At 40.6% G+C, this 144,179-nt stretch overlaps 4 protein-coding genes and 1 long non-coding RNA gene across 10 annotated transcripts; 3 read left to right on the forward strand and 2 right to left on the reverse strand.

The window, feature by feature from the left end:
- Positions 1 to 2,088: 2,088 nt before the first annotated feature.
- On the reverse strand, positions 2,089 to 8,698 carry vgll4l (vestigial like 4 like). Its single transcript, XM_085179476.1, has 5 exons — positions 5,749 to 8,698; positions 3,986 to 4,109; positions 3,618 to 3,855; positions 3,015 to 3,087; positions 2,089 to 2,863 (listed from the first exon to the last, which is right to left on the reverse strand). Exons 1-5 carry the CDS (start codon positions 5,813 to 5,815, stop codon positions 2,562 to 2,564), a joined length of 804 nt encoding a protein of 267 aa, XP_085035602.1. The 5' UTR covers positions 5,816 to 8,698; the 3' UTR covers positions 2,089 to 2,561.
- Positions 8,699 to 9,555: 857 nt separating this feature from the next.
- syn1 (synapsin I) lies at positions 9,556 to 20,459 on the forward strand. Of its 2 annotated transcripts, none has more exons than XM_085179460.1 (14): positions 9,556 to 9,770; positions 10,082 to 10,566; positions 11,229 to 11,286; positions 11,686 to 11,777; positions 11,934 to 12,090; positions 12,189 to 12,278; positions 12,752 to 12,814; positions 12,902 to 13,044; positions 13,136 to 13,210; positions 13,301 to 13,403; positions 13,484 to 13,627; positions 14,932 to 15,001; positions 15,085 to 15,574; positions 17,491 to 20,459. In XM_085179460.1, the coding sequence occupies exons 2-14, from the start codon at positions 10,220 to 10,222 to the stop codon at positions 17,624 to 17,626; spliced, it is 1,968 nt and encodes a 655-aa protein (XP_085035586.1). In that variant the 5' UTR covers positions 9,556 to 9,770; positions 10,082 to 10,219; the 3' UTR covers positions 17,627 to 20,459. The 2 variants fall into 2 exon arrangements, with proteins under 2 accessions (XP_085035586.1, XP_085035587.1); XM_085179461.1 differs by having other exon boundaries at positions 9,558 to 9,770; positions 17,529 to 20,459.
- A 16,648-nt stretch (positions 20,460 to 37,107) lies between these two features.
- Positions 37,108 to 51,555, forward strand: unm_hu7912 (un-named hu7912). The gene is made up of 2 exons (XM_085180786.1): positions 37,108 to 37,365; positions 45,399 to 51,555. The coding sequence occupies exon 2, from the start codon at positions 45,451 to 45,453 to the stop codon at positions 48,658 to 48,660; it is 3,210 nt and encodes a 1,069-aa protein (XP_085036912.1). The 5' UTR covers positions 37,108 to 37,365; positions 45,399 to 45,450; the 3' UTR covers positions 48,661 to 51,555.
- A 2,776-nt stretch (positions 51,556 to 54,331) lies between these two features.
- gapvd1 (GTPase activating protein and VPS9 domains 1) lies at positions 54,332 to 81,124 on the forward strand. 5 transcript variants are annotated; one of them, XM_085180513.1, is made up of 30 exons: positions 54,332 to 54,501; positions 60,984 to 61,202; positions 61,543 to 61,810; positions 61,921 to 62,493; positions 62,586 to 62,669; positions 62,781 to 62,915; positions 64,086 to 64,278; positions 64,827 to 64,907; positions 65,211 to 65,234; positions 67,904 to 68,061; positions 68,344 to 68,470; positions 68,750 to 68,875; positions 68,991 to 69,164; positions 71,593 to 71,730; positions 72,942 to 73,076; positions 73,706 to 73,825; positions 74,451 to 74,528; positions 75,315 to 75,661; positions 75,758 to 75,845; positions 76,607 to 76,639; positions 77,261 to 77,329; positions 77,432 to 77,560; positions 77,667 to 77,793; positions 77,898 to 78,010; positions 78,635 to 78,794; positions 78,920 to 79,107; positions 79,353 to 79,566; positions 80,056 to 80,128; positions 80,244 to 80,441; positions 80,726 to 81,124. In XM_085180513.1, the coding sequence occupies exons 2-30, from the start codon at positions 61,018 to 61,020 to the stop codon at positions 80,864 to 80,866; spliced, it is 4,479 nt and encodes a 1,492-aa protein (XP_085036639.1). In that variant the 5' UTR covers positions 54,332 to 54,501; positions 60,984 to 61,017; the 3' UTR covers positions 80,867 to 81,124. The 5 variants fall into 5 exon arrangements, with proteins under 5 accessions (XP_085036639.1, XP_085036640.1, XP_085036641.1 ...); XM_085180514.1 differs by lacking the exon at positions 65,211 to 65,234; XM_085180515.1 differs by lacking the exon at positions 76,607 to 76,639 and having other exon boundaries at positions 54,333 to 54,501.
- Positions 81,125 to 122,586: 41,462 nt separating this feature from the next.
- LOC146507119 (uncharacterized) lies at positions 122,587 to 140,222 on the reverse strand. Its single transcript, XR_014877332.1, has 2 exons — positions 138,236 to 140,222; positions 122,587 to 122,997 (listed from the first exon to the last, which is right to left on the reverse strand). It is a non-coding gene; the product is annotated as an uncharacterized LOC146507119 (long non-coding RNA).
- Positions 140,223 to 144,179: the final 3,957 nt, after the last annotated feature.

Here is a 144,179-nt window from a genome sequence, read left to right on the forward strand (position 1 = left end):
TATTCATTACATTTTGATGTTCACAGAGGTTTATTGCCTAACAGAATATTAAAGATTAGATCGCACATAATGCTCCGTATAAACAGCAATTCTAGAAACTGGGGATGAGCACAGAGCTGCGTTAAAGGGCTTCTTTCTTATCATATTCACTTGGAGCCGCGAACGATGCTGCCAGTCAGGGATTGTGAGCGTAAATCCAAATGATCTGTATTTAAACAATTATCCGAGATAACTATCTTTTTTGTCATTTAAATACATAGCTCGAAGACAAACTCTGAAAAATGAACCGAGCACAAAGCCACGGCGCAGAGACGCAATCTTTCCAGGCAATCATCTTCTCATGAGATTAGTACTTAGAATTGAAGCTGTTTAGAAAAAGTCTCTCAATTTGTTTACAGAGACCTAACTTTTGACAAACCAGAGAAATTAAGGAACTTTCCCAGAAAGGTTAGTCAATCTCCTGTATAGTGAGGCATACTTAATTACTATTGCTACGAGTTAAATGGTGTTTTCTGTCATGTTTGAGGTATTTAGGATTGTAATTACCAGCCCCTGTTGCCTCACACAACAATGTGCATTTTGTTTTGCAGCAGCATGAGAAGCCCTTCTCTTGACATTCTCATGGCAGGTTGATCTATATAATTTATATCTGTGAGCCACTTTCAGCTTAGCTGTGCTGAACTGCGGTGGTTGATATATGAGACATGTTAATATTTTACCCTGGTTAAACAGAGTGTATGTGTAATCCAGTGTATGACTTTATCTGGTGCAATAATATTAGCTAATGTGGTCGACTCACAGATTCATTTAGCACTGAATATCACACCCATTTTTCCTTTTAGATAGATTACTTCCTCCTACCGTGTAAAACATTCAATGAAAAGTAAACACACACACTCACTCACGCTGCATTTTCAGAGCATATGAGAGCACATGTGAAATGGATTATTAATGAAGAGGGATGTTCAGTCGCCTCCTAGTGGTAAACTGGGCAAAGCATTATCCTCTTCCTTAAGTTTCTTAAGGTCCCCCCATCAAAAGGTTTACTCACAGACCTTTTGCTTATTTGACTCGTCCATAATGCAACAAGAGACCATTTGTCATTGACAAAGTCGGCCGTATATGGGTAACCGAGGGCTTCTAGGTGGCATTCCTGTCCGTGTTCAGGTTACGCGGGCTGATGAGTGGAAATACCAGTTTGTGTCTTAAGGAGAAAAATGAATAATCAGCAGTTTGGTCACTGTTTGCTGCTGAATGCATGCACCCCCTCCACAGTCTGTTAGGTGCAAACTTCACATCATTGTTTGGTGGATTTTAGGTTTTTGCGCAGCTCTTTAAACTAAAGCCACATAAGCGAGTAAAGCCAATGTTTAATACTTAGCTTTAGTTGTTTAAAGTAGGAGGATTTTCACTTTGCTCTTTCAACTTACCCCTGATTTAAAGCTTTCTCCCCTATATGATCAGCTTTTCATGACAGTTGGGTTAATCCCCACTTCTTTTCAGCTAGCCCAACACTGTAATTTTTTGTTGTTGTTATGTTTCCTTTTACATTTAAAATTAGGCAAGATAGGACATGCAAATCAGTAACTGAAGAGTGTGGCTGGTTCTCATGCTCAGGCCTATGTTAGCCCAACCCTTTCTTCCACTCTTCCCTCCCTCCTATCCCTTGCCAAACAGGATCTGTAGGATCTTACACAGTCATTTTCTCAGGAGACAGGAATGTCAAAGCACAGGCTTTGTGCCTGCTGGAACTTGCTCCCTACATTCTGTAGAACTTCCAGGAAAAAGTACAGAATGAGTTGCCCGTACATCCATTTAATTTCCACTCCTGTGTGTGGCATCAACCCCTAGTTAAAACGCAGTGCCGGATGTGTTCTAGACACACGTTGACTCACTACTGAAATTAGGTTGTCTGGTATGCCACCCTGCCCTATCTTAACAAGGTGTCCTTGGATTCACGTCACTTTAGTTTGAAAGGAGATTTGTTTCATTTTAGTCATTTTCATTTCAACGTCCCATTTTCTGGAGACATTTGTTGTCCAGACCATTCACACTCAGGGAACAAAAACACAAAAATGGTTTATGAGATATGAATTTTAGGTCTTTTTAATTGTCTGGTTTATGTACAGTTTAAAAGCACATTTTACAGCAGATAGGCTAGTCACTTAGACTGTAAAGCACCCAGGGGTATCAGATTATAAATATAATACAGTGTAACTGGCATTCAGAGAAATGACACATTTACAAAAAGAAATGTATAGGATTTTTTCCCCAATCATCCCACATCACCATCTACATTATCTCAGCTTTTCAAATGCTATCAAGCAAGCGGAGGATAGAAATGTAACAAAATATGTCGATGTCCCAAATAATGCTACATTTGTTTGCGTTGCTGTATTAAGCTTGTAGACACGGAGATCCAAATTGACAAAGCTCGCTCTGTCAACTCCTGCACTGGCATTTGCAGCCAGACAGACAGCAGAGCCGTCTGCAGAGTGGCAGTGAAATGTTAAAAGTCTCAAAGAGTCCAGTTTCCACCAGGATCAGATGCCATTTCTACTTTAATTGACAGACCAGTGGCTGGGCGTTAGCACTGAGCTGCTTGTGGACTCTTTGCGGCACAGATTTGGGCTGTGGCTGTAGGTGGGGGAGTGAGTGACACTTGGACTGCTGGGTGGTGTGGAAGAACAGGAGGAAGACTTGGATTTAATCTGTAGCCACTTGTCTCCCAAAGCCTTGGCAAAGTGGTCGTCGACGGACACGCTGATGGAGAGCTGCTGGGACTGAGCTTTCTGGTAGTGAACACCCAAGCTCCTCTGGAAATGCTCCTCGAGGACGTTATCATAGTTGTCTTTGGGAACCACTGCAATATAGAAGACGAATGGCAAAATTTACATACACACCTAAGTGAGTCAGTAAAAGTGCGTGGTATGGCTGCGCTATGAGGCACGTGTGATGACTAGGGAGTGACCTTCTGGGTAAATGAGTTCATTCCAAATGAGTGCGAGACTGACCTGATGAGTGGCCCACGGATCTTGAAGAGGGGTTTCGTAACGAGGAGGCGCAGGTGATCACAGAGGGACGTATCTGGAAAAAAAAAAAAAAAAGGGTCAGTAATTAGACTTAAAGTAATTAGACTTGAAGCACAGGTTGTAACCCTGGTTTTAAGCTTTCGTTTCATTCCACAAACTTTGTGTTTTTGTTTTGACTTTGGCTAAACCTGACTGTGCACTCGCTCTTCAACTGCAACAGTTTAAATTAAAAACAACACGATCTGAAAACCGATTAAACTGGTTGGGTTTGCGCGTGAAAGTCAGCTCCCTCCCAGTGTGGTGGCATAAACAGGTCAGAGAGAAAGCAGTCTGTTTGGTCTTGTTGATGGCATTCCTCCCTCCATTACTTACATTTTCTTGCCGAATCCGGCTGGATTGCATAGCTCAGGCAAGCTTAGGCTTGCAGACACACTTAGACGCAGAATGCTTGTGCAGCTGGATTCACTGACTACAGATAATGGACCCCTGTGGTTGGTGGCCTGAAGCTATGCTGAGGCTATACAGTAGGGTAAACAGTATGACCTCCTAAATACCCTGTGTTCTAGACAGGCTTTGCTGAATTACCTGGATTTGACTGGAAGAGGTGCCTTTATTCTTTTCCTCTGCGCTTTCAGTTTCTTTTCTGGGTTTCTTGATGAGGGCAAGGGGTTCATCCATGACTGGTGTGTAGTACACATGGGTGGGCAGAGGGCTGGTGGGGCTGGGTGTTGGACTCAGGGTTTGTGTTGGACTCTGCTGGCTGCTGAACACTGCTGGGGCTGCTCTCTGGGCCAGCCTGCTTCGGCTCATCGCTCGCTCTCGTCTGAAACAATTATTTGAAAGAGTTTCAGACCCTTGTTGCTGTCTTTTTTTTTTTTTGACAGAATTTGCATTTAATAAGTTGAATCTATCAAAAGAAAATGTTCTTAGGAAAGTTAAACAGCTCAACCAACCTTTCCTCCAAAGTCAGACCTCTCTCGTGGCTGCGCTTGCGTTTGATTGGATACACCGTTTGGGTTCGAGCCCGGTCGTGTGTCATATGTCTGTATCTGTCTTCACTTCTGAGATGAGGCTGACCTGCAGAGCAAAATTAAAATGCGGGATTAGAAGAAGCACGCAGACTTTCAAAGAAACACGACCCCATCAGAGGTGCCCGCGGTCCCTTTGCCAACGCCGATCCTACGTCAGATCACTGACGGTATATTGTGACGTTTGTGATTGTATCTAACTGGCAATGGTGTGAAGCAGTGATGACTAACTGCTTGTTTTGATCCATGACATCAACTTGCACGACTGCTTTTCGTGGGAAAGCGTTTTTTTTTTTTTTGTGTCACCGTTAATCGTAAACTCCGTTAAGCTGTAGAACTCGATTTACCTGATCAGTGAGGGTTACAACACTTCACAGCTGATTCAATGCTAACGGTAAATGTTGTTTTTCTACATATTGGCATTCAGCCCAGTCACACGCAAACAACTTTTTTTTCCCCCTGTTTGGATGGAGTGCAAAAACATCAAACTGCTCTCCGTGTCTGAGGACCCCGATTTGGGCGTCAACCATTTGTGAAAAGGCCATCAAGGCGAAACACGTACACATCCTGGATCTTTGCAATTACACAAGTCGAAACACATCGACAGGCAGCTGCTGATGTCAGTGGCTTGTTCAATCAGAGGAGTTTAAAGCATGTCTACAGTGCAGGACAGACGCACTAAACGGGCTGGATGTCTCAGTCTTTTGAGGGTTTATCACCCATCAAATGTCAACCAAAGCCACACAGGGGGGCGTTTGCGAAAATCAGCCTGCAGTCACATCCCCAGGCTGATGTGTAATGCATGCAGCCAAAACACAAGCACTGTTTGAAAATGTAATGGCAGCACAATTGCACTGTATGTTCAGTTAACACTTGGAAATCCACACTGACGGGATGGCAGCAGTGCTAAACTGTATTCAAATCAGCCACTGGATGTATTTAAAGAAACAATAGTCTGTGGTGCCACACTGGATTGAGACAGTCTGTTTAAATCAGTTTTGCATTGCTAGAGAAAAACAAAACAGCCTTCACGCCCACACTGCTCACTCCAGTTCACATTTCCTAACATCTAAACTCTCCAATAGCACATGTGAGCTATTCCTTCACACAGTGTGGCTTTGTGGAGGGGGGTAGGTATAACCACACCTATGCTGATTTTCTAATGCCTCGGGCATGGTTATTTCTTCCTTATTAGAAGAGGGAAAATGCTTCCTGACCTTTTGGTTCACTGCATTTAAATCTGATTTTATTGTTACCCAACAGAAACGCATGGTTTAGAAAATCTCAGTTAAAGCCTCAGGTGAGTATTTACAGAGGAGTCTGTATGTAAGATTCAGTGTATTAAATATATTAACCGAAAAATATATTAACCGAAAAAGCCAAACGTGGTTCTAGCAGTACATATACTTGATTGTTTACTTATCGCTGTCATTTGATTGTCACCGTATCTGATTCTTTCTGCCTGACTTTACCTAAATATCACAGACAGACTAAATGCCACTTAATTAACACAGATGTTGTATATAGTTCATATCATATTGAGAAATACATATTAAATACACATATACAAATAAGTAAATGATATGGCACAACCACAGCAGAGATTTATTTCCACAGATCCAAGTATCCACTGTCATCAAGAAACATGAAGACCTTTTTTTTTTAAAAAAGGCGTAAATCGAGCTTACCTTCTAAAATGTAGACCTTGAAGCCACTGCTCATCCGAGTTATGTATTGGAAGTTAGCCACAGCCATTGCTCCTTATCTTTGTGTTGCTGAGCCCAAATACAGAGGAACACCTTGACTGCTGGACTTTACAGGACACAAAGAGCCTCAGTTATAGACTGTATTGGAAAGGTAATGAGACGCTGGGTCTGAGCGCCGTCAGGTAAAGTATCAGGTGAGTGCGGACAGACCTGTGACTCATTTCCTGCCTTTCCATTGGCTGCTGCCCGGGCCAATGAGAAGCCCCGGTTCACTCATTTTTATTACTGTACAGTTGGGAATGTGCCTGCAGTTAGGCTCATCACTAAAGTAAAAAAAAAAAAAAGGCGCTAAATGTCACAGTATACCAGACTTTACTCTGATTAGAGAAATGTTTGCTTTATTCGGCACTTTCTCTTATACGAAAAGTTCCATCCTGAAAAAACAAACAAACAACCCCCCGCGTCATCAATTATTTTCTTTCAGTTCCTTGTAGAGTGTGCCTGCGGGTTTCCCCATACATGGAATCAACACCTGTCCCCCTCCCACCTCCCTCCTAATCTGCAATCTCACCAAACTGCATTTTTCCGAGTGCTTAGCCCACCGGAGCTCCAGTCATTCTTCTGACCTGCCCATACACGCATGCAGCTGTACTCTGAGCCTGCCTCACCAGTAATCCGAGGGCTTTTGTTGATGGCCAGACAAAGACTCCCTAAGTACTGAAAATGTTGCTGCTGCCATGAGAAAAAAAATCTTCTGAGAGTGTAATGCGAGTCTGAAGACATGTAGAAGGCCTCGGAGGCAGCTCACTTAGATACGTGACATTAGTTCTAATGAAAGGGGGGGGGGGGGGGGAATCATTATTAATGTCACTGTTTTAAGGTGTATCTGTAAAACGTATTGAGAAATACTATTTTGTGATGTCTGGACTTTGTTGATATACAAGTCGGAGATTTCTACTTGTGAGTTTTACCCTAACGGGTTGGTGAATTTTGTTTCACGTGATAGAAAGCTACTCTTTTAGAAGTCCCACTGTTCATACGTGCATGAAAAATATTAGGTTTAATTTAAGCTCAACAGTGCCCCCTTATGTCGTACAAAGCAATAGCACGGTCAGGGGTAGGAAAATAACTTGCAGTTTAACGTTTTAAAAATGAAATGAATGTGGTTATAAATCTGCAAGTGGCCAGGGAAGATGTAGAAGTTCTAGTTTTGCAACGACTGTCCAGTGGCAATCAAGGCATTTTGGCTTGCTGTACTAACAAAAACTTATTCTACAATTTCAGCACAGCCACAAAGAACCTGGGTTTAGTTTTATACTAAACAGAAATTAAATACTGTTACTAGTTTTGATTCTATAAACATAATAAAGGGCTCCACACTCTTAATCAGCTGATAACATATAGTCACTGGGGTAATGTAATGCTTACACATCAGAAACAGTAATTGCTCAAGAGGATCTTCTAGGAAGTCTCGAGTCACCCCTCAGTTCTTTATATTTTGCTAGGGAAACAAGATTTATTGCTATATGGAAACAACAAAGAACAAAAACATAGTTTATACAATTTTAATAAGCTTAAAAGTCAATATTTGCTATGACCACTTTTATTCTTTAACACAGCCTGAACTCACTTCGGCACGTTTTCTCATCATTTCTTTAAGAAGTCTTCAGGAATAATTCTCCAGACTTCCTGAAATATATTCAAAGCTCTTCTTTGGATGTTTCTGTCTTTTGTTCTAATCTCTGTAGAGATGATCTCACACTCATTCACAATAATGTTGAATTCCAATTCATGACTGATGTGTTTTTCTATTCAGGTATGAATTTACTGTACTGGCAGTGTGCTGGAGATCAGTGTCATGCTGACAAATGAAGCTGCTGCCAATCAGATAATTTCCAGATGGTGGATCCAGATCTCACTTTTCCTTCTTGTTCATATTTTCCTAAATTTTGACAAGATCTTTAACACTTCTGCATTTCAGCAGCTTCAGACCACAACCGAGCCTCCACTGTGTTTTACAAATGGCTGTAGATACTTGCTTTACCTCTCTCCTGACCTCCTCTGAACATGTTGATGATGATTTGAACCAAAACCTAAATTTTCCAAGTAAGACCTGTTGATTTTCAGTCCAGTTGTAGTGTAGTTTGGTGTAGCGCAGCCTCCCCCTCCCCCCTCCTGTTTCCCTTCCTTAAGAACGGCTTCTTTACAGCCACCCTTAAGCAGAGGCCATTTCTGATGAGGCTTCAGCAAACAGAACGATCACTGAAGTTCCAGATGCATGCCTCAGGACCTCTGACAGTTCTTTGCTGGGTTTTAAAGGAAGACTACTTAAAGCCATGACCTTTAAATGCCCATCTGCTGCAGATAGTAGTTTAGGCCTGTGACTTCTTTTTATCCCCTGTTTGTTCAGTTTCCATCAGATTTTTTTTTAAGCGCACACAGCATACCACGATCTCTCTTTTGGCATAAAACACATTTGCAGAGAAAAACATAAATGTAGGGCATTCATTAAGTTAGAAAGTAGCCTCATCACTTTGGGTAAAAGTTGAAATAATTATTTTCTGTTAGCCTAGCCAAACTTGCAACACTAATCTATATTTTAATTCAGTGAGGAGACTCAGCTTGGTGACTGCAAGCAAGAAAACACCCGAGGAAAACACCAATAAATAAATGACGTCAATAACTATCATAAACCTCCTTGTATGATCCATGATAAAGTAGCTGTGTGCGACACACCACAGAGCACAAAGAGCATTCCCCTTTCTGAGCATTCCCCTTTCTGAATAATCGAAAGTGTGTAGGTCCTACTGATGGTTACCTGACAGATGCATTGCCTGGGCATGCCTTCATGGTGGGCAGGATAATGACAGAAAAAAGGGGCACAGAAAAAAGAAAGGCAAGCTAGAGAGCGATTGCTTCTCTGGTTTGTGAACTAAAGTAATCGAGCCACTTTCTATGAAATCACACAATAAAACTAAAAACCATCCACTGAAAAATAAATGTAAACTAATGATACATTAATAGGCAGTTCACTATTCACACTGTTTAACTCTTAAGATCGGAGCTAAATAGCGGTATTTTTGAATCCTTTTACTAGCAAGCAATAGGCTATTTGTTATCTCTAAAATGCATTAATGATTTAGATAAGAAATGCACCCGGCTCTAGGCCTCTATCCGTGTCTCTGTAGTTTCCGCCATACGGTACAGTTTCCATAGAGCAACCCATGGCTCCCAGGGGGTGGGCTCCGAGTATCACTAACAGACGGCGCATCCCTCACTGTCTGTATTGATTCAGTTGAAAATCAAAAGTAACACCCTGTTTCAGCAAGCCTGACAACCCAGCAGTGGGTGTGCCACTGCTGCTTTATTGGAGCCAGCAGGATGCACGAATGAAATCAACACCCAGAGGTATTGCAGCCAACAGCAGGATCATGTCCAACAGCGAGCGACGCCCCTGCTTCTCCGCTCTCATCAGCACCACCCTGATACCCCCATCATGGAGCTTGTCAAGTTACAAGAATACTGACGAGAACAATGCCGGAAGTTCAACAACGCTAATAAGACTCAACAAAACAACAGCTCGCCACTTATGCGGTTTTAGCAGTGGCTGTTATTTTTACTTCTTTAGTTTAACTATGTCCAAACTCTGACGTCAATAAAAATGAGCCCTAGATATGCATAGATTTTTCTTTCTTTCTTTCCCCCCAAAGAGCCACCGGAAGTGTGGATATCACCCTGCTGCAACTTGACGACCGCGCAGCTCCTCTCTCCCTCAGGATGACTGGGAGTGACGCAGGGCAGACGGAAAAAACTGGGGCTTGATGAGAAGGACGGCGGTGATGCAGGAAGGGCTGTAGCTTTATTTATTTCAGCCTGATGCCTGACTTGCCTGCACGGAGGATATGAGAGTCACCCGTATGCGAGCTTTTCTGTGACAGCCAGGAGGTAATAACGAGGAATCATCAAGTCATCCTTGGGGCAGACCAGTTTGGATACACTCCCAGGTAGGCTTCATCATGCCCGATTGTGGCTGTTACTACAGGCTGCTGAGGTGCTAGGTGGCTTTCTGGAAACAGGATACATGTTAAAAAATGTCAATAAATATTATAATATAATATATTATATTTTTATTTGTGTCAGTCTTTACACGGAGACTGATAATTGCTTGCACAATTTGCTAAGGTGAAGGAGGGCTGATTTCTTCTTGCATCTTAGCAAATTCTTTAAGCTACACCGTCACGACTCATCGCCACTGTTATGATAAGATAGTCGAGCTTCTCCTTCTATATTAACACGGGACCTGTTTTCTCTGTAGGTAACATCGGGTCCTGTTCCTGCACATGGGAAAGTAGCCTAGTCATTCATTTCCCTACTGAACACCGAGTTGTAAGTCGCATTCAGCGTATTTGGACCCCCACACCCTCCTCCTTCGTCATTTCAACAAATATCCACCATGAACTACCTGCGTCGACGACTCTCGGACAGCAATTTCATGTCCAACCTACCCAATGGCTACATGACCGACCTCCAACGCCCCGATCCGCCGCAGCAGAGCCCCGCAGTGTCGCCCGGGCCGGCAGAGAGGCGCCAGTCCACCAGTCAGCAGCAGCCGCAGCAGCCGCAGCAGCAGCAACAGCAGCAGTCTGGAGGTGGAGGTGGAGGCTTCTTCTCATCCATTTCCAACGCCGTCAAACAGACCACAGCTGCTGCGGCTGCGACCTTATCGGAGGCAGCGGACCGGGCAGGTGTCTCCAGCAGCGCCAAGATCCTCCTGGTCATCGACGACCAGCAGACCGACTGGTAAGAGCAGTGCGCATTGGCAGCGCGCTGCCTCGTCTAGACGGCAAAAGTGTGCCAAACCGTGGGTTGCGGTGGCCTAACTCCTAGAAGGTCATATGATTCATCCGCTGTTGAGAGGTATCCTTCCATCACGTGAAACAACCGGTAGGATGTTTTGTGCGCCGAAACTGTGCCATGGCAAAGGCGCAACAGACCGAAGGCAGAGAAGCCATTTTCATTTGACGATCAGCTTGTTTTTTCTTCTTGTGATCGATTCGTGTTGCATTCTGCTGATAATCTGAAATTACGCAAGTGCACTATGCGTTCATGGCCGCCATGAATATGGAGATTACCTATTTGTCAAATGAAGCGGCTGTAAGTGCAGAAGAAAAACGATTTCAGCAGACAGTCGAGCTTCTTCTCCGCGCGCATTATGCAATAGTGATAACAAACTAAGAAATTTGCTATTATCGAAACAGGATTGATATTCACAATAAACGGAAGCTGACCTGTCCTGATGCAACACCAGTAGTTTTATTTATACATCCATATATATATATTCTCTAAATTTCAAAATATGCCAAAATACTGGCAAATGTTAAATATAGAAAGTCAAAAATTTAAAATCACATCCATATATCAATTTTTTGATGTAATCATTTAACTTCTTGCTTTAAAATCAGGGTGAAGGTCTTCAGAGGACGAAAGGTCCATGGGGAATTTGACATCAAGGTCGAACAGGTAAGTTTTGCTTTGTGATGCAGACTTGTAGATTGTCTAGGCCAATAGCAGACCAATAATCTATTTGTGAGGAGAAATGTGCAGCCTTATATTTATTACTACAGTTTCACTCAGTGGTCTTTCATGATATAATCCACTAAGCAGCATTTTAACAGAAGAGAAGCCCATAAACATTTTAAAATCTTCTTTGCCTAAGGCATTTTCTCCTCCTCCTATTTTAGTCTCTCTACCTCATTCTGGACTGACATTTCTTTCTTATGTGGCCTCAAAACAGGAAGGATGAATTTCACACAGATATTCTTTAATTGTGTCTTGTTCTGCTTGACCACTGGCTCCAATCATCACCACTGGGATTTCTGAAGTGTTTATTAGGGTTTGACCTTGATACTGTCCTTTCAGGCAGAGTTCTCTGAGATCAACCTGGTGGCCAATGCCACAGGTACCTACAATGTGAACATTGATGCGATTAGGAGTGGCCATAAAGTTACAAAGTAAGTTCTCTGCAAAATGTTTCTTTTTAGAAAAGAAATTGTAGCGCTGGTAAAACTACGAGTTTCTGCTGAAACGTTCAAATGGAATAAATCATCAAACTGATTTGTTGTTTTTTTTACTGCTGTTAAATATTTTGCTCATGTCCCCCGAACCAGATCCTTTAAGCCAGACTTTGTGCTGATGAGACAGCATGCGTTCAGCATGGACAAGAATGGAGACCATCGTAACATAGTGATTGGATTGCAGTACGCTGGACTGCCAAGTGTAAACTCTTTGCACTCGGTCTACAATTTCTGCGACAAACCGTGGGTGGTGAGTAGGATTTAATTAAGGCATTCATTTAAAGCCAGCACACACTTAGTTGAGTGACATAGACATACTACGCATCAGCATCTTTCTGTACGTTTCAGTTTGCTCAAATGTCTAGGCTTCACAAGCAGCTGGGCTCAGAGGAGTTCCCACTGATTGAGCAGGTTTACTATCCAAACCACAAGGAAATGGTGAGTTTTTGCCCTATGTCCTTCTCCTCTTCCTTTTCATTTGTTTTCATGGCTACTCTCTTCAAATAACAAGGACCTAGACCCATACACACACACAACCTCTGCACGGGTCACATGTCAGGGGTGTAATTTACCTCCATGTCAATATTCAATCTTATGTAGCAGCTGAGAGCACTCACATTTTCTAAGCATCGACTTTTTTTTTTTTGTAATTGGTAGATGGTGAGTGTTTGATTTCTTGAGTTCCAAGTTAGTGTTGCTACAGTTAAACTGAGACGGGTTGGTGCAGAGCAGTTTAATCCATCCCTGCTGTCACAGCCTGACAGTACTGGGCTGGCTTTCAGGCCATCAGTACCAATCATAATATCTGCCCCGATCAGAACTGATATAATAATTGGTGTTTTAATCACTGGGGCACTACGAGGAAGTTCATTTATAAGAAATCTGAGCATGTTTTAATGTTCTTTTTGCAGATTACCTCCCCTCAATTTCCTGTAGTGGTAAAGATGGGCCATGCTCACTCAGGGATGGGAAAGGTAAATCTAGAGTTCTTAAGTATTTTCTCAGGTCCACGTGAACACGCTGATGTCACTATATTAATATTTTCACTCTTGCTGCTTTAGGTGAAAGTGGACAATCAGTATGATTTTCAAGATATTGCTAGTGTTGTGGCACTGACCAAGACCTACGCCACATCTGAGCCATTTATTGATGCAAAGTATGATGTGCGCATTCAGAAGATTGGCAACAATTACAAGGCTTACATGTGAGTGAAACTTCCTCTCAGGTTCATGCATGAAAATAAAATCAGTGAAAATGGTTAGAATGTGGAGTTAAGTCTTTATTTTAATTAACAGGCGAACATCAATTTCTGGCAACTGGAAAACCAATACTGGTTCATCTATGCTTGAGCAGGTGGCCATGTCAGACAAGTAAGAGCGCAGAGTTGAAAATGAAATAAAACTGTAAATCAAATTGTATCGCACTGCACTATAATAGGTCTGATTAATGTGTCACTGCAGGTACAGAATGTGGGTGGATTCTTGTTCCGATATCTTTGGAGGGTTGGACATCTGTGCTGTGGAGGCTCTACATGGTAAAGATGGCAAGGACTACATCATAGAGGTACTACATGACAATGATATCAATGTTTTCTATGATCTTAAGGGGAGTCCACTAATTATATCAAGTTGTGGTCTTTTAAGGTTGATGACTGTTCGATGCCACTGATTGGGGACCAGCAGGACGAGGATCGCGTTCATATTGCAGAACTAGTGGTTTCCAAAATGAACCAGGCTGTTCCACGTACTTCAAGCTCTTCCACAGTCCGTACAGGACAGCCAGCACAGGTGCTCAAACAACAGACATGCTTTCCTTGCTCCAGCACACCCTAACTTTTCCTTATCTTCCACACTTTTAGTAGTAACACATTGTAAGTACAGTTAGATCCATAAATATTAGGACAGAGACACTTTTTCTTGTCATTTTGGTTCGGTAGACGACCAAAATGAATTTTAAGTGAAACAACTCAGATGCAGTTGAAGTGCAGACTTTCAGCTTTAATTCGGCAGGTTGAACAAAAAGATTGCATTCAAAAAATTGCACACTTTAGGCAACAAACTGCCTCTGATGTGTTTTACGGATGGTGTGGTGTGCTTTAGATCTTGAGCTGCTCCACGGCTTCGCCGTACTTTTCCTTGTCATCATTCAGGTAGAGGTTGATCTTGGTTTCATTTGTCCAAAGAATGTTTTTACAAAACTGAAAACTGGATGGCTTTTTTCGATGTCTTTTTAGCAAAGTCCAGCCTAGCCTTTCCGTTCTTGAGGCTTATAAGTGTCTTGCATCTTGCAGAAAAACTTAATCCTCTTTTTCGCAGCCTAAGGATGGCTTGTTTCACCTGCATGGAAAGCCCCCTTGACCGCATGTTGTCTGTTCGCAGTAAAATCTTCCAAATGCAAGGGACATGCCTCAAATGAACTCCTAAACCCTTCATCCAATCTGAATGTGAATACCCTGAAATAAAAGCTGAGATTCTACACGTTATGTCCATTCTATAACTATAATTGGAATATATTTCAGTAAAAAGGTAAAAAAAAAACAAAAGTGAGAGTGTTCAAATATATATGGACCTAACTGTATATTAGTGGGCATAAAAATATGAAAGAAACAATTAAAACAAGACTCAGTGAGCTTCACGTCAACAGGATCTGCATTATATTTTCTTTAATCTTTTTAAAAACACATGTTATGTTTCTAAGAAAAGTAGTGGGCCAAGCATGGATCCCTGGGGTACTCTAAATCTGAGATGGTCACATCAGAGAGACAATCAAATAACAACTTTAAACAGACCACACTGTAATTTACTTTGCCTGCAATGACTTGAGTGGTGTGGAAGGATTCAGTGTAGGGTTAAGAGGAGTTTCTGGTTATGAGGTAAGTTAGAACGTAGATTTCCGTCAGAATTCTAAATGTGGCTTAAAATGTTATGAATGTTGTGATTAAGAGATTTGCTAGATCATGCTGTGGAAGAAATATTTTCTGAACAAATTAAGAGACATTTAAAATATTTATACATTATCATTTTCTATGATTAGCCATCTAATGAATGTCATTTTTGCTTTGGATTGATTTTTTCCCCTTGTTAACTTGTAGAAAGCAGTTTCTCCTCAGCCAGTCTCACAACAGAGAGTCCCACAGTCTCAACAGCGTCCTTCACCACAGGGTAAGAACTGGACTTTTAGGGTCTTGAAAAATATTTCAGAATTTGAATGTGATTTGTTTCCTTCTTTTGTTTATCTCCGATAGGTGGTCCTCAGCAAAGCCCTCCATCTCAGCAGCGTCCACAACCTCAAGGCCAACCTCCTGTACAGACCCAACAATCTGCTGCCAGCCCTGCCACTGGTGACCCCAGTAACCAGACTAAGGCAAGCCAAGGGCCTGCGACTCAAGGTCAGAGACCTACGTCTGGTCAGGGCTCTCCTCAGCGAAGCCAAGGAGGATCCCCTCAAGCTCAGAGGCAGCAGTCTGTATCGCAGCAGAAACCATCTGCAGGCCAAAAACCTCCACCACAGCAGAGGCCTGCCATGCCCCCTAGACAGCAGTCACAGGGAGGGACACAGCAACAGAGGGCTCCCGGCCAACAAGGACGCCCTGGAGCACCCACCACCCAGCAGCCACGTCCTGCCGCTCAGGGCCAGGGGGGCCCAGGAGGACGACCCCCTCTGCAACAGAAGCCTCAGCCTCCACAGAAGCCTAGTCAGGACAGCCCTGCTATGGGCGGCTCTCCACAACTAAAGTAAGTAGCTGTGAATGATAAATGGGATCGGTTTCACCTCATCCTTCAAGCAGAAGATCCCTTCTTATTGCCTGCACTGTGACATGCATGCCACATGGGATATCTATTTAATGACAAATGAGCCACCCGAATGTGCATGGTTTATTGATTTTTACACTTTTCAGTCCTTCAGCAGCACTTTCACGTAACATAATATTTCAAAGTCTGTGCAGAGCGCCTGATACGTTAAAACAACAAGCGGAAGCCGTAATGAATCTACATATTGTGATATTTAAAGATCGCTTTAATGTAAATAAACTTTTGAACCTTGTTTACATATCTAGATTGTTGTGAAACTTATGAAACTAATGCCGTCGACTGGCAGTGAGGCTACACATGGTCATCAGATATTTTAACATTATTAAACATAACTCATTGTGTGATAGCATACTTAGTTCAAAGCACAGCTTGTCTATTTCAACTCAGTGTGAGAGCCTGCTGGTGCTGAGCGTCTCTCCTCTGCTTTCTGATTCACCGTGAGTTCAAGTCTCCTCTGCTCCTTCTTTACTCCGTGTAAGACACACATGGAGTGGAGCAGACACATGCCGAGTGGAGGAAAGGAGAGATAAGTGGAGATATTATTACTAGACTTAATGACGTACCTCCAAGTGCAATAAAACCTCTAGGGTTTCCAAGACCATCAGGTCTAAGTTAATCCCACTGCAAGGCCTTAGTATCATGGAGTTTTTGAGTATCCATCTATCCATTTTCTGACACTTATCGCCGTTTGGGGGAAGCCTTCCTTCTTCCCAGCTACCTTCTCCAGATTATCTTGTGGAATACTGAGGTGTGCCCCCGGGGCCTCCTCCCTGTAGGGCATACCCAGAACTTGTCACCCAGGAGACACCCAGGAGGCATCAGTGTCAGATGCCCAACCCACCTCAGTTGGCTCCTTTCGGTGTGGAATAGTTGCATCTCCACTCTGACATGCTCTTGAATAGCTAAACTCCTTACTCTGTTTCTAAGGGGGAGGCCAGTTACCCTTTGGAAAAAGCTCATTTTGCCCTTGTATCAGCATCTCATTCTTTGATTACTACCCAAAACTAGTGACGATGGGTAAGCGAAGGGACATAGATCAACTGCTAAATTGACAGCTTCGCAGTGGAGCGCAGTGTCCGAATCACCGCAGATGCTGTAAGGGCCTCGGGGTGAAACTTTACATTTTTTAATTAAAAAAAAAAAAACTGGACACATGTAATTACGTATTGCCATTTTGCCGTCAGGTGTTCAGACAATTTATTTATTTATACAGTAAGCAAAATCATTCACGCCTTAATTTAACCAGGTTAGCCATGATTCGGTAGTCTCTGCCTGCTTTAGCTTCTTTACTTCTTGCTTCTGCTGAAAGTAGGAAGTGCGCTCTGCAGTGTGTCACTCTTTCCTCTTATGAGGAGCACAGTGAGCCTCCACAGCAGTACTGACAGCTGCGCCTATCCAGCTGCAATGTTCCATCTGTGCCACACAGGACACCTTATATCAGGTTGTCGTTGCTGCGTGAACAGAATGTAACCTAAATAATTCACAAAATTGGGAATACATAATCCTGATTTTGGATTTAATATTTGAGCTTCTTTATGCTCTCCTGACAATGAGACATAAACCCTCCTATTGTCAGTCGCATACAAAAACATGCATCACTTTGCTTTCCAGAAAAGTCATTCAATATCCATATCATATTCAAAGCTAACTTGAAATGATAAGGTAATACTGAATGACCCGAGGAAAGGAATGCGCTTTATCATTGTTTACTGAGCCTTTTCTCTCATTTCTCTCCCTCTCTCTGTCTTGCCTTGCGCCAGTCTTTTCATTCCATGGGTTTGCTGCATGACTTTAATAGCCTCTTCCTCTCCTCTATTGCCATTTTCCTCTCTTTATAGCAAGTCCCAGTCTCTTACCAATACCTTCAACATTCCAGAAACCCCAGCGCCACGAGCCAGCCTTAGCCAGGATGAAGTGAAGGCCGAAACCATACGCAATCTACGCAAATCTTTTGCCAGTCTCTTCTCAGACTGAGACAGCATAAGCCCCTCTTCCCTCTCCTCCTGAAAGAAAAAGAGACAGGCAAACTGAAGGACAGACCCCTTCTTCCCCCTCCGAACAAGGACCAACCGGATGCCGTCTTTAATTCATGTACACTGAGCCTGATGTGAAAATGTACACACTTGATAGCCACTGCCTACATGGTTTAACTCTTTTAAAACGAACAAAAAGTAGAATACAGTTAGGCACTGATGTCTTAAACATTCCCTGCCTTGCCTCGAGCTTAAGTAATCATACTCAAAACTGTTTGTACTCCACACTGAAGCCTGTATATGCATGAATACGAAACAAAACAATATTGCTCTCACTTGTTTGTTTGTGCTGTAAATTCATCGTGGCCGTTATGTTTAAGTAACTTGAGGCGCTGTATGAAAGTTATTGGGGAAGGGAAGATAGCCAAATATTATATTTTAAATAAAAAAGCAGCATCTAGTTTATTATCTCCTCTTGTCTAAAAACAGTATATTTGTGTCATGGTAAAAACAGTGAAAATGTAGCTAACCCCTAATTTTGAATAAGAGCTGTCAAACTGACTTAAAGCCACTAAATAATCTCCATGTATCCCCAATAAAAACAAAGCTACACCACTATTTCACACTTCTACTCCTTGCAAAATTAACAACAACATCCTCCCTGCTTTCCTGATTCCCTAATTATTTTTGTATGGCGCCCAAATGACTACAGCTGCACAAAAAGGATGTCCAGTGTTTGCAAATGCTAGATCTGTTCAAGCTGTAGATCGCTCATGGTGATGTCTTAGCTGCATGTCAACAGGAGGCAATGGTTGCATTTCCCAACCCCTGACTTTGGCGCTTGTAACTGTGTTGTCACATGTAGTTAAATTAGCTAGTATTAGAGTAGTTGGTGTCGTGAGTTTGTCGTGGCTCCCGATTCTCTTCGTTTTTTTTTTTTGGGGGGTTTTTTGTTGCAGAAGAACAAAAGCCCAGCAGCTCTCTAACTTGAAAGCATGCCTTACACAGACAAGAGCGTCAAATCAAATGGAGCTGTCTCAGGGATGTCCAGTTGATTGTGACACTTGTGTGTGGGTGAGGGTCTTCCATTGCAGTCTTATAGTGGTTGTTTACCAAAAAAAAAAGAAGGAAAAGCATGCATTTTAATGAGCTAGAATGTTTTATTATTTCAAACACATTTGCACACAGAGTATATCTTGCAAAATTATACTTGAATACAATGGTTTTCAGGTTTATTCATCTGCCACTTGACAAAGCAGGGTTCCTGCTTTGGGGTGCTGCCATGTCTGTAACAGGCATGGTACAGTGGGATCCAGTGTAGACAGGGTTGGCGACTGTTCAGGTACAGTTAGTGAAAAATATTGTTACTTACAGTTTATTTTCCTCAATTTTCAAAGCAATGTGACAAGAAAAAAAAACTGCTAACCAGCTACTGAGTTTAATAGATGTACAATAGGTTTTACGTAGGAGGTCTTAGCAATAGGTCAGCGTAAGATCCACTCCAAAGCACACTCTGCCAAGGAATGTTATGTTTGTGAAATTCATTTGTACCACGTAGAAAGGTAAAACGGTGACAAGTTTTAGGAATGCCAACTGCACGATGCTTCTCTGCAGTTGATTTCACAATTCTGCCACGCATCTTTTGCACCGACAAAACTTTCTTTGATCACGTCTCTGAAAATCCAAGCTGTCACTGAAGAATGTTTTATCTTCTCCAGGCACTATAAATGTCTTCCAGAAGGAGTTCTATAGATTCATATGGTGATATAGTATGGCAATATCACGCTTTTAGAGAAGACCCAATAGTGAAAAGTCTAAGTGAGTCCTGGTCCCCCTGCAGATTCTCCATGTTGCCTGTGTTTTTCTGTTTATGTAGCCACAGTGACCCCTTGTGTTCAATGGTGCATTAACGTGTGAATGTTGTTTTGTAACCTGGTCAAACCAAATAGATGTTGTGCAAAGCTCTGAGTGATCCAGATTGTCACTTTCCTCCCCTGCTGCTATTTGTGCTTGCTGATATTCTGTGTGTCTCTAAACTTTATAGTTTATCTGGGAAAATAGTTTACTTACTTTTTCCTTTTGTACATGCACAATTTTCTCATGAATGGCACTGCTATATGGTGCTTGTTATGTTATGCATAAGTAATGGAGGGCTTCATTTTTACATTTTACAGTTACTCAGTGTCAGTACGTAACTGTCAGATTCATAATGGCACAGCCGAGAATAAGTAAGAGAGGAGTAATTTTCACACTGAGTGTGTAATTTATGAAAATGAGCCATCACATTTAGCACTGATGGTTATCTTTGAAAAACCGTGCCGTACTTTCACTCAGAGGTGTCTTGGCCAAACTGAGAAACACCATTTGCCACGAGCCCTCTGGAGCCTGACAGGATGAGCCGTGACGGCAATGCAAAGAAGTCATGTTGATATTTTATTTTATTTTTTTATATTTTCTTTTTAAGGGTTTACATTATTTGTGGTTGATATATCTGACTGTGAATGTACATTGTCTTCTTTCTTGGAGCTCCTTTTATTGTTTTTTAATAATCATTGTGAGACGGTAAAATCCTTACAAGTTTGAGTGAAATTGATTGTCAGTTGATGCCTGCCAGAGTTCAAAATGTACATCATAGATGTAAGTGCAAAAATCAAAAAGCTGAGAGGTTTTTTTTGTTAATCAAAAATAAGATACTGCATAATATAAATCATGGTGGATTATTGAAATAAATGTAATAAAAATGATATTGATGTTATATGCAATGTAGCTATATTATGTGAAAATGAGTATGTTATTACAACATGCACATGTCCAATAAAACCTATGACAAATAATGACTGGTTTATTTGAGAAAAGTACAGTAAAGTAGGTTTTAAAAGATGCTGACACTGCTGCTGAATAACTGTAACAACACCAGTTAGTCTAAATGATTAATGCAGAACTGTTGAGTGACATTCATATTCAAATTTCTTTTCATTTTGCTGTCCTGAGTGTCCTTGATGGTGAGAGACGTCATTGCGTTTTCAGTTTGTTTTTCACACTTTTGTTAACATTTATTTTTATAGCTTACTTTATCCATCAGGTTGATAATTACAGGCTTGCATTTTATTTTATTTTCGTTTTCAAAAAATAATTAAAGGATATATATAATAGTAATTCATAGACTTTAGGTAGTTATATTAAATGGGTACAGTGCATAGTATTCGGTTGTAAATGACTTTAATATTAGGCAAAGTATTGTTTATTCTCTGCATTGCTGTAAGCTAAAAATACGGTGGCCCTGAGAGGTCAAATGCACTGCAACTAAAGATACCACCAGCAAATAGAAAGATGCTAACCCTTAGCCTCCCAAAAACACAGCCCACAAAAGGAAGTTGAACAAAATCACAGAAAAACAAAAAAACAAAACAAAAACAACCCAAACCCATAGCAAAACATAAAAACAACATAAGTGTTTTGGGGAAGATAATAATGCGACGGACCAGCAACGAAAGTGACCGAAGCCAAAATGTGCGAAGAACTGCACTGAGGGGACTCATCTGTGTTATGAGTTAGAAAAGATTCAGGTAATGTGTGTTTTAATCACATGATTCATACAATACTGTAGATACATGTTTGCTAGTAGCTGTTTACTGCTAGCTTGTCCCTGCCGCAACTGTTCCGTCACGTTCTTGTCTCCCCATGAACACTTGCCGCCTGTTTTTTAAAAAGCGTTTTCTACTTCCATTGTGTGTGTGTTATATATATTTTTCTATCTAGTTCAGTTTTGTTTCATTCCACTTATGTTGTGTTTTGTGTGCTTTTGAAGGATTTTTTAATTTGCTGGTGTTTTGTTAAATTGCCGTGTGTTTGACCTCTATGGGCCACCAATGAAAAAGTCTGTTATTGACCCTGTGCACGAGAAAATGCTAACTTCCTGGTTTGAGACCGGATGTGGGGTTGTACATTTCCGGTAGCTTTACTTTGCGGTCAATCGCTACTGCGAAGATATACTCCAAAATTGATGTCCAAAACTCGAAAACGGAACGATCGCGTTAAGTTACAAAGAGGAGAAGGTGGGAACACTCACCACTGTTGTGTCATAAAAATCTAATGATCAATTTTGACGTTTAAAGAGTTTAGATCGATCAGTTGTTTACATCATTAAACACAAGCAGAACTGCATCACCCCATGCAGAAGACACATCGTCCACATTCAGAAGCACATATCTGTATAGTGACTGGTCTTATGATTTAAACAGGCAAATGTTCAGCATTCAAACTACAGGTGAACAATAGTCAAACCAGATGTTTTCCCCGTTATGTCGATATCAGCTAGTCAAGTACACACCTACACAGCATGTTAACAAACCGTGAAAAAAAGCCACACAAAAAATTAATGATTGCTGGTAACGGTTTCTATACATTAGTATTTACGAAGGGTATGTTGTGACTTACCCTCAAAATTACTCGCTGTTTCGCAGATTTTTTAGTGCAAGTTTGCATGCTTTTTTACGTCCTGCGTCCTGATCGCTGCAGACGATCTCCTCCGTCTCTCCTGTACAGTACAGAATCGCTGCATCTATCGCTAGCAGTGTGACTCTGAAGTGCAGTGCTGTATGTACACGATGTACACGAAACGTTTTGCACCGTCAAAAAATAAAATTGGCTACTTGATTTCACCTATCGCTGGTTATTTTTAGAACATAACACCCGCATAAACGAGGGACAGCTGAGAAATATAACATTTGAATCCATTTTCTCTTTTCCCCTGAGGCGTGGGGGAAAAATATCGACAAGTCGATGAACATCATTTACAGATATATTGGGTAAATGCCCGAGACATCTATAGAAATGTAAATCGCCGCTTTATTTATTTATTTGCTTAACTTGTTTTGGACCGTAAACAGGGCGCGAATAGGACACCGGAAACAAAGCTCCCCACAGGAGTTTCCGCACCGGAAGTAGCATATGCTAACGTGCACATAGTCAATTATACCTCTTCCCATTTCTCTTATTATTAAATCTATTAAAGCCGTTTTAGGTGTTGGAAAATGTAAAGTGAGCACCCTTGACTCCACTGAACAGTTTCGCACCCTACTTTTTAAAAACACAATTTAATTAGATTTCTCTTAAATGCGCATACATATAGACTGCATAGACCATATAAGAGAATTATTAGGACACATTTTGTGCTTCAGAAACTCTAGCAGAGGTTTCCACGTATCTTCAAATGCTACTTCTTTCACTCTGATTGTATAAGTTGGGTTTTTTTTTTTCTATGTAACACAACCCCTTTTTTCAACACATGAACTGAAGGCACTTTTTCCATTTTTGTCCCTGATAAGACTTTGATCCTCCTGGCCTGCAGGAGTCCAAAGTCAATTAGAGTGATCGTTTTAAGTTCACAGTAGCATTATTTGGATATGTATATAGCCGAAAATGCATTTTTGCTTCACAGGGTATCTGCATGCCCCAAGATATCAGATGAAGTCTGAACAGTCTTCCAGTATTTTTTTAGTACCCTTTGAAAACCCATATCTTTTGACCTTTTCTATAATGTGTCTGGTATGCTGTGGGTCAAACAACTGAGCTTTTCTGGGTTGATGTCAGTATAGCGATTTCTATTGTGGCTAACAAGAAGAACAAGAAGTAAAGGAACTGATTCATTTGAGACTTTCTGACATTTGACCTTTTTTATATTTTCAAGATGTGATCCTGGTGGTGGAAATGCTAGAGGCTTATATTTGAACTATATTTGAAATAAATTGTATTGACTGTAGCTTGTAAAGAAATGTCTTTTAGGAATGTCCTATAGTTTGACAGTATTTTTCAATATAAAACATACTAATGTGGCCACAAGGTGGTGTGGGCCTACAGTCTCACTTTTGTAAGCACACAAACACCACAGAACTATTTATTCTACTATATTACAATGTAACATGTTTATTTGGCCATTGCAAATGACTTATAATACAGTATATGCATTCCTTTTCCATTGAAAGTGTTCATTTATATTAAAAAACATCATTTTTAAGTAAGTAAAGGCATCCTGAGTGCTACAGAACAGAGCCTTGGGATTTTGTATGTATTACTACTCAGTCATTATGATTCATCATTGTATTAGCAATTATGTTAGCATTGCTGAAAAACAAAGTTTTTCTTGATGCTCAAATTTTAATCGTACGACTTTAAGTCACATAGAAAAACTGAAATCAAGGCCCGCACACTACCAAACAAAACTAAACTGGCATCCCTTCTTTGTAGAACAGAGACCCATTCATGGTGTTTGAGTAAAAACACAACTATTATGTTCCCAAATTTTGGGGCTTTCACTCGGGCTTAAAATCTGAATGCACCAGCTGCAGCTGAGAGAGGCTCGATACTATTAAGCACCCCCTCTAATGTGGAGAGGGATGTGTTTCATTGCCTTGTCTTGTACAACTCAGTGAGTGCATCTACAGCTGAAAGAACTACATTAAAATTAGATTTTACTTTCCCTCATCTGTCTGTGCAAATGTTTTGGCAGGTAGGCTTTATGCAATGAGAGAGAGGGAGAGCGTTCAATTTTAATCACCAGATTGATTCTTTTTTTTTTTCTTCCTTGAAAGTTTTCATTGCAGACAAAAGTGTCTGGAGTGCAAAATCCAATTTGCAGGCAGGATGTTTTATAGCTGCTCGCTCAAGAAAGGTCACCGTGGTTTTTAAAGCTCTATCTGCTTCGCTTGCAGTTCTTATCTGGCTGCCCGGTGGCTGTTCCTTCCTGACAAATCTAGGTCTGGTTTGCAGGTAAAATGCTCATCTGATCAGGAAAGAAAATCTAATAAATTTAAAAAATATATACATTTTTAATGCATCATGAAATGTGTTGTGCATGGAATGAACTAAAGAAGTAAAGGAACAAATGACAGAGTCCTTTGATAAAACCCAGAAAAAAAGATGGAGGGGTGGGGGTGTGACAAGCCCAAAATAAATGTGACATCATTTAATTGACATTTATCACAGACTAGAGACATAGAGGGGTAAAATTTATGTAGCATGACCTTAAAATAATGAAAACAGTGAATCACTTTAAACTGAATTAACCAGTGGCTGCTGTATTATTGAACAACTCTTAATATAAGACTTTGCAGTCCTTCACATTTCATTCTTTTTTCAAGCCTCCATAAAAGATAAAAGCATGGAATATGAATCACAAATATGGGGAAAAACTGTACTGTTTGGTACTAGAAAAAACACTAGTACCACAGCTTCATTCACAAAATGAAAAGTAGCATATAACAGAGTAAGTTGCGTATCCACACCTTGTATCAAAAGTGTTGTCTAGCAATGGTGTGGTAAGTAATCAAACTACAAGAGAATTTATCAAATGTATATTTAATTTGAATAAGAATCTAGCGAACTTCTGAGATCATAACTATTACTTACCAATTGTAAGATATTAAGAGAGCAACAGCGAGTGACACATGTTTTTTTCACCGGCTGTATTTCAGGCTGGGGGGGTGAGCTGACTTACTCATGGTCTGGAGAGCCCAATTATATCAATTATTCATTAAGGTAACAAGCAGATCACTGGCATACAGCATAATACGACAACCTGATGGTCTTACATAATCTTATTTGTTATAAGAGAAGATTTAGCATAGTGATGGATCATTTAATTCCCATTCACCAAAATAAATCCAAACCTCTTTGGGAGTTTCCAGTAAAATAGGCCATTCAGTGAAATCAAATGCTTTGTGGGTATCTAGTCAAAGTACAGCATATTCAGGCTTTGAAAGACTACATACTTTGTTGCTTAAAGCTACTTTTATCTAAAAAACTAGGTGGAATGTAGCCAGTTGTTACTGGACAGAGTTGATCATGGCCTGGAAAATCCTTTCTCTTTTTTTTTTTTTTTTTTTTTTTTTTTTTTTTTTTTTTTTTTTTTTTGCCTGTCCCGTTTGGCTCTTTTGCCATCAGAATTATTGTCTAAAGGCGAAGAAAGATGCCCAACGGTTTTTCTTTACCAAATTGACCATCCCAGCTTTGCCGTAATGGTCCATTTGATTCACCTTTTATTCTTTATTTTATTTTCACTTGCTGAATACGGGACAGATTTGACTGGGGGAAAGAAAAGGGAGAAAGAAAGAGGGAAAGAAAGACAGTTGAGAAGAGGGACGGGGGAGAAGGGCAAAAAACAAAAACCAACAGAATAAGCAGAAGAAAAAAAATAAATAAATAAAAAAATAAATACATATATCGATCACCTGGATCACCTGTTGAGAAAGAAAAAAGAAAACAAGCAGAAGAAAACGAGAGTAATACAATAAACCACATCACAATGATATATGGGAATATGAAAATATTAAACATTATTGTGCAGCACGTAAGATCGACAGCACAGTGTGCATTGAGGTAGGAGCCAAAAAGGGTGTAGTTTGTGTGTGTGATCACCCGTGTGTACACCTGTGAGCATGGACGCGCTTGTTTTCTTAAAAGGTTCCCTCATGTAATGATCTGCTAGAGGGTGTGGGGGGCCACTGCCCCGTCCTCCAGGGCATGAAGCAGGTATGGAGGAGATCAAAACTCCAGACATCCAGAGGCCCCCAGAACACAAGAGACCAAGGAAGACCAACAGAGGGGCAGCCGCGCCACTGTCCCAGAAAGAGCTGAGGAGAGTCCCAGATGAGGGGTCACCCAGCAGCCACGGAGCAGAAGCCAGGGGGGGCTGCAGTGACGTGCCCGTGAGCTCCGCCGGCAGCCAGCTGTGCCTGAGTGACCGAGCCCCAGGCCGAGAGGCCGGGGGCACCCCACCTCCGAGGTGGCCCAAGCGAGCCCCAGGCTCCAGGCCCCGATAAGCAGCCGCCAAGGAGTGAGCCGGTGTGTACCCGGACGCCCACCCCCGGACACAAAGAACCACCAACGCACCGATGTCTGAGGGAGTCCGCCCCCGGCAGGGGAAGTGGTGGGGGGAGATAGGCCTCCAAACCTTGGAGGGCCTGAGCTGTCCTCAGAGAGGTGGCATCTGATACCCAACCTGACATATAGACACAGACATACAGGCACACACAGATACAAACATCCATTCCCACCCTCATGCTCTCATATGCACTTACTCCACACTCAACCAACGTGGAGACAGACATAAAGAGACGCTGTACACACAATCACACTCCCCAAGCGTACTCTACGAACCGGGTCTAGGTACCCTTGCCCCTGGAGGGGGGAACTGCACCCAGACCCAGGTTGTGTTACCCTTTTCCCTGCGGTGGGGAGAAGCAGACCGCCCCGACTCCGCAGCAGCAGGGAGGCCCCACATTCCGGATCCCAGTCGGACGGCCAACTCCTCCTCCTAGCCCCCCTGCTCCAGCAGGAAGCAGAGAACGAGGGTGAGAGAAGACTCCTAACCTCCCTCCACCCGCTCATTGTAGTGTTGATGTATGTGTGTTCTAAGGTGCATTTAAAACCCAGGAGGGCATGGAGCTACCTGCCAGAGAGCAGCAGGTAAGCGCATAGTCCCTCCTGCTAGCCCTCAATGTCTACGTGTATTTAAAATTGAGAGGTGGGCAACGACGCCGGGGGTGAGGTGTACACCCTGATGGTAATTGGGATTCCGTGTAGCGTGCCCACCCCCAAGATCCTATATGTATGTGTAATGAGAGTGTGAGTAATGTGAATGTCTAAGTTGCGGGATAAAATTGAGGCAGAGGCAGCCAGAAGGGGACAGAGGGGGGGGGGGGTTACCTCCTCTGCACCCTGGTGACACACCCCTACTCCAAGGCCCTGCATGTGTGGGTGGTTGTGGTGGAGCGGGAAGAGGGAGGCAGCTGGAGATGGGGAGGGAAGGAAGGGAGGGGCAAGTGACCCCTCCCTGGGGCCAGCTCCCCCGCTGACCCCAGTAGGCACCCCCATACTCCGCGACCCGCCAGGGAAGGGGGGCCCAGGCCCATCCGAACCGGGGACCAGTGCAGCGGCGCCGCCCGGCCCCACAGAGCCCGGGGCAGTCCACCCAACCCCACAACAGAGAAAACTACACCCACCCCATCATCCACTCATCTTCCAGACTACATAAGACAATAGACGCCCAGGCTGAGATCTTCCTCCACCTCTCCTGTATCTCCCCCTCTTGCAGAGAGAGTTCCTGAGAGAGGAAAGCTCCTGCAAGATGTGACAACCCCCCCCCCACCAGTTGAAGAGCCCCCCAGGTGGCTCGGCGCACCGGCGGCACCCTGCGCCAGTGGCGGGCCCCCATATACCCACCGGCCCACAACCCCGGCAACACACCAACCAGGACCCAGGCCCCCGAGGCCCGGCCAGGGCCCCAGGCCAGAGCCGGAGCGCCCCCAGAACCTCACGCCCGTCCCGGACCCACCCAGGGGCAGCCAGGCTACCAGGTCAGTAACCCCCGTCCGTCAGCACAGACCCTCCCCTAGCCCCGCTGCACGTAGCCACGAGGAAGCCGTCACCTAAGAGCCAACAGAGCCCCTAATTGGCCATGACCGCTACCCCGGGTTGAGCCCCCCAAGGAAGATGCTCCCGGGGAACCGCCTGACGCCCTAAGCCCGACCCTACCCCCACACCAATCACAACAGTGAAGGCGAGACCAAAATATGACCCCCCACCCCCACTAGGTGATGGAGGTGATCAAAGGAGTCCAGAGCAATTGATCTGATGTGGTGGCAGAGGCTGTATCAAGACTAATGTAATCTAATAGATAATTTCTATATTGGTTAGAATTAAGATTGTTTTTATTTTTCCAGTTCATGAGGACTGTTTTCTTGGCTATGCATAGGGCAGTGAAAACCATATGGGCTATATTCTTTTCTGAAGTGACATTATCTAAGCTGCCCAACAAACACACTAAGGGGGAAGTTGGAATGTTACATTTCAGACACTTTGATAAGTCTTCACATATCTCGCGCCAAAACTTCTGAACTGGTGGACAGAACCAAAGAGCGTGGATATAATTGTCCGGTGAATTGGTTTGGCAGTGTGAGCAGTTGTTGGTAGATGCAAAGCCCATCTTGAACATCCGATGACCTGTATAGTGCACTCTATGTAGTATTTTGTATTGAATTAATTGAAGACTGGGATTTCTGATTAGATGAAAGGTTTTTAAGCAAATCTGAGACCAGAAGTTTTGGTCTAAGTTAACTGATAAATCCGCTTCCCATTTTGCAATAGGAAGTGATATTGATTCATCTGTTTTAGAAAGCATTCTGTACATTTTGGATAGTAATTTGGGGGTTTTAAGAGTAAAAAATTGAACCACACTTGGTGGTGTTTGTAGTTCAACTTGACCCAGTTTAAATTTCTTTTTTATTATGGATTTAATTTGTTGATATTCTAAAAATCTTTTCTTGTTGATCCCATATTGTGTAACTAGTCTGTCAAATGAAATAAATTCTGTTCCTTCTAGTATATGTTCTACATATTTGATTCCTTTACCATTCCAATCTGAAAAGTTTATCATATTATTGTTTTGTAATATGTCAGGGTTGTTCCAGATAGGTGTACGTTTGCATGGGATTAATGAAGACTCCGTCAATTTTAGAAACTCCCACCATGCTGTCAGAGAAGAGCTGATGTTGATGCTTTTGAAGCATTCATGTCGTTGGATGTTTGAGCTGATAAATGGTAGATCTGAAATCTCTAGATTATTGCAAAGTGCTTGTTCTACATCTAGCCAAGGTTCATCTAAGAGGGTATGTTTTAGCCATCCTGAGATAAACTGAAGCCTGTTGGCTAAGAAGTAGTGCTGAAAGTTCGGTAGTTCTAATCCTCCTTTATCCTTGGTTTTTTGTAGTGTTTTTAAGCTTATACGTGGGGGCTTATTTTTCCAAAGGAATTTGGACATATATGAATCTAGAGATCTGAACCAATCTTGCGGCGGTTTAGTTGGGATCATTGAGAATAAATAATTTATTTTTGGTAATACCATCATTTTTATAGCAGCAACCCTTCCCATGAGTGATATGGGTAGACATTTCCATCTAGCCAGATCACCTTCTACTTTCTTTAAAAGTGGGGTATGGTTTAATTTAGTTAGATCTGCAAGCTTGGGAGAAACATTAATACCTAAATATTTTATATTTCCCGATTGCAGTGGAGTAGAAGAGGAATTATGGAAGCAGCAATTAATAGGAAGGACTGTAGATTTTGACCAGTTAATTGAGTAATCTGATATTCTTGCAAAAGAGTTTATCAATTCAATCACCCCAGAGATATTGGTTTGTGAATTTTGGAGAAAGAGTAACACATCATCAGCATAAAGGCTGATTTTATGTTCTACGTTCTTGCATTTTATGCCCTTAATTGCTGAATTCTGTCTAATTGCTGCTGCTAGTGGTTCGATAAAAATTGCAAACAGTGAAGGGGAGAGTGGGCATCCCTGCCTGGTGCCCCTCAGGAGACATAAGCTGGAGGATGTCTGGTCATTTGTTCTGACACAAGCTGTTGGGGAATTATATAATATTTTTAACCAGTTGATGAAAGAAGATCCAAAACCAAATTTGTGTAAAGTTGCAAATAGAAATTTCCAGTTAACTCTGTCAAACGCTTTTTCTGCATCTAAGGAAAATATTGTAGTTTCAAGGTTTTTACTGTATGAGTAGTCTATCAAATTAAGTAATCTACGTGTATTTGTTGATGAGTGCCTACCTTTTATGAAACCAGTTTGGTCAGGATGAATTAAGAGGGGGGTTATTTTCTCTAGTCTCTTCGAGAGAGCTTTGCAGATTATTTTGAGGTCTACATTAATAAGGGATATTGGACGATAGCTTGAGGGATATACAGGGTCTTTGCCTGGTTTTAGCAGGAGATTAATGTTTGCAGAATTCATATTTGATGGAAGTCTGCCCTTTTCTTTGATTTCTAACAACGTTCTGTAAAAAACTGGTGCTAGAATCGTCCAGAATTCTTTGTAGAATTCTGCAGGAAAGCCGTCTGGACCTGGAGCCTTATTATTGGACATATTTATCAGGGCTTCCTGGAGTTCACCTGATGTCAGTGGCGAATCCAGTGCCATTGCTTGAGAGTCTAATAATTTTGGGAGAGTTATGTTGTCTAAAAATTGATCAATTTCCTTTTTAGATGGGTTTATTTGTGGTGAATACAACGTTTTATAGAAATCCCTGAAAATGTTGTTTATTTGTTTCGGTTCATATATTGTGTTCCCAGATGAATCTTGAACAGCACATATAGTTGTTTTTTCTTTATTTATTTTTAACTGGTTTGCTAGAAATTTACCGGATTTATTACTATGTTCATAATTTTGTAAGCGTAGTCTTTGTACTAAGAATTTTGTTTTTCTATCAATTATCTCATTTAATTCTAGTTTTGTTTTGCGTATTTTGTTCAATGTTTCCTGATCTTGGTGGGACGTGTAGGCTTCTTCTAGTGATTTGATGTTTTTTTCTAATTCCTGAATATTTTTGTTTTCTTTTTTCTTTTTATGTGATGAGAAAGAAATTATTTTACCTCTCATCACAGCTTTCCCTGCTTCCCATAAAACAGAAGCTGATGTTCCGGGAGTGTCATTAAAGTCTAAATATGAAGTCCACTCTTTTTTAAAATATTTAATAAAGTCTTCATCTTTAAGCAGTGATGTATTAAATCTCCAGTTTTTACTTGGCATAGTATTATTCTTGTGCATTAGTGTTAAAGATACAGGAGCATGATCGCTGACAACTATAGGGTGAATCTCAGTGTCTGAAACGTCACTCAGCAGTGAGCTGCTGACCAAAAAATAATCTAGACGAGAGTAGGAGTGATAAACATGTGAAAAAAAAGTATATTCCTTACTGGTGGGGTGAAGGGAGTACATTATTAATGCATCATGAAATGTGTTGTGCATGGAATGAACTAAAGAAGTAAAGGAACAAATGACAGAGTCCTTTGATAAAACCCAGAAAAAAAGATGGAGGGGTGGGGGTGTGACAAGCCCAAAATAAATGTGACATCATTTAATTGACATTTATCACAGACTAGAGACATAGAGGGGTAAAATTTATGTAGCATGACCTTAAAATAATGAAAACAGTGAATCACTTTAAACTGAATTAACCAGTGGCTGCTGTATTATTGAACAACTCTTAATATAAGACTTTGCAGTCCTTCACATTTCATTCTTTTTTCAAGCCTCCATAAAAGATAAAAGCATGGAATATGAATCACAAATATGGGGAAAAACTGTACTGTTTGGTACTAGAAAAAACACTAGTACCACAGCTTCATTCACAAAATGAAAAGTAGCATATAACAGAGTAAGTTGCGTATCCACACCTTGTATCAAAAGTGTTGTCTAGCAATGGTGTGGTAAGTAATCAAACTACAAGAGAATTTATCAAATGTATATTTAATTTGAATAAGAATCTAGCGAACTTCTGAGATCATAACTATTACTTACCAATTGTAAGATATTAAGAGAGCAACAGCGAGTGACACATGTTTTTTTCACCGGCTGTATTTCAGGCTGGGGGGGTGAGCTGACTTACTCATGGTCTGGAGAGCCCAATTATATCAATTATTCATTAAGGTAACAAGCAGATCACTGGCATACAGCATAATACGACAACCTGATGGTCTTACATAATCTTATTTGTTATAAGAGAAGATTTAGCATAGTGATGGATCATTTAATTCCCATTCACCAAAATAAATCCAAACCTCTTTGGGAGTTTCCAGTAAAATAGGCCATTCAGTGAAATCAAATGCTTTGTGGGTATCTAGTCAAAGTACAGCATATTCAGGCTTTGAAAGACTACATACTTTGTTGCTTAAAGCTACTTTTATCTAAAAAACTAGGTGGAATGTAGCCAGTTGTTACTGGACAGAGTTGATCATGGCCTGGAAAATCCTTTCTCAAGAAACAACAGAAACTTGGATGGTCGTTCTCTTTTCTCATGTAGTCCAGTTGTTGTGCAGTCATCCTAATGTAGCATTCATGACTTTGCTGCTCACAAATAAAGCATTCAAGGCTATTGCCAGCAGTACTCTCGTTCCTTTACAGACAAGGGAGAAGACAAAAGGGGAGGGAGGCCACACTTCTCTGAGAGAGGATATTTCTAGAGCTGACCCATTTAAACAGCCCAGAGAAGCTGCAAAGCACAGGTGCATCTGCATTGGTTAGAACCAGAATGTGTAATTACATACATTAAAAATGCTGTTTATTCACAAACTGAAGCAAGTGTCAAAGCTGATTTTGCACACGTCATTTGATAGGCTTGCTAAGCAGGATTTGAATGGAAACAGTTTGAGACACCGGGCTCAAATAACAAGTAAAAGATTCAGTACAAAATGCATACAGCAAATGTCCTCAGTCATTCTTTTATGAGGGAAAAAAGAAAAGAAAATGTGGTGTCAGTTTAGGATTTGAATGCGTTATTCAGCACTCAAATGGGAAACAGTGGCTGATGATTATACGTAATCTACAGCCTCGCACAATTAGTGCAACCCAGTACTACTTTGCATTGTACTGATGTGGGGTAGAGGGTGAATGACATCCATATTTAGAAGGTCCTCATTGATTCTTCCTAACAGAGGCACAAAAGATTTGTTGTCTGTCCTGTCTTGAATAGCTGGACCTTAATGACAGTTCTGCATCATAAAACCGCCTGCTGACCTTAATCAGCATTTGGAAATCTCTTGAAACTCTGAGCTAACAGTTTGCATTCGGTTTCTGCAGGTTGCATGAAAATATCTGAGTCAGGTTATCAGGCGCTTTTGCATGGAAACACGCTGTTTCTATGCAAGGCCTGAATGTGTTTTCCCTTAAAAAAAAACACACACACACATGACTTGGATGATTTCTTAGCCAAAATGGCAGATGATGAAGGATGAGTGAGGAGTGTGCTATGAAGATTTAATTAAGTCTCACCATGGGATGTCTTAGTGTGACTCCAGAGGCGAGGACAGAGGAGTTTGTGTTTGCTCAGTGCAGCTGTGAATAACATCTACACTATTCTTACTTTGACCTACATGTACTGAGAGGAGGATCTGAGAATATGCCCACATGAGTGCAGGTCTTTCATCACGTCTTATTTTTACCAGGAGGCTGCCAGAGGGGTCTCCTTATGGCGAACCTTATTTTAACTTTAAGCTGTCAATCTCTGCTGGAGATAATCTGGGATGTAAGAGGCATCCGCGTCGCATCTCTCTACCAAATGTACAGTCGACATAAAGCTGCGCTGCCAAATCCCGGCTGTGGTGCATTTGCAGATTGTTGCAGGGTTACAAGCACATTTTCACCTCAGTTTATCTTAAAATTGAGACATAGATTTTGATCGTCTCTGTGGAAGACTCCCAACAGCACTTTTCTTCATTCCCTTTGAAATGAATTCAGTCTCTTTTGCTCCTACTCAGTGTGCGTTACCATGGATACCGCTCCCAAATGGTTTGGCTTGTACATGAATTTGTTTATAAGTGTTACTTGGAGTGGATTGTTCTTTTTCTGTGCACCCAGGGTAAACATAGTTTCCTGATTAAGCACAGGACAAGTGCACGTAATTCCATTGTTATTACTTTATTCTCTTCTGTGGGACTAAACTAATAATTTGATGTTTGCTTCAGGGAGTGATCAGGAAATTACTTAATTTTTGCAACTTCTGTAACGTGAAGCATGAGCTACCCGCAGACACCGAGTGCTTGCGGCAGTTCTTCTTCTCTCTGCGATCTTCTGCATATGATTTAATCTGATTCACTTTGAATCAAAACTCTGCGGATTGTACAGCATCCTACTGAGCCAAAGGAGCATCCAAATACCTCACACAGCTGCTTCTAAATCCTAATGGAGCATGCTTCCTGAGAGGCGAACACCCTGTATGGATTTGCACAACTGTAAATGATGTCTGGGGTAAGACGGCTGGAGAGAGAGGACTGAGTGGTTTAATTTCTTGAGGACTTAATCTGGGTTTTGGAATTAAGGGAAGACTGGAAGCATCTCCCAGCGAAGCTTCAGATTTATCACTGCCACACTTCACTCTCTGAATATAAGTCCACTGAATTAAAATCAGCTAGGGATGCCCCTACAGAAGTAAACAATAAATGTGAGGTTTAAAAATAAAATATCAAGTAAATAATGCACATATGAAAATATTGTAAGTAACTGAGGGATTATTCTTTTTATGTTCTTTTGTACATATATGGTTACAGACGCTTGTTGCCTTCATGCACTTTTCAGTTTCATTTATTTTCTTAAAAAAAGACAACACACGATAATCCACATTGATTTTGCTGGTAGGGTTATTACTGATAGATATTTTGTAATTTAGATATTGGGAAAATATCTTTAACATAAACTCTTTGGACCACAGTGTGAAAATCTGATAACATGACTGCCCTAATGATGATATTTCTGAAGGAACTGAAGTACTCACCACATTCAGTCAAACACATCCAAAAGGTCTAATTCTGGCTCTGTAAAATATTCAGCACTGCAGTGGATGGTTAATATCCCTAGCGACCCTGGTGATTTCCCTGGGGTTTCTTCTTTTAACATGGCTGCCTTACCATGTCAGTCTAATGTGTTTTTCTTGTTTTGTCAGACATATAATTACAGGCCAGAAAAGAAGCTCAGTTCCTTTCTATTAGCCTGCCACGGTCGGAGCTGGAATTTGTAAGCGATGGGGCCTGACTGTGTGTGTGCACCTCCACATCTCTTATGTAATTTTCTCCAATGGGAACATGGAGATGAGAACTAAAAGTTTGCAGAGTCACTTAATATTCCATAGAATTAACTAGAGAGAGCTGCAGGGCTGAAGGGTGTTTACCGTATTGAAACAACCTTCAAGTATTGAAGCTTGTTTAAGCAGTCGAAGCAGAGTGAAGCAGAGTGAAGCAGTGATCTACGGTGGTGAAAGCCTGACGGATCCCTGTCAGAGAAGTCTCTAATCAACAGAAAGCCACTTATTTCCTCTCTGTTAGAGTCTACAAGGTGCCTAAGACACCTGCTATCACCAAGCTGACAGACACTTATGCATGGTAACCAACAGCTGACACAAACTGATGCCAGTGTACTCTGAGAGAGAAAGAGAGAGAGAGAGAGAGAGAGAGTGAGTCACACATACTCGGATAGATCCCACTCTCAGGAATGCTGGATGCCACAATGTGAGATCCACTGTATTCTGAATCATATCTCGTACACGTGGTATCTCACAGATGGAGTCCCAGTTAGATGTGTGTTTTGTAACCAGTGAGCAGGCAGGAAAAAAGAGATAATAATAAGAAGAAAACTGGTCACTCCAGTGTGCTCAAGCAGAAAGCTGCTTCTCCTGTAACAAAATGAGATCTGTCAGAGGTAAGTATTATTGCATTCTTCTGCCTGATCAGCACAGTTTGTCTGTAGTGATTTCTATCTGCTGTGAGAGTGCTTCAGTAAGCAGTTCTGCTGCGCCAGTCACATGCTTTGGGCTGGGGCTCACAGCCAGCTGTCCCCATCATCAGTTCAGACAATGCAGAAGATGTGACGACGTGAGACTTTGGGGCAGATGCGAGTAGCAGCGGGCGGGCTAAGAAAAGCGTGACTAATCCAATTCAATTCAATTTTATTTATACAGCGCCAAATCACAATAACAGTTGGCTCAAGACACTTTATATTGTTAGGTCAAACATTGAAACAACTCACTATGAACAAGCACTTGATGACAGTGGGAAGGAGAAACTCCCTTTTAACGGGAAGAACACATAGGGAGTGAAAGGGGTGAGTGAAGAAGAAACACTCAGAGCATCATGGGAAGCCACCAGCAGACTAAGATTTATTGTGGTGTGACTAAGTGAGGATTCAGGGTCACCTGATCCAGGCATCATTATAAGATTTATCAAAAAGGAAAGTCTTAAGTCTAATATTAAAAGTAGAGCGGATGCCTGCAGCAGATCTAAAATCAATAGAGGACATTTGACTGGATCAAGGCATTACCAAGAAACTCCCGATAATAAAGTAGAAACTAGGCTGCAATAATTTTTAATTAGAGGATTTGTGACTTTATAGAAATGCGGTTTTTCACATTCACAGGGTTGACATTTGCAGAATAAGGCCGGTCAAATGCTATTACCTGATGCCACCCTGTACCATACATTCTAACGGACTGAATACCTGAAAGCTATCTGAAAATGTCACCTTGGGGTTTAAAAAATTACAGGGGACGTTTTTCACTATTTTCCCTAAACAACAAGGCGATTAAGAAAGAAATAAAAAAAAAAAGTCAGTTGTCCCAATTACAGGACTATTTTTTCTCTACCTCATGACCATCAATATGAGAGGAGCAACAGAAGTTACGTCAAGAACCACGGGAAATCCAAGTTGATCTTAAACTACGTCTGAAAACTTTGTACAAATGTAGATGTCATCTCTGCTTTCCCTCCAAGATGAGCATCAGTGACTGCAGAGCGCAGAAACCCCCGGAAATGCCCCTGCAAAGGTCTTTAAGGGACTCAGATACGCAGCGACACCGCGGTGCTGCTCCGAGGCTAGAACGACCACATGCCCCCAGCTCCCTCAGCACCACCCCTCCCTTCCTCACAAAAACACGCACAACCACGCCCCCAGAGGCACGCGCACAAGCGCAGGCTCAGACACACCACCTCCTCCATCACTGGCGAACGCACATACACACAGAAGCATCGCGGGGTGAAGCGCACAACATGTGAAATGGGCATGAAGGACAGGTGTCTTGCTCCGGCAGGCGCACAGCAGGTGCAGCGGGGCTAACGCCGTACCCACACGGAGAGCAAGGCTGCCGCTTCGCCATGTCCACCGCATGCCATGTACTCATTGGCGAGACGGTAAGAAGGCCCGTCGTTTACTCTCGAAACATTTACCGCAACAAACTTGTTCGAACTCCCCCTCTTTAGCCTTCTCCGTGGGCTGATTCGAACCCCGTGGCTGCTTCAGTATTTATGTTTTATTTATTTTTTTGTCATTCCGGACTCAAAGGCGTTAGGTCAGCCACAAAGGATGGAGGGCCGTCCGTGCCGCACCAAAATAAAAAGATTTGCCCGAGTGTATCAGAGCAAATGTTTGGTAAGGCTTCGAGGCTCAATGCGTCTTGCTTTGGGTTTTGGGCGCGGGAGGTTTCAGGCAAATCTGCAGCACGATTGTGAGAGAAAAGGAAAGAATGCAGTGTTTAAAGTTGCTTTTTGTTACTCTTTAATATGGCAAACAAATGGATTTGATCTCAGATTAATTCTGGACTGCATACAGAACATTTAGCTTTATATAAGAAACGTAAAGCCTAATACCATACACTACAGCCTTTGGCTCTATGAATAGGCTGTTATGTAAAATTACTGTTACATCCTTTAAAATCAAGTAGCACAGGTCGATCTGCTCACACGCATGTTTGCATCGATTATCAGTTGATGTTTTTTTCTCCTCAGGCTGAGATTTTGCTCTCAGTGTGCAACTGCAGGAGCATTTAATGGATTCTTTGCTGTGTGCCGTAGCCATGGAGACAGTATGTGGCATGTGGTTTTTCTACTTGTGCTAAAGTGGAGTCTCTCTATTAAGGAGAAAGCTTAGACCGTGAAGACAGAGGAAGGAATTTGTGGATTCACTGAGTCAAGATGTCCTGTCCCATCCTGAAATTCCAAAACACAAATCTTCCCTCTTTCCTCCTGGATCAGTGCGATTTGGAAGCAATATTCTGGTTAACAGATGTGTCAGCGAAAGGCCTAAAGTTACTGTCAACCTTCAAAATTATATACAGCACAATTTCTTTTTAAATTTTCTTTTGCGTCTCCTGTGCAGTTGAATGCTCTAGCATTACTTTGGGGATCAGTTTTGTAAGGCTGTTTTACCAATATCGGGAAACGACATAATTTGATGAGCACTGTTCATTCATATCCATTAAAGGATCAAAGCTGTGTCCTTGTTTGAATCAAATTTGGGCATTGGAATGCTCACTAAATGTTAATAATAATGATAATAACAGTGCTATAATAATAAAACTAGAGCTCAACAAGGCCTTAGTTTTTGCAAGCCCCTCCTTAAAAGTATTTATTTAGATTTGTAAGGATAGAAAGATTGGAAGCTAGGTTCAACATTTTTTCCTATTTAGTGGCACATCCCACCATCATTTCTAGATTTATCATTAATAGGACATTGGTAATTTATTTGTAATAAATTAAAACAAGAGCTAGCCTGACAATCGCAGTTGTGTTACATTGACATTCAGCATTCAAGACAGTGGTCCCAGTCATGCCGGAAGAGATCGCGTGGTACTATCTAACCCGATATGTAAAGAAGAACAAAGCTTTTCTCAACATTACAAAACATGTTTTACTGTTATAGCAGTCACACTAGGTGCAGTAGTTTTTACTACAAATGGCTTCATATGGTCAAACATAATGAAATATTTAACTAAACCCCTAAATGTCTGTGATTGGTTGTTGTTGTCTGTTAACCACTGGATTTTCCTGTCTGTAAATCTGAGAAACCCTATTTTAATTAGTATATATAACTATAGCTATTCCTGCATATTAAAAGCAGAAAAATATTCATATTTGTGCTTTACAATGTGACAATGAACGTAACAAACCATGAAAATCAGTGAATAACAGTGTATGCGTTCGTGTGTGTGTTTCGGGGTTTGTTGTGAACAGACGTGATATTTAGGTGTGTTGTGGAGACATGACAGAGATGGCTGGTCAGGCCTCTCTCATCATGATGAACAGATGGTAACTCAGGGTTGGCTTGTGGGTGAGTGCCAACAAGAAAGCCCGTGTGTGTGTGTGACACATAAAAACCCATTGTTGGAACATTTTGTCCATAATATTCTCCAGAGGCCTTAAAAAAAAACCCAAATAAACAAAAACAACAAAATGTTTTGGTTGTTCTTTAATCAGAGATTCGTCAAAGTTGTCTGTTATTTATTGGAAAATATTCAGTGCAGCTTTGTTTACATAGTTATGCTAACGTAATACTTGCTACAGAAAGGCAACATAAGCATGTACACTGCTGTATTTCATTTATATTTCAGTAATCTTAGTAATCAGTGAGCTTTATGTTGCTCGGTTAAGTTGGGGCTGTTGGCCTGAAATTTTCTAATTGGGTTTTAAGCTTATGTTACATTTATATCTAATCACCCTTACACATATTGGAAGTAGTTCCTTATAGGGCTGTGCGATATGACCAAAATCTCATATCCCAATATAAGACATCTATCGTCTGATAACAATATAAATCACAAAAATGTAAAATTTTCTGTAAACTCTGTGAATCTCAGGCAGCTCGACTTGCGTGAAGTGTTTCCAGCTGGGCGTCATGTACCTGGATACATTTTTAGACACAAGTTGTACGGCCGCCGTTTTCTTTGTGAGTATTTATTACACGGCGTGCTGCGGGGAAAAGCCTGTTCTAACGTTTGAGTCTAAGGTTTATTTTTTTAGCACCTGACGGCTCTTTTTTGCTTCTCATCCGTAAACAGTTTATCTTGAAAAGTCTCAACAGGATCTTGAGCTTTATTGCGAAAGGTTTATGTGGAAAATAAACAAGCGACATCCGATGGTTTTACCGTTGTTGTCGTGAAACAGGCGCTTGTCCGTCCGTAGTGTGGTTATATTAAAATTAAGAGAAAGAGAGAACTTTAAGAAATTAATATCGCCACTATAGTGGCGATATTAATTTCTTGGTGGTCACTGTATACCTTGTATACCTTGATGGTCACTGTATACAGTGACCATCAAAACTGTGAAAAAATATTGCCGTAAACAGTTTATTTTACGACACCACGAAACAAACGATAGCGTAAAATGAAACGATAGATGTTTTTATATCGTCATCCGATATATATCGTTATATCGAACAGCCCTAGTTCCTTAGATTTACTTGGAAAATATATAAACATTTTATGTATTTAAAATATCTAAAATGCAGTATAGTAAGAAACTCACTTTGCTAATTTAGCATTTTGTCCTTTACAATTAACATTTTAAAGGACATTTAATCTGGATTATCTTAATTTGCACAAATAAAACACATAAACAGACTTTCCTTTTAAAATTATTGTTTACTTCAACTCATTTGAAAATGAAAAAACTAGACATGAAGAAGAAAGGGAGGGAATTCCTAGATTTATTTAAAAATGTATGTGAAGATTTCTTCAAGTAAAAATAAAACAGATTTTAAAGGAGTTCTTCATTCTGGGAAAGGATTGTTTATTTCTGAGCTTAACAGACTGTCAAATAGACCAGACCACCACAGGGTTTATATTATAGATGTTATAGCTTCATTCATCTGCCAAACTGTAATTCTCAAATCCTTGTCAACATTAGTGCTGATAACACTCTCTCAGCATCTGCAGTCTGATGAGGGGCTCTGAGGGCAACAGCAGCCGCCAGACTGAGCTGGAGGTAGAGTTCTTAGCCAGCAGAAGATATAAGCCATAGCAAAGTCTTCTCCAGAGTTTTTGACTGAAGACGATTTGCATGCATGGAGCCACCCATATATTTAAACTAAGAAAATCCCTTTAAGGCTTAAACAAACCTCGAGGTCTGTTTGGTCTGATTAAATTGCTTGTATTATGAATGCAACCCACTCATTCAGCAGGACCTTTTCGTTTAGTACCATGCTAGGAACCGCATCTGTCAGCTGTAGCTTGCATCTAAAGTTCACCCCGCTGTTTAATTCATCTTTTTAATATTCATACAATGCCCTAAAAGAATGCTATATAGTTAGATATACAGTAGTTCTTTTACCATGACTTGATCAACAACACCAAAACATTTTCTATGTATAGGAAACAAATAATATATTCTACAAAATGAAAAATACAACTACTAAGCTATTAGAAATTACTGAAAATGATGATTGTAATTCCAGTAGATGAACACATTTTAGATTTTGTAGCCTTTTAAAATGTCTGTGTAGGTTCAGTCCAGGTCATGGTAATCTAAGGCAGTGTTTTCCAACTACTGTGCTGTGGCACATAGGTGTGCCGTGAGAAATGATTAGGTGTGCCGTGGAAGATTACCTGGTTCCACCTGATTAGCACTCTAAGCGATCGGTGTTACGTGCAGAACAATTACATTCTCTTCCAATAGAGGGCAGTACAACTACCTTCTCTAATAATAGTCATGCTGTGAGATGACACAGTGGGTAATATCAATAGATAAATATTTGGAAAGAAAAAGTAGTCTATCTGACCTGCGTCCTGGAGAAAATTCCAACCCAGATGAAAGCCCTAGCATGAGTAGTGCTGGGGACAAACCAAGCCAATTCCTCTATACCTGGTGCGCAGGGAAAAGTGATCAACCTGCTTTTTGTGACCTTGTTGTTTGGTGTAGTGCCGCGTGATTTCTCTAATGTGAAATATGTGCCGTGGCTCCAAAAGGTTGGGAAACAATGATCTAAGGACCTTGGACTGGACTTCTTTAAATTTCTTAAAGATGTTTCACCTCTCCTCCAAGAAGCTTCTTCAGTTCTAAGATCAAATGGGCATTAAGGTGGGAAGGGATCTCAAAACTGGATTGTAGGTGCCAGACAGTTGCTGTCTGCCACGACTCCCACGAGGGCATAAATACCCGGGACTCTCCACCATTTGGTCTTAGAACTGAATAAGCTTCTCGGATGAGAGGTGAAACGTTTTCAAGAAACTTAAAGGAGTCCAGTTACCTTTCTTTCCAAGCTCCTTAGGTTACCCTTTTAAATGCATAGTCATGTAAAAAATCAGTTTACATATAAAAGTGACTTGTAAACGTCTCCTGTGGACCGTTGACTGAGTTGAGTGGTCTGTTTTTAAACTGAACTAATTCCTAATTATTTCAAGGAGGCCCAGAGATTGCAGGCTCTGACAGAAATTCACATATTTACAGCAATTTGGATTTTTTTTTGTTTCTTGGACCAGTTTGCCGTTTTCTTGGCGAGATTGGAGCTTCTGGCAGATTTTAAATGTTATGGCATTCAGCATCACTACTCCCAAGCCTTCAGAGCTAACGTCTACACATATGCAGTTACCACAGTTACACATTGGTATCTGAAGTTGTTGTTTTTTTAAATTTGAGATATTCAGCAGATTGCACTATTCATAAACTTGATGTTTTTTCCCCGTTTTTCTAAAAATACCAGCTCACTGAGGTTGGGACAAATAATAACAATTCTGAATTTTGGCTTTTTATAGTGATGGGGAGGAGGATGATTAGGGGTTATGGTTCACTCAAAGAAATTATTCTTCACATTCATAAACATGAAGGAATTTGAGTAAGATGCAACTGAAAGATATCAAAGAAGCTGAAATAGTTTATGAAAGAATTCCATTTATGGAAAAATATTACCAAAGTTGAAATTGTGTCTTTTCCATTTTTAGAAAAGATATAACATCTGTAAGTTACAACAAGATTTATATATAAAATATAAAATACTACACCAAGTAAAGGTTTATATAGCTAATATTAGAGACCTGAAATGTGACTATTAAAGGGTTAATTGTTATATGTATCGCCAACAACCAAACTATGATTACAGAGTTTGTAAAGTTTATATATATATGTATGTATAATTAATAATTACAAAATAATTACAAAAAAGAATCTCATCTTTCACATTGCTCTGTGATATTTGGATAAATCAAGGTTTTGAAAAGCAAACTATATGCATTATAAACATATATATAATATAATATATATATATATATAAGTTTAAACCCTTTGTGAGGTGTACTTGAGTTTATTCTGTGCCCAGTGTCATTTCTCACATCATCTGTAAAATCTACCCTGAACTCATGCTCCTCAGCAGTTCTAATTTTGGCAGCATTATTAACATCAAGAGTCACGAGTTCATATCTACCCTTGATATGAGTAACGCAGAATTTTAGGAAGGTCAGCCCATTTCCAGTTAGTGGGCAGGATAACAAGGGGAAAGTGAGAATGCACAATGTCTATTTTGGAAATAACAAAATGAGTGGGATGAAGGCAAATTAAAGTCTGAGGCAGATCTGAGTAGGTAGAAAAGTGACGTCTTTGTAGGGCTCTCTAAACTGTTTGTTGCATTGACTATGCTTTAGTGTGTAAGAGGAATGACATAGATGGTTATATTTTAATAAATTTATCCGTGGTCATCAGTGGATGTGGAAGCTGGATCGTAGTCTGGGAACCTAAAAATCCCGTGATGCTAATTATTCATGCTCTGGACTCCTCATTTATATTTTTTCTTTAATCAAATGTCCCACTTTGGTTCTAAGACTAACAATATCGTTGTTGCAGGTAGTGCTCTGCTTCTGTTATATATTGCCCCTGGGACTGGTGAAATGTATTTGCATAGTGCATATTCTGAGGAATAATTCTGCTCTCAGAGACACTTGTTCAGTCTTAAAAAATAGGGCTTGTCCCTCAAAACTGCCTTCTTAATTAGCTGCAGCAGAAGGCAGCATGCTGCAAGACTGTGGAGCCACTGTGGGGCAAGAAGGCATCACGTGCAGTAGGCCACAAGTGGGAGTGTAAGGCAGTTCACCTTCATTAGCCCTCAGTGAGATATTGGCATTTGATAACTACATTAACAGTGTTAAATAAGAGCTTTGTAAACTACACTGCTGTTGGCTATGGGGTTGCTCCTCACTCCTGAAGCTCAGCATGTTGACCTTTACTTTTCCAACATGGTTTACACAGAAAGAGAGTGAAAATGTGCAAGTTGAGAATAAACAAACTTTCCGTTGTTAGAAGCTAGTGCATTACTTGCCAACTTCTCAGTTGAAGACCTACTATATCAAGCTGGCAGTTTGATGGTATGCCCTAGAATTATGATTATTCATTATTTTTGCATAGGTGGGAGCCTTCATTTACTTTTAGTCATATGGGCTCATTCTTTAGTCAAACACGTAGAGTACATAACATTTTAATGTCACCATAAAAGAAATAATAACAATTAAAAAAATACAACTCCACAATTAAAGCATTAAATAACCTAAATAATCTCCTCTTGTGACAAAGTTTGGAAGAATGGATCCAGATTTTGTGGACTGATTCTTCCTAACCTTGTGGCACCAATACAATGCACTATACACTGTTTCTAGAACAGTACTGTAATATGTTGAAGACACTTAAAAAGTCTCAATTCATGAGTTGTCTGTTCACCACGCTTTAGAAAAATTCTCATCATTCTTGGCATTGACACTGTCGGCACATTTGGTATAGCAGCAATGCTAACTGAAGTCAACCTTTGTTTTTCTAAATAGAGCCTGACTGAGGGATTTTTAAGACCAATTCTGATATTTGAGGATTTAAAAATCTGAAAGGAAATGTTTTTGTCCTTTCAGACCCACAAAACATCAACCGATTTCACTAGCATTTTTATGTGTAGTTATTTATAAGGTCTTACTAAGATAATATGACATTGCAGTTTAAAATTGACCTTGTTTTAATGTCACAGCAAGGCATGGATTAGTTGTTTACACTCTGCCCAACTCTGCTTGGATCAGCTGATTGTTGTTTTTGTGGTGTTCCAAACGTGTTGCTAACAGGTAAGTTGCAGAGTGCCCTCTTGGGAGCAAATTATGCAATATTAAAAGTCATAACATCTCTTCTTTAGTTTTTACATTTTCATTTATTTCCCATTATATGAGATCAGATGAGAAAAGGAAGTGGGTAGTGGGCAACTTTTGAGGTGGGCTGTAGGCTGTCCATCCAATCAGAAGTTAGAAACAGTTGTATTTTGTCATTGGCTAAAAAAGTTTGTGTTTTTCTTTTTATAATAAACTTCTGATTGGTTTAGCAAAGCACACTTTTGGATGGGTTGAGACCACCAACCGCCAACATGGGTGCGTAAGCCTTCCTATGGCAGAGAAAACAATAACGCTGATTATGCTCCATCTCTTTTCTTTCCCCAGGCTGTGTTGATCTTGGATCACACTGAATGGAGAGCATTGAAGTTTCTTCAAGATGACTCGGACACATCCCCCTGATATACTGGCATCAACTCTGTATCAGGACATAAATCTAAATCCCATCACTGACCCCTCCATTTCTCTACACTCCAACCAGCAATGTGACTTGAAAATGATTGATAAATCAGAAATCATCAACAAAAGACACTGCCGTAGTTTTGACTTCATTGAGTCACTGGATGACCCACAGACCCTCTCTTCCTCGATGGAGTATCCTTACAAAAGGCCCGAGCATCAGACATTAAATAAAGATCTTGCGTGGAATGGATTGGATCAACCGGGACATCTTCGCTTTTCATCTCCAGATCTGTTTAACACCAGGCAGTTTCAGCAGCACAGCACCCAAGACAAAACCAGCAATCTTACGTGGTCAGATTCAAAAAAGAGATCCAGGTCTAAAAGCGCTCCCAGGATTAAGGCTACTCTCACTCCTGTACCGATTTCAGTGTCTCCCCCAGGGACCAGGAAGGGGAGGGATGCACCTCAGGCTCCATCAGATACCTTGAGGACTTCTGAAACAGTGCGAGATTCCTATTCATCAAACAGGCCTTTTTTAAATGAGGTGCATCCTATCAAACTGCAGCCTCATGCCCCCCTCTATGTATCAGACTGTTTTGAGGAGGACAAGTCAGATAAACCTGCTGTAACCCCTCATGTTAGGTGCCGTGTGGACATCAAGCCAGATGCAGCTGTACTGCAGCACACATCAAGGCAGGTTCCCAGTGTGCGTCCTGACCACCTTTGGCAGAGATACTCTCAGGCCAGTAGCAGCAGAGGTTTGTATGTGCCTCGACAGATGGTCTCCTCACCAACGCCCACTCCAAGTGAGTGCTATAGTGGAGATTTTAGACAGGGGTACCACTACACTACCAGTATGTCTCCTATCTCTTACCAGCATCTAGACATGCACAGAATGCCATCACCAACAGCACCATATCTGACTCAAGAACAAAGAGCTTACTCAAATCCTAACATACCAACCAAGTTTTTCTATACCGAGGATGCAGTCCGTTATCCAGTGCATCCCTACTCTAGAGCTTACTTTCAGGATGATCGGTCCAGTCTAACCAGTCATGGTAGTACAGTGACCAGTCAGTACGATCCAAGGACTCGATGGGTTCACACCCTTCCTGTCAGGTCGTATTACGCAGACAACTTTCCCAGAGAGCCTGCACATTCTGTATACGGCAGGCCTTACTCCACAAGTGAGGCAAGTTCATACTTTTCTCAAACTCCACTGTCTAGATCTTACTATGGTGAGGACAACCGCTTCAATCCGTATCATATGAATAACTCAAGGTTTGTTTACTCCAAACCATTTAGCTCTCCTATGGAGCAGTACTTTCCATCAAGGCCATACCATACAGAGGGTCGTCGACGCCCTCGAATGTCTCAGGCCTTTTCAGATGACTGGTATCGCTCAAGCATATCTGGTTACTCTAATCAGTCCTCTCAGCACACGCCACCAAGAGTAAGACAAGACTCCAGCATACCCCCGTGGTTTCCCAATAGTTGTACAGAGACAAGTCGCCTTGGAGCAGAAATCAAAAACCATTCAAAGTCTTGGGACAATATTCTCTATCCACGTCATGACAGAGACCAGTCAGTGCCACGTGGACGAAGTTATGAAAATTTGTTTTACCAAGCAAGGAACGGCACATCCTCTGATGTTACATCTCAACCTGTCATTCTTAACCTATCAAGTTCACCGAGACGCTACGCTGCCCTATCACTGTCTGAAAACTCTCTAGAGAGGGGTTCAAGCAATCCGTGGAAGAATAGCAAGAGTGGACATTGGTTTGTAACTCCAGAGATCACCATAACTGACAATGACCTATGTGCAGGCAACAGCCGGCGACGTGATGTCCACTCTGTTAGCTGGGATACACTGGATGATGAAAAAGCACCATCTCCCAGAGAAGCTCATCCGAAGCAGCCATCTAATGCAACAGACATTACCAAAGATAGGAAACATAACAACTTCTCCCTGCAGCAGAGCCTAGAGCAGCTGGATGAACTCTTAGCTGATTTGGTCGTTGACTACAAACCACCAACTAGCAGAAAGTCCAGTGAAGACCTTTTAGACCAGCTAAAACAGCTAATCACTGAAGATGATGAGAAAGACAGGGGTTTGTCTGGGCACGAGAACTTAGGATGTCTGAACACCCAGCTCCCCTCCTCCAAATCCAGCCCCGACACCATCAAAGACCCCGATAGTGGGTGTGATGCTTTACAAAGAAGTGCAGAAGAGTGCTCTCCAGACCACAGCACTGATGAAGATGACACTATGGTGTGTGCTAATAAGAAATGCAGCCGGATTGAGAATATGTTCAACGCCTGCCTGTATTTCAAGTCTTGTCACAGTTGCTACACCTTCTACTGCTCACGAAATTGTCGCCGGGACGACTGGGAGATCCACAAAGAGACGTGCCTGTATGGTCGTGTCAGCAGTGTGTGTCGACACACTCTTAAGTTCTGCAGAGAGAATACAGAGATCCACAAAGCCTTCTCACGAGTTGCTAAAGCTGGCTATCTCTCCAGAGGCAGAGGCGTCCTCTTTCTGGGTTTTGCTAATCCAGAGACAGCTGACAACTTCCTGCAAGTTGGGCTTGAGAGCCTCCTCATGTCTCCCACATACTTATCTCTCAGAGAGCTGGATGGCTTCAAGGACAACCTAGGGGAGTACTGCAAGGAACTGCAGCAAGCAGGTCATGAGTATGACCCCAATGAATGTTTCCTTTTGAATGTATCCATCGCTGTTGGTGAACTAGTGCCTAACAGACCTTCGCCAAGGGTCCAAACACCAACAGTTCGAAAATATGCAAAGGTGTCCTTAGCCTCCTCAAGCCCTGACAAAAAGGTACTCAAGAAGGATAGCGAAATGGAAACGCTCATCCTCACTCCCCCTCCGGGAACACCAGACATTGACAAGGAGGGGGAGGAGGGAAGAAAAGCTCGAGAGGTCTGCTTTGTCAATATCCAGCGCGAGCTCAGGACCAGAGGAGTTTTCCTTCGCCATGAGTACCCCAAAATCTATAATCAGCTGTGTGAGTTTGTGGAAAGCAACAAAAGGTTTACTCCTACTACTATATACCCAATAGATAAGAGAACAGGGAAACAGTTTATGTGCATGATCATGGCAGCATCCGAGCCAAGAACATTAGACTGGGTGGGCACCCCCCATCTCTTGGATGATATCATATAGCATAGCACTAATTAGTAACGATAATGATGTCAGCTAAATGTATATACTGGAAATAAATTGTGTGATTTAGCAAACTAAATATTGATTTGGAAATAGATGTATACACAGTATGTGACCAGCCTCTCTCTCTCTCTCTCTCTCTCTCTCTCTCTCTCTCTCTCTATCATCTCTCTCTCTCTCACTTCTGTCTGTTGCCACAGATACACAAAACTCACACACATAAACACACACACTTGTGACATGTTGTTTTTGGCTTGTTTTGATCCCGTTGCCCACAGAACAGTTAAACAGTTAATACCCTGCATGTAGACTAGGCAAGCTCTCCAGTTATCCAGGTGTTTAAGATGTGAACATGTATGATTGTGCAGTCTCTGCAGACAATTTATGAAGCACACAGTATTTATTAAGTGCACATTTCATTGCCTACACATAATAGTGTGCAAAGCCAGGTTTCATATTGTAACAGTCATCCACTATTAATTTCTCCAACAAATGCTAAATCATATATTTATATCTTGTTACAGTGGTTGCAAGATTACAACTGTTGTTTATTAGTATTTAAGTATTATTTCCTTGATATGCTGTAGATGTGTGTGTTTTTTTTTTAAATTATATTACTTATTGTTTCATAGATAAAGGAGTACAATCAGACCGCCGGTTGTTTTCCCACTTCATTTACGATTTAGTTGGAACTTATTTCATCTTGTGAAAAGACTTGATGTCATTCTTGTATAAATTGCTTTGTTTGAAAGTGGCCTTCAGTCGAAAAAAAAAATGCATTTGACACAAAGCAATGTATAGGGTTAGCTATTTCTAAAGGGTTTAGAGCTGTAGAATTAGGTTGTTTAAACTACCAGTGTAAATGAATAATTATTTTGCTCAAAGCATGTTATTTATATTTAAGGTATTTTAATATTGATATTGCTTATGATTAAATTTATTATGTTAACAAGATACCATTTGATGCATAGAAATGTAAGAGGTATATATATTGAATATTAGATCATTTGAACATCATGAACTTGAGACCTTATTGTAACTAATACCACAGTATGTTCCTAATTAAATCATATGCAATAAAAGAGCAACCTTAACATCTATATTGTAAAATCCTATTTTATTATAAACACTTAATAATTCTTTTGAGCCAAGAGCTGCAAAGACTATTTGCACTTACATAAATTACGAGATAAGAATGTTCCTAACAGCGCTGCAGCACTGACCCCAGATGATAAGCCTGCTTCCAATGCCATTGTTGACTAATCTAAGGTTGCCCTTTTACTTGATTATATCTTTGTGCAAGACCTTCCTCAAGTTTCTATTTTGTGATGTTTATAACACACATATATATAAATATATATATGAATCTATAATAAATGGAAGTAAATGAGTGACCTCATGGCTTTGAATTTTTCTTCATGGGCTGCTTCATATAAAGGCACTGGTAAAGATTCAATAAATACAGTTCACGTCATGGTGTCTCCTTTTTATATTATTAGAGCTCCACCTTGTGGAGCAATGCATGTATTACCGTTCATCATACATATTACCTCTGCCAAGGAGGTTATGATTTTGGTAGCGTTTGCTTGCTGTCGGTAGGGTCATATTAACATTTGGCTTACATGCACCAAGGTCTTGAAGGTCAGCTTATGGTTTTATGATTTATTGGTCGAAATACAAGGTTGGTATTGACAACATATAAAAAGTAAAATATATCACATTTGACCTCTGACCTCTTTTTCAAGGTCAAGTATGGTCAAACTTTCATAAATGACTTTAAATTTAAAAGGTGATGCTCTCACCTTTGTCACGTGACATCTAAGTCAGCTTTGGTGTTGATAAACTAATACTTATTACACATACATGACATACAGTGCAAAAGGCAGTGTAGGAAACTCATCACTCTTTTGTCCAATGGTGGCTCACACATGGAGTATGAGCAAGTATGAAATTGAGTACCATTTAAAGGCCTCGGGTATCATTAATTACAATGGTTAAGCACATGTCAACCAGATAAACTTTAAGTATGGGTAAAAATTCTGTATGCATACATTCATTCACATCATTCGGTACAATAGTGACCTATTAGTTACTAGGTTGTACCCCCTTTTGCCTTAACAAGTCATGGCATAGATTGAACGAGGTGCTGGAAATATTCCCCAGAGATTTTGTTTTGTTTTATTAAATTAAAATTTCACTTATTTTTTTGGGAAAGTGTACATTCTGATCAAAACATCTCGACAGTGACATCTGCAGGTCTTGGGGGAAATGGCAATGTGAAGGAGTGTCGATGGTAGAGAGCAAGACAACAGGAGTTCATCCTCCATGTGGGATCTCTCATATTAATTGAATGCATTTCAGTTTATTTCATGCTGATGCTTGTGGTAGCAGCCCTAAAGTTCTGTTAAACTTGGAGATAATGGATTTGAGAGAGCAGATTCAGGGGAGCACTACAGGGGAAGGGACTGACAGTTCAGCTGCAGGCTCCACTGACTCAGCATTATAAAATAATAATAAAAAAACAGCAACAAGTAAACCACTACTGATACATCATTCATAAAAGGACATTCGGTGTGTGTATAAAAAAAACAAAAATATTAGGATTCAATGGTACTGATGCTGTGGGGAGTAAACATACTTCACGAGGTTCTGAACAACTGATGGTACATGTCCAGTTAAGTTGTAGGTATAAATCCTTAACATTACTATTTTAAATAGCCTCTGTGACATATGAGTTACAGCTCTTTGGGTAACTTTTGGTTACCTGTAGTTGTTTGAATCACAACTTGTTTTGGAAAATGCACGTTCAGAAATATGAACTTGTGTTTTGAGAAGTTATTGAGAAACGACTATGTTTCAGCTCTGATTAGATGACAACATCATATTTTTCTGGTGTTCATATCATGTCCCATACACAGTATTACGGCAGCGTTAATGGTACATCAAGTTTTGCTTTCACAAATAAAATAAAGCAAAACATCAGTTGCGTGTTAAATACACATTTGAAAAAGGATCCGAACAGATTTAATCCAAAGTATTTTCTGTATTCTGCATAAAAAAAAACCTTATTAGAGAGATGAACATATTATGTAAATATGATAATAACCATGCTTCCATATAACTATATATAAACAATTTAAATGTCACTTGGTTATCCATGAAGAGACACATAATATGTGCATAAAAAATAAATATTGGGGATATAATGTGTGCCTATTTAAATACAAATCCTCTTGTGTTATAGTCAGCACCAGACCATTTTTAGGTTATAAAATGCATAAAATTACCTTTTAAATTTGTTTATTGTATCAAGGCTTTTTGACTTTGTCAGAATTTCTATTTAAACACAGTAAAACAATAAAACTAAATTATAAAATGAAATGCGCTGGTGAAAATTATGACTTTTTTATTGTTGGGGTCGGTTTAGACCCAGTTATAATATAACATTATAAAACAGTAGTGCTAAAGCTAAAGTCATAAACACACCGTGAGCTCACTAACTCAGTCAAAGAGAAGTTAGAAGCTACTCTCTTTAACTCTTTGTCTCCTTCCCTAACTAAACAACCCCTTTTATTCTTACTGCTTCACTGAAAAGGTCATCCAAACTGAGATCTACATGTAAGACCGACTCATTTTTGTGACTTCAAGTTTGAATCATGCAGAAAGAATTCTACAATAAGCCAAGCTCTTTATGAGAAGAAGGAGGATATAATTATCAACCAGAGGACACGGATACAACTGATGACTCTGGTGAGGAGGTCACAGTTGCTGAAGCTGCTCCTGCTGAAACAAACAAATCCAAAAGTGGTGATATCTCTTGGATGGGCGAGGCTCATTTCACTGAAATTCGACCCAGGCTCAGATGTAACAGTATGAATGTTTTGCCCCTTTCCATGGAAAATGCTCCTTCTGGCAATACATGCCCAGCAATTCAGGCAAATACGACATAATGGGATGTGATGCAAAAACCAGCTATGCATCGAATTGAAGACGACAGGAAGGTTTAGAGAAGCAAACCTGCGAGTGGCATCCCTGAGAAAAAACAAGGAAAACATCAAGTCCTCGATATGGTTTCTGGACTGCACCTCGCAGCTGCTGTGAGGAAGGACCTGTGATACCGCTCCTTTGTGCACAAGGATACAGCAGTCTGTCACAGAAAGAGCTCTCCAGTTCTTCTGTCTCCTACTACCTGCACTGGGGTGTGATGTTGACCCATAACACTACAGACGTTATTATAGTTTATAATATTAAATATATATTTATATCTTATATATATATATATATATATATATATATATATATATATATATATATATATATATATATATATATATATATATATATACAGTGTTGGGGAGTAACGGAATGCATGTACCGCCGTTACGTATTTAAAATACAAAATATGAGTAACTGTATTCCGTTACAGTTACCGTTTAAAAAGGTGGTATTTAGAATACAGTTACTTTGTTGAAATAAATGGATTACACGGCGGTACTTCCCTGTTTCATATTGTCGCGGGTCAGGACTGTTTGGGTTTTGTTTGACAGCTACGTTCTGTTGTTCCAGGCTGCAGCGTTACGGTTGCCATGGTTACAGGGTGACGCTCTCTCTCTCTCTCTGCGACTGTGTGTTTCCTGGGTGAGAGAGGCCTTTTTGTTGAATGCTACCGGTATAGCTCTAAAGAATGTAGCCTCATGGGCAGTGTAGTCCCTGTTGCAGGGAGAATGGGCCGCCATACACGTTATGTGTCTGTGAGCGAGGGAGGGAGGAAAAGGCGAGTGGAAAAGTACGAGCTGTCATCGAGCAAAAACGGGAGCTGGAAGCATGTAAATATAATAATAACCACTGCAGCTAAGAAGAGTGCCTGACGAGCCCAGTTGTAAGTAAGCTATTAAGACTCGACTGTACACCGTGTTCGTGTTTTCCTCCGAAACAATAAGTTCCGTTGGAGCAGCCTTTCAACGCCTCTCTCTGCCTCTCGCAAGAAAACTTGACCCAGACAACAAAGTAAAGCTATTTTTCGGCTACGAGCCCAACACGAACCCTGCCGTATTAGCCAGAGGTCCCTTTACTACGGTTCAGAGCCGCGGACCTTCAGTAATAGTAATAAATCACAGCAATAGTACATTCACGTAGTTGTAAACAGCATGATAATATATTAAGTAATCCAAAGTATTCAGAATACGTTACTCTCATTGAGTAACGTAACGGAATACGTTACAGAATACATTTTGGGGCATGTATTCTGTATTCTGTAATGGAATACATTTTAAAAGTAACCTTCCCAACACTGTATATATATATATAGTAAGGTAACATAACACCCTTTTATTTAAAAAAAATTTTTTTAGAATGGAAACGAGATATGCTGTAAAAAGAAAGGGCCTGGGAGCTACAAGAAAAATATTAAAATCAGTCTTTTCATGGATAAGGAAGCCTAACAAGGTAACTAACAATCAAACTGCATGGTAAACCATTGTTTTGAGGATATTCTTTGGTTGATTTAAGACACGGGTCAAAACCGATCAGTTAACATAAGAGATAGTAACGGAAAGGTACCACAAGAGGAAGGTTTAAACCTCCTTAATTTCCAGGAAACCTAATGTTTAAACACGTTTTCTATTTTAGCGTGAAATGTCCCTTTAACGACGCAAACGCTTCCTTTTGCGCATGCGCGTTGCGCAGGTCTCCTCGTGATGACAGTAAATGACAGCAGCGTTCGCTAATGAAGAAGGCAGTGAGACCGCTAACCGCCAACAAACACTTGACTGACTCGAGAAATCTTATGATCAGCTGTGTTTAGAGGAGGTGGGAACAATTAGTACGGACTAATTACGTTTGGTAAGTGACTGGATTTATGGTAACGCGTATTGTTGTTCACATTTGGTCCACTCAGGAGCTTGCAGCCTAAAGCTAAGCTAACGTAGCTATCGGGCTAGCTCATCATTAGCTTGACCTGCTCGCAAACGTTAGCCCAGTTTAACTTGGTTAACATTAGCAGGCTACTACAAAATTAGCCAGTTCACAGGGCTACTTTCTTTCCGCGTCCCACAAATCAGTGCATCCACAAGTTCTTCTTTATTGGAAGCAGTGTGACACCTGGGTGCCCCTTGTTCCACTTTCCTTCATAGCTTTTAGCTGGCAAACACCGGTCATATGGTTTAATTGATAGGATTCCCGGGTCGTCTTGTGGTGATCTACTACAAGTTAATGGAGCAGGCGTTTACGGGCATTAACATTACCCATCTCGATCTGCTGGCTGCTTGGCCAAATCTCAGGAGTGGAAACAGCATCAAATCAAGGACACTATAAACACACAAATGCACGACAGTTAGAAAATGTACATGTTTTATTAAGATTTTGTGTTAGATATGCTTTCACCCACTCACTGGAAAAAGTCGGTGCGGTGTCTAAAGTTGTAACGTAAAAACATAGGTACAAACATGATATTTGTAACGTTAAGGCTTGTTAGGCCTTAGGATATCAGAAGCATGTTGTCATTGAACACGACTATTCAAATAAGCAGTACATGTTTCTGGCAATAAGTAATTATCGCTCGGTTTTGTCCGTTATTATTATAGTAATTACTGGTAGATTACAAAAAATTAAGCCGGTTAACTCAAATTTAGTTCAGCCTGATCGTTGCCAATTGCAAAATGTGAAACGTTGTTCCTTGTCATGTGTTATGTCTTTAAAAAAAAGTTGTAATTTTTTTCCAAGGTTAAGCTTAATGACAAAAATCGCAACACAAACATACACGTATTTGTTGTACAGTACAGTGCAGTAAAGTCTTAGCACCTGTAAAATAACTAGAGCTACAGTTTACATGTCCTCCAACTCCCATATTGCTCATCATGTCATGCTTTTTTGTTTATAGCCTCAGTAGTCACTTTCAGTTTAAGTCTTTACTGAAAATTGAATGTGATTCAGATCTGACTGAGGCTCAGCAAACAGGACTTTATTCCTATGTATTTGTGACTACAAAGTGCCTGACCAAGGTTCAAGTTTTTCACTCTGAAACCTCAGCTACAGGCCATTCAAATTTGTTGCTCAAAATGCTCAATACTAAAGCAAGCAGGCAGCAGTGGGGAGTCATTGTTAGTTAATCCAGATAATAATAATAATAATAATAATAATAATAATAATACATTTGTTGTAATACAATGATCTGTAGCCACCCCTCAGGTGATGTTTACCTTTATTCTTGCTCCGTTTAATTTCGTGTTTCATCAGTTCTTGTCCCTATGCATTAATAAAGTGTGTGCTGGTTAAATTGGCTAAACCTGCAGCGAACGGTCAGCTTTTACTCCTTCAGAAAGGATTGAGGTTCAGGAAAAATGCTGAGAAAGGTCACCCGTAAACGTCACATATTTGCTGTACACTATCTGCCTGCTGAGCAGTGTAAGAAATTCTGAGAAAGGGAAGTGTGAAGAGGATGTTTGCTCGGGACCGCGGATACCTTTTGTGGAAAGTGAAATCCTTTAAATCTATAAATAAAAAAACACTCTGTTCTGTTGGTTTGTGTGTGCGCTCATGTAGTGGGTGGAGTGGGCTGTGATCCAAACACCTTTACTCCGATGCTGAGATATTTACTAGAAGTAGGAAGCGCAGAATAAGTCCCAGAACATTGTCCACGCTACGGTGGTGTCTTGATACAGCCCCTTTTAAGACAATAATTTATCAATAATATCTGTGTAACCGAATGAGAAAAATAAACCTGGAGAAAAAAGCAAGAACAATGAGAGATTTATTTATTTATTGTATTGTGGTGTGGCATTGTATCATTATTGTTATCAAGATGGAGTTTTGCTAATGAGTCATTTCAGTTAGCTCCTTGGTTTGCTTTTTGCTCCCTGTCTTCTATTTTCCCCTCTGAGTATCTTCTTCACCACAACCTACTTAACTTCTGCTCACATTATCCTCCTTCATTTAATAAGCACCATCACAAGGTTTTTTTTCCCCTAGACCTGCCCTGGCATTGATAATAAATTAAGGCGTTTAGAGATGTTATGAGTGAACACTCGGTCCTCTCGTGACTCATGTTAACAGAATTCAGTGGCTGTCCTGCCACGACTTTTATTCTCACATGCAGCTTACAGAGTTGAAGATTATGCCTTCCCTCAGTGTCTGTTGTTTGGTTTCTCTTCTGCTTTAGAGTTCCTCTGTGCTCTCCATGACTGACTCACCAGGTAGCTCTACTCTGTGGATTGTATTGACGCTCGCATGCACATGAGGCTGTGGCAAATGGCAGTAAACCTCTCTGCTAGACCCTTAAAAGCCTAGTTGCTTTTTCACTTCTGTCCAAATATGTGAGGAATGTGCTTATTCAAGAAGATGAGCGGCTCAGTAGAAGTGCGCCATAAGTGTGCTTGTAAGCCAATTACCTGTCAGTGACTTACGTTCAGATCTGAAATTACTTTTGACCTGAGAGAAAATGACTTTTTTGTCTTTATTATTCTGATCTGTTAATTTACAAAGGTCCAAAATCTAGAGCAGTTTACAGTACAATAAAGACCCAACCGGAGATTTGGTGTCCCAACGTATTAGTATCATCAGTAGTGGAACGGGAAAATTCAACATCACAAAATGGATAAGCCTTTCTGTAACCACTGGACTATGGTAAAGTTTGGAAATGATTGGCACCTCTTTTACTAATCATTGGTTAATCATTTTGGTCATTTCCAAAGCTTAACGGCTGACTGATGTGGGTTTTTCTGTTGTTTTTTTTGGCCTTTATGTTGATAAGCACAACATCTGAAGCCTTAGTTCACACTGATCATTAATATTTGACATTTTGTAAATAACACAATTTGTTAATTACAAAGAAAATAGAGAGATGATTGAAAGTAGAGATTGGTACTGACAGTGACTACTCCTTGGCCTTCTTCCTCCTGCTTAATGTGCAGACTCAGACTGGCAGACTTGGGGTGAAACCCTCCATGCATTGTAAGGAGCTTCCTTGTGTTGATGTCAGTAGCTTCTAGGGCTGGGCGATATGGCCTAAAATCCATATCACGGTATAATTTGAAGCATGTGTGGTAACGATATATATTGCAATATATTCTTTTCTTCTGTATAACGTATTTTACACACTATAAAGCACACTTAAAATCCTTTAATTTTCTCAAAAATCAACAGTGTATGAATTCTGGTTGTGCTTACTGACCTGAAGCCGATTTTATGTGGTACACAGCGCGCAGAAATCTGTCAAAAAATGTTTTAGTACGACTTTGGTAAGCTATGAAGCGCACGGCTTGATGGATTGCCGGAGCATTACGGCTGCCGTAGTCAGGAGCCTTGCGAAGTAATCTGGGTCCAAAACTCCGTCTGCTTCAGGTCCCAAAGTCAAACGAACACTGTGGCATCACTGAGAGTTAAAAGCTGTCTAAATTCTTTCATCTTTAATAAAATGATCAGCGTTGCTGCTTTACCAGGTGTAACAAATAAATTTAACATCCAGGCATCCATGAAAACAGAATTTATTAAATTCAACGGAGTTAGAAGTTAGCAGGAAGTTAGCTCGCTAGTTTCCACTTAAACATGATATAGCATGTTCTGACTTGCTATATCAAAAATTAAAACGTACAGCTCTGCTATCACTTCCAACATAAATGAAGACAGAAAACTAAACAGCAGTGACTTTTGTAGGGTTACTGAAGTTGGGCTAGCTGGTATATAATGATGTCCTACGTGATCGCTAGCAAAACAGTTACGTTAGCATAACATTAGCACAGTGAAGCTGAAGGATGAACGCCAACTTTTTTCCACTCGATAAAAGTTAACGTGAGGGCTCCTGATGGTTAGGGACAAATGCAATTGCATGGCAGCATGCTATAAAGGGACCAAACTTTAGTCAGGAGAACAACTGAGATAATCCATCCACAATACGAGGTTAGTCATTAATATACTGCAACAACATGGGAATATACCAGCTGCGAGAGAATTCAGCATTAATGAATCAATGGTACGGAAGTGGAGGAAGCGTAGTTTTTGGCTTTCCCCGTATTCCAAAAGTGCTTTGTCTCTTTGCTATTACTGTTGCCCGGCATAATTTGCAGATGATGTTGTTTGCAGCCGCTGCAATGCTTTCGACCAAAACAGGTGCAGCTTGATGACACCATCAACATGCTCTATCGCGGTAGAGCAGTATAGTCAAAATCTCTACCATTGGCCAAATTTATATCGTTTCTACCTATACCGTTTATACCGCCCACCCCTAGTAGCTTCTATCTCCTCCTTTGGCCAGCTTATCATCACAGTGGGGTATCTGATCACAGGCGTTGCGTGTTGATTGCCCAGATCTTGTTCTTCACATTCAGCTGACTCCTCAGGAATTGCCAAGCTAAGACGAACAGCAACATCACATCTAGGTTATGCAGACACGCGTTGTTGACATTATGTCTACGTTACATGTATGTTGTTTGTAACTACATTATGCTAAACAATTTTTAGTACAGTGACACGCTGGGGTGACTGGAATTTAACGGCATGCATGTCTGTAAATAAGTGTTCATCAAGCAGTTTTAATAATAGAGCTTACAATTGATTACTACTTCTTATACACAAAATATGTTGCTTGCAAAGAATAATAATAACTATTCTCACATGCAGCTTACAGAGTAAGTATTCTAGTGCTGTCAGTGTTAACCTCGTTAAAATGAAGTTAACGTCATAACCGCATTAACGCAGCAAATCTCCGTTAGCGAGTTAACGTGGATCGCCCCGTGCGTGGGGCTGCATGGCGCCAACGCGTTAGCGCGGGTAGCTCGTTAATGCGTTAGCTCAGGTAGCTCGTTAATGCGTTAGCGCGGGTAGCTCATTAATGCGTTAGCTCGGGTAGCTCGTTAATGCGTTAGTGCCGTGCAGGCCCACGCACGGGGCGATCCACGTTAACTCGCTAACGAAGATTTGCCGCGTTAATGCGGTTATGACGTTAACGTCATTTTAACGACGCTGACACCACTACTTTATTCATTTCTTTGGTGTTTCTGATCAGCCATTTTTACCATTTGACTATATATAGTCACATAATGCTATAATGCTGCTTTTAATGAAAAATGTAAACATAAAAATGATGAATAGTGAAGTAAAAGAATCACTGTTTGTTCTTTGCCATGGGAATTCAATGTAAAGCCAATCATTAAGTCTGCAAAACCAATTTGATTTGCCTTGTATATCAGCTCTAATGTTGTAGTTGTCTGTTATCTTCCGAGCAGTGACGCTGCCCTGCAGTCATTCCTGCTTTTAAGGCAGTTTTCTCCATTAGTCTTATTCTTCTTCTCCTCCCAGTGCCTGAACTCCTTATTTTAATCGTTTTTTTTTTTCAATGTTTGCAACCAGACACAAAGAGGCTTTTGTGGATAGAATTAAGGAAGAAATCATTCAAATTTCACGCATTCTGCTTGGATTATGTGTTTTGGCTGTGTATGAGTGGCAAAGGAAGAATGATTTGCATTTTCTGCTCTGTAGCGCGTCCCAGAGCTTGTGACAAAGCCTGCTTTTGCAGTTGTCACTGGGCCAGTCTGCAAAACACACTGAATGCAAATGATCATTTTCCTTGTATGATGTAACCATCATGAACAATGTAGTATGTGGTGTGATCTTAATTTTCTGGGAATCTGCCCATGAGGGGAAAAAAGAAACAGATTTAAAATTTTCTCCTTCAAGGTCAACCCCTTGTGCATCTTTGGACCACTTTTAGGACTGTTGAAAGTTCTGTTAGGGCTACCTGTACTGTGTACTCTGCAATTATTTAACCAAGGATCTCAAAATACACAGAGGTCAAACATAAACTTATTTCAAAATAACCCAAATTTGAGTGGAGGTTCATTACTGGTGGTGTGAACTGGGTCACTGGTCATAGCCATTGTGTACTGGCACACCGTGCATTGAAATTTGGACCTCAATAAAAAAACAAAACAAACATAAAAAAGGAAAAGGTAAATCCTTTCAGTTTCAGCACTTTATAGTTTTTCCAGGAATTTAATCCTTCACTTTCACAAAGTTGAGACTTACAGGAAACTGAATAAAATGTAACATGTGTGGCAAACAGTATTTAATAAAACCAATAGCATCATTTTATTGGCCCTGCCTGGTGAGTTCTCACTTCCTCCTACCAATGTGCCCTTGTGACAAAACTGTGACTGAAATTTCAGAAACTTCTGTGTGTGAAATCGGTGCAGTTCCCCTGATAGAAACCTTTCTTTTGTTGATGTCATGGTTGATTAAAGTTTTTTTTTTTTTAAATGTCTATTTAGTTTTAGTTCCACATACTATACCGATTTACGTTGTTTCCATTCCATCTTGTCTCTTTCATGCTCCAGTCATTTGCCTCTCTGCCTGAGTGAGCCGTTGAAGATGGTGAAGCCAGATATCCACACTCTGGCCCACCACCTGAAGCAGGAGCGGCTGTATGTGGCGTCAGAGAAGCAGCTGATCCAGAGGCTCAACAGTGATGTGCTGAAGACGGCTGAGAGGCTGTACCGCGCCGCATGGATTGCAAAGCAGCAGCGCATCAACCTCGATCGTCTCATTCTCACTAGGTTAGATCTACTGTCACGATTCACTGTATTGTTGGCGAATAAGAGAAAGGTCTCTAATATTTTGTATTTTTAACCTATACGCAGAGAGCAATGTAAAAATTACAATTTATTTGGGGGAGAGTTAAGGAAAGTTGGGCATTTCCAAGATTTGACTTGGTTTGCAGAAAGACATTTTAGCCCGATTGGTAAGTAAAACGGAGCTAGATGCAAACATTTTAGTGCAATTCTAAACTTTTAGTTGAGTTTGGTCTTTTTAGGGAGGAAGAAATGGAAAGATTAAAACTGCTGTTGGTGGAAGGAATTCTATAAAATGTGGTAATGACACAACTCTGTTCCACAGTGCTGAGGCCTCTCCGGCTGAATGCTGCCAACATGCCAAAATGTTGGAAGATACACAGTTTATTGATGGCTACAAGACTCTGGGCTTTCATGAAACAATCTATGGAGAGTTCTTGGCCAGGTTGAGGGATAATCCCCGGCTGGTTGCGTCCTGCTTGGTGGCAGGAGAGAGGCTGAACCAGGAGCACACTCAAGGTGCCATATATACAGTCTTCACCTCACTTTATGGCAACTGTATCATGCAGGAGGATGAGAGCTACTTACTACAGGTCAGTGATCCCACCTGCTTCTGCTGTTACACATTAGTAACAGTTTCATAGGTTTTCAGTGAGATAAGAGGTTTTCATCTGGTTCGTCCATCTTTCTTTCCAACTACCAGGTGTTGCGGTACTTGATAGAGTTTGAGCTGAAGGAGAGTGACAACCCTCGTCGTTTACTCCGACGGGGAACCTGTGCCTTCAGCATACTGTTCAAGCTCTTCTCCGAGGGCCTTTATTCCGCCAAGCTCTTCCTCACTGCCACCCTACACGAACCTATTATGCAGCTTCTGGTTGAAGACGAGGACCACCTGGAAACGGACCCAGCCAAGGTGACGGAGCGCCTCACTCCGGCCCAGCAAGAGCGCTATGGAGAGAAAGGCTCTGAGGGCTACAAGCAGAGGGTGCAGGCAGCTGTCGAAGCGAACGAAGCCAAGCTGGTCGCTCTGGTCAACAAGTTTATCGGTTACTTGAAGCAGAACACCTACTGCTTTCCTCACAGCCTGCGCTGGATCGTGTCCCAGATGTACAAGACTTTGTCATGCGTAGAGCGTCTTGAGGTGGGAGAGGTGCGCACCATGTGTACAGATCTGCTGCTGACCTGCTTCATTTGTCCAGCTATAGTTAACCCAGAACAGTATGGCATTATCTCAGACGCACCGATCAATGAAGTGGCTCGCTTCAATTTAATGCAGGCAAGTGGCGCAGCACGTTTTCTCTTTGTAATGTCATATACACGGCCATTCTGTTGTGGATGGGATTACAATGTTTTTGTTTTGCCATACAGGTGGGGCAACTTTTGCAGCAGTTGGCAATGGCCGATGATGATGCAGACCCAAGGCGGAAAAGCAGTTTGTCCAAGTTTGATAAGGTAGGTCTGTTTCTGTAAAGAGAGTAATGTGTTTTTTGTTTGGGTTTTTGGGGTTAAAAAATGAGGGGCCCTTATGTACTAAGATGTGTTTTCTGGGTCTCTGTTTGGCAGAGTTGTGTTGCTGCTTTTCTGGATGTGGTGATTGGCGGAAGAGCAGTTGAAACCCCACCCATGTCCTCAATGAATCTTCTAGAAGGCCTCAGTAGGACTGCAGTCTATGTTACTCATAATCAGCTGCTTTCTCTGGTAGGCTGTTTTACAGTTACAGTATATGTCCCTGTTATGTGTTTTGACAAAAACAAAGTACTTGCAGGTTAATCGTTGGTATGTTATCAAATTTCGAAAATTTAGCTACTCTATTGAGCCACTCGAAGGTACTTGAAAGCCAATAGCAGGATGAGATGGCTCTAATTAATGTATTAGAGAAATTGTTCTAAGTATCCTACATATAGCTCTGTCTGACTTGATGGGATATGCATTAATACAGGGATGTTTATTCAAGATCATAAAACAGATCAAATGCCTTTTAGTATGAAAGCTAGGTGCGGTCATTTACTCCAATTACTGCAAAAATAACTTTGTAGATAAACTGAAGCCGTGTGTAATTCCACGCTGAACCAGTTTAGGTTTCCAAAGAACTTTGACAAATCCAAATTCGCCTTTGAGATTAATCGGATGATCTTGGAAAATGCTACATTCTACTTCCTGCTTACACTTCAGATTCTAAGGACTGTGAGGACTTTATTTTTGATAGATATAATGTGCTCTGAGCTTGATCGGAGGCTTATAAATAAATACAATCTGGCTAAACTATTCATACACAAACATTTGTTCGTTGAGCAAAGCTGAGCAATTAAAGCTGGAAACGGAGTAGCTTATAAACTAACTTTTAAATTCTAAAGTAAGTTTCCCTGCAGAAATCTAAATCAAGCTTTAGTGGTATCAAGAAGCTTTGTGCCAGTTTTTAAGTTTCTCTGTTTATTAGATAATTTGTCTTTCTGTGAGTTAATGAAGCTCTTAACATGCTTTTGTGGGCTTTTCCAGCTTTGTGCATCATTGCTTCCTTGAATGTCTTATGAAAAACCTTATCTGGAGAAGTGCATTCTTAGTCGAAAATCAGATTTTATATGCCTGTACTTAAATATATACTGAGGGGCACCTCTCTGCACTTCTAATTTTGTCTGTTTAATTGGGACAGCTGGCTCAAAGTAGCTTCTGAAGAAGCCATTAGTGCAGAATTTAAGTAACGTATTCCAGTCTGCACTTCCAGTTATTACTCAGTACGTTCCACGAACACATGAAAATGGTGTAGTCATTTTCCATGGCCTGTAATTGTGGCTAAGGATCAAACCATGTCTTACATATTACCTATGAAGAAGTCCTGGTAACTCGAGACTGTTTTCCTTGCAACTCTAGGTGGAGTTTGTTCGAGGCTTGATGGCAGGGGACCACCTTAGAGAAGAGGAGCACATGGCATTGGAGACCCTGCTGGCCAATGTGCCTCAGTCTCGGACTGTTAAGAGCAACAGCCTGGAGCTCACTCCATCCAACACCCCTCAGCTCTCTCCAGCTACTACTCCTGCCAACAAGAAGAACAGACTTCCTATAGGTAGCTTTCTCCACAGCACCTGTCCTTCTGCGACTCTGGTTATTAAGACTGTATGCACTGGTGTACATGATCTTGAAAAAACGTTTGGCTTGATAAAACATCACAATTTGATACAAGGACTAGAAGATATAAGTCTAAAGTTTGTCTAATGAGGGGCAAAGTAAACAATTAGAGTTGAACGGTGATAGCTAGTGAAAGCCTGTATTTTATGAGAAGCTAATGAGCTACTTCTTAGCTTGTTATAAAGATAATTAGTATGGCCTGGATTGAGGCTCTATTAGAGAAATGACAACCAATTAAATTACCAAATATAAATGAACTAATTTTAATTGGAATGGATGGAAAAGATGCATAGATTACCTTCATTACCATTTTCAAGACAAATGATTCTGTAGCAACTCGCCTTAATTAGAAATGAATCACTTGTGCATTTATTTACTCAATCTTGACTACTTGGACTACTTTGAATTCTCAGATACTCTGTATTCTGTCTCCAACTCCCTACCTTGTCCTTTTCCTTTCTTCCTGTGCTGCCAATGAATGAACAGGACAACACTTAGCTGCTATAACATCCTGGGACCCCACAACCACCACCCTGTCTGCACACATTCCATTAGTAACCCCTTTTGGTGGGTAGCCTGTCAGTCGTGTTAGTGGACGAGAACCTAACCCTCATATCTGTGGCTTCTCTCAGCTTTATGTTAGATGACACTCATAAGACGTTGGTTCACGCTCCAAGCTGCACAGTAACCACGCTGCCGCACAACTTGTTACCTAGCACTGCTGTTGTCGTTGTGCTCTCAACATGCCTGCTTTGCCCTTCACAGTGCTTTGGCTGATTATTAGAGCTAAGATGTTATTCCACTCATTTTGTTTTATACGTTTTTTGTTTTTGTTTTCTTCCCCCCCTGTTTCTTTGCTTCCTTAATCAGCGGAATATGGCTATTCATTACCAGGTAGAGTGGGGAAAATCTATCTTTCACCTTTTCCCCTTCTGGTTTATACCTCAGCTGGAGTAAGCTAAAGAAGAAACTATTACAGTTAAGGATGTTCATGGTGACTGATTTCATAGTCGGCTAAATAACAAATAAAATTAGGCTAACCGACCAGTATAACTTAGAAACACTCAGATATCGAGTTAAATTTGAAGACCGTTTAATGGACAGTGCCAAAAAGTGCCTAAGAAAGACATTTGAGTTTAATCACATTCTTCAACAATGACTCAAGTGTGGTACCTCACATCATGTATTACAGACATTACAGACACAGAAGTCTGGAAACTCCCCCCACAAACAATTAAAATGAACTGGTGTTAAATATGATTTATAAACGCATTGCTACAAAAGATGTTGTGTTAAAATAATACAAAATAACATCTAAAAAACGAATAAATTGCTACTGAAAAGTGTGGTGCAATCTGCCGTGCCTTATAAACGGTGCGCATTATTCTATAATTTGTGACAACCATCTGAAAAAAGGTTAAAATCTAAAATACCAAGAATAAATCATCTATTTATTTTCTTCCTCTTATCCGGGTGGTGAGAACCTCTATGACGATGTCAGGGTTGCAGCTCCCCCTGGTGGAAGATGGCTGCATAACATTTAGGCCACAACACTTTGTATTGAGCATCAGTTAAACTGTTAACAATTAAACGACTATTGTGTCTGGTACTGACCAATGATAATAGTAATGATTAGCCATCTAGTCACGTACGCCCTTAATTACAATGTCTTCTTATAATCTCATACTTTGATGCCGTAGTTGGTTTCTCACACAGGTGAAATTAATTGTATTCATTAGGGCTTAGCTTGATTATATTGGCTCCTTGAAACTTTTGCCAGCATTTGTTTCTCCTGTTTCAATTTGATTTTGCTTTTATGGGAGAATTATTGATAAAAACACTTATTTTGAAAAGGCAAATGCAATTCAGGGTGAATGCCATATGGCCTAATATCTTTCATTTGTGTGTAATGTTGTTTGGAAAATTCCATTGAGATGGAATATTAGGTGTCAATCGTTACTGTAGAATCTTAAATCTATTTTAAGGCCTGTGCTAGTTTCCAGTGCACGAACTAAAGAATATATGCATGACGTTATAGTTACTAAAAACTAAAAAGCAGGTAAAATATGTTAGACCCTTCGTTTTCTTTTTACGTGTGTATGTCAAGTGCTACTCTGTGCTACAGTGCATTCGGCCTGCTATTTTTAAACAGTGAAAAGCAGGTAATTTGGTATTTGAATATACATAGTGCACTGTGTTTCAGTATTGGTAATTTTAAATTAAAACAGTGAGTTTGTTAGTTTTGGAGATTGTTGCATGTTAATAAGCTGATGGTTGGATGATTTTTTCCAATTGGACAATATGAGTCTAACAACTTGGGTGGATGTGTGTGAGCAGAGTAGCTCTAATTGAATAAACAAAAAGGTGGCGGCGAACCTATTATACCAGCTTGTGAAGCGTGGCCTTTGGGGCAGGTTGTAGACTCTGCTGTACTTGTAGAGACCATAAAAACCAGGTCTTCATGACTCTCAAAGTCATGCTGATGAGAATTAATGTCGGTATCTGCATATAAAAGATTTACATAACCATCATGACTTCAACCATCAGTTTGCAAAGACCTGTCTTGGAGGCTGAAGCTTTTAAGACCAGATGTCATGAACGATAACACCGAGAAACACTGCATGCTTATGTGATCTCGACTTGTCAGTTTCAAGTTAGCCACATCACAAAGCATGGCTTTCTTCATCCTTCTTACCAAAATTTTGAACTATAGTAAGACATAAAAATAGTCTATGAACTAAAGTCATGGATCAACAACGGAACGTGAACGATGCCACGTTAATTACAAAATACTGCCGCCACTCTGTTATGAACCTGTGGCAGAATGAGAAATGATACAAATATAAAATAGCTGTCAACTCTAAAGTAATGTGAAACAGCAAATTATGGGCTCAATGGTGCAATTCTTTAACTTGTACTATCGGCAGATACGACCTCCTTAATTAATTTACACCCTTGCACATAATCGGACACACCATTTATTAACACTGAGCCATCAGCAAAAGATACACTTTCAGGAAGTTCTTGAAATGTTTTTCTTCGACATGTTGTGTAACAAGTTTGTGTCACACTCTCTTAGCAGTAGAACTGTCGACATAATTAAACAGTACAGCAGTATTTTTATTTATTTATTTTTTTTGGAGTGGCATGATGAGCTAAGCCTTCATATAAAACTCACATCTGTCCGTATCTTAACATCTTAATCAGTAAACTGCTGAATATATTAAAATAATATTTCTAATTTGTAAAGTATAACTTCATACATAATCAGCACTAACCTTGTGTTTGTAGCAAATTACTGTCACACGTGAGATAAACTAATCTTATATGTCACACGGGTGTGTAGCTACCTGCAGATGACTATGACGCTGAGCTCAGCTTACATAGAACTTGAATCTGAGTCTGCTTTCCAGCTCCTGCCTACTGCTGTTCATTTTCACACATGCTCTTTGGTTGATGTTGTTTTTGTTTAAAAACAGATTCCTTATTTGTGACTATAAAAGGTGAAAAAAAGGTAAAAGTAACACAGTTCCTTTTCCTGTTTTCTTCAACCCACCAACCAGCATCTGCTCGAAGCCGGAGCCGTTCCAACATAGCCCAGGAGGGGGAGGCAGAGGCCAGCTCCCAAGAGTCCCTACAGGAGCTGGTACCAGAGGAGGTGCTGGTAATTTCCTTGGGAACTGGTCCTCAGACTGTCCCTGGGATGATGTCAGAGAATGAGGTAATGTGACTTGATGCAATAAATTCAGTTGAATATATTCTTTTTCCTGTCAGTAAAGGGAAGTATGGTTACCTAGAGAATGTTTCTTCCAGTTTACCGTTACTTGTGTGTTCTTGCAGTGTTACGCAAGATACCACAGATCCCACAGAAAACAAACTCCCTTATCTAAATAGGACCTTCTGCTTTTACTCAGTAAATGAATACCTCCAGGAAAAAAAGAGCAGTATTAACGCAAGTTTACAGCTGATCTTAAGTAATATTTTTGCATATACTACCCTCTAGGTTTTGAATCAGATGGGTGATGGGGCCCAGGTGGATGGCCATGCTGATGACACTAAGCTGCATGGAAAACCAGACAAAACGTTGCGCTTCTCTCTGTGCAGTGACAACTTGGAAGGAATCTCAGAGGGTCAGTGTGGAATGCCATGACGTGACATATGTTGTAGCTATGTTTTCCTTCTAAATTTTAGAATATGAAGGATTTCTGAAAGAGATTTGAGAGTATCATGTTTAGATTTGGAGAAAAGCACCTTTTCCCAGGTTAAAAAAATGTATACTGTAGCAAAGCAACATAAGTGGTCTGGGCTAAAATATGCTGTACTTTAGTTTACTGAACTGCTGACTGAGTGACCTGTTGACCTTGCATTTCTTCACTTTCTAAAATGTATGTATTTATTCTTAACTTTAGGCCCTTCAAATCGTTCTAATTCTGTGTCATCTCTGGACCTGGAGGGAGAGTCTGTTTCTGAGCTGGGAGCTGGTCCATCAGGGAGCAACGGGGTAGAGGCCCTGCAGCTTTTGGAGCATGAACAGGGTATGCATGTGTGTTTCTGAATGTATAGTTTAGTTGTAGAGGTTTAGGGGATTTTAGATACAGCAGTCATCTATAAACAGACAAAGCGTCTGACAGCACCTTATCTTGATTTCAGCCACGACACAGGACAACCTCGATGACAAACTACGCAAATTTGAAATCAGAGACATGATGGGTCTGACAGATGACCGGGACATCTCCGAGACGGTCAGCGAAACCTGGAGCACCGACGTGCTCGGCAGTGACTTTGACCCCAATATGGACGAAGATCGGCTACAGGAAATAGCAGGTGGGTCATCGATTTGGGTCGCGTATTTGTAGACAATCATTGATCAATAGGCAAATGAACGGGTGTACAGATCCCATGCGATCACTGCATATTTTATCAGAATCAGTCATGAATTGCTTACCACAGGGACTTTGTTTATGAAGTTGATTCAGGGACATGTCATCATTTTGTGGTTTTGGGTGAGATGGCATCAAATAGGAAAAATCTTTTAGTCAGTTCAGTTTCTGCAAAGATATTGCTCATTTTAGTCTGTAAGAGGCATAAATAATTATTTTGTTAGTCAAATATACTGAAGGGTGGAAATATAGGCCCCCAGTGAGAACTGTTTTTAAACTAAAGGAATGGAATTTGATCTTTTGTATTTCAGATTTACAGATTTATGGAAACAGCTAAATAATAGTTGGTGTTGATAATTCTTTATCCTGAATCTATATTAAAATATAGGATATTGATATAGAGCATGATATTCTTTCACTGTACTGCGACCGACTCATGGATTTTATTGATTGTGCTGTTATCCTTTAATTATTTGCCTGGCAGGGAGAAGGAAGTAAAAATTAAATGAAGATGAAGTTAATACAAAAACAGTGGTTGATAAGTACATGTGTTATTATAGTATTCTAATATGTAGGATGATTCGGTTTCTGCACTTTGTTGAGCCAAAAGTGTGACAGAGAAAGATGGGTTGGAAAAAAAAAAATCAGGTTAATGTAATTTTAAACCAGCTGTAGAGATAATATTTGAGTCTTCTTCCTATTCAGCCCCTCATCTTCCTGTCTTCTTTCTCTCTGTCTTTTCTGTTCACATCCTTCCCCTGCCCATTTCTCTCGCTCTCTTTCTCTCTGTCTCTGACATTCACTCAGTCCCTGCAGTCTTATTGACCTTGGTTCCTTCTCATTTGCATCCACCATTTTTCATTCTTCGGAATATGGCGTTGGGGGACTTTTCCATCATTAAGTGAATTTACAGCGATTTCCTTATGTGTTTTCTCCAAGGGATTGGGTTATGAGATGCACATTAAATATCCATTAATACCTCATTATCCCACTGATAAGATTACCATGATAATGAGGCAGAAATTCTAATTGTTTCACTTCTTGTTGTGCCACTCATTTAATCATCCACCTGAAAGACAAGTACTCTGCGCCCCTACCTTGAAGACTGTAAACACGGACAGCGGGGTAGAGCTCTCCCACTGCCAATGAGAGCCCTGCCCCCGCCAACAGCAGCACACACTGTTGCCTGGGTGCTGGCACGCATGTAAGCTCATGCCATGCGTGTGCCACGAAGTGGAAGCATTTCGTACCAGGGGCACAGCTACCACAGGTTGACTTTCTGGTCATGAGCCTTGGACGCCCACTCCCACTCACACCTGCTAGCTCTTTTCCCTCGCCTCTGCATTCTTCCGCCTTGTTAAGCCACGGCTTCTCAAGCGGAGATGGAGGGGGACGCTGTGCTGAGGAGTTTGCAGGAGTGTAGACAAAGCAGTAATTTGGTTGTGAATAATGCTAGGTTTAATCAACTGCTCAAAGTCATGGCCCCAGAGGCCAGGGCAGGGTGAGATATTACTATTAACCCCTGACCTTTGGCAGAGTGGTGCAGGTGCCTGTGGGTCCCAGCATGGAATGCATGTGACCTCTCTGTGTGAAAAGCTCACTGCTTCTGAACCCCCTTCTGCGAGTGAGTGGTTTATCTAGTATTTTTGCTTATCTCTGGCCTTTTTGCTGTTGTTTGAAAGTCAGACCTGAAGATTTATTTATTTATTTTTATTGAATGTTTACACCTCAAATCAGTACATTAACGATGGAGAGAAATTTGCCTCAAAAGCGCTGCAGATGCATACGATATGATCCACAAGGATAAAGCGATCTGAATACATACTGATCATTTCCACACAATTTATTAAGTTCCGTTCACGAATCTGATAATTTTACCTTTATAAGCATTTCTGTGCGTACACATGTCTAAAACTACACACAACTTCTCTCTCGCTCGCTCACATAACCTTTAATACATCTGGACGAATTGCCTCATACGCACAGATCACATCACATCGCATGCCGACCTGGGGTTTTGAGACAAATTTAACGCGACCATTTTCGCACAATTCCACAAATGTAAGCTGCGTTCAGTTCCAGTGTAAAACTGGGACATCTGGGCTTTAAGTTGCACACAAATCACTGCACACATTTGCAAATCTCAGTATATGCTTGTGGATCATATTGTATCATATCGATCATATCCTCTGCAACCCTTTTGAGGCAAATTTCTGTCCATAACGAACTGTCATGGAGTGAATATAGATACAATTATTTCATGAACTGGTCGACTTAATAGCACTGACAAGTAAGTCATTCATCATGCCAAATACACTTTCCCACTCCCGAAGGGGTTAACTCTTTGTCTTTTTCTCTTTCTCTGTTCTCAGGGGCAGCTGCGGAAAATATGCTCGGCAGCTTGCTGTGTCTTCCTGGCACGGGTTCAGTTCTGCTGGACCCCTATGGTTCCACCATCTCAGAGACCACAAGCGAGGCCTGGAGTGTAGAGGTCCTGCCCAGTGACTCAGGTGGGGGGAAGCTAGGGTTTATTCTGCTGTTCCAGTGTCCTTTTGTTTTCACACTCATCCTCATTGGGTATTGTCTTATAGGTCTCAGGTGTGCGTTTGCATTCACATGTGTGCTTATTTATGCATGCAGTATATTTATGTTTCTTCCATATAGTAAGGAAGGGTGGGGGGAAGGGACACCAGGTGTGGTTGCACTGCATTCATACCAAAAATGTGCACGTGCATCTGTCATCATATTTGTATGCACTTGCTTGTCTTTCAGGGCAGATCTGCCAGTGCCAGTAAAAGGCAGCTTAGGGTTTCCTTAGAGGGACCACCAGGTGTGTTTGCACCTGTGGTTGAGCAGTGGGGAGGGAAGCGCAAGGACAGCAGCTGTCCTCAGTCAGCTTACATGGTGTCAGTTCTTTATCTGGCTCCGACTTGCACGATACTGCTCTGAAACTGGTTTGTGCATTTTTGTTGTGTGTTTGTGTGTCACTAATCAGTCAAAGCATCATTAACATTGTTACGGTGTCTTTGCAAGGCAAATGCATTATTACGAGTTGCAGATTATATTTAGTCCGTTCTTGCAAATTGAACATTTAGACCAAACCTTTTGTTAATGGGGGATTACGTGCTTGAGTCCCTCTATTGAAAACCAGCGTTTTGTGAAAATCAGTCGAGAGCTTTATTAACAGTGTTTCTTCAAAAAGCTTGGGCCTTATGTTAATTGAAGTAGTACACCATTTCAATATGTGCTGTGCAGAAATGACATGCATGAGTGCCTTGATTGCTTTTTTTTTTTTTTTTTTTTTGGTTACGTTTGCCGCCCCTGTTGTTCTCTGTAATGGCGTGATCGGAGGCGTGCTTCAAGTAGAGCGCTTGTTTCATGGCTAGGCAGCAGAAAACTACACTCCGAAGAGCACTTCAACAACACATTATTACTAACGAGCATGCAAATGAGTACCGCTAGTAGTGTGGAGCCTCAGGGTTCGACCCAACTGCTCCGCTGGGTAGCCACAGAATTGGCTATACTAGCTTTATTGTTTGGATTGGCAGTTATAAGACATGATCATGTATGCTTTATTTGTTTTTTTGTTGTTTTCTTTTTCCATGTGTACAAAAGAAGGTAGTGCAAAATACTATCATCACAGCAATCTTCCCTGAGTAAGTTCAGATTCTTGTGGCCATTTTCATAAGAGAGATTTTTCCCCCTGTTTTTTCATGTGCAGAAGCCGCAGACCTGAAGCAGGAGGAGCGTCTGCAGGAGCTGGAGAGCTGCTCTGGGGTCGGCAGCACCTCAGATGACACCGAGGTCAGAGAAGTCAGCTCGAGACCCAGCACACCGGGCCTCAGTGTCGTCTCAGGTATAAACACTTTGTCTTAAATCTACTTTATTGGCTTCTGTTTACTGTGAAAGGTCTCATTCTGTTTTTGCCTCATTTTGTTATGTTTCTCTACTGGAATGTCGTTGCTAAATTCGGGTTAGATAAAACCATTCACACTCTCCTTGGAAAGAGTGTGGAAAGAGTGGTCATGTTGTTAGGAGGGTCCTTACCAGCATAGTAGGGTCCAAGTGAATTTTTCTGTATGACGCAGAGGTTAATGTTCATTGCCTTGTCTATGGGCTTAGGTGCACGTGTTATGTTGACGTGCATGAAGTAGTATCCTAGATTAAGAAGCCAGTGGTGACGTTCCTGGTTCAGCTCACAGGAAAACGTCCCACGGGATCCAGCCGATGGATAGTATGCGTCTGATGATCACTCTTATCTGTGTCTTTCCCATAACCCACGGGGAGCTTACGCTACCAATTTAGAGGTCCCAGTGGGTTCCCGGCTGAGAGAGACCATACAGCATAGTCTAAAGAGAAAAATGTCCTCTTTTGTTTTAGAACCATTGCACTTGCAGTTTTGCCAAAAGCCTTGTTTCATAGGTGATATTGAGTTGTTTTTGTCCTGAATGTCAAAACACCTGTTTTGTGTGGGGGGTGCCACAGGTATCAGTGCAACGTCAGAAGATATCCCAAACAAGATTGAGGATCTGAGGTCAGAGTGCAGCTCGGACTTCGGAGGGAAGGACTCAGTGACCAGTCCAGATGGGGAGGAGTCAGGCCACGGTAGGAGTGTGTCACATCCCCACTAGGATGGCCAAACCATCAGTCTAGAGTCTGTCTGGTCACCATCTATCCCTGTCACTTTTACAGCTGTCACCAAAGTAAATCACAGTTTTGCTCCCTAAAACTGTAAATATGACTTGAGGTTATATCAAAGGGTTGCATGCTCTTTGCTGGGGAGCTGACTTTGGAGACCACGGTACAGGATAAACCAGCACTTCATAATATACTGGCCCAACCAATTCAACCAGCTCAGTGGTTTTGCAACATGTGAAAGTGCAGAGAGGAGCGCCCTAATATATTCACTTCATCACATCAGGAACATTTTGTTGCAGGTCATTTAGGATATGTTGAGTGGAGATAAAACTAACTAATTCCATCCAAGCCAGAGGCTGGGTCACGGCCTGTAGCCTGCCATACCACACTGAAGTAAGATGGCAGTAGACCGATGACATATTGCTTAATTTCACTTACTTTTTTGAAATATGGAGGCATTGGATGTACTGGTCTGGCCCACTTGAGATTAAATTGGCCTATTTAAAAAATGAATATTGGTGTGCATTGTAATTTCAGCGGCTCTGTAATGAATAGTCTTCTATATCTTTGTTGTTGTTTTTTTTCTTTTCAGGAGCACACCATCTGACATCTCCACCTTCACAGGCTGATTCCTTGCTGGCCATGTTTGATCCCCTCTCCACCGCCGAAGGTAATTTGCACTCCCAGAATGCTCTACAGCCAATGAGAGCTAAAAATGAGTATCATTAAATCCCTGCCATAATGTCATGGAATCGCAGAACAGCTTGAGCTGTGCAAAATTTACTCCAACCCCCAATTACTGGACATATTACTGTAAGTGCAAGTGAAATATCTCTTCATTGGCATCATTTAGAATCTCAAATTATTCTCAGTAGTCTTTGTTCTGGCTTCTGTGCATTTTGTTTGTAGTGCAGGTGGAAATGTTTGAGAGAAGAATGGTAGTGGTTGTGTGTGTGTGTGTGTCTGTGTGTGGCAAGGTGAAGGGATGACAGGTTGAGAGACCTCACCCCAGGCTCTTTGGCACTGTCCCCTTGTCCCACTGTGCTCATGGCACGAGGCTGCCATTGGAAGCTTTTCAGGAGAGCGTCTACCCTTGGAACAGGTGGCCTACACCTAGGGCTCATCTCCCACCTACATCTCTCTTTAGCAGTCCCCCCACATTTTTGTTTCTCGTGAATGTTATGTTTAGGGACTGCTCTTTAGAAGCAGGTGAGCTTTTATGGTACAGAGCAGCAATTTTTCCCCTCATAAATTGACTTGAGTTTTATTAGTATATTTAGGGCTATAAATAAAGATCCACAAATGCACTCGGAAGGAAAGAAATGAGTGCAGTAAGCTGTTAAGTGGGTAACTTCAAGCTCAAAGAAAATATAATCAAAACTAGGGTTTCTTGAATATTTTCTCAGTGCTTTTTTTTTTTTCTTTCTTTTTTTCCCCCCTTGCCTTATTACCTCAGGCTCCTCCACGGGAACAATAGTGAGGCCAAAAGTGCACTATGCCAGGCCCCCTCACCCCCCTCCCGATCCTCCCATCCCTGAAGCCAGTGCCCTGGGGCAGGAGACTCGCCACTCTCTTTTCACACCCCACTGCTTGGCCCAGTCCGAGCTGGAACACACCAAGCAGCGCCACTCGTTCCCTGACAGGCTGGTCCGCAGCCGCAGCTCTGACATCGTGTGCCCAGGTCGCCGGCCCACGAGTGACCCCGGCCTTAACCGGCGGGTCGCAGTTGAAGAGCGCGACCCTGCCGGGGCCTTCGCCTTGGGTCCGTCCTCATCCCCCAGCAAGGACTCCCTGAAAGGAGAGGTAACGAACTGTTGTGTAGTTGGGCTGCTTTCATAGTCGCCTTTCAATAAACCACCTGCTAATGTTTGATTATAATGTGCTAATTTACATTTAAAGGTTGAGGACAGAAAAGACAGCGACGATGAGAAATCTGATCGCAACAGGCCGTGGTGGAAGAAACGTTTTGTGCCAGCCATTCCCAAAGGTAAGGAAACGGGCTACTTGCAAGTCTTTCCCTGTGCCGAGAAATGAACTTGTGATCAGTGTGATTGCAGTGTGCCTTTTATATGTTTTGTGGTTGGAGGGGGGGAAGAAAACATTCTCTTAATCACAATGGACAGGAAATATCACACTTTAAAGAGCAGAGCAAAAAGCAATTTATAAAGTGAGAAAGAGACTGATGATCCATGTTGTCCACTCCATTGCTGATGTTCCAGTTGGAAAATGATGTTTCTTGTTGTTTGAAGTTGCTCTAGAGACGTGTCCAGTCCTTTTTCTCTCAGGTCTCACTAGCTGCAGATTTATATAGACTTTTCAAAGCTAATCAGTCATCAGAGGAGCTTTAGCTGTGTAGATTGTATGGCTGTAGCCCTCCCAGCAGTGCTGTCAGCCAGCGGCTAATGGTCATTAGATAGACCTCTCTGTCATCAGCACTGATAGATGACACATCTCTTGTTGAAGTTCTACTCAACAACCATCTCTCATACATCTGTCTGGGAAATAATGAGCTGTGCCTTCACAGAATTAGTGCTTATTACTCTTTGAGATAATGGTACTTCTAAAGTAAACATTGGATTGATATTCATAAAATGCAGGACTGGAAAAAGTCAAGGGCTTTGACGTCTAAACCGCCACCTCTGTAAACGCCATTGTGTCTGTCCTGCTGCTCTGCATGGTGATTCAGTCGTCCCGCAGAGCAGCAGCCTGTGCTTGAAAGGCCAACCCTGTCTGTTGTGTTCCTCACAGTGCTGTATTGGACGGCTGAGAGTGAAGTCCCAGGTAACGCTTCCATGCTGTCATCATTGAGCTAGCTTTACTGCTGGAGCCAGCGGCTGCGTGCCTTGCTGCTTTGTGCTGCCTTAGAACTGTAGAGCTGTGATGTGACACGGTGTAGCCTGAGTTCCCACAGTCATGTTTCTCATCGACTCCCGATTTTCTGTGTTTCGCTATGTTTTTTATTCATTCATTCACTCATTTTTTACTCCCTGGCGAAAACAGAATATGAATGTAGATATTTCACCCAACGTCTCCTGTGTGTGTGTCATCAAATTTTAGCATCTGTAACTCTGCTGTGTTGGTGCCTTTATGTCAATAGAATAAGCGTCAGTAGGGTTATGCACATCCATATACACTACCTCTTTTATAATTAGTTACAGTATGTCTTTGGGATATTCTGCTTTAAGCCAAAGGTCGAATTACCATCAAAATGTTTGCTTTTTTCTTTTTAAAAGCATTCACTGGTCTAATACTTTGTAGATGCCATGCATTACACACTAAGATTTTTCATCTCCCATACAAAAACACCAAAGACTTAACCAAAGTGGCTGTCAACAGGCGATTTGTGACCAGGTGAATTGATTGCCACTCTGTTTTAGTTAATCACACGTTTCTGCCCCACAGCTCCAATTGCAGCATTTAGGAAAAGGGACAAACAAGAGAAAGATGAAGTTGTCCACAATATCCCGCAAGGTCAGTCATGGTTTGTTTTCAGTCTTGATTGCTAAGCAGAGATCCACCACTGTGAGTTTAATTTGAATTCAAGCTTCTTTTTTTCCTCTTTCACCCTCACAGATGACCCGTTGCTCAGATCGAGCACTCAAGCCCAGGCAGCTGAGGACATCCTGGACAAATACAGGAACATTAAAAGGACCAGCCCGAGTGATGGAGCCACAGCCGGAGCCTCCTATGATGGTGCAGGAGGTCAGAGCAGAGAAAAAAAAAATCAAAACGCCATGCATGCACATAAGGTAGACATGCAGGAGACGTAATACATTAATATATATTTATGCTTTCTTTACTTTAACAGATCTTTGTGTTGAGGACAATGTGCATGACGCTCAGAGAGAAGACACTTTGCAGAACATTTCTGCAGATGATCTCCCAGACTCAGCCAGCCAGACGGCACAACAGCACGAAACAAAGTTCTCTTTCAGGTCATAATCCAGCACATAGCCAAGCTCTTTTTACACTGACACTTAAATTTTCTTGATGCAGATGATTCATAGATAGGGCTCAATTAATTTTTTTTCCCCCACAGTGATGCAAAGAAGAAGTTGAGGTTGGCTTTGTGTTCTGCAGACTCAGTGGCTCTGCCTATCATGGCTCCTGCAACTACTCGGAATGGGCTGCCTGATCACATGGATCCTGAAGGTAAAGGTGCTTGAACACCCAATAGTTAATATATCTGGTTTCATTTCATTTGATTTTTATTTTACTAAACTGAACATGCTGCCATGCTGGATTTGTATGAATATTTCCACTGAGTACTTAAAACAAACAAACAAACGGATTATGAGGTGGAATTCATTTAAAACTTGTTTAACAAGAAATTAGAGTGTACTAATTTAGAGCAGCACCAAAAGTTTCTACAGTGTAGGTATCTTTGTCACATACTTCCATTGGGAGCGAGGCACATGCCCTTAATGTTGGCAACCATCCATTCTGCTCAGATTGTCCTTAAGCAAGACACCAAATCTGTGCCAACTTCACCTTCTGAAGGTTTGGGGCAAGGTTGAAATATGGGGGATGTTGAAAAGTTCAGTGAAATATGGTCATACGCGTGTGGCCATATAAAATAATCTCAGTTTAATCGAAAATAGGCAAGTGTTCTAACACGTCACTAAGTAAAGGCAAGGAAAGGATGTTCTACCAAAACCTGATATCAAATAGGTTTAATACATTTATAAACTTTAATGTTACTCGTTCTTCTTTGGGGCTTTCATTGACATGATATCTCACTGTTGTCCAATGCACACTGCTGTCTCCTGTTTTCAGAAAACGAGATTGTCTGCTTCTTGAAGATCCAGTTAGCAGAAGCCATCAACCTTCAGGATAAGAACCTGATGGCCCAGATCCAGGAGACCACTCGGTGCGTCAGCCGCTTTGACGCGCGCACCTGCAGGAAGCTGCTTGCTGCCATTGCAGAAGATTACAGGTAAATCTGGAGGGTTTGGAAAGTCACCCTTATTTGTGTGTTTTAATTTGTTTTTTTTAATGTAATGAAACGCAGAGCTACAGTGAAAATGATAAAATGCCTGTGTTTCTCTTTGTTTCCTGTAGAAAGCGGGCACCATACATAGCCTATCTAACCAGGTGTCGTCAGGGCCTGCAGACCTCTCAGGCCCATTTGGAGAGGCTCCTCCAGAGGGTGCTAAGAGACAAGGAGGTGGCAAACCGCTACTTCACCACAGTCTGTGTTCGACTTCTCCTCGAGCATATGGAGTCTAAGATGCTCGATTTCATTAAAGGTATTTCAATGTTTTCACATTTATTTGAACTGAATTCTTGCTTTGCTTAGTCCTCCACATTAGAGATTCCTGCTAGTGTGACATTACTAAATACTTTAACATTGTTGTTAGTAGAATATTTTAATTTTTTTCCAAGTATTTGAAGTGCCTGCAGTCTATCCACAAACTCGAGCGCAGCAAGACGGTTACAGATACTAATGTCATTTATTGAAGATGCGAGGCTTAAATCACCTTCTCCTCTCCAGCGTTCCAGGGGTGCACAGCAGCCGATGACAAGACGGCAGCAGTGGAGGATTTTCTGCGCTACTTGTACGGCGCCATGGCCCGTGATGCCATTTGGCAGTATGCAAGCGAGGACCAGCTGCAGGATGCCCAGATGGCTATCGAACGCAGTGTTATGAACCGCATCTTTAAACTGGCCTTCTACCCCAATCAGGATGGAGATATTCTCAGAGACCAGTGAGTAGCACACTGCCAAGCAAAGTGCTTCACTAAGCAGTATTGGATTTCTTTTTTTTTCTTTTCTTTTTAAACTGTTAGGAGGACTTAAAACTGAAACTCGAGAGATAGCAGAACTTTTATATCTTGGCCTTTATACAAGTTCACTAAAGGGCTTTTGGCTCGGTGTAAAAAATACCCTGTAGGGATCCTGTGACTAATTTTCTTGTATGAACATTGCATGTATAAACAGATTGCATTCATATATGTTGGTGGAATCCATGAAAGCAAGTTTTGTAGGTCAACTCCGTTGTATTACGTGACTACATTTAATTCAAGTCTGGCTTTCTGTTTCGATTTACCTTCTTAGTATCCTGCTTTTGTTCATCTGTCAAAGCACTTTGTAAACAGTTGTTGCTGTGAAAGTAAGTTGATGTGTGTTATTGGTGGATAGATTGCGTTCTCTCACTGTTGTCTTAAACCCAGGTGTCTTTCCCCCCCTCCACACAGGCTTTTCCATGAACATATCCAGCGACTCTCAAAAGTTGTGACAGCAAATCATAAAGCTCTTCAGATCCCAGAGGTATAAATATATATCTATTTTTTTTAACATATTCTCAGTTACCAAAGAAGGGAGATACTTTAGAGATACTGGTACTTTAAAAGCTGATGATTTTGAAAAACTTTCCTGGTTGTAGGTTTACCTGAAGGAAGCTCCCTGGCCTTCTGCACAGTCCGAGATTAAGAGCATCAATGCATACAAGACGCCACGAGATAAAGTCCAGTGTATACTGCGGATGTGTTCCACCATCATGAATCTCCTCAGTCTGGCCAACGAGGATTCTGTCCCTGGAGCAGACGACTTTGTTCCCGTGCTCGTCTTCGTCCTTATTAGGGTGAGTCTGTTCTTTATTCTTCCCTTTTTATTACCACAATGTAATTTCTTCAACTTTAATTGTAAGAATTTAGATGACTTGTTGACTTTTTAAAATTAAAAAATCACCATCATAAAAACTTCTCATAAAAATGAATGCTGTGGCAAAACACCATAACGCCGCTGCTAAGCTGTGTATATTTTTAATATGTAAATATGTAAAAAATATATATATATAAATATGATGCTGCATGAGCTTCGTTGAGTGGCTAATGCGAGCCCATCCCCACGTCTCCTCCCCTCCAGGCAAACCCGCCCTGCCTGCTGTCCACCGTTCAGTACATCAATAATTTCTACGCCAGCCGGCTGAGTGGGGAGGAGTGCTATTGGTGGATGCAGTTCACCGCGGCGGTGGAATTCATTAAGACCATCGACGATCGCAAGTGAAGCAGAACAGCCACCTGTATGGGCAGACTGCGGGGGAAGGAGCCGGGAGACTGGGAGACTTCCCAACCAACTGCTCCCTCTGCACAGCTTATAAAACCTGGCCCTCAGCCTGCTCTGTATTTGTATAGCTTGTACATAGCCAGAGACGTTGAGAGATTACAAAATATATATTACTGTACGTATGTGAACAAATCCAGGGTTTGAGCCGTAGTGGGGGGAAAAAAAACAAACAAACAAAAAAAAGGCCTATGGGAAAAATTGGTAACATATTAACTTTAAACCTGATTTGAATTTTCCCTTTTATCTTCTTGTCTTTTCAGTCAGGTTTCCTTTTGGGGTCTGTATTAGGCATTTTATATATACATAATTACAATATGACATTAAATCAACATCCTGTATAAAGGGACCAGACTTCCTTGATGTGATCAATTTTTTTTCCCCCTCCCCGGGGTGAAAGGGAAAGGCTTCCAATTAAATTACAGTATAATGTTCACTAAACCCATTGTGACACAGGAATTTACAGTGAATGATAGTTACCGGTGGGATTTAGTGACTCATAAACACTGAGATCAGTTCACAATTAACCGTACTACTCCCAAGGTTACAGTATCAAAAAAACTAATAGGGCAGCTTATATCATGAACTGTTTACCCTAATGTGCATCGATTTGGACGTAAGGGCCCACATATTTATATGAGATAAAATGTATTTATTTCTGTCATTCTGTTTAATGCTTTGTTAATCTAGTTTTTAACAATGAAAATGCATATCATGCCAATTCAAGATGTCAGAGGCAAGCGATGTTACTGTAGACTTGCTAAAAAATAATGCTTGAGTTAGGAAAGGCACCTTAGCAGTGAGTAGCCCTTAGGTGAGGATGCTGGGTGATTAACAAAGACAGGGTGAGCTCATGCACAGAGCTTTGGTGGCATTTTTTAAAAAAAAATGGAAAATAGTGCCTTTGGTGGGGCACGCTGTACAGGTAGTTACTTTTTTTTCTCTCTAATATATAACCCAACATAAGAATAATCCCCACCCTTAAGTGCACACGTGCACACAAAAACCAAGACACACACACTACTCCAATGGGCCAACCATGTCTCATTGAGACATTTTTGTCCAGCCCTCGCTGCTGGCATCATAACATTACCGACTGTTGCAGCTCGGTCCCTTTAACGATATCCCCATTTCGGAATTCTAGATCCTACCTCAAAGTTGAAACCAATGAGCCTGATATCTGTCTGTACACAGTAACTGTCCTGCATTGGTTGACACCAGAGTACCGGATCTTTTTTTTTTTTTTTTTTTTTTTTGTGCAGTAGTTGGAAATGGTTGCAAACAGGGAAAGGAATGAAGGAAAAGTTGGATATTGACCTGCTGTGATGCTTGTTGTGGTCGCGTCACCCTTAATTAAGACAAGCCTTTGTTAGTGAACAAAGACATTTTAGTTTCTAATCTTATACCTGAGATGCCACATGTGTCCACATGGGCAGACTAGTGAACAATTGGATATTGGCTCTCTACCTCCTCATTAGTTCAACAAAGGGACTCCTGTTTATGTGCACTTATCCCCCCCCCCTCTTTTTTTTCTTTTCCCAATTTGGTGTGCTGTGATATCCCAGTGTCATTGTATCTTTCCAATTATAGAACAAGCATGTCTTTAATTCTCAAGAAATGACTAAAACTCCTTTTCTCTTGAAATCCTCTGCTTCATTTTTGTATACGGGCGTGCTACATGTATTATAGTTTTAAATAACCTGTTAGTTTTCACGGGAATTGACCTGACAGCACAATACACAGTAGTATAGAAGAGTAAATAATCAACACTATTGTTACTGACTTGCAGTTTATACTGAAGTGGTTGGTGTAGTACGTGAGTGTTTCCTTTTCTTTTCCTCTCTTTTCTTTATTTGTCTAGTGAGCGTGTGAGACGCCTGTGCGATTGGTTGACCCTCTGCCTCCTCTTGCATGAAGTCATTGAATGGTCTGTACACTGTCAATCATTGTAAACTGTTAGAATAGGATCAGTATTTGCCACAGGCCAGTAATTGAACCTGCAAGAGGATGCAAAGCTTCTGTGCCCGTGATACTTGCATATCTGAACTCAGTGGTTTATTTTGCACAAAACGGATGTATTTTCCTGGAAAATTTGAGAGGGAACGGTGCATTTTTTTTTTTTTTGGGGGGGGGGGCTTGTAGTCATCTAAAGTAACCATATTTAGATTTTAAAAAAATGAGTAGCAAAGATGAGCACCATGCTGTTACTTTCACACTGGTTAACAGTTTATGGGTAACATCACAAATGCTTAAAAAAAACATATGTGTATATATACATATATCCCTGTGTGTGTGTATATATATATTCGTCTACAGTAGCACATGCAAAGGATTTGTATGTGTATGTACACTTCCTTGCAGAGTCTGTGTAATCAATTTGATGAGAAAACCATGCACTGGAAAATCAAGTTGCAGGTTGCATCTATACTAATGAGGTTTATGTGATGTCACTGTAATTGGAAATACATACTGCGCACAGCTGATGAAATTATTTGGACCTGGCTAATGTTTCAGATAGCCAATCGTAGCAGCTACGAATTCCCCCACCACTCACTCCCAACTGAAGTGCTGATCTAAACACAAAAAACGCGTATGATTGTGTTGGACAAATTTGTAATTTTAGCCTTGATTGTATGCAAGCCACTCTGGGCAGTGGTGTGAAGTGAGAAGGCTAAAGGAGTTCATCCATTCTTCAAAGCTTTACTGTTCTGTTCCCTGTACGATTGAGCTGAAAGGCTGAGCAGAGGAGAGAAAAAAATAAGAAAGGTTTTACATCTTGCATCTAATTTTAAATTTTATTGTAAGCTTGCACAATTATGACATGCGGAGAAAGCCGGTTTGTCTTTACTGTGATTAATGCATTATGTAATTCTTTAAAACCAATAAAAGAAGCGGAAGTTTTCTTTCTTCCCCCTCCCCCCCTTGTTTTTAACATTTTAAAATTTAAAATTTTTTGCTTCCCTGTTCTTCTCTGGCTCCATGAGAACGGGAGTGTCACACACACACGCTGTACATGCACAATAGTGTATCGTTATTCTCTGGTTCCCTTGGACAGTTGTAGGTATATCTGGCTGACGGTTCACACAATAGAAATGAAGGTAAGTAAATTTATGCATGGAATATAATTGTTAGTGGGGGCAGTGGAGCAGCATCATCCAATCTAACAGCCACAAATAGCAACCTCTCAGCAAACATTTCATTACTGCTGACAAGTGTTTCGGTGGATTGTAATTGGAGATATCCCCTCATCTAAAAGCCCTCCTTACTTCACCGATTGCCTCCTCTAGTACACTTTTTTTTTTCTCCCTCTTTCCCATCATAAACTTCTTCGTGGGGTGCTTTGTGTCCCCTGATGATATCTTGCAAATGTTAATTTAAATTCAAATTTTAGTGTGTGAAGTTAATTAGTTGCATAAGCCAGTGGCTAGATAGGCCAGATTTAGCGATGGGATCTTACGACTATGTGGCACTTGGCTGATTTGAGATACAAGGAGGCTTTGTTTTGTATTAAAATTCTGTGTTTTTATTGGCTCATGCTTCTGGGGGTTAACGACACCAAGATATGCGGGTCCAACAAACATGAGGTGTGATATCCCTTGCAGTTTAAGCACAGTATCAGATCAGTGGAGATCATTTCTACAGGTGATTGCAGATATATGTTGAATAAGAGGGTTTTCTTTATTTTTTACGTTTAGACTGATATTATTTTGTTTCTTGAAGATTGGGTTGAAATTCCATGCAGGGGGATGGGGTGGGGGAGAATGCTTTCACTCACTGATACTTCCCTGATGTAGGGGGACAGTGATGAAGGGCCTTCCACCATCAGATAGTGGTCTCAGGAAATCGTACAAATTCCAGTGCAGGTTAAACAAGCACACGTGTATGAAAAGTTGAAAACCAAGATGAAGCATGATAAAAGATGTTGATGAAAAGCGTGAGAACATAAGGTCTAAACACAAATGTGTGTTTTACAGGGAACGGCACAGTGTTGGCTGAAGAGCGAAATCAGCTGCTCAATTTGCAACGTACAGATGCCTAAAGGGGGTGGTGACAATAAAATAAAGTAGCTTACAACAAGAAGAATGAAGCTGTACCTTTACAAAAACACAGTACCTGGAACTTTGCTGATTTGACTTTTATTCCAGTAAAGCATTGCTTAAAGCACGGATCCCGGCTGTGTTTATTTACATCAACTCCCAAGACCGTTGGCGTCAAAGTGCACGAGGACCAGTAAACAGCAGCACTGTTATCTTGGCTGGTTACATGATACTGACAGTGCAAATCCACGTTTTACCCAAAGTGTCCTGCAGATGGCAGGCGCACCATTCACGACGACGGTCTGCAGATCTGATCTGAGAGCGGCTCAGACAAAGAACACCACGGGGCACGACGGCCTGACATTTAAAACCAGTGGGAACTGCTGTCTGGAACTGGATCTGTTTTGTTTATTATGTATCCTTTCCATATTTAAAATTATTATTATTATTTTCTAATAATTGACGGATGGCTCAACCTATATTATTAATATTAGTAGTAGTATTCCTTTTATAAATACTACTGTTGCTGTTGTCGAATTACAAGGTACACACTAAATATAACGCAAAAAAGAAAAAAACAAAACAAAAAAAGCCAATTTTCTTCATTACTTAGCTCACGGAAAAGGTTACGCGTGGTTCCTCGTGGCATTTTCCAGATTTGGAAAGTACCTTTAAAGACACGCGCGCCCTCTTTTCACCCCTCACGTGCATACAAGCGCGTACATACATATCTGCTTGAGCTTACCTGCTGGTAGTGGCGGGAAATCTTCGCTAATGACTAAACAAACAGAACAAGGCAGAAACACGTCAATTAAATTACGCTTGTGTGTGTGTGTGTGTGGTGGGGGTGGGGGGTGCCTAAATGAACAAAATGTCAAATACACATATCAAAACTTAAATGAAATAGCCGCAAGGATGCGGGCAGAAGAGAAGATTAAAACTCAAAGGGATACCAAGTCTCCAGCGCCCTGAGGTGGTGAAACTGAAGGAGATACAAATAGCAAAAGTGAACACCATTCTCTTTAATAATTTCAGCCTCAACTACAGAGACAAAGGCGCTGAAAAGGAGATTTGTGTCTAATAGCTCTGGTCCATTATGAGGTTGCTGTAGTCAGTATTAAACTGTGCGTATACACCAAAATGCAAAGACCGGCAATAATGTTAGATTTAGCATCATTTCAAGAGATTTGTGGGCTGTTGTATTTTGCACTTATTGTACCATTGTTTTCCCAATCTGTCTTATAACAGGGATAACTTACATTCTCCATGTTTTCTTTTTCTACTCACCATAAAGGCAATCAAATTAGCTAAAGTGTCAGTTTACAACAGCACCTCTTAGGCTTCCTTATATTTTCCTTATATGATTGGAACAAAAAAAAGAACAATTTTCACAGGCTGGGCTAATCACCTCTGAGAGAAAGAGTGGGCGTTGACATCAAACTGAACCGTGGAAATGGAACAGGAATTAGATGCACTTAGCCATCACATGTTAATGGCAGCAATCAACAGCCAATTACCCGGCGTACTTGAGTACGTTGACAAGTGCAGGTGTACCCTACAACTAACACAGGTCTCTTTCGCGCATTTCCATAAAATCGACAGTAAACTCCCTCTCTGATTGAGCTCGCATGTTTCACTGAGGTTGCAATTAAGCGACATTGTTAGGGAAGTGTCAAGTGTGGATCATGAGGAAAAAAATACCTCAAGGGCAATAATAGCCTAACGTGCATTAGATCTGGATGCATGTAAATCCATAAAGCTGGTATTTGTTTGTATTAAAAGTGTCCTTGTTGCTTTGAGGGATGGTTAGGCTGCTCCTGCTGATTTGAACACTTTCTGAATCAGTGTTCAGAAATGTGTTGGCAGGCAGCATTTGTACAACTGGACAGTGCAGTGGTGTCACTGCCTGGCATGGCCCTCAAACTGAACATGATCTAGGCTGAAGATCTGCTGCTGATGCTGATCATCTCTGTCATTGGGGTGGATTTCAGGGCTCAGCTATGGCTGCTGCCCTGACAAGCCTCGGAAGACACACGCGCACACACACATGCATCAGCTCTGCACACACTGTGAGGCCAGCGTCCCGGCATGACCTACTTTGATTATTCTGTCCTTAAGCAACAGGTGATGGGCTTCCCCGGATGTCATCTGTGTCGTTGGCCTCTGTTCAGAGACAGCATTCAGGACCCAGGGAGAGCTGGCTGGCAACATGCCCGATCTACAAGTGAGCTGTCCTATCACTGACATCAAGTAAGCCGAAGATGTCATGTCTTCATCTTGTGAGAGTTCAATCCCCCTTTCAGGATGGATCAAGCTCTCTGTCGCTGGAGAGAGGGCTGTGCAGATAAGTGTAGTCATACTTCCTCCTGGGAATGTCTAGGAAATACCCGTGGGGTGCAGGCATGCTTAATAAAGGCTGCTTTATTGGTGATCATGAAGCAATACATTTCCCCAACTTGCTTGCGTCCTAGGAGGTGACACTAGAATCAGAAAACTCAAAAAACACATTTATATCATTTACGAATATCGACAGAAAAAAATGCATGTTGTATGAGCCCCGCATGACTTGATATTCAGGCTAATGTCCACCTGGTAGATATCACTGTAAGCTGTAGCAGTGCCCAGCTCTGATATCAGCAGCTGGTGGAGAGACTCCAGCTCAGATTGTGCAAAGCTTAATATGATGTAGGAAGAAAAAAAAAAAAAGGAACACGTAAAGATGAATCAGCATTATAAAACCATATTTTGGAAAGAACACTTTAACAAAAAACAACAACAACAAAGAATAATTTGGCCCAATGGTAGCATTTGAATAATGAAGGGTGACATAGTAATAGCACACCCCTCACGTGAAGCAAACATGTTTCACTGCATTCAATATATTACAATGACCACTGACAGTCCATTAGCTGTTGAGAACAACCTGTTCATTCCCTTCTCCTTCTATCTCTTTTGTTTGCCCTCAAGCTGCTTGACTTGTTCTACTTGACTCCTGAACCATTTTAATATCAGGCTGCCATGGGTTTCCTTCCTGTAAGCCAGTGTCTTCATATTTCTGTTTCTGCCCTACCAGACTGAGAGATAAAAACCTCGCTGGTATACTCTCCTAGTGTGTATTAAAAGCGGCAGTGACCCTGTTAACGGCCCTTTTAAAAAACAGGGATGAGAGTGCGCAGGAGGAACACAAATGTTGACTACGATATTTGTGTAAATATCAAGCAACACCTCTGCACATGTGGGGTCTTAGGATAAAGAGGGTTTTTTTTTTTTTTTTGCAAACTGCCAAATAAATAAATAAATAAATAATAAAACATATTTTTTTAAAGTACAGTGTTGGCAAAAATCAAAGAGATCAATATAACTCAGCATGCCGGTTCAGTTTTGTTTAGGGCTTAATGCAATAGCTAGTTAACAGTTCATATTAATCACTTTTGAAATGACATCAATAAAGCAGTCCAATGGAAAAATGGCAATTAAGCCTTTATTGGCCCAACGTGATCTGTGTTGTCAGAGGTCATGTGCAGCCATCGCTGGCACTGTGTGTGTGTGTGGACGCACAAGTTTGTGTGCTGGCGCGCGTTAAATAATGCCCAACTTTTCCCCCCTATGACAAACAGCCTCCATAAAGGATGCAGCCTGTCTCACTGCAGCAAAGCGCTTACGTGCCGTTTCTCTGTCACCGGCACTTCATTGCTTACTCGCAGAGGAGTCCACAAAGCTATATATTAATTAAGGATTTCAGAAACAATAATGGTGACAATAAAGACAGTCCTCCCTCTTTGTCCTCCGTATTCTGCCGTCAGACGACATTAGGAGGCATGTGAGAGGAGCTAGGGGAGGAGGAGGGGATGGCGCGATAGAGCCCCCTTCTCTCCGAATGTAATCTCCCCGATGTTACATGGTGCAGCCTAAACTGATAAATTGCAGATTAAATGGCGGCCACACTCCACTTCACCCTGCAGCCCGCACCACACCCCCTTAGTTCCTCACATTTTTGCTATTCACTGCCTTCTTGGCCTGTCAATTCTGCCTAATCGTGAGAGGCACTAAAACACCAGGTCTTGACAGAGCTAGATCAAGAATGATGAACATCTCTCAATGGCAAAAGACTCGTGCTCCTAACTCTACTAGAAGGCTCGCATCACTTATGCAGAAATCAGCGGCGTGCCAGCATCCAGGAATTATGCCTGCTGACAGGAGATGCATGAGGTACGCATTGTGCGGCTGGAGCAGCCTTGACAAGTTATAGTTAACTGCAGCAATGGCGACCCCGAACACAAAGGATACAGCGGCTTATTAATGGTGGAGCATCCATGTCAATAATCCCTGCTTTTGGGTTGTGTCCAGAGTCATGCATCTTGCCCCTACAAGTGGCACGTGCGGTTAGTTTTTAAGGCATATAAACACACATACTAACACACACAGACACATACAAAGCACACGTGGCCTCGGCGTCTGTGACCAGAAAGCTTTCTTTTCCTAAATGAATGGCACAGCAGTAGGGGAAAAAAAAGAAAGGTGAATTTAAATATCAATGTATATGTCTGTGTTAAATTATTTATCTGTTTCCTCAACAACCAAGCCCGGGGAGATGCACCTCCTCCCTCCTCCTGACCTAATCCATGAGCGTGAATACAAAGAAATAAGTCATTAAATTCCTAACTGCATGTTGCTGATGTCGTCTATGGAAATATTTGTAATGTATATTCTAATTTTTCCGAATAAATTAGGCAGTGTTGCATTTCCATGTAAATTTATTCAAGGCGCAAGGAAGAGGAGTGTGGGGGGTGCGCTAAGATCTGCTAGATTATGCATAATTGTGGTATTGTAGCCCTTATTTCTACATCTAGCTCCGTATTGCGTGGTCATTAAATTCTAAAATAATGGCAACCTCACAGCTTCTCTGTCCTAATTGCCCCCTTCCATACAGTTGCCTCTTCAAGACAATATGATGAAGTGTGCTGTGGGATGTGTTAATAAGATGGCATTTCTAAACTGAGCAGGACAATACTTTTGCAGTTGACTCGCCGCGTATTGAGTGGAACGACTTCGCTCGCTCACTCACCTTCGCGTTTGTTTTGTCTTTTGACTTTCTGATGAGTCAAAGGAGGCAAACGGCTGAGCCCGTCCTGACATGTCAGGAGGAAAGTGGGGATTTCGGCCTGTCTCCACTCATCTCTATATCTGCAGAAATCAAAGCGGGGAAAAGCCTCATTAATAAAAAGACACGTCTCTAATCCACTCGGTGGTTGGAAGGAAATTTCTTTTAATGAAATGCAACATGTTACCTAATTGCACGGCTGAACCATGTGCACAGTATACATTTCAAAGGGGAAAAAATATGCACAAATTTCAAAAGTAGAATCTCTCGACTGAGACTGGGTATGATTGAGAGAAGGGGAAGGAGAGATCAATCTTTGTGATGATGTGTGAAAAGGGCAAGCTCTTCGCCCAGCATGTACTTTTCCTCATTACCTTTCATTTAGCAAGAGAGCATCTTGATGCTAAATAAGCAACTCAAACAGAGTCTGGTGTTAGTTTTCTGCGGCCGCTTTGGAACCCGTGTGTCCTTGTCTGTGCATATTTGCAAGCCCGCATTTCACACTGTAAGCTTTAGTTGCATGCTTGCATGATAGAAGGTTATTATAACATGCTTAAAGTGTCCCCCAGTGGACATTTTATCCATGCAGAGACTTGGAGGACTCATCAGCAGCAGTTCTTTGGGCCTGCGCCCCTTTACGCACACAGGCAACACCCCCCGGAGTGTTTCCCACATAGCATAACCCACCTAAACATCCTGTCTGCTCGTTCCTCCTATGACGTTCAGCTGTGCTTCATCTCCACATCCTTAAAAGCAGAAATTAATGACAAGCACAAAGCTGCTCATTTATAATTGCTTCATTATACTGCTGTGCTCTCCTGACAATAATGGTGTTGCTGGTGTTTTTCTAATTATATGGCTTTTTTTTTTTTTTTTGCTTGTTATCAAGGACTTCAGGTAATTGTGGAGAAAATAATGACTGCCTGCCTGCCTGCTTCCTCTGTCTCTCATGGATTGCACATCACAAAAAAATCCTCAGTGCTACCAAGAACCTTATCAAGGAGACCGTTGGGTTGCCTTTTAAAAGCCGACTCCATTTACACTGCTAGTCATCAGCGGCCCAGCGTCTCGAGCGTCTCTAATGAGCAACTTGTACTGTGTTTAACTGAAGGTTTATGACAGTCTACAATTAGCTTCTAGACTCAAATCACAGGATTTCTCGTTTCTTATTTGTTTTCTGTGCTGGCTTCACTGAAACTTCTCTTACCACTCGACATGGCCGGGGGAGGAAAAATAATCTAATATGAGGCTAATAATACGAAAAAAAGCACAACCCATTCTGTGACCATATGTGTCTCTTATGAAAAGTGCCAAATATGATTTACATCAGTGATGATAACATCACTAATAATGCTGTCTGTGTAGTGTGATTTCATTCAACTGTGGGGCCCATTAATGATTTGCATTTAATACCCGGTGCGCTCTGCTGTTCCTTTTCTGTGCAACATTGCCGGATATGGATGATGACATTATAATAATTAAAGAACATTATGGACAGAGGGTGCTTCGCTATTTGCTACCATGCGTAATGGCGGCCAAGGCTGTTATTTCTATTTGAAGAGTGCATCCATGTGTGAAATAATAATACTCCCTCCAGGAATACTTTTGTCATATTTTATTCGTCAATATAAAAAAAAAAAGAAAAAGAAGAAGAAAAAAAGACGGAGCAGAAAAACATAATAAAAAATGAACGCTCGCTCTTCATTTCCATCCTTCTTTCTTTTGTTTTTAATTCTGCTGTTGCAGCATCCAGCACACCATTGCTGTCTGAAAACCTCAGAGGCGGACTTAATTAGTTGCTAAGAGAAAGCTGCCAGTGGTGGGGAGCTAAGAGAGTGGGGCAGATTTTTTAGTTTGCTCTGAACTTTGCTAATTATCAGGTAGGATGTAATTTTCTTCATTCCCAAGAGGCGCCCAGCAGAGAGCTGCGCCAACTAAAATGGAGAGAAACAAGGCTAAACCTGGGAAAAGTATGAAATATTGACTGTTCTCAACTAATCCTTTTGTTTCTATTTCTTTTTCCAGTTCACTAGGATTTTTTTTTCTTAACTTCTTCCCCTGCCACTTCTGGACGTGTGATTATAGCCTGATGCGGTGACACATCGCGGACACTTACCTGAGAGGGTTTGGGAGAAAACGTTTGCACAGAATAGTGATCACGGACAGGTGGAAACAGGATGTAGTGTGGCTCAGAATGTGGGGGGGAGCGAAGCGAGCGCGTGGCGTATATCATTTATATCCAGCAATGTCGGAGCACTGACAGGGACTGTGTTTAGCAGGTTCCTATCCCACATGCATCACATTATGATTCTGAAGTGCCTCAGACGAAAGAGGAGGTTGAATTGCCGTTGACCTGAGTGAGCTAAAATGACATAGATTCAGACAAATAGAGCACTGAGCTACGCGGGGAAACAAGATGGATGTCTAGTGGCAGCACATCTGCACGGGCTCCCTCTCTCGCTCTCGCTGCGTTGCTGAGCCCAAACTTTTGACATTTTCGCCACGTCTGAGGCGGCGTGGATGAGCACTTAACGCGCTTGCGTACATGCAATTTAAAACTAAGAAATTTGTCATTTTCTCAATTTGCAAACACATTTCTTCGCCATGGCTCCGGGAAGATCCTTTAACTGCACGCCAACTTGACACTCGGGTTCAGGACTGTTTGGAGAGCTGTGTTCTAAATTGTCAACGGGAAGTTTTCCGAGCAACTTTGTGCAAGCATTCCGGTTTAAATCTTGGCAGACCCTTCTGTGTGTGTGTGTGTGTGTGTGTGTGTATCACCATGGTTGCGGCGTCTAATATGCACGCCCCAGTGCATTGAGAAAAGAGAGTACTTCTTCCTCACTTGGTTTAATTGTCCCTCAGAGACCTGTGGAATTGGAATCTAAGTGGAATACCAGTCTCTTTCTCCAAGCCTCACCCCACCACCACCCCCACACCCTCTTTCTCTTCCTCTCTCCAGAGTTGGAGCGGGGCCCTCGGAGACTCTTGATTTGGCCCCTGTCTTTATTTCATCACAGGCATCTTCTCAGCACAGCCCTCGTTCTCGGTGCTCGAGCACCTCGGCGTTAGGCTTTATTAACCCCCTAAGCAAGAAGTACCTAAGGGAGGTCAGACGCTGGTCGTTAAAAATCTATTGTGACTTGTCTGAAAAATGAATAAATGAGCACATTATTTCCCGCCCGTTCCACCGGCCCGGTGCACTGTTTGTCTAATCAGTTGCGGGAGCAGGCAAAGTCAACCAGGGTTGACATGCACATTTTATTTAAGTTTTTGTCTGTCAGAGGAGTTTAAATGTGTAATGAACAAAGGAGTGGTGATTTGAAATATAATCCCATTACACTGATGAAATTACAAAGACGGTGAGGGTTCACAAATCATGCTCATTGTTTTCTATCATGAGCGATGCCCCTGTTGAGGTTGTGGCGCGAGGAGGAAGGGCAGGCTATGAATGAATAGTGACAGCACTGTAAGGGGACTGCGAGTGCAGCAGCGGCCTGGTTTCGGTGCACCTCCCTGTGCACGGAGATGCTAAAGTGTTTTCTTGCCTCTGCCTCGGCTCAGGATGAAACAGAAATGCGAAATTGGAATGAGAGAGTGCTGCGTTTCCTGTCACGAGTAGACTGAGAGGAAATTCTTGGATTCTTTTACTAAAAAGCTGGTTAACAAAATTCGTCATGTGGCTTTAAGCCAGCAGAAACAACCGGGGGATTTTAAGACATCTAGTAGTATTTTGTTTTTAAATATTTGATTCGGAAAACATTTCTGATGCCTCAGTGACCACAGCACATGGCTGTTATCAAGATTTGTTTACTACTTTGAGTATAGTATGGACTGCATCTACAAATCATGACTGAACCCTTCATTTCTCTTTTCAAGTCGAGCTTGCAAGATGTTGTCTCAAGGATTAATATAGCCATGCGTGCATAGGCTGCAAGAGCACTTTGATGTCTGCCTTTGATAAGGAGGGTGCTGAGGCCCGTGGCGTAGGAAAAGTTGCATCTAACTCTAGGAAAAAAAATATATTGCAGAAACTTCTGTTTTAGTTTCCTACAGCTTTAATTGGAAGCCTCATATGACCCTTAAACAACATCATCTGAAGCTAATAAGACTTAAAAAGTACATCTGGCTGTAAAATGCTTACCATTTTTAACACTAATGAACTGAGGCGTGCAGTAGAGATAGCCAAACTGCAGGGAGATGTACAGTATATTCTGGAGAATTCCCCTGCTGCACGGGAGCTCATAAAACACATCTGAAGACAGGAACTTGTATCTGGTTATTCGTGTTTAATTGGAGGCGCTGAGTGATGCAAACTAGGTTTTAATGCCCTCCCCTGCTGCCTGACTACAAGTAGCATCAGTGTTGCCACCACTCCTTTTTCCCCCATTTATCCTTGCAGAAATGACCAAACGCACCGTTAACAACGGTTACAACACAGTGTCGCAAACTCCCCTGCAAATGTGGCACAACATGCAGATATTATGAGCTAAATGTGTCTAAATGCCACAGTTTTGTTTCGTTCTACCGGCACGTATGGAAGAGCAGGAGCGTTGTGACAATGCTGCCAAAGATGTGACCCTCAAGGACGCCTGCTTGTTTCGGATAATTTCTTTTTGCTTTCTAATAACTGCTTATTTACGATGCGACATCTAAATCCTGACCCGATCAAGCTGACAATTACTTAATCCAAAACACAGCAAGCGGGATGCTCATCTAAGTCTTTAGACAGCAGAGACTTTTTGATATTAATTTTCTTTACCCGTCACATGGCGTCTGGCGAGCTTCGTCGGATGTCCGGCTTTTGTTTGGCACACTGCTCTGTCTCGCCCGGTTATGCTCTCTTCAAGGCTTTGATCTTCTGCATGTACAATATAATAGCTCATCCTGTAAACATGGGAACAGATTGAATAAAGAATACTTTACTTTCCCTTGGCCCTGGAAAACAGTTCTGTCATGTGCTGTCCACGCTCATCTCAGCTCCAGGCTGGCTGTGGTGCTTTTATTCAATGTGACAGAGGAGAGCTGGGGACTCTTTCTCCTGGCACCCCGGTACTCGCCACACTGACACTCTCCTCTGAAGTGCCACATTAATTCTAATAAAGCACTGCCTTACCAGGGCCCACGAAGACCAGGGCTGTTGGAGGGGGCAGACGCTAGTATAAATACCAGGCTTAATGAAGGGAGGCAGTGGTGGCGCAGGTGGTGTGGCAGTGCAGGTGGCACCTCTCGCCCCCAGGCTCCTGGGTGAGTCCGCCGCTGCTGCCACTCCAGGGGGCACAGCAGCAGAGATTGCATTTTAATTACCAGGCACACCTTGTCCTCCTGATGGGTCACCGCCTTGGAGGGAGTGAGCGTGCAGACATGCCTGTTTTCAGACCTTCTTTATCTCTACCTGCATGTTTACAATGAGATACTCCCCTAAATGTTGTAGACTGAATAGGAATTTTATTGTTCATGCCCGGCCTGTCACCACTCAGCATAACTAATTCCGTACATGGGAGAGGGCCGGCATCTTGCCTGAATTATGTGCACCTCTCTCCCTGTGGGGAGGCATCCATCCAGCCCCAGTCATTGCTAACCCTCCCCTTGAGGAGTTCTATCCACAGGGAGGTCCACACCTGTTTCCTTCACCCCTCCCTCTCCACGCTGGAAAAATCATCTCTCTCCCTCTTCCAGTGGTAACTCAAAACTCTTGACGTTTCAAATCCTTATATTAGTCGGGCTTTTTCGGTTTGGGGCAAGTGGCTGTACCTGGATGAGAAATAGATCACTGTTTCACTGCACCCATCCCCTCCATGTGTCAAGACCTGGCACAGATGGGTGATGAGAGGGTTTGGATTTAGGAGAGAGTGTTGTATGTCCAGGACGTGTGAAGACACTACCCCACCACCTACGCCCCCTCTCCCTCCCTCTCTGGGGATGTTTCTGTCAGCACACAGCAGCCCTCAGCAGCACAGATGTTGTTGCATTGTCTGAAGCACCAAAGCTCCGATCAGCCCAACTGGGAGCTCCTACTCATTAGCTATTGTCTCTGTGTCTGACTGGGCCTTTGATGAATGCAGCAGTTAGCCGAAGATCAGACACCAGACAAAGAAAACAGAAACCCAACCATCTATACATATGGCTCAAAAGATAACACCCGCTGTGTTCAACATGTTCAAATGACCATTGCTGATTAAAATTTTTTGACGCGCAGCCGTGTGCAGCTATGCAGTGCACAGCTCAAGTGGATGTTTTAGCTTTTTCTGCACTCAGCAAACATGCAAGATTATCTTAAGCTTTGCGTTTACAATGAAGAGCATGGGCTCTAAGCTCTTCAAAATAAAAGGGCATTGTGTCTGCCACTTGAAAACTCTGCTCCCCTCTTTGCTTACTCACCCGAAGAAGGGCCATGCCATTATTTATTTAATTCCCCCTCCTTGCATTCTTTTCTCTTCCCCTCCATGCACCTACCCATCCAGCCAGTCAGCCAGCCGGGCTATGAACACATTGCGGGGCCTGAGGGCAGTACTGTGGACAACCTGCGCTGTGTTCACATGGCTGAGCAGAGAGCGAGTGAGGAAGACTGGCACGCTGAAACCAAACAGGTGTATGATTCAGAGGCGTGAGCTGTGAAGGGTGAATTTTTTATACAAGTCAATGTTGCTTTTGGAGCAAACAGCGGCTTGGATCTGTCCCAGAAAACATTTACACACACTGTGGCTTTTTTTCTTCTTCGTGTTTCACAGCCAGCTTATCAAAGTCTGTGAGAAAATTACCATTTTTGCTCTTACTATTATTAGAAGGTACTGGTTTGAGTAACATCAATTATTATGACAGTAAAATATGAGCAAGAAAATGATATTCAGTTGATGTGAATGTCAGCCAAGGTAAATGTGCTGAAGGTTCTTTGTTTAGACACAGAAAACTGCTGTTTTCGCTCGCAGTCTGTTTATTTATTTCAAATAAATCCCTGTTTCACCAGCTGGAAAAGAATATCATCACATTTTTGTGTGAGCGGAATCCTTTGAAAAGATGTGGACAACTAAAGGATAATTACAGAGCAAGTTAAAAAATTTTCATGAACTGGAACAATGCTAAATGAATATTGTGTCATAATCAGTGGTAATAAAGAACACCATAGTTTTTCTTGTTTTAATTTCAAAATGTCACAGATTATTGCTTCCACAAATAAATCCCATCATTTTTATAATTATTATTTTCTGTGATTTTGCCATTTTGTCAAATGGTGCCAAACAACTGTGATCTGTATTCTTCCTGCAGCACAAGAGAACGCAACAATAATTTTCAAAGAGCCCTGTTAAATTAATTGGATTTAGAACAATATGGAAACAATGTAAAACGCACACTCTGCCATAGTTTCTGTTCTTTAAAGACATCAATGTAAGACGTTAGAGATTTCAAGTTGACGACTTTGACAAGTTGCAGTGGGTGAAATGTCACTACTGTATGTCAGTAGATTGCAAATTGCATTGAGCCAAGTTCTGTTTTCTTACACCTCCCAATTCAAGTGCAATATCCTTACTGCAGTGGCCCCTGTAGGACAAGCAGCTCTTGCCACCGTTCATTCGAGTGACTGTAGGCTGTCAATCCACTGTTTACCTCAGCTGTCAATATGTATCCATGCGTATTTACTCTGGGGGAGACTGTAAAGCTTTGTGAAAGGAGTCGAATGAATCAGTGGTGCTCATATCTGCTGAGTGACAGCGATAGAGAGGTGAGGATCAGCTGAGCTTTTCTCTTGGTAAGTCTGTGTTTTTGCTTCTGTTAGCTACTGTTAGCCTGTGTCAGTGGAACTTTAGCTGAAGTGGATCTAACATTGTGGGACTCTACTACTAAGTAAATAAACCAATCTTTTTTTTTCAGCATGTGATTTTAAGGACCCTCAAGCCTAACCTTAGCTAGCATAATGTTAGCTTTAATTTAGTTTATAACCAGTTGCTGTCAGCTGTCTGCTGACATTAAGTAATTGTAACAATATTGGTAATAAATATGCATGTTTATGGGCATTTTTGTGTGTTAGAACCCTGACTTCAGTTTAGGAAATGAGTTTTGAGGCGAGGAGGAAGAAGATGACATTTTAATTTCTTTGATATACAGTGGAACCCCAACTTACGAATACCCCATTTAACGAAAAATTCAAGTTACGAAGACACTTAATGGCAATATTTCTGCCCGTGTTGCGGCAAAATGCCCGCGTAATGAAATCCGCTGGCTCTGATTGGCTGAGCCCAGAAAGCCTACAATGCCCACAATGCCTTCCGAATCATGTGACAACCCCCTTGGCTTTGTACTTGCGTTTTGCTGTTCCACTTGAACGACGTATTGTTGTTGCAGTTAGCAATTAACTTATAGCCTATCGTTCACTCAAAAGGAGCGATGGGTGCTTCGACTTACGAAAGACCCTCGGGAACGAATTAATTTCGTAAGTTGGGGTTCCACAGTACTAGAATTGGTGATGTCCATGTAAGCCACTGCATTCAAAATGGCAGGACAACATGGTGGCATCTACAAACTGGCTCCCACTTCTATGTATTGTTAATTGATTTCTTCTCTTGCAAACCCAACAGTTGGTTAGATCATGGAATTACACACTAATCAGTGTATATTTTAAAGGATTCAATATTCTTATTTTTAATTAAATAAACAAAAAAAACCCAAACAATCAAACAATTGATTTTACATTTAATATGAATAGATAATATAACTTATTATCTACCAATTTTGCTAGCTGATTTTTGATTTGTAAAATATGTTGGAAAACAAAACTTGTGATGGTTACTCCCAGGTAAGGACAATGACACCATTCCACATCACTAGTTTTAGTCTAGTTTTAGACTTTTTGCAGTTGGTTATACTGACTGTGATAACTCAGTGCTTGCTGATAACTGTAAATATAATTACAGCAATTATTTGGGAAAGAACATAAAGATTCTTACACACAGTTTACAAGCCATGAATTTGGCGACATCTAGTTTATTTGTAGGTGAAACCCAAAGAAAAGAACCATTTAATCCCTCACTGCACACTAAAACTGTGGGTGGGTACTCAACTTAGACTGACGTATGGATTTTTAACACAGATACTGATACCAATATTTGGCGATTAAAAATCCAATATATTGGTCAATATATATTTTTTTCGTTCAGTCACACAAGACATAAACACATTTCTGTAACTCTGTCTAGTCCCTACTAAGATAATATGACAGTGAAATGTAAAAATCTGTTTAAAAGAGTCAAGAATTACTCTTCTTTTACTCATTTTTACTTTTTAAATTTTAATTTATTGACTAATATTAAGAAGAAATCGGTGCACTTTTCCAGACTTTGGAATACTGTAGCTAAACCATGTTTTGACCAAAATAAATGTCTAATGTATTACATTAACTACAATTAAGGTAACTTACCTGAAAATGTGTTACACTTTCAAATAGCACATAAAATACACAAATGTAGGTTTCATGTATTGAGCCATTAAACTGTGAGTGTCACTGTATTAAAATGGAGAGCTTTTTGGGTACATTTGGACTCTTTAGGTTGCCATTAGCGCTGCAGGATTGATTTTCTAAGCAGTGAACTGGGGCTCCATAACCAGTATTATACTTTTAGCAGTAATAGTCATTTTTGCTGCTTTTTTTCTACCAGACTTATAATCAGTGGCAATCAAAGAGAATTAGAGCTGCCGTACATTCAGCAATTTCCCACCCTTGTTCTCTCTGACTGCACCTCGACAAAAAAGATTTTGACTCACAAACTTAGGAAGCATATGTTTAAGAAGAAATCGGTGCACTTTTCCAGACTTTGGAATACAGAAATGACACAATGTCCCAGAGGAGTCACTAAGGAAGGGGGCATAAATCTCTGCAGAGTCAGTCCTTGACGGCTAGACCTTGGGGTTAAGATAAGAGACCATGTTAGTGGTTATTAAGTGAAAGTTTCCAATCGATAGCCAGAGAGACGTAATCAGGGAGGGTTTAATTGCAAAGGGGAAGACATCTATTCACGTTATTGCAGCAGCTGTCCAGAAAAGCTTAATTTTTTGCCCCAGAGTCTCCCCCCCAACATGTGACTTCCCGTGACCTCCTGCAGGGCTACTGCTTGGACTCTGCAGAGGTGTCAGGCAGTTAATGATATCACTCCAGTTTTATTTTCTGACATTTGTACTTGTATGACTCATCTCTCCACACTGCCACATTTTACTGATGTAAAAAAAAAAAAAGACTTGGCCACACTGCTTTTTAGCCAAGCTCAAAGCAATCAAAACAGCACACATTCACAATTATTTTCACTTGATGTAGCCTTTTCTTCACCAGTTTACTCTAGAAAACAATCTTTTTGTTGTCACAAAAGTAAGAATCAAGTCAACATGGAGGAAAACCTTATCGGCTTCCCAGAAGGAGACAAGAAAAACATATGACTACAACTCCTTCTTTATGACTTGGAATGCTCTAAACCATTAACCTTTAAAAATTAGATTTACATCTGCATTTGTCAACCTCCACCGGGTAAATCTGGCAATAAACACCTCAGAGACTCCAAACATCTCCCATGCCCTCAAAAAAAATATTTGGGTCTAGTTATATATCAGCCATCAATTACCACTCATGCAAAATGAATCATGGCATAGTTCTTTGCTGCATGCTGTCCGGTACATCAGTAGAGGAAATAAAGTACAATGATATGGTGGAAAAGAGTAGAATTTCTTAGCAATTTTCCAGCATTAATCACTTCAAATTCATTGTGATTTTTGCTAACTGGGCTCTACTCAATAAAATGTTTAAATATAAGGATTGGGCATAGCAGATAAATTGGATTCTCACAAAGGAAATTGGGCACATTATTCAGCGAAGTGGTTGTCTCTTTTCTTATTTAAACAGACTTGGGTACATTATGTTGCATGGTTCTAATAAGCATAAAAGCCCATTCATTTCTGCACAAGCCCCTATTCTGCAGCAGCCTGCTCATTTCTGGCTTCATGTGCTGCTTGATCACCAAAATCCAAAATCCAAGGGCGACTTATTGTAGGGAATTTCATGCCATGAAAAGATGATGACAATGATGATGATGTGAATGGATGGCTGATGCCACATCAAATCCAGTAGATGTCAGTAAATTGGAACATATGTTACTTAAAGGATAACATCATGATAATTTTCCTTCAAGATGGCTCATAAAACTGGGATTTATTAGGCTAAATCTAAGAGGATGATAACACAGATAATTTTTAACGGAAGGTTAAATGCAAGAATCAAAAGGTAAAAATGGACCCGTTGGGCTTGTATCAGCTGCATCCTACAGCTCTGTGCTAAAATCGGAGCAGTTTTTATGCACTGTGGGGTGTTCCCTTTCCATTACATTTTATAGCTTAAGGCATAAAAATATACAGAACGTTTTCACGGATAATAAAATCCCAGATCTTTACATGATAAGAAGAACGGAGACACAAGGTAAAAGAAATCTAGCTTAAGCAAAGCTTCTGCAAGATATTCCCTCTGCTATTTGTCCCAACGCTGTCCCACCAGAACGAGGAGCGTGTTCAGCTGCTCGCGAGGCGTACCTCCTCCCAACGGGGACACGGAAAGCCTGCTCAGATGCTAGCACAGAGCACTTCCTCTATTCCCACAGATGCACCTTTAAAATAGGCCACATTGGAGAAAACATGACTTTTCACTATTCTAATAAATGGGAGCCTGCCTGTTTATTATTAATGACATCCCAGCACACTTTTCAGATTTGGTTGGTGTTACGCCATGTGAGTAATTTATATTCATGCCAGCGTGAGAGCCTGTGTGTGTACGCTTACTGTCTTTTTACTGTCAGCTTTGTGTAGTACTTCCATGAAATGTTAATGTTTACCAGGTCAGTCCTGACCTTCTTAATCCTCTTGGTTATTAATACGGTAAAGCCTACACAGAGGAACAATTAATCAAAAACACCTCTTTTCTTTCCTTTTTCACCTTTCATACATATTAATTATATTCAGCTGCCTTGGGCTGAGGAGTGCATTAACATGTATGTACCAGCGCAGGGAAATAAGTCAAAAAGCAGAGCAACTCTGCCCCTACAGCGTGAGGTAGTTCCTCAGGATTAGCCTTATGAGGGCTGAGTGGCAGGAACTTGAACACGACAGAGCACTGATACACTTTCTTGTCCAGACAATTTCCGTGCCCTACTTTTAAAGCTAATTCTACACGGGCCCCCCAGGTTGTGTGTGAAGCATCCTGGTGGGGGGGCGGCAGTGGAGGGTGTCAGTCACAGGAAGACCAGACTGCCCTGGAGCGAAGCTGCCGGTCCCTTCTCAGAGGGAGAGGGCTGGGGTGGGGTGGGGGTGACGGCGAGGGTGATTGAAATAGAAGTTGAGATGTAGGACACATAAATAAAGTGATTTTTTTTTTCCTAGAATACACTTCCCTCTCCTCGCATTTACATAATACTCTACCATGCACCACCATCACTTCTATAAGCCCTGAGGTTTATGGAGTCATGTGATGATGCATGCAGTGCCAAGGTATGCCACTAATATACATCAGCATAAAATATAAGCAGCACAAATCCAAACATCATGCTTACTTCAGGTGAAGATATTGTTTTCTAGATATTTCACCCTCTCTTTCTACGTTTCCGATTATTTTTGCTGGCCCTCATCATATTCCGAGGATGAAGGCCTGCACATGGGCTATTGTACTTGCACACAGCGTGACCTCCAAGGAGAGATGGAAGACAATGCAAGCGTGCAGGATGAAAGGGCATCGCAGAGCGGCCGCGTCCATGGGTGGGGGTACGGGGAGGATGGGAAGCAGATGGCAGTGGCTCTGTCCCATCAGCACAACAGAAGGGGGACTCAAGATGGCCACAGGCCCCCCTCGCATTAACAGCATTCAGGGAGACGCCTTATCATCCCGCCAGCGTGATACGTTTTTAACAACGCCCCCCCTGTTTTCCCAACCCCCAACCTCTCATCATAACACTACTGGAGATGCTGAATCAATCATCTGGGTACTTAAGAGTATAACATTACAGTAAAGGTTAGGGCCTATCACATCTACCCTAAAAATGGGATTTGGATGCTACAATATACCCCTAAATATGAGGCAGAATAAAATCAGGTTTAAGCTGGCAGGGCACGACCTGCCTGACGTGGCTCTCGGTCGACTATGAATGAGACTGCGGCGTCTCTGAGCAGCTTGTCGGTGAGATAACCTTCAGGCAGCCTCCCAGCCCTCGCCTTTTCTTGCAGTGTGAAGAGCATGTAGTGAATAGGTGCTAATTAAGCTTTGTGAATATAAAGAAGGTACCATACTGTTGCAGCCATGAAAAGGAAAAACACACACACACAAACACCCAGACTTAATGTACAGAACTTTTTCTCACGTCAAGACATCACAGCTCACTTATAACAGCGTATCTGTAAACTAAAAGGAAAAATATGCCGGAGAAATATACGTATATGTACATAGCCTCCGTAAATCAGAGGCTGAATCTAAATTGTTCATCTGATGACTTTTCCCCACGCTGCATAGTTCATCATAGAGACCAGTGACAGAGCAGCAAAAAAACCAAAGAATCATGCATCTTTGCGGGTAGAAATTAATAAAAACACTATGTCAAGGAGCCAGAAAAAATGGTTTCCCCTAATGGATTCTCCACAGAAAACAGCTTTTAGACAATCAATCTTTTCTTTGAAAGCCCAATTATTTAAGTAATTGTTCCTTACAACTGCCACAGGAATTTGTCCTCTGGACGCTGTAAAAGTAAGCATCTTTTGTCACTCGTAAAATGGCTCATACCATTTTTATTGTACTCATTTAATTTCTTTGCCACGGTTCTACTTAACACCCTTTGTCTACATTTATAAAACTGTTCATCCTCTATTTGTCACCGAAGAGAAACCCACACGCACGCACACATCGTTGGTAATATTACGACATAATCGAAAGTCATACAGAGTGCAGTGTCAATCAAAAGTGGAGCTTTGTTTACAGTCTGCTATAAATACCTGTTGACTGACATGCTATTTCTGCAGTATATGGTAATAGCTATACAGCATGATATCATATCGATAAACTGACAATGTTTGATTTACTGTATCTGGGCCGACGTTCACTCAGCCTTTGTAATGATGCAAAACTTAGCTGAAACCATTTAATAATCATTATTAAAAAAAAAGCATTTAAAAAGTCTTCTAACCTTTTTTAATATTATGATTTAGCAAAACTCATAACAATAAATGGACAGAATCAAATTTTCTCAGTGCATTTTCTGGTTTTCGTGATGTAATCCGATTACTTTTTTCAACTAACGAGTAAAGTAAGAGATTACTATTGCAAAAAAGTAATTCGATTACTGCTACCTACCCATAAGCACGCTGCGTTACTAAACCGTGATTTTGTTTGTGAGTGTCTCATGACAATGACACACGAGCGTGCAACGTCCTTGGCAGCAACAGATGAGTGTAGATCAACAATGCAATGTGTATAAAGTTAAAAGATTAAAACTAATAAAACAATTTTTAAACAGAGACTTTTTCATTTGATTCAATTTTATATGATGGATTATGCAGAAAAAATAGAATTAGGCTGAAAGGTCTACTGCTTTAATGTGTATTCGGGTTGTGTATCATGTTTTTAAAACTAAATAATAAGGTAACTAATTACTTTTGAAAAAAGGTAATCAGTAGAGTAATGGTATTGCTTTCTTGTAGAAGTAATCAGTAATTACTATTTGCAAATAACTCGACCAACACTGCTTGCAATTGTGTAGTGGTTTACATCCTCGTACAATGAGTAAAACCTCTACAGGTTTGATGCCACGGTCAGGATTGCATAAAAAAGGGCCTCTGGTGTCAAAACAAAATGAATGCAGCATCTTTATGACGTTGTTGAGGCTCAGTAGGTTCAGGGAAAGATCAAAGTTTGAGTTCATGTACTTTTCCGTAATATCTAAGTTAAATATTTGGTTGAGAAATCATTCTAATAATAAACAAGAACAACAAGAAAAAAGTTTAATTCTTTCCTGACCATCCACCCCAATTGTGCTTGCTGCACATACCTCATAAACTGTATACTGAAATTGACTAACTTTATTTTCTTTTGTCTTGTCATATTTACTATATGCCCCTGATGGTCTGTTGTTTGAATGTAAACGTGCTGTTTTGGGGCACATCCTAAAACAACTGATGCTGTTGTCCTACTTGGTCATGAGTGACCCCAAAATACACAAAAGAACTAATGACAGGTACTCAGGCTTCCTCCCACAGACCCCCCAAAACTGCATGTTAAGTCAACTATTTATTATAAACTGGTGACCTGTGCAGGGTATAGCCCACATTTTGCAGTATGACAGCTGGGATTGGCTGGTTACCGATTAAGAAAATGAATGAAAAATAGATGCAGTGGCATTTTAAGATTGCAATAAAATTACAATTGGAATTTCAAATGATTTACTGCATCATTTATGAAAGGCTCAGATATTTATTCTTTGACGCTATAGCAGCAGAACCGTAAAATGAGTAGGTAGACTTGCAAAAGTGGGATTGTATGTGAGAGATTACAAAAAGTGGTGAATAGCATTCATTCGCTGCAGTGAGTCAGGCTGCTGTTATGCTAAGTGTTAGGGAAATGTGGGTTGAAAAAGCATTGTGTGAAAAACATCCAGTTACATAGTGTTCAGTTATACCGGCAATAAGCAGATATTACACAGATAATTCAAGGTGGTTATGGGAAGCCATACAAGAAATAGATAATGACAAGGGAAATACATTTTACTACTTCCAGAAATATTCAGTATAGGCCTAGAGAAAAAGGCTTTACTTGCATCATTATTATAATTTTGTTTTGGTTGTTAGTGTCCAGGTTACTGACAGCCTGCAAAATACTGTTACAATTAGGCCTGGCAGCAGTGCCAGATGTTTCTCTGAGAGGAGAGAGGGAGATGTCAAAACACCTGTCTGATCACCATGGTGCACATGCTGGTGCAACCAGCAACAGTGCAAGCAGTCCTTGTTAGTACAGTTTGCTCTTCTAGCCCAAGTCTGTGACTACACATGAGCACCTCTGCTGACAAAGACACTGCTATTCTTATATAAACAGCCCTGTGAATAAGTAAAGCATATATGCACAAATCTCTTGTCTTAGTTTATTTACGTACAAGATGTGAATTAAGCTAACTTTAGCATGCTAAATTATAATAGCCTAAGTAAGAACAGGCTTGGTTTTTGCTTAGAATTAAAATGATTCGTTGATATTTAACAGCTAACCACATTTTACCTGCAGTGGTTATGAGTAGATTTCAAATTTTTTGATACATACACATTAGGAATGATGCATATACTGTACATTCGGACTATATCGGAACTGAGTGAAAGACACAAGCTGACAAGGCTTCAAGCTATATTGTTCTAATCTTATTGAACATGAAGTTGTACATAACTAACAAAGACGTTCACAAATGTGCCGCAAAAGGTTTATTTTCATGTCACATTACATTTATAGGTCTCGTGACACAAAGTTAACTGTGCTTTTGGAAAACTAAACAGCAAAAACAAATACACTTGTCAGGAAATGTAACAGCAACCAAATGACATTTAAAAAGTAAATATAATGAGCAAATTAAAATATAGCTTGCAAGACAAAACCATGCTTTTTTTGCTGACAATGTCTTCTTCCATCAAAAAAGTGTTAACTTCATGAAATGAAAACTTACCTTGAATGGATTACATACATCTGAAATGTAATCCATCCCAGCTTTAACATTGCACTGACATGTAACTGTGAAAACAATTTGGGTTTGTAGAGGCGTGGATGGATGAAATGAAGGACTAAAGTAAAATTAGAAGAAAGTATAAAGAAAAGCCCAGAAACAAAAGGAAACAAACTGTTAAATTATTCAATTGTTCAGTTATTATGAGAATAGACAGCATGCTCATATCCAGTGAGATTACACTGTTTTGACTGATACACATAAAAACATATAACATACATTTAATTCCACATTTATGCCCGTGCTGTATTTATATGTTTCAGCCGAGAAAAAAATACTTGCATTTATACTTGTTCAAACAATAATTTTAAATAGTGAACATTAAAAAACTGCATTAGCCAACATCACTTTAGGCTTTTTTGGGGACACGTGTTCAATAAATTCTTCTGTTGGCTTGTGGGCCAATATACACTGTAGTGTTACTCATCCCTGCAAGTGTTCAGGTCAGTTACTATGGCAACCTGCACAAACTGGGGGATGAGATAAGGGCCGGAGCCGTGGCCTTGAGGGAGTCGTTAAGCATCTGTCTCCTGACTCCCCCCTTCAGTCTGTGTATGGAGGAGGCTGCCAGGGAGGCAGCACATAAACAACAAAGGTGGCTCACCCTTGCTCCCTCTTCAAGGGCTGACCGTCATCATGCTGAGTTAACAGCACCACCCATCACTGCTGAGTCTGACTGAGATGAAGGCGATCATGTTGAGGTTTCAGAGTTTTTGTCTTACATATTTCTCCCCAGTGCTTAAAGGTTCTTGTTAATTTTATTCACTCACAGCTTTACTTTTTGCGTCCCTCAAAAACGTTTCATATAATATCTTTCTACTGCTGAAGAAAGGATTTGTAAGATTGAGACAGATACTTGATTGTTTAAAAATCCAATATTCTGAAGTTGCAGAGTGCCCTCTGCTGGACAAACTATGGAAAATCAAGACTCAAGTTGTTTGAAGGGTGTTTCTCCTCTCTTCGTTACTTTTTAAATATGAATTTACTGGTCATTATAATATTATTTTTATCTTCTGAGATAAGCACACTGAGTTCACATATATTGAAATGTGCTAGATAAATGAAATTGCCATTGCCAATACTTATAGATAATAGCCAATATTAGCAAATACCTAATATTGATCCAAAATTCTTACCTATTACTGAATCAGACAATTTAATGGCTGGGCTTTAGTAACTTTTCAAAGTAACAGCAACTTAAAAAAAAGTAAAAATGCTAAAAAAAAAATGAGGTGAAATCTTACAGCCACAATTTTTATTCTCATTTATATTCTGAATATTTTTATTAAAAACCACGAAACATTATATTTCAAAAACATGGCAAGAACTTTGATCTTTTCTTTATCCAATATTCAGATTTCTGTTGTAAAAAAAAAAAATACACAAATGGGCACAGATAGATAATGGCTTTAGTAATTAAACATAATATATAAGAAAACCTGTAGTAGAAATAACCTTATTTAAATAATAATATGGCAAAATGTCAGGGAGCTATTATTAGTTGAATTATTTTACCGTATTCATCTGTGGTGTCTCCTCTTAAATTATTCCGACTCCATCACTGTACAAGTGAAGACAAGAGAGATGTCAGAAGTTCATCAGTGGATTCTGATGAGGTTGCTGCTGCTGCGGCAGCGAGCGAGCACGCCTCACTGGGTTTCAATGCAGCTGCGCTTTTCAAGATGTTCCAATCAAGACGTTACCTTCTCCTTTAGAGAAGTGAGTTTTATAACAGGATACAAAACACTGAATTTGTGCTAAAAAGTCTTCATAGTGGCATTCAGGACAAAGGATTTCATACTATTCAAATGTGATGCAAAAGTCCTACAAAGCTGACTCTACCAAGATGTTTGCTGATTTTTTTTTCTGTCCTCTGGGGCATGATTTTGAAAATCCAATCAATTGCAATTAACAGCATTTCAACATCAGGCTGAAAAAAAGTCTCATTTTAAATACTGCACCAAAGACTTCTGATATAAAGGCTATGTATATGCTTGTGCTGAGAGCGTTTCCTTTTTACTTGTCAGCATCTGTGTGTGGACTGAATCCAGCTATTCCCCTACTGAATGAATTAATCATTCCATAAACACACAAAACAGCAAGAGTCAGCTAACAAGAGGCCCCTGCTGGTTGACCACAGCATGTCAGTGTCAATAACAGCAATATTTAGTGGACTCAACACCAAGACACAATGAGGACAATAATTCTGTTCTGATACCCCTTAAGGCACTGCCACGCAGACTCCTCCAGGGGTAGCGCTCATGTTAAAGTGTCCTGTCGCACCCGGCGCGCACAGCATCAAGGCTGCAGTTCACCTACAGCCTCACCTAGCAGTGCTCGAACCTGGAGCAACCAGCCTTGCTTTAGAAACAGATGATAAATAAATCAAAGTGCACTAAGCACTGCTTCCACATGGCAATCGCCTCCTTCATAGCGTCTGCACCTCATCAATCACGCCATTGTCTGCTTGAAAGGCGAGCCTTGTAAATGTCATATCCACTCAAACCCAAGGAGAGGCGGATCAGAATGCGGTTGAGTTTTTTTTTTAATTGGATAGTGTAATTAAACTAAAAAACCCTGCTAGGCTGCCTTTTGACAGGACAGATGAAGACCCCTTTTAATAGGGCTATGAAACATATTTGTTAAAAGGATGAAGCAATGTGTACCATATGATTGGGTGCCCTTATGTGTCATACTTTTCATTAATGATTAAAACGGCAAAAAGGTGTCTTTTTGAAAAACGAGAGATTCTTAAAAGGCCCTGGTACATAAGAATAATTAATGAAATTTGCCATCCAAATTGTACAATTTCTTGGAACCGCTTGAAAAAGAAAGCCCCTGTATATTACATGCACCAATCAGGTGCATATATCAAAGCATATGTTCAGCAGCATTTGTGAAACATTCATCTTGGGACCGAGCGATTAAGAGAGGTACAGCTTGTTCTTGATTAAAGTAACAACTGAGAGAGGCCAAGCTATAATATTGATTACATGCACAAACGGGATACGGGTCACTTTGCTACCCACACATGCTTTCTATTTAATTTCATTAGTGCCGTTCTTTCCTGATGTACTAATGTTACACAAACACCAGAGGAATACGTGCATGCTTAAAAAAAAAGAAAAAAAAAGGAATAGAAACAACCACTCACTGTCACATGTCTGAAGTCGTAAAAGGACTGACACACACACACACACACACACATACATATTCAATATCCCGGTGCTTTGGAGTTGATTTTGATGGTTGCCGGTGAGAACCTGGCTCGTGAGGTCTCTCTTGAGAGGCAGAGTTAGACCCCAGTACAAAAGATCGATAGGACAGCGGCGTGCAAATAAATCAGCGTGCTTTAGTGACGTCTGTCATAAAGCTCCCGCCACAGTTGCAGCTCTTAGGTTTATGGCAGCGCTGAGTGTTATTGCAATCTTTTGATAGCTTTGGTTAATTTATCTGATTACAAGAGCACCCAACGAACAAACTGCAGAGAACCTTTCACATGTGTTGCATCTAAGCACTTCTGAGGTTCAGGGAAATGCTAACATCAGCGCAGGATGATCACAGGGTTTCTTTATAACTAAAAACAGGTATAATACATACTTTTTTGGGGGGGCTAATTACTTCTATGTTGTAGAGGCTTATTTAAAGGTCTACAGTTTTATATGAATAATGCGTCTATGCTCCAAAGAGACAATGGAGACTGCAGTGAACACGGATAAGGATTTAGGAGTTAAAAAGCCAGTTATTTACTACAGGAGGTGGTGTAGACTGAAACAGAGTTTACATTTCAAAAGGGAACTGAAGTACACCTCCAAATTAATGCTAATGGTTTTCCATGACTGCCAAATGTGTAACTAGAAGATGATGAAATATCAGCTTTTTGTTTACAGCCTCTTCTTGCTGGCGAAATATTCTGATGACTGTTTAAAATGCTTCACTCAAAATGTACACGTACAAGGATAAATTAGTGGTATCTGTAGGAAATCTATAGGTAAAAACACTCAAACAAATAACATTTTCTGTCCTTACTATGTGCAAAACTGCAGATGATATTTTAAAATTTGAATCAGAGGTAATTCTGTCAGGCTTAAAAGTGCAGTTCACCTGTTTTGTTTTTACCCAGAGTTCACATTTCTGCCTTATCATTTCACTCTCACTGGTGGCTTAACATCAGCTACGAAACCCTCTCAAGACAATATGAAAGTGAAACTGTAGACCTTATCCAAAGGGGCATTTGCCAAAAGTGAATGAACACGTCAGCTACCTCGAGGTTTTAAATGAAACTGCATAAATGGCTGCCCTGCCATTCTATCTACTGGCAGCCAGTGTGAATTGTGCTGGAAAATCTATTTTGGAGAGCTGGGCTTTTCAATTCAGAGCGAAAAGACTGACTGCTGTAGCAACATCAATCAAACGAGGACGCTGCGGTGGCTTTGCTTTACAAGTGGAAGGTCCAGAGTTCACGGGTTAAAACAGGCAATATAAAAAAAAGGGGGAAAAAAAGATGGAGAGAAACGGCTGAGCTGGGGGCAGACTGTTGTTAGTTTCTGCTATCTCCTCACTGGAAGTGTTGGAGAGGTACCCCCCTCCTGTATTAACTGGACTTCATTAATCTTCATGCCATCTTCTTTAACTAGTCATGTAGAACGGCTCAATAGAAAGCCATATAATGGGGAAGGCCCAGTGCCAATTACTAGGTTAACATAGTGTTCAGCCCCAGTGCAACAGGGAATGAGATGGAGGGGGAGAGCTGGCTTGCAGGGAAAGATGCACAGCGTTTGAACTGACAGCAGATGCAAAATGAAATTTCTTAAGGTGCTATTAAGCCTGCAGAAAAACTCAAAGGTGTCAATAAAAATATCATGTGAGCGTGTATTCATGCCAATCCCTTCCAGTAAATCATACGGCTTACACAGTAGTTTGACATTCACATTTGACATCACATTGTTGAAGTAAAGATTAGGGGAACCTCGTGCAGCAACTGCAACAAAATGTAAAAATCACAGACGCTCTTTGTGTAGTGAAAGATTGCATTGCCGTCTCCCCCGTTCTTGCATTTGTGCCAAGCTGGACAGCTTGCATAGGATTTAACAAATGGACTAGCTGTTAGGAAAGCAAAGAGGTAACAGACAGCGGCTTGTGGTGTGAACACTTTTGCCATGAATATATTGCAAATGCCTGATAGTGTCAAGCTACTTTAAAATAACTTTAAAGTTGTAGTTTTCAGATCAAATTGAACAGTCGTGACTTTTAAAGTTTCACTTACGCCTTGCTGGTTTATGACAGCATGAAACAATGCTAACCACGAGTAAGCTTTTTGCAACTAATCAGCTGAAATTAGAGTTCATTCAACTCACCTTTTCATGAAGGCGTAACATATTTTACAGCAGGGATGTCAAACTCATTTTTCATTGGACCACACTTTGATCTAAGTGGGTCGGACGAGTAAGACTCGGTAAACTTGTCAGTGTATCTCCTCCACATTTTCCAAAGCCATCCAACGGGCCAGATTGGAGTCTTTGGAGGACTGATTCTGCTCCCGGGGCCTTGTGTTTAACACCCCTACTTTACAGGATATGTAATCAGATTTTTTTTAGCTAAGCTGTAGACTGGGTACTATATAGTGTACTTATTAAAAAAACAAAACTGCGGTACATCTAAATAACCCCTGACTCACCAAAAAAATGTTTTCTACTATAGTCCTCGGAAATAGTAAGTATCACTCTTGTCATCTTTCGCCTCCATTTACTTTGTTTTTATTCTTTATTTGACTAGAGGGGAAGTTTGCTGTGCAAACCACTTGTCATGACTGCTGTCAGAACAAGTGCAGTGTTAAACCGTAGTTATTTAATTCCATGTGATTAAAATAGGACTGGGTCAGTTTGGGAAGAGCCTGTAGGCTATGGTTTTATTTAGAGGACCAAGATTAAACTCAAGTAAAATGGAAATGTCACACCGTCATGGAAGATGCTGCGGGAGTTGTGAGAAGGATAATATTATTGTGATGTGAAGTGATAATTCCGCCTTGTCCACCCTCATTATCCGGCAGCCCAGTGTATTTCTGGCTCGCAGCTGTATGCATGCGTGTACGTGTGAGTGTGTGTGTGCAGATGCCCTTTCCTTTCTGCACACACTCACTGCAAATTCGCATAACACTAAACATGGGTAAAAACATTTGGCATCTTGGGGGGGGGGGGGGGGGGGGGGGCGGCGGCTGGGGGAGAGAGTCACGTGTGAGCTCGTGTTCGGATCGGCGATTGTGTTTCGCCTGCATAAAGTTGAGTTCACTCGGTATCAAAAGTAGTTCCCCCTCAGCTCCCCTGACAGCAGCAAAACACAGCAGAAGATCCCTTCCTGTTACACGCGGAGGAGCAGCACAACGACAAAATAACAAGAGCAGCAACAACCTATCCGAATGCAACACAACGAAATGGAACAAGAGGACGATCTGGAGAGACTCCACATTCAAGCAGACCCTAGCAGTCGGCGATAAGGTATATTTTTGTCTGGCAAGATAAGAGAGAGAAAGCAAACATATTACAGGGCTCAAAATTCTATATCTATAGCTCCTTTTCATGAGTCCAATAATTCATTCATTCATGGCCTCTGTTTCCTTTGCCTCTTGGAACATCTGCCTCATACATACATCACTGCGCTGATAAAGATCGCAGACAGAATTGGTAATACGCTGTGAATGGGAGACTGCAGAACTGATTAAATAACTTCGGTGGCACACTAAAATTGAAGCGGCCACGGGATGAAAGGGGGCTTATCGGGGGCTTTATTAAAGGCAGTGGAGGATGATTTTAGGTTTAGGGTGATGTACACAATTTAAGACACAATGTCTTGCAACATTGCCAAGGGACTTAAAAGAGAAAACAAAAATGGCTATTTCGACCTCTGTCATTGTGCTTCCCCCCTACGCACCCAGGAAGGAGGAGAAATATTATCTTATATATGCTGGGAATGAAAAGCAATCCAAGGTTAAGACCATTTTCAAAGTTTTTGTAGAGTACTCCACAGTGTCATAATATGTTAAGCTCTAATTTTCAGAGTCTTGTTGACTTGTCAACAGTGTTTTCTCAAATTAACCTTAAGATTATGTGTCGAAGCTCTAGTGTGCAACACAGGGCGCATTTCTTAAATGCTGGAAACTCCACTAAAATCAAAGCCTAATATCTCACCTCAGTGGCAGATTCCTGGCATTTCATAGTTGGAGATGATGATCTAATCTACCTTGGTAATGACTTTTAATCAGTCATGTTGTTCTTTTAATGCACCTCTCAAAAACGACCTCCCTTTGCTTAATATCTGAGCGCCTGTAAAAGGAAAAATACATTGTTTTGAAAAGACCTCTATAAATTCTATAGACGCCCCCCCCCCAGCATTGTTTGAGACTGTACCCAATTAATCTTTTTTTTTTCTTCCACAAAATATTTTATGTTTTTCTCTTGACTGGCATGGAGGTAAAAACGCATTTAACAACATACTGAGTTTGCAAGTTTGACAGAGGAGAGAAAATATGGAAATGACCATATTAATGTATTGTTGCTGACTGTAAACACCCTCTTTATTCTGACTTTGAATGAATGCCCCAGGACAACGTTATAGGATGCTTCTAGCTAGCAAAAAGGTGTACAAGGGATCATTTGTGCCAAAAGCAATGAGTAAACTGAATAATAAGATGCTGTGGTGTATTTCTGTAGCTGTATCAAAGCTTTATATATGTGTATGTATGAATGAGGGCTGACAACTGTCAATACTTTTATTGTAAAGTGATTGATTGATTTGTGACTTGGTAAACTGAAGACAATTTTCCAAAGACAATTAATGTGGACAATAAAGTTCTATTCTATTCTATTCTATTCTATTCTATTCTATTCTAACTTGGCTGGGGGAGATTTCCAGTTGCAAGAAATCTAAATATTGTATATGAATATAGAATTCAGGAGGGTAGAGTGATTTAAAAAGTCTGGCTGTAAACAATCAAAAACTAAAAAGCCATAAATTCTTGTGATTTTACTGTAGTTCACCTCCTAGCACCCATCAGCCCATACATAGATAAATATTTGTTTTCACTGGTGGGCCTTTTATCAGTTCAAAATCACAATCGTGAACAGTTTGCAAAAATAGACGGAACAGTTACAAAGGTACCATTTGCACCTATTTCCTTTTTTGCTTCCTATGTGTATGTTTCACAAACCCATAAAGTAAATGCACAGAAAACTGAAGCATTTTAGTTCAAATAAAGGAAAACCTTAAAAAGAGACGATGCACACAAACTGCAGAACATCATTGCTGGGCATTAAAGTGAACTGGCCATATATTTTCATTTAGGTTCAGCTTTCAGGAAAACCTGCACTTATTAACCATTAAAGCATTTTAACTGGAACTTTAAAAGGAGTTTTTCTTATTATCTATATATTGATGCTCTCGTCTGCCGAGTTCTGGGAAAATCCTTAAAAGCTTTTATTTGAAATTTCTTTTTTCCCCTACAATGAGCCAATTTGTAAGAGTCCCCTCAATTCAGATTGTATTTACATGCTACTCTGAGCTAGCTTCAGTGGGGATTTACCAGTGCAGTTAATCCACCCTGATGGTCTAACAGGGATTGTCTGCACAGTATCTTCGCAGCCAAATCATACAGTATGAAACTGCATCAAATGAACAGATGGCAGTGACACGAATTAAAAGCACAGAACAATGGTAGAATATAAACCAGAAATGACACCCAAAGTGGCTGTTGATTTATAGCTGTAGCGAGTTTGGTACTGGGCTTCCATGTATATTAGTGCTACAAATCTGGGTCCATTTAGCAGGGAGATGCTCATACATACATCACAGACTCCTGCTCCAAGCCAAGGTCAGTCCTTATTGCATCAATCTTTTCAACAGAGGCTACTCTGCACAGCAGCAGTTTTGTAACTGTCGCAGCTGTAATGGAATCTTTTTTCTCGCGCTTCATCTTTCTCTTATCACATGAAATATATATTCAACTTCTCTTCTTTCTCTCATTCTCCTGATTCTTTTTATTTTATCTGTAAAACATTCCCGGGGACCTCATTCCTTTTCTGGGGAACACACTCCAAGTAGCACATATTTTAACCCCTTAAGGTCTCCATCGCAGCGGGTCACTTTTGAATACATAGATAAAACACAATAAAAAATTTAAAAGCACATTACGTTAAAAGTGGATTTGTCCCATTTGTGGAATGACGTGATGCAGTGACAAGACATTTATTAAAATCATTCTCCTCCTCTCTGCTCCATATATTATTCACCAAGTCATTTCCCGAAGGCTTAACAGAAATAAAAGCACCTGAAATCTGTGCTTTACTCTGAGTTAATGCTCCTTTTTATGACTTTTACCCCCCAAAAAACAACAAAAACACTTTTACCTAATGGATGTGATTAAAACACTCACAAAGGAGACAAGAGTCAAAGATGCCGAAATGCCAATTTAAGACGTTCATGCTGAGTCAGTTTCTGTTGTCCTGATTACTCATGCCGCAGCTTCACAAAGTACTTTAATAAATGAAGAAATAATAAAATCAATCATTTTAAATAGCACCGGACCGTTTACAGCGAAGGGAGGAAAAAATAAAAAGAGCAGACATTTAATTGATGAACTTGACCTGCTTTTCCCAGATAACAAATTTCATCTGTTCTATAAAAATTATGCTCAAGTGACATTATTTGACGGGATCTTTATCACCTGCAGAGTAAATAAGAGTAATTTATGCTGCTTAATTTTGAGCGTGGATTATAAATCATAGCTCTATCATACATTACGGAGCCTGCATTGATGAAGGAAGTGAGAGCGGGGCCAGCTGATTGGGTTGTTAAGGCAGCCAGTACAAAACAACAGTTACAGCAGAGACTCGTTCTCCCAGCATGGTTCTTTACAGCCGAGAGCGGATTGACGCAGATGATAAATGATGATAAACACCTAGCAGAGCCAAGTGGTGAAAGATAGACTTTTAAATAAATTATAAAGCATGTGTCATTAAAAATCAGACAACAGCTTGACGCAGGAGCCGATTACAGGTATATATATTGTCTTCCTCGCAAATAATCTATTCAAGTTAATAATCATCACTGAAAATCCATGTGGGGTACATGCTACGCTGCTTTTGCAGCAATAAAAGCGTGGGCAAATGATACAATGAAGAGCCTTGCGTAATAATAATAATAAAACTCAAGGTATATTGCTCCTTGATATGACTGAATCTAATGTGAATGAGCACAGACAAAGACAAAGGCTGATTACAGGCATCGCTCTCCTGTAGGTGATGCTTTGCAGCGCACTGAAGCAGTAAGCTCAGCTTGGCTGAGAAGACCCTCAGATCCTCTGTCAAAGGGATGGCTTCTGACAAATATCACTCTGCAGTGATGAAGACATGACAGCTGCCAATCATTTCTTAATAACAGAGGAAACAAAACAGCTCACATGCTGTGGGTTTGACCTGTAAAGCCCAAACACACACACTCACACACACACACACACACACACACACACACACACGCTGACACTTCACAAATTTATCAATCAGCTTTTATTGGAAAATTTAAAATAGGAGACTGTTAAACAGGAAGGGTGTTTTAAAACAGGATTTGACCACCAAAAACATTAAATAATTCTACTATGTGAGCTTGAACGCAACCACAATCTTCCAGAAATAGTTTGACATTTTAACTGCTTATGCATTCTTGCTCACTGAGAGTTAGCTGAGGCTATTTCTACCACTCGCACGTGTTTCTGTTAAATGTGAAGGTACGGCAAGCAGTTTAACAACTTAACTGACCATATCAGATACTCTGAAGTTCACTAATTAGCACTTTATAAATAGTCTGTTACATCTGCATAATAACCTTGGTATAAAAATGACACATTGTTGCATCAATAATTAGCCAGATGCAGCGCCAAGTTTCATTTTCCATTGTGACAAAGTGGTTTTAGCTCATTTATCTGCGCTCGAGCGTTTGCATCAGTTTGGCCATCAATGCTGAAACGTGAAAAAAAATTTCAAATATTAGACAAAGAGAGATGATATTTGGGACTGAACATTAGCGTGCAATGAAAAAGTCATTATAAATGACACTGTGTTAATGTCCTGGATTCATTAAAAATCATTATTCACACTAAACACCCCCTGAAGTCTCAGAAACTCACAAAAACCCCATGTATCAAACATGACACACTAGGTGTTAAGGGGTTAAATGATAATACAGCTACCATGTTTCCGATATTAAATCAGAAACTCTGATGGTTCATATTAATATATACAAGATCGGCAAAATAAAGTAGTCTGTCAACACCCATTTTATCATCCAACAGTAATAGTTATTATAACATTTCTAAAATTACAATAAAAACAGTGTTTTATTTCCAGGCGTCGGGAGGGCCCGACCCATGCTGGAGCGCCGGTAACTTAATTATTCCCGTCACAATGATGGTCCTGTTTCTGGGAGCTAAACCAGACAAAAGTTTATTTTCACTTTTAAACTTTACGCCGACAGCCCTGTGCAATCATTTATTTTGATGCAGCATAACACTGGTCTCAGGCTTGCATGCTATATTGCACAGAACATCATGAATTCCGATATAAAAAAATAAAGGATTAATAATGTTCTTCCTCCTTTTGTGTCGTTCTACAGAGCTTTATGAGTTCCTTCGATCCCAGCTTTCAGAAACCATTAGCGCTCTTCCTCTTGAGAGATAGAAGGCAAAGCCCGGAGCCATAGTGAGAGTCCTTTTCCAGCTCTAACTAGAAATGACACAATGTCAATAAGTATACTGATTATTCTGCCCATTTGTTTTGCACAATGCAGTTAACAAGCTTTATTACACAAAAGACATTGTGAGAACCTAATAACCATTCTTTATCATTTGTTTTGATGAAAGTAATAGAGTGGCTTATACGAATGGTCTGTAGAAACTTCTGTTAGTGGAGCAAACAATGGATGATTTCCTCCATCTGCCGCAGTCGCAGCAGAGGAACTACCACAGCCGAGCGGGATAGGGAGATTGGCCTCAGTCCACTCCATCGTCTTGAAGTGTTTGTGCTCCTACATCAGCTGTCCTCCCAGTTCACCATTTATCTTCCCTGAACTGTCCTAACCTTTTCAAGCTATCATTTATGACAGATTCCAGATACACTGGGCCAAGCCTCACTGGAAACCAGCTACAGTATCATACACACAACTGTCAGCGTAAAAGGAAGCCTACACATGGCCTGGCACACTGGATTGGCCCTCCTCCTATACAGCCACATAAATCTCAGCAGCATCAGACAGGTGGGAGGAAGCTTTGGCAGATGTAGCCAGACCTTAGACAGGTCCTCCTCTCAACCTCTGGCCCTGTTCCTCTGCAGAAAGAGAAAGAGCTGTGGGAGTCATGAAAAAAAGGTGAGGTTTTTTTTGGATCGTGAAAACTTTGGCAGCAAGAATCCAAGTCTGTAGTGCTACCTGTCAAAAGTGTAGTCACACAAATAGCCTTGAAGGGAGTTATTACCAAAAAAGTAACATGCAATTAAAGAAAAGTGAGCAGATGTGGAGAAAAAGATGAATGCTGGAGATGAAACTTCAATAAAAAAAGAACATTTAATTATAGTAGAATCAACAATGTCAAAATAAGAATGGATACTGGATACAGCAGACCTCTTTAGAAAACACTACTGTCTTTAAAAGTCTTAAGTTTGTGTATATGGGTTGTTAGGTAAACTTTGTGGTTCTTGTCTTCTGCTGAATTTGAAATGTAGGAGAAAACTCCCTGGCCCCATCTTTCTTGTACCAACAAGCTCAAGGAAAAAATAGAAACATGAGATCTCTTCTTGGATTTGTTCTCTCCTGTGGGGATAGCTGAAAACGTCATTTCAAACCGAGAGCCTTAAATGAGCAGTTCTGAAGCGTACTTGATTGACCGAACCTTACAGCTTGTCATCTAATCAGCGAGCTAACCAAGTCTGAGCTGTACTTACCTTGCCATTCACTCAATGTTGTTGTTGGAAATCTGATAGACCAATTCACTTCCCTTCCTTGAGAGTTTCGGTAACAATGCCAAGGCACACACTCAGTCCAAGAGATCGGGATGAGTTAGTGTGCTGAATGCATACAGCCATGTTTTTTAAAGGTTGTGACTGATTTATAGCTGCATTTATACACAAAATAAAATAAAATGATGAGAAGACGCTTTACCATGATAATCAGGATGTTATATGTATGTTCATGTTACTCACTTCTGATGCCGCTTCTCCTGTGGGCAGTGCATGTAAAAAGGAGTAGTTTCAAGGTTTATACATCAATATCCTCCCGATTTGTTAGACAGCAACATTACTACAGCCAGCTGTGGACTTTATGCAAACCACAACAATGCTCTACAATGTCTCATTTATGTGATAGTATAACCTATATGTGCAATATCAAGAAGCAAAAAAGGTTTAATAAGTTAACATTATAAAGCATCTTAGTCTTCCTTCTTTTTCAGTGTTGCAACGCTAGATATATATATATACAGACTTTCATCCATGAAAAACTGGATTATTATCCAAAAGTATTTGCAGTGAATTTTTCTTTACTTAGTAAAAAAAAAGTAAATAAAAATTGGGGGCAAACAAGTTTAAACACCTTGCTTTATTCTTACAGGATGTAAATAATAATATACACTCTGTTATGATAATTACTAGTACATGCCCATACAGCACTGCTTAGTCTGTCTATGCTGTTGACAAACTGATATTCTTAATCCCACTGAAAAAGGACGAACAAACATTATTTTATAAAATATTAATAAATTCTGTGTGGGAAAAATTACACACAGCCCTACTCTACTATATAAATTTCATTTTGTCGTTAGGTGGTTGTCAGGTAAGGCGATAATAACATATAATGAGTTACATAACATGTTCTTAATTAGATAATGGCTTAATTATGTCAGTGAAATTAAAACAATGCAGTGCTTTTAAAGGGGTTATAAGCACATAAATGCTAAAAATTGATCAATTTAGGTTGTAAGATGTTGCTAGGCAACATAATGATGTCAAAATCTCTGATATAGATAAGAACCTTCAGGGGTATAAGATATTTGTGTGTAGCTGCTCGACTTAATTTGACAAATGGACAGACACACTGAGATTTGGTATATTATAGTAACATTATTATTATAGTTATTATATTGTGCTTATCACAACAATTTTACTGCTACTACTAGTATTACTATTACTATTAAAGTTGTCTGCTACCACAACTGTTTATTGCTTTATACATGAATGTTTTTAATTTAGAAGAATCAACTGAAGGGTTATTGTTGTATTTCAAGTGACTGCGCAACAACACTGTAAAAATTCTGTATAATGTATCTAGTATTACGATTACTTGTAATGTATTTTCTTATAAAGTGGCTGCATTCACTCCTAGTAGCATGTTAGCAGTATGTTCATCGTGAGACAGTCAGGGCAGGGTTAGGGGCTGTTTTCAGGCATCTCCTTGATGGGTTTGCATTTCAAAAGACCTTGGTCCAATCCATCAGGGGTGCAGGAAAACAAGATGTTCCTTTCCAGTTGGACTAATTAGTGTTTTTTTTAGAGGAACCTTCCATATTCTTAAATTGCTGTGGGGATCCAGATGTGTAACTAGGCTAATGACTGACTGGCTAACAAAGAAAAATGGGGTATAATCCTTGAGCAGCATAATAAGTCACCTTCAGTGAGGCAGCAGTGAAGAGTCATTGCCAGTGTAGCTTTGCTTACTGTGCCAACCTACAGCGTACTGCCAACCTGGATATACTCTGGGGTCAACAAATATGCAAGCTTCCTATTAGGATGTCTCAAAATAGAGTGCTTACAAGTCCATTTACATGTGGCAAGATCCTCTGTGCAGAGACGGAGGAGATGAAAAGTGACCATGAGAGGTTGGGAGTGGCCCGGGGGGTGAAGGGTGAGAAAGGCGCGGTAGTGTTGTGCCGAAGCCGCGTGTCTGCTTTGAGGAGGAGTAGAGCTGACAGAGGCCACCTCAAGAGACTCTTCACTCTCCATCAAAGAGCTGAGAAGAAGAGGCAGGGTCTGTCAGGGGTTCCCAATTCCTACAGAGCACCCACATGCTGCACCTCCCACCCTAAACACCTTTAGTCAGTCTCACAAAGCTCCTCACCCTGCCACAAGCCTCCAGACTCATTGGCAATGCATGACCAATCCCCAGCTCAACCACCCAAACATCACCAGAGTTTAGCACTTAGAACATGACAGACACGTCCAGGGGCTTCATTTCCACACAGCCTGCAAACGCTGGGATCATATGTAACTCCCGCACTGTGTAATAGATTCTTATTAAACACACTGTTGGATAAAATGTACAGTATTGTTTACTGTTACAATTATGAAACAACATTATATTATGTGTGATAGAAATACTAAACTACTAAGACAACTCGAATAAGATTTCTCTCCGTGGAAGCAGCCTGACCATATCTGTACAGCCAATTTGACTTATTCCCCCTGCAAATAGAGATTCCTTCACTGCCTGCCCCCCAATGTTTTGAACAAGGGCTATCAGTTTTAATTTTCCAAACTTTCCCTTTTCCGTCAAAATCGGGTAGGAGGAAAAGGGGGAACGTAAGAAGCAGAGACCACCATTCCAAGTTTTATCTGCTTCTACAAAATGCCGTTATCTTAGCGCGGTGTCAAGAACTCTATCTCTTTTTTTTCCAGGTGACAGGCACAGACGAGAGATAAGATTGGAAAAGAATCCCACTCCACTGAGTAAATAAATAATCAATACTCATCTAAATGTAAATGAGAAAGTAGCCCCCTTTGATAGGAGGGTTTTTATCAACCAACCAATTTTCTACAGGCACTCACTGGGCCTCAACCAAATCACCATCATTCAGCTCCCATGTAATGGATAAGAAAGGGGAGAAGGGGGGAAGGGGGGTGGGGGTGGCTGTGGTGGAGTAAAGAGGAAGGGTCATCTGAGATCAGCCAGATTCAGATGACTGCATCAATAGCACACATTTTTTTTCTAATTCTGGGATTATTGCTTAGTAAATAAATAAATAAATAAAATAATTGAATGCATGAGTGTAAAAATACATAATTATTATGTTTAAGTATAAACAAACAGTAATACTCACAATATGATTTTGAGGTTTTGTCACAAACTGCCAATCAGGGCCAAAATCTGAAATAAAAATATAAATATATATAAACATTAATAGATACAAAAAAAGAGCATATATGAAAACTGTGTTAAAAGTTACAAGATGTTGATTTGGTTGTGTCAGAGAAGTAATATGATTATATGATCATGTCCTCTACCCCAAAACCATTTTGTGAAACGTCCTACATTGATCTCTGTTTGGTAAAAATCGTCCGGCCACATTATCTCGCAAAATTCAGTCAAAATTCCTTCCAGAAAAATCGAGACAGACACACCTGCAGACTCTTTCATTATGGCTCAAATTCTCTTGTTTTAGCATTTTTTTGAAACCACAGCACTTTTTGATGTTGTAAATACTGGTCAGGATTAGCATTTTATTGTCATCAGAATGCAGTGTGCTGACTTTAAATTGATCCAATAAAAAGCCTCAAATGCTATTTTCCTCATCCTCATTGCATTAGGTTTTATTTCATAACTCATAGATGTCAATAATGGAAACCATTATAAAGCAGTATACTCAATAAAAGAATTTTCCTGCTTGAAATGCATACAGTATTGATTTCATGTTTTTCTGGGTCCATAAGGGCAAGTAGCGTGGCGGAGGTTGTTTTACTGAAGTCAGTCAGCAATGTAGAAAACAGCAGCAGCTAAAAAGTACGGCTTCCAGAAAAACAACAAAAGGACATGTCGCACTTTTACTACACATTAGCACACACTATGAAGGGCATTTATTTAGACTTAAGCAATATTAAATTGCTTACGTTATGCACATGAAGTGATTTCAATACACAAGCCATCAGAATTATAATGTGCTGTTTGAGATAGCATATATCTGCAAACACCACTGTGCTCTGGATTGCCATAAATGCAGTGTGTGAGTTATGAGGAATTGTCATGCAGGAAGTGATTGTTTTTCAATTATAGCTCCTTTTATAAAGTATAAAATGAGTCTTGACAGCAGTATTTTTTTCATTGTGTCTGAGGCTGGTACTGTACTGTAGAAAGCTCCAGGTGAAGCCACGGTCTGTGGCCAAGCTGCTTTTGATTTTTATTGTGCCGAATTGGAATGACAGAGTAAAGCTATTCACATAGTGTGTCTTCCATTTCTACCCTGGGATCCCTCCAAGCTAGCCTCTCATGTCCCATGGGAAACAAACCCATCCAGCTAATATGCCATAAGCTGACAGCCCTCCTCTGAAATGTGTGTTAAAGAGCCAGGTTTGGAAACACAAAGGCATTCTTCAGATGCTGACGCAATTTCTTTAGAAAATCACACCTCACAGTACATTCTCACAGCTCTGTTATTCCAGATCTGGGATTTTAAGCATATCTATCTACAAACAATACAAATATATATATATATATATATATATATATATATATATATATATATATATATATATATATATATATATATATATATATATATATATATATATACGTAAAAAATATATGTTTGCTATTCATTGCAAATGCTTATTATAAGGAGAGATATGTTTTAGAACCTAAAAAATTCAGTAAAGTGAGGCAACAAAGTTACAGCCATGCTTTAAAGAAGAAAACCCCCCCAACCCTTTTTAAAGTATTATATACTTCTGACTCACTGATCTCTATGCAATTTAGCAAGCGCGTGAAACTGCCCCAAGTTTTCCAACCTCAACTATAATCCGCTCAAGAGGGATTTGCAGACTGATTCTCTAAACCATTTTAAATCAGACGGAACTGTGAGGGTGAAAAATAACGCTTTAAACAGAAATAGTGACAGGACAGTACAATGTTAACATTAAACCACAGCTGCTTTTGTTTAAATCCAGCTCATTCACAACTCCTAAAAATATTGCATCACGGCGGGTTTGTAAGCTGCATGCAATTTTGCTCTTTGATGGTCTTAAAGAATAAAAATGCCATTTTCTGACTTATTTTTTGAGGACTTACGGAAAACCTAATATGAGCATTTATCAAGCTACAGAGGCCGAGCTGAAGAGAAACATTTAGACTATATTCACATCTGCTGAGACTTCTGTTATTCAATTACACACATGCACACACACATACAAAACATTAAAGCCAAAAAGTTTTAAGTGCAAGAGGTAATATTGCAGTTTCATGCAGCAATCTTTCTCGAGCACATTGTTCAACAACAGAATCAACAGCCATTTAGAGACCAATACCAGAGACCATAACGCCTTTATGGTTGGTGTTGTCAACTCAATTTTCAAATTCCACCCCACACTCTGGCTTTTCTATTGAAGTGTCATCTGATCTCCTGAATTACTGACAAGACCACAGTCATCACCGTGACGCTCTGCCTTTCTCTCCAACAACACCCACACTAGCTGCATTACATTCACCTAAACGAAGGGAATAACTGTGTGGGGTGGGCGAACCTGCAGCTTGGGGCCATTGTGCCATCAAACTCTCAATAAAAGCATACAGTTGTCCCATAGACTGTATATAAAAGATGGACACAAGGAACATGACATCACAGACTGGTTAGTCTGAGACTTTCTGGCTATTGTCATCTTGGTGTTTCAAAACCTTTCGTGTCATGTTGACAAGTTAATAAGCGGTTTGTAAATCACAAGGTTGGCCCACCCTAAAACCAACGTTTTTGACCATTGTTAAAAACATCATGTTGTAATGACTCCAACTTAAAACCAGAGACTTGGAACATAAACTCATTAGCAAAGTGTTAAAGGTTGAATGAGAATTAGTGTCATTTTTACTTGCACTTCTATACAATTGGACTTGCTTTTGTAACCAAAGGAGCTTTGATGAATACTACTTTGAAGAATGAAGGTTTAGGGTATTTCTGCATTGACTTTACAGCTTTGGTGGAGAACCAAACAGAAGCCATGGAAGCTGTGCTCCTTTTTGTCTAGCTCATCTTGTCAAAAGACTGATAGGCTCATTCATCCAGTCACAGTTCACAACTTCTCCTACAGTATTTATCAGAACTGAACGAAGGTTACACGCAATGATTGGCTAATGAGTCTTCAGCCCAACTGTGCTAATGGTCAGCGTTACATTTGTCTTTTTTAATGGATTTTAATTTTCGTTAGCTTTTGCAATACAGAAAAAAAAATATGAAAAGAATTTCTTTCACTACTTCCTTTTTTTACAGTAACCTGGGAACTGTGATGGTTCATTAGCCAGATGAGCTATTACATCATTTTGTATCGAAATCAGAATCCGCATGGTTAGAAAGAATGATTATATAGCAGATGACAAAGGACAAGAAAGCATGACAAGCTACTTAACTCAGTTAAGCTGAGGGTCTTTTGTGAGTATTTCATTCTGTTGGTTGCATTTTACTCTGGTAAAAAAAACAAAAACAAAACAAACATTTAGCTGCTTATGATCCATGTTTCTCTCTGGAGTTTGTTGCAAACCAAATATATGGACAGGGAGGATAGTGGGCATTTGTCACATGTTGAGCTAGAAACACATCAGTTGAACAATTTTGCTTGTTTTGCTTGTTTTGTTGCCCCAGATGGCCAAAAAACATTTATTTCTTAAAATGTGTACGTGTGTGTGTATGTGTGTATATACTTTAGACAATATATGGTTATGTATAAACATATATATATATTTTAGTTCCCAGTTAAGAGATGGCAACATTGTAGAAGTTTGCTGAAGTTACGCCTTATGTGTTTGGCGTCAGTAGAAATTTTCACTAAGCTTAACGGGAATGAGCTCAGTAATTTCTGGTAGTAACACCAGCATGACCTGTAACTAGTCAACACACAGTAAAATATTTAGCAACCACACCTGGGACACTGGTCTCAGGGGCAGAAGAACAGAAGTCCTTTGGGAATTTCTCCTCACTACCAAACAAAACTCAAGGACACCAAGTGCACCATGAAATGGTTGACAATATGACCAATGAGGTGGAAGAGCGACATGGCGGTCAAAGTGAAGAGAAGAGACACCCTGAGCAGGCAGCACTATCTTTGCTCATTGATAATGCTGTCGAACTTTCTAAAAACAGTTTTTCACTGAATTATAAAGAAGCATTCTGGGATATTTTGTTTTGGCAGTTGTCTTAATTTAACCCTCTATATTTAAAGCTGCACCTTAGGGTTCTTCTGGGTCATTTGCTCTTCATAAAAACAGTGTGAGAAAGCAATTTTTGCAAGAGTATGCCACGCAGATTAATCACATGTTTACCTACCTCCCCGTATCTGATTGCTTTGAGCTTAAGTACAAAAAAAGTGAGGAAGGAGTTCAAATGTAGCCAAACTGGTTTTATTAACAGACTCATAATAATAGAGAAGTATTTTTTTCCAGGCCTAAGTGATTCAATTCTTTTAGACTAGTCAACTCAGAAACACACACAGGCACGCACGCATACACCGTCTCATGCAGGAATCCTTTCACACATGAAACTACAACATGTGCTTGCCTTTAGATTGCAAAGCCCCTCTGCAATTTTTTATTTATACATTTTTTCAAGTAATTGCTCTTTCTGCCTAAAGCACCATCACATCATAGGAAATGAAAGACCTATATAACTACTTTATATACTTAAGCCTGTGGTAGACAGTTTTCTGTTTCTATTATTTATTATCAAATGGGCAAACTGAGTTTGGATGCACTTATGCTGAGAGTAATGGTGGATCAAAACAAATGCAATATCCCCAACAATGTACATGCTGTTAAGCCTTTGATAGTTTCATAATACATTGTTTAAATGTTTTCCTCCAGCCCATCTTACAAATATTAGCTGCTTGGCGATGTCAGGGATTCATTCTTTAAGATATATTTACTAAAAAAGATACAACAAATCAGCATTAAGGCTCCCTTTGATGAATCAGAAATGTAATCTGTAAAACCACAAACTGCACTTTCACCATTATTTAAAAATAAATAGTAGTTTACAGGCAGCTTGTTTGTATCCAACCTCGTTTCCCTCTTGAGCCATCCAGACTCTGACTGTCAGGACCAGTGTGATGCGTCAGATACACATTTTGGAGTATTTTCCCCAAATTTAAGCTTCTATATATGGGTTCAACCAGAGTCACTCCACAAACAGTAATAACAACGTGTACATCATCACAGTGGATTTCAAATTAAGCAATCAAGTTGTGATTAAAGTGTGGACTTTAACTCAAGATGTTTTCCAAAAGAACTGCAGTAACTGTTTAGGAATTACAGCCATTTTTACACAGTCTCCCATTTCACTGGCTCAAACAAACTAACACAATTTTACTTATAAGGATTTAAAAAATACATGTATTTGCAGACAGTGACTACATTAAATTTAGAACACATGGAAATCACTAAGTGCTGTTTCCTCCCTAGAGATGACTTCTAGGCCTTTACTGTAGCTGCCTTCAGTTGCTGCTTGTTAGTCTATAGTTTTGTCTTCAGTAGCTGAAAAGTGTGTGTTCTGCTGCACTGTGGAGCACTGTCTGATCAGTTTTGCAGCATCGGGTTGAATCCCAGCAGAGAGTATAGACCTGCACACTTCACAAGTCATCCTGCTACTTCTATCAGGAGTCACATCATTAATAAACACTAGTGGCCCGGTTCCACTGGTAGCCATGACAGATGATGTGGGATGCTTCAGCTCATGAGATGTTCCTTTTCTTCTCCATCCTTCTGGTACAATTTAATCTCGGTTTCATTCGGCCACACACTTTTTTCAGAACCATGCAGGCTCCTTTCTCTCTTTGGCAGTCTAATCTGACCTTCTTGTTTGCTGAGTGTAACAAGTGATTTGCACCTTGATTGCAGAGTTTGACAATCATATTTCTTACTTTTCAAGAGTGTTTTCTTAACCAAGCGAAGAATCCTGCAATCATCTCCTTCAGTTGTCCCTGATGGTCTCCCAGCCTTTGGTGTTATTGAATTGGTTGGTGGACTCATCTTTTTTAAGAATTTGACCACTCACAAATTTTTGCTATCTGTCTGATGATGCTTATTTTGGTTTTGTCAGCCTCCTGATGGCCTCCTTGCATCACCATCTCTTTGGGTTTCATATATGCTAGGTCCAGTGAACTGCTACCAACTTCAAGTTCAACACTTGGATTCAACCGCAAATGTTCTATCTGGTTAATTTTTCATGGAATAATGTGGGAACAGGCCTCACTGGGTATGAAACTGCTTTCTGGTCAATTGTCCATTTATACTTGAGCCCTGGAGCTAATATTATATTGATGTGATGGGCAATTTTTCAGAAGCTGTTGAAAATGAAAAACTCAGCAATTGTGAATCTACTTGCTCTAATACCATTAGGTACTTTTTTTTTATACTTCAGGTGAACTGACCCTTTAACCAGTGCACGCACAGAGCTCATTTTAGAAAGTGGTCCTCCACTACACATCTGCTACTGTTAATTCCTTCTACAACCAGCCTTCCCGGTGCTCAGGTGAGTGTTCTCCTCGTGTGAATTGCAGACCTTGTGCTGAACATTGATGCACTGCCTCCATTATCGCCCTGCCTCCTTCCGAGGAGTCGACGCTATTGTTTATGACACTGACACATGCAGTAATGGGTATTTCACTTCCTACCTATACTGCGAGCGTGCGTTGAAACTGGAAACATAGATAAATACGGGGCGCATCCACAACATCAGTAAATTTATATTTCGTCAACTGACGACATTAGAGTCATCACTAGAAAACCACATTGCTTGTTGGGAGCGCTAGAGAAACAGAAATTGTAACGTTGCCTTAAAAGAGCAGAAATAATCCCATGAGTAAAACCGTAACACAAATTCATGATCAATCCGTGTTTGCTCTCTCTTGTTTCTGGGACTTAAATGTTCAGGGAATTCAAGGCGCAAAACTTCTGAACAAGATTCAGCTGGAACCTCTTCAGGAACATCATCAAACATGTAAAGAGGTGTCTCGGGGGATTTGAGGAACTTCAGACATACTGTAGAAGTCAGATGAATCTTCCAGTGTGCTACGTCCCCGTAGACCGGGGAACATGGCAGCTGTCACTAACAAGGAAAGTCACATGCCACTCTTCTCCTTTATGTTCAAATACAAACACAGACTCTGGTGTATTAGCGGCAGATATTTTCAATTATCGCATGTCAACCTTTATCTCTTCACATTTACTGCCGTACAGCCTGATTGATGCCTCCCCTTTTTTCATATTTCAAGCACTTTTGTACTTCAGAGGAGAAGGCGGAGGAGAAGATCACAACAATTTCATCCAACTTTTATGGAAGTGTTTTAGATTCTGGTAGCCCGAGGGGGTACGGTTCACACTGTTAAATTCTTTAACAATGGCTTTAAGCGGCGCGGTGATTGTAAATAAAAATGAAGGCAACCGGGAAATGTTTGTCTTCAACAACTCTTGTTCACCAAACAGCTCATTCATTTCAAACGGAGGAATTATCAGTTCACATGAAAGACTGATCGAGTTTGCAGATACAGAAGCAAAAAATAAAAATGTGGCGGCGTCACGCTGTTGCTGGTATATATTTGTGTTACGGTGTAGCAGCGCAGCCCAGCATGTTTTTACATCTCCTCGGTAGCTTTCTATTACCGTACAATGAAAAAGCCTTTTTCTGTTTACATAGCAAGCTTGCATCAAGTCGTGGATTGTGCACATAAAATTACCATAATAGGCGGCCACCGAGTTTGCTAATGTGCTTCTCTGGATGAGAGGGCATGCAGAGACTTGCTGAGGAACTGACAATATGGCAAAAAAATAAATAAAAAATCATAAAAACTCCCAGTATATGCTCATTTTTCCCAGCCCTGTTTAGTACATGGATGCGCAGCCACCCCAGGAGCAGAGAGGTTACCCCACATCTGGAGAAATGAGTTTGACCCTCTCAAAGGGCACAGGAAGTTGCCCCTGAAAGCTGCAAACAAAAGCAGCAGTGGCGAGCAGGAGCCCAGAGCGCCATTCATCGCAGCTAATGACTTGTTCATTAAGAGTGATGATGGATAAAGACTTCTCACGCTGAGATGAAATCAAGATTTATATGCGTTGTTTCCTCACCCAACTTGTGGGAAGATCATCATCATTTAATTCTATCTCTGCGGCCGGTGATGGGCATCCAGAGAGCGGGCTATCAAACGGTGCAGTCAGCTGGCAAAATCCAAAACGTGCCGTTGGCACATCTGGAGCTTGCCGTCGCAGCTGAGGGTGAGCAATGGCTGCTGGCGGGTGGCCAAATTACAGGCAGAGACGCTTCAGGACTCCACAGCCTCCACCCTGGCTTCTCCTCGTTTAGATCATCATCATTATTTATTTGCTTATTTATTATTTTTTCCATTATGTGTGCTGTGTTGCATTTCAACAGCACTTTTTTTTTTTTTTGTTTCCACAGCATCAGCGTATTATCACACCGTGCTAGACCCTCGACCCACCTCTCTCTGTAGGTTCTTATCTCTAGCTGGAAATAGGCCCCAAGACACTTCATCAGTGTCCTTCACCTTGCTATCTGCTGCTCCCAACTTTTATTAAAACTTCAGCCTTTATCAGCTCCTAGGTAATTCAGGCATGACAAATTGGGCACCAGATGCCACCTCCATTTGAGGCCGCTGTACATCTCTTGCTCCCCTATCAAGACAATGGGAGGTGGCGGGCTGCAGCATAGTAGGATATCCACCTTTAGCCCACTGCATCAGGTTACTTTCACAAACTTCCTACATCCATCTGAATGCTGAATACTCTGTGTGCCATTGGAAAAGTGGAGGACTTCAGTATGCATCTCCACTACATTTGTGCAGTGCCAGCCTCACTCACCCTTTTATGGTTCAGGAAGACAAATGCCTGAGAGCCTGTGCATTAACTTCTAAGGATTAACCTATCTTTTTCTGGAGAGTGCAGGCTATATAGTCTTTTGAAATGGGGAAAAAATAAGAAAAATGGAAGAAGATTGTATTTCTGGACCAGCAATGCACAATTAGCTTTCCCTGCGGCTTTTGAATTTAGTCATCTTGATGACATGGATATGAGCCGGACAGCTCATATTTCCTGCCTCATTGTCCTGCACATTTTATTTTGGGCATGTTTAAAGATAGCACATAATTTATAATGCTTTTAAAAGAGAAGGAATGGGGACTGGAGTTAGAGTAAAAACACAGCAGATTGGAAATTGAAATAAAATTAGTGCATGCCATTGGTTAGATTATGACTGCAATGGACAATGCACATCTACCCTAAGACAACCTAATTCTCTGTAAAATATTTCATGGTTGACAGCTCTGGACATAAAGAAGTTGGTCGGATCGCCTACTGGAATTCTTGACTTGCATTCATAGTGATACGGACAGTATTCATGGGATATGGTCCCTACCTAGACCTGCACATCATCTGCTCCTCAGGGGATTCAGTGAGGGTCCTGCCTGTAAATAAGAATCCATGATAGAGGGGCAGCAGGCGTGAAGCATGAGATTGGAAACCAAAGGCATCACACTGGGCTGTTGGATCTTAGTGATGTTTAGCAACACATAACTCTACGCACAGACCCTGAATTTGGCATGGGGTAGTACACACTCATCCTCACAGGGTCGACCATGCATGTGAAGACTCTCTCACGCCCTGCAGTACATTGAGCCCCCTCTTTCACAAATGTATAATATCTTCTAAATTAGCTTGCAATAACCGAAGCCCGCTCTTGCTCTTGAGTTCTGACAAAGGATGTGTCGGGAATGAGAAGTGCACTGACATCACGGCATATTGCGGATCTGCTCACATCATTACAACTAGGTTCCATTTTAATTTCTCTGTAACATCCTGATGTTCGGCCCTTGCGTGCCCAGCGCAGCAAAGCCGGCCAAAATGCCAGCTGTGTTTCAGGGCTAAAATGTGTTTTAAGAGATGCTGCAGGATGGTAATGTGTTGTGCAACCTGCCAGCCCATGAGTATCCCCAGGCAAATGGGAGAAGCAGTGGTTAAAAAGCAGCCTTTTTTGGTACAGAGCCAGGGAGTAATCTACCACATAAAAGCATGGCATAACTGGGGGCTATCATGTGGGATATGCTTCCCAGAAGACTCCATGTTTTTTTGGGGAAACCTCCTATTACATGGTGCCAGTGGAATTGGAAGTCCTCTTTTAGTCAATTAACGTTTAAAATTAAAAAGCACTTCACGTAGCTGCGTTAAGCACATTATGAAATGACAGATTTGTTTGGCAGCAATGTTCCAATTGTCATACAAGAGAAGCAAAATCCTTGCAGGAAACTGGCTTTTTATGTTATTGTTATTATTATTTTTACAATAAGAACAAATTTACCTATTGGTCTGAAATATCCACGTGCTTGAGCATCCTTTCGTTTTGGCAATTTGTTATGTCAAATAAGTTTGCTGGGTGAACTGGTCTGAGTCCATGATGAATAGTGTCCATTAAGCTGGAATCTTACAAACCTTAAAGTGAAAACATACCTAAAACAAGAGCATCATTAGGAAAATGAGCTAAGACCCGAACCTGAAGTGTTTCTGAGCAGAGATGAATTATGGCATCGCACCTTGGTCCATTATGGACTCTATTTATACACAGGGACACAGAGGAGCAACACTAGTTAGAGGTTTCTCTCCAATTAGGTTATTCTGGGAGCCTTTTTACTCAAGGAAATATCAGGATAGGAATTGTGTCTTTAATCAAGCATAAAGAAATCTATCATGGAATAGTTCTCTGTCCCTGCTGCTTTGTTTACTCAAAATGGGATGTTCCTTGTGATTTGTTTATGTGAAATAACCTTTTTTTAAATTCAGGATAAACATCAGAAGCACATATACTACTGACCATAAATAGTTCAGACACTGTTTGTTTTAGATTTTCTTGCTAAAACATCACTGCTGGGTGAATACTGGGGCAAACTGGGAATAATAAAGAAAAAAAGGTTGGGCAACCTAACAAAAAGGTTTGTTAGGTTGGGCAATTTTATATATTTTAAACAAACAGACATTTAAATTACTGTATATGTCGGTGTCAAAATTTGGTTCCAACACAGAAAATTGCTGGTGTGCTCACTATGTAGCAAAACGCAAGAGTACAGCCAAATGCGCTCTGCTGGTATCATTACCCAGCGGGACTCTCCCAACAATTTCTCATCAAATGCTGCCATTCTGTCAGATACCGCTAGCATCTCTAAATTACTCACAAGTTGTCCTTTGGCATAAATGGCCGGCCTTGATGTACTGTCTGAGGCAATACAACATGAGCTGACAGTCATCTTTTAAACAGCAGAGGCTGCATTAGGATGCCAGAAGGGTTAAATAAGTCACATGCTCATCGCTGAGTGGACTGTGATTCGTGTCCAGTCTGATTAGTTTTCAGTCTCTGAGTCGTTTCATTTCCACATGCTTGTTTTATGTTTGCTGTTACACTCTGGTTAGGTTTTGATGCACAAATTAATGAAATACTTGGGTAGGTTCAGGAAAATCCGACCTACAGGTTTTTGTTAGTACTGATAAATGATGATTAACCGGTAAATTTAAGGTTAGTTTTAGGTGTCTATATGTCTATATGTACCCCCCCCCCCCCAAACAAAACAAAAACAAAAACAAAAAACATGATCACACATACAGCAGTTATTAACATCTATGTTTTTGTTTTTGTTAAAGATCTAATCCGGCCTATGGCTGTTTTCTAGTATGACAAATGATACTTAAGCAGTGCATTTAAGGTTAGGTTTAAATGTCAAAAATAATAAAACTCTTGGTTAAATTCAGGAAAGATTTTGGGCTAAAATGTGCATGTAATGTAAGATTTATTGTAAATGGCCCTTTTTAAAAAAAAATTTTTTTGGTATATGTTATTTTCATTTATCATCTCATGTTACATTATCCCTTTGCCTTCCTTTCATGTGTTATGTTCAATGTACGTAACTTAATGGTAGCCAAAAGTTGTATGCATGACGGAATTTTATTCAACTCATGAGTAAATATAGAAGGAAGACTTTGAAAATGCACCTCAGGCCTGGGAAAAGCCACATTATGGCCACTTTATCAATACTAGCAAGAACCTGACCTACAGGTTCTTGCTCAACCAGTATATTTAAAGTTAGGTTTCAGGGCAGATTGTAAGCTAAAATATTTATGTAATATGAAAGCGTTTATATATATATTGATAAATGTCTGTATTTATCCCATCTTCTCCTTCAGAGATGGGCCAAACTGAACAAAACTTTGCACAAAAATCGTCACACATACAGCAATTATTGACATCTGTATTGTTTTCTACAAGAATTATTATAAATCCCAATTCTTTTTGATTTTGTAGACATTATGTTCTTACATTGTTATTACTACATTATCATTATGTGCTATAATGCTATATCACATTCAATTTTTTCACACAATAAATTTAACCATTGTTGTTGTTTGTAACTCGGTAACTCGGCGGTCACCAAAACTTTCCCCTGGAATTTTAGTTAATTCACAACTAAATACAGAATAAAGACTTTTACAAAGTGTTGCAGGTCCAAACACTTGTTGGGCAGGTTTTGATGGTATTGATAAATGAATGCGAACGAAACGAATGCTTGAACATTTAAATGGGATACAAAGGGGTTCTTTAAGTGTCCATATGTGCCAAGTTAGGAGTGACAGACGTGTCTGACCCAACCCAAAAAGGCAGTATCTGATGGCCTGGAAGATGCAGCAGGAAAATGGAAGAGTAGTTTTTGTTGCAGGTGAAAGAAGGTTGTGAAAAAGTGTAATTCTTTTTTAATTTTTTTACCTAAATCGTGAGCTTTCTTAATCTTATTTGTCCAGTCTGGAATTGTGTTGTTACGTGGCAGCCATGTTGCTCTTATTTTAGACAGCTAATGCTATCTACGAAAGCAAACAAAATGTTGTCATGCTACTTTAAAAGCAGTTTTGTGCACATATTTGTGCACAAAAGCATTCCTCTTGAGGCCCTATAAAAAGCTAACTACTTTTTCTGGACTAGCAACCTTCATAAACTGGAAACATAGTAAATCTCTATTGTGTTTGACCAATATTTAAGAAAAACATCATTTTATATGATTCATCTCTATGCTTAACACATAAGACCTTGTCCTAAAGAGTTATGTTTAGGGTTAGGAGCACAAATGTATTACCGGTAAAAGTTGTCCATAATGTGAAGTACAGTGGTGTGGCATGCGCGCAGCATGAGTGACAGGTCCGCGTACAGCCCTGGAATTCCCCTGCGCTCTTCATCGCAGGACATGGTGGCCTCACTTGAAGCCGAGCGAGAAATAAAGGATTGCCTTCTGTATTTTTTCATTAGACTTTTCTTTTGCTACTGAATACATAAATCCATTGTGGCAAGATGCAATATGTATCATGGCACTCCACCTGCGGACGTCTCATAATGGCTGCCATGTCCCTCCAGTCAGGGATGATAAGTGAACCCCCCATGAATGTTAATGATAGTGATCATTCTGAACCAGCCTGCCTCTCCGTCTTCACTCACTATCCGGGTGTCACAAACAGGGTGGCAAGGTTCAAGGGACTAAAGTGAAAACAAACACTCATATATAAATAAATTAGAGCAGAAATGAATGAATGAGAGTCTGAATGAATGAATGTGTCTAGGCGCGCCAGAAAAAACCCAAACCAAAACAAAAAAAAACACACACCATGGACGCATGGACATTTTTTTAAATTACTATTATTTATTAATTTGCAATTCCTGGCGGCTTTTTGTTTATAACGTTGATTAATTATTGTGTCATTCTAATGCAAAAGTCCATGCCACTGTAATATTTTTATTCAGAAGGACTTATTTCATTATTTACAGAGCCCAGTAAACACAAGGGAGCAGGTGGGTTCAAACAGATGTGGCTGTTTACATGACCGCAATAGTCTGGGCTTCATATCTGGCCATTGCTCGTAAATAGCTTTGACAACATGCACACTTGCTGGGCCAGACAAAGGCTTGATTCAGCTAATCAAAACTGACAATATTGAAATCACATTGAGCCTTTTTCTATCAAGTGCTATGAGTCAAATGGGAGATGAGCTTAAGTATCCCAATAAGCTTAAACAGCACACTTATGCACACACGAGTTGAAAAAAGCTGGGAGGATTCTGCTGCCTGTCAGCTACACAACTGTAAACCAACTCAATCACCTTTTTCTTCCACTGCTTTTTTCTCCCTGCAACTTTCCCTGCTGTAGCGGTCTCCTTTGGTATTCTGTGAATTGTTCTGACCGACCCAGCACCTCTTTCCAAGCCACACACCCAGCTCAAGTAACAGGCATGGGAGAAGGCAAACACATGTCCATGCCAGCTCATCCCCCTCTCTGCATCTCACCGCTTCCTCCTTGTCTAACTTTGCCAAAGTCATTGGAACTTGCCAAATCTGGTCATGCCTGCTTAGCTTGCTGGACTCATTGTGCCAGAAAAGAAAATAAGACACAGATGTATACAAACTCTTGGTGGTGCCAGTGGAGAGACAGCTAATGGCTTCATCTCGACCCTCCCATTGTAGCCGGACACAGGTGGGGATAATTAGAGATTTCTATCTTCCAATCAAACTTGCTTTTTTTGTGCTGGTTGTGACAGCTAAAACGAGGCTATGGCGCAAGGTGGAGCCACTCCCATCAACAACCTCTTGACTCCAACATCATACGAACCACTTCTCCCTTACCGCTTGTCACACCAGTGCACCGTAACTACCAACGGTTTGTGTTGGCGTAAATGGAGGAAACTCTGAGATCTCCAAACAGACACCAAGAAAAATTGAGGGGGAAAAAAAAGCTCCACAACAAACCATCTTTTGTCTGGCCAGATTGTAACACAGCAGTAAAAGAAGCACAACAATAACATAGACAGAAGAACTCAAGAAGTATTTAATAGTCAACACTAATATCCCACTCCAAACAACTCAAGCTTGGCAGACCCCAAAAAAGTAAGAAAAAATAGTGAAGAAATGTTGTTTTTTCAGGCTTTTTAAAATTGAATACTTCTAAGTTCATCGTGAAAAACCGTAAGGAGTCTCAATCCAAACTGCCGCCTCATTTAATAATTTATGTTCCTCAACTCCAGATGTTTGAATGAGCTCCAGACTGTGACCTCTGTCCTCTCTCCGGGAGCCTCCTAATGAAATAATCCCGCACGAGCAATCCCCGATGCTAAAGCGGGCTACTATCATACACAATTGTGTGCTTCAAAAGGCTCGAAAAGCCCTTTTCCCCCCGTTAGCCTGAGTGACAGCAGTGAGACATGTGTCTTCAGATGAGAGAAGGCGAGTCTCATTATGCCGTATTTGGCTGACACTGAGTGATTCAAGTGTTCCTGGACAATTCAGACACACTGATATAAAACACATTAAATGTCTTTCACAGCACTTTACCTGACACTGTTCATCTGCGCTCATCTGTTATCCCTGACGAGCCGGCTTTTGTCGCTGCTTCACGTCTGGGATCAGGACTGTAGTGAGTGGTGAGTAAAAAGGAGCTGTAATGAAACGCACAAAAATAAAACAAACAAACAAACAACCAAAAAATCACAACTTCAGCTCTTAAGATGAAAATATCAACCCCATCCCCTACACCCCCCACTTCTTTTTTGCTTTTTTTTTTTTGCTTTTGAGAGGTGAAATACAATTCAGCTCATAAACATAAACCTGGTGACAAAGCCGAACTGGGAAAACACAGCAGGAACCAGCTGCTGTATGTTTTTGTCAAATTTGATAGACCACATGCAGATAAAATCAAACGGACTGTAAACTCAGGTGACACATACAGCTGTCTGACAAAGTAACCCCCCCAAAAAGATGCTTTCTGGTGTTCTGTAATAATTCGTGACATACCATAATAATATTTTGACATCCTGCACTAAAAAAGACAACAGTGACTCAGGAAGGCAGGTATCTGACATACAGCTTCTTTAGGTGTGCCGGCCATAGAGACAAGATGACGCAGTCGGCATCCGGAGACACAATCATTGTGACAATGTGGATTTGCAGCTCAGTACAGATAAGCACGCCCCACCTCCTGTATATATATTCAGAACAACTGAATTAAGTAGTAGCTCGGTAAGCCAGAAAGAGCTGCCTAGTTTGTGTGGAACTCATTGTTTAACTATGCAATGCACATAATCTCAAAAAGCAATTAAAAATACCAAAAACAAGCTCTTACCTTCTCCTTGAGCGAGATCTCTGAAATAAAGTAAGTTATGTCTGTTTAGTCAGTTACACTTGAAGTCAAGGTTTGTCACTTTGTCAGCCTCTATCAAAAACCAACAAACCAAAGTCAGCACCCGGAACCGATACTTGCAAGCCCGCAGCCAGAAATTGTTAGCCTACATTCCTCTTCTTTGACACTAAGGCGTTGATCCTCATTCTCGCTACGAAGACTTTGAGGTGAGAGTGAGGCGAGGATAGAGATATGGTGGAGGCGGTGATAGGGCAGGTGAGTGGAGAGAATGCCAAGCCCAGTGGTCAGCGGGTAACAGAGAGAGGGCGGCTGTCACATCCTGCTGACTTAGCCAAGACAGATGAGACAATCAGCAACCCAAGGCCTGGACAGCACTTCAACCCTGCCTGCATCCTGTGTTTGAGGGCAGCTCGTCCACAACATCTCAAACCTGATCTCACCTTTCTCTTTGCTGAAGTGAGGAGATGAGGTCATGGCTGCTCTTGAGTATTTCAAAAGTTGAAAGGTATGTGATGTACCCTTCTTTTAACTTGCAGATACAAATTATTTAAAAGCAATCATTTAATAGTGACAAACCCATATTTTCCCCTCGGCTGTATGAAGTGCATAAACATATTTTAGCTAAATGATTTAGTGTTCAGGCTCTTAAAATTACTGTTTTGGTTTTCTCTCTCACAAAGCTCTGGCTTGCAGCTGTTTATAAGCAGGGGGGAAAACAGTCATATTCAAACTGCATGCTAATTGTCCTGCAATAAAATGAAGACTGAAAATCTTTCATATGATTGATTCCGTGATAATTGTAGGGTCTTTACCTCACAAAGAAAGCAGCTTGTTGTGTGATTTGGTGCTATATAAATGAATCTGAATTGAATTGCATATTGGGTGGTGACACACTGGCATGACCAACAAACACAAAAATCCACGAGTGGCACTGATATTCAGCAAAAAAAGTAAATGTTGGTAAAACATTAGCTGTGAAATTGAACAAAATGTTGACACTGATTTCTGGACTTTAACTAGCTTGTACGTAAAAAGGAGAATACAAAGCATTTTTGACTTAAATACCAATCAACTACTGTGATACATCAAGATTTCGATTAACAGTTTAAAACAGAAAAAAATGCTTAAAGGTAAACTGAGAGGATTTCCCAGGGATGCAGGGAGCTCCCATGAGTAGGTAGTTGCCACATATTGCAGAATTTGCCAGTTTATCCAGGTATATGCCTCAGTAGTTTGTATAAATGGCAAACATGTAATTTGCTAATTTGTCTGACAGCTCTACATAAAGACTAATGTTGATCTGTGTATAAATAGGCAACTGTTTGCTAGCACATTATCCACACTAATTAAATTAGGTGATCAAATGTCAATAATGTGTTTGTGATGCAGCTTTATTGTAGCTTGCATTCATGATATATACACATTTTAGCTTTTTAAATCTTTGCGATCTAAAAACTGGGACAGTCTCACAGTTACAATCTGTTGGTTTGTTTCCCCGCGTGATACGCCTTCAATAGAAAGTACTTTCTGGCCCTCTTTGGAGCACTAAACATGATGAGGTTGCCTTCATCAGCACTGGACTAGCATAGACGTAAGCATAACGGTTTATGGAGAATGTGGCTCTAATTTGGATAAACACTAACATTAATAAAGGTGGTGTGAGACAGGGGCAACAAATCATCCGAGCCATTGTCTCATTTGTTTGAAGTAATTATGCCAAGATGTCACAATTAATTTGACAATGACATATTGATGTCCAAAAATGCAATGCATGCACAAAGCTAAAGTTATTATCACCTTAGTATGCCTACAATTAAAAAAAGGAGGAAATACATTTGGCAGTATGTGTGTGTGTCTGTGTGTATGTGTCAAAAATTTCCTAAAGACCATGCTGGACCCCAGGCCAGCCTCCAGCCTCTCTCCTAATTGCATTGATTTTTAGCACAGTAAATCTAGCTGTGTCACAATCTGCACTCCCCAGGCATGATGTACGGCTCCAACGCCAGCCTGCACGTCTGCTCCCAAATTTGTTGGCTTAAAATTTGAACGGTAATGGTGTGATTAACGATTAAATTAATTAATTGCTAAATATATGCTAATTGTTTAATTGGTTGCCTGATCTATATAAGATCATTTATAAATGAAATGAGTTGATTTACAAAGTTTATTGATTAAATGTGACAATGAGTTATACGGCTGACTACCTGATTTGCAATTTTCCCAATTAAATTCACAAAGCTCTTTTAGGTGTGGTTTTGCAAAGTCTGCCCCTATCCAAGTGATCTATACCAGACCTGACACTGCTGTAGTTATTTATGAAATCAGACAGCCAATAATGATGCATTAATATTAATGCACTGTAAATTTTCATATTGTGCTGCAGAAACCAATCCAAGAACATTTTTCATTGTATCTATATTTCACATTTCTATTGCAAATTAAAGTGGAAGTCCTCAGTAAGGTCAAGCATCTGAGATGAATGTCATTTTCTCTACAAGCTACAGGTGAATTATCGTGGGATGTGAAATGCAGTTTTAGGAAATAGCTGTCAATATGATATCTCTTTGTTTCAATGAGAAGAAACAAAAATACATTTAAAAAGTGAATGGAAATTTTTTTCCTGGAATTCCTCCTTAAAAATGAATACCTGCCATTTTAGGATACAATGCAAACATGCTCTACAAATCATTCATTGACACCAAAACTATTCCTGCATTTAATGCTATGCTAGATTCCACGTGTAAGTTACCATTTCTAGAGCACTGAAGGACATACAGGAATGTTGGGAAGTATGGCATTATGGAAACCAAAACAACTGGCCTGTCAGAGGTTAGAGTGGGGGTGTGTGTAGATGTGTAGGGATCTTTTCCAAGGTCGATGATAACCTGATGCACTGATTGCACTACAGTCTGCTGATTTAACTTCCTATGCCGGAGGAGGAAAACAGTGGTGCAGTTTACAGTGTGACATGGACACTATTTTTATTTTTATTGCACAAGAGGATGAGATGGTAAAGTGCAAACTGCATCCAGGACAGAAGCAACTATATTATGTTGCAAACACTTCAACTCTCTGGAAGCACCTCCACAAATAGCATGCTAATGCTAAACTAGCCAAGAAGCCAGATTAACTTTAGCTATGTGAATGCCAATTGGAGCCCAGCGGCCAGACCCTAAACTTCAACAGGTAACAACCTGATGAGCAGTCAGGCTGCAGCCTTCATTTCTACCTGTTCATGTTTCTAAAGTAGAATAATTGTGGCTCTTTGTGCTGGTTTTCATCTTTGCTTTGTCTTTTCAGCATTGCGTTCATAATTAGGATAATATTGGGATAATGTCATCAGGATAGAGATTTGTGTTGGTGTTGGCGCCAGCAGCCTCAAGGTTTATGTTGTTAAATGGTAATTATGAGACAGTGTGTTGCAGGTCCTATTATATGGAGAAGAGCAAAAGTAATGCAACATACTGGATTACTGTGTTCTTTGTAATTTATGTACTACATTACCTTTTTTGAGTAATGACCACAGCACTGATCTCTACAACAAAGAGCGAAAACACCTCCAACATGCACAAACATTTAACCAAACATCAGCAGTGAACTGCAGGAATATAATTTCTTTGATTTGGTGCCAGTGAGACCAGAATGAGAATCAATAAGCAATTCAATCAATAAGTGATATTGACAATGGGCCCAGAATCTCTAAATTCTTATCAACTCCCATCCATTATAAGCAGTGATTTTTTTGTGACTTGATTAAAAAACCATAGTACCAAAACAAACGTTTGTTTTGGTATAAAAATCATAATTACAAACAAAATAGAATTTAATGTATTAAAAAAAAAATAGAACTCTCCCAATCCTGTTTTTAATTGTTATCTAATATTTATATTGTATAATATATGTATTATGTTATCATTATAGTATTATATTATATGTATTAATTTAGATTTCTTCGATTTTCCAACAAAAAATTTAAAAAATACTAAAAGAAATTTTCATGTTTATTTTTAATTCAAATAAAAATGATAAATTTGAATAGAAACAAATAGACAGAGAAATGTATTACACAAGCTAAGGTTTTGTATCCTGCTACCTCTCATGTGAATGTGATAACTCCAAGTTTCACTGCCATTTGAAAAAAAAAAAACATGTCAAAAAACTATAATTTGTTACCAACTCTTGAAAGCAATGTGCTGGAACTTATACAGAACTTATCATTTATTAACTTACTCGTAAGTAATGTACAAAAAAAGAAACCGTCTGAGGTGTGTTAAGATGAAGTGAAGCTGTCCCTCTTTTAGGAATGGGCTTCCTTTCCTTTAGTTGAGTAGGCATCAATAAATGGCTCACAGATGATACTCTTTGCTAATGTACACAGATGTAAATGTTTTAAATAGATACTGTGGGTAATAAATAAATCAGTGGTCCAATCTAGCTGGCTAAGCCCAGCCCTAGATTGATAGCAATGGTAATTTATGGTATTGAGCTTCAGCAAAACACTTTGAAATAAATAATGGACTTCAAGCGTCTGCAGTCACTCTCTGCTGTGGATCTGGATGGGGAGCAGAGGCAAAGTTTGATGACAGGATGCTGAGACCAAGAGACAAGCCTCTTATGTAAAGCATGACTAAATAATCCTTTTGTTTCTTTTACTGGTAATTTAAAATAATCACTAAATCAGAAGACTTTCCATACACTACATATAAAAAAATCTATTCTTTAATTGGGCAAAATGATGCTTCATTCCCATTGTAATTAAGCTGTGTGACTCTCATATCTAAGCTGGCAAGAAAGTAAAATATTCTGACCATTTAAAATGTGCGAGGTAGAGAAACCTTGAAATTAATTTATTTTTTGGGAAAAATCGATTGGGCCAGTTTCGCTAAACCGCTGTGATCCAAGGCCAAAAATTCTATATATAAAGCACACAAACATGCGTGTTTGTCAGGACAAACTCCTCATGGTGCAAACAGATAAAATTCAAAAATGAAACTACAGGTTTTCTCTAAATTCAGTACTGCCAAGAATCCTACCTTTCAGACACATTCATCTTCTTCTTTGTCTTGTCTCCCACCGTCTGTTTATTCTGGCATTCATCAGTACCATTACTGCCATGCCCGTCAGATCTCTTTGAGGAAA

Source organism: Neolamprologus multifasciatus, chromosome 12 (assembly GCF_963576455.1).
Source record: "Neolamprologus multifasciatus chromosome 12, fNeoMul1.2, whole genome shotgun sequence".
NCBI classification, from domain to species: Eukaryota; Metazoa; Chordata; class Actinopteri; order Cichliformes; family Cichlidae; genus Neolamprologus; species Neolamprologus multifasciatus.

Bases quoted from the DNA above. Each gene is read 5' to 3' on its own strand.
- vgll4l (XM_085179476.1), bottom strand. From the start codon at position 5,815: ATGGCTGTGGCTAACTTCCAATACATAACTCGGATGAGCAGTGGCTTC. The intron at 4,110-5,748 runs GTAAGCTCGATT...TTTGCTCTGCAG, and splicing joins CAAGGTCTACATTTTAGAAG to GTCAGCCTCATCTCAGAAGT. The intron at 3,856-3,985 runs GTTGGTTGAGCT...TAATTGTTTCAG, and splicing joins GGTCTGACTTTGGAGGAAAG to ACGAGAGCGAGCGATGAGCC.
- gapvd1 (XM_085180513.1), top strand. From the start codon at position 61,018: ATGGTGAAGCCAGATATCCACACTCTGGCCCACCACCTGAAGCAGGAG. The intron at 64,279-64,826 runs GTAGCTTTCTCC...ATGAATGAACAG, and splicing joins GAAGAACAGACTTCCTATAG to GACAACACTTAGCTGCTATA. The intron at 78,795-78,919 runs GTAAATCTGGAG...TGTTTCCTGTAG, and splicing joins GCCATTGCAGAAGATTACAG to AAAGCGGGCACCATACATAG.
- unm_hu7912 (XM_085180786.1), top strand. From the start codon at position 45,451: ATGACTCGGACACATCCCCCTGATATACTGGCATCAACTCTGTATCAG.
- syn1 (XM_085179460.1), top strand. From the start codon at position 10,220: ATGAACTACCTGCGTCGACGACTCTCGGACAGCAATTTCATGTCCAAC. The intron at 11,287-11,685 runs GTAAGTTTTGCT...CTGTCCTTTCAG, and splicing joins TTGACATCAAGGTCGAACAG to GCAGAGTTCTCTGAGATCAA. The intron at 13,211-13,300 runs GTAAGAGCGCAG...GTGTCACTGCAG, and splicing joins CAGGTGGCCATGTCAGACAA to GTACAGAATGTGGGTGGATT.